The 144179-nt window shown below is 39.0% G+C and overlaps 2 protein-coding genes and 1 non-coding gene across 6 annotated transcripts; 1 reads left to right on the plus strand and 2 right to left on the minus strand.

Annotated features, from left to right (window-relative positions):
* Positions 1-47866: 47866 nt before the first annotated feature.
* SPARCL1 (SPARC like 1) lies at positions 47867-66333 on the plus strand. Of its 2 annotated transcripts, none has more exons than XM_037046145.1 (10): positions 47867-47929; positions 52857-53033; positions 53401-54354; positions 55658-55730; positions 56777-56895; positions 57366-57486; positions 58979-59115; positions 59528-59676; positions 60271-60419; positions 65910-66333. In XM_037046145.1, exons 1-10 carry the CDS (start codon positions 47867-47869, stop codon positions 65936-65938), a joined length of 1971 nt encoding a protein of 656 aa, XP_036902040.1. In that variant the 3' UTR covers positions 65939-66333. The 2 variants fall into 2 exon arrangements, with proteins under 2 accessions (XP_036902040.1, XP_036902041.1); XM_037046146.1 differs by having other exon boundaries at positions 53401-54321.
* An 8647-nt stretch (positions 66334-74980) lies between these two features.
* Positions 74981-119193, minus strand: NUDT9 (nudix hydrolase 9). 3 transcript variants are annotated; one of them, XM_037046150.1, is made up of 8 exons: positions 119104-119193; positions 108960-109199; positions 106601-106696; positions 103864-103950; positions 96902-97013; positions 95232-95378; positions 93409-93493; positions 74981-79448 (listed from the first exon to the last, which is right to left on the minus strand). In XM_037046150.1, the coding sequence occupies exons 2-8, from the start codon at positions 109154-109156 to the stop codon at positions 79270-79272; spliced, it is 903 nt and encodes a 300-aa protein (XP_036902045.1). In that variant the 5' UTR covers positions 109157-109199; positions 119104-119193; the 3' UTR covers positions 74981-79269. The 3 variants fall into 3 exon arrangements, with proteins under 3 accessions (XP_036902045.1, XP_036902043.1, XP_036902044.1); XM_037046148.1 differs by lacking the exon at positions 119104-119193 and adding an exon at positions 118831-118956; XM_037046149.1 differs by lacking the exons at positions 106601-106696; positions 119104-119193 and adding an exon at positions 118831-118956.
* A 13862-nt stretch (positions 119194-133055) lies between these two features.
* On the minus strand, positions 133056-133158 carry LOC118987101 (U6 spliceosomal RNA). The gene has a single exon (XR_005066510.1). It is a non-coding gene; the product is annotated as a U6 spliceosomal RNA (small nuclear RNA).
* Between the last annotated feature and the right edge of the window lie 11021 nt (positions 133159-144179).

A 144179-nucleotide genomic window follows, 5' to 3' on the forward strand; every position in this document is an offset into this window, starting at 1 on the left:
AAATACTTATTGGAGACCTACCATGCATTTAGCAGTCCAGTGTCTCTCAACTCTCCTGTTGTAGGGCAACATCAGCCATATGAACATGTTGTGTTAACAAATGAATATGCTTGTGTTCCAACAAAACCTTATTTGCAAAAATGAGGGGTCATAGTTTGTCAGCTTCTGAAACAGGGTAAAAAGAATCCGGAGTTCAAATGTGTCATCAGTTTTAAATAGGATGATCACAGTGAGTCTCACTGAGAAGATAATATTCAATTGAAAACTGAAAGTAGGTGCGCAAGTGAGACTTGTGGCCCCAGGGAGGAAGAGAATTCCACGGAGAGGGGCAGCCGGCCCTAAAGTCCCATGGCAGCGACGTGTCTGGTGTGCTTTGAGGCTTAGGAAGTAGTTCAGTCTAGCTAAGAGAGAATGTGGGTAACCATGTTTGTGACTACTTCAGCGGATATCTCCAATTCGTTTTCTCTCTCCTCCTTTCTTCCCATTTCTGATGAATGAAACGTGTTTTACTATATTGCGTAAGGGCTCAGAAGTAGACCTTTTCCTGAAAGGTAAGGTAAGCCAACATTGATACGTTTTAGTTTGTTCCCATTAAAGCTTTGGTTTAACATCTAACCACCAAGCTTTCCACTAGGAATCTTAAACTAATACATTCTAACCCTCAGCAAAGCTGGCAGAATGAAAGCTTATAATCAAAAAAGCAACTGAAAAATACTGCCTTTTTATTCACCTGACTGTTTTGTTCCTGAAGTTCGTTTAAGAGGCAGCTGATCACGATGTTTTTACAGAATCAGAAGACAGGCTAAATTGTCAACAAAGCCATCTTTGAAACAGAATTCTCTGATTCCAACATCCTGATGTGCTGCGGAGGAAGAACAACATGAGTCCCCCAGAGAAAAGCGGATGAGTTTTCTTAAGTCCACAGGCTCACTCAGAGTGGGCCAGCGCACCTGTGTCTGCCACCAGGGTGTGCTGACTCAGCGGGGGGTGGGGGATGGCGTGAGTGGGTAAAATTGTTTTTTATGTAATATCTGATAGAGTCAGCTTGTAGGGCAACTTGGAATAATAACTTTTAAATTATATTCCATCTTGTTCCAGAAAAGCATTGTTTTTACCAAAGGATAATACAAGAATAGAGGGGAAAACAAAAGATTGGGTAAGATTAGCAAGCCAAAACACATACGCAGGCTGCCAGCACCTCACTGTCCTCTCAGCCTTGCCCCATACCTTCTCCACTTTTCTCTGTACTTCCGCCCCCCTGGAATTCTCCTTTCAGCTGCCAGCATGCAGGGCAGTGCTGCCCCCTTCTGGTTGGGAATGCTAGTGCCCCACCTCTGTCACTCAGGTAACTCCTTCTCACCCTTGGGTTCAAAGGGCACTTTTTCAAATTAAGCCAAGTCCTCCTGCTTTGCACTCTCCTGGTGTGAAGCGTTCTTTCCTCCACAGCACTTTTTAGCTTGTAGATTACACATTCATCTGAGTGATTAATGGGTATCTGTCAGCCTCTTCCACTAAGACAGAGGCTTCAAGGAGAGGACCACAATCCTCTCCTTGTGTTTCCCATTGTACTCCCAGCAGTGCCTGACATATGATGGTAACTGCATAAATATTAGTTAAATAACAGAAGCCTCCTAGCAGTCAAAGGAAAGAGATAAGCATGGTAAGTTAAACTATTTACAAAGTCAGCAAGTAAAAGCAAACAACTTTTCCTGCATTTCCAGCAAAATTTCTCCAATGGGTTGTCACAAACATAACATCGTGTGAGTTTGTCAACAACATCCTTATACTGATACAAGGAACACATTTTCAAACTGGCGTTTCTGACATCGTCACTCAGTGCAGTCCTGTGTCAACACATCAAGTCAGCATTCAATAGCAACAAGGCTAGGTGATCCGAGCACAGTTTTCTCAGGGTTCTGGTGCAAAGGTAAAATAACATTAGCAAAACAGAGGGAAAGGGACTGCACATCCTTCAGGCCCTCCCCGCTACATGTTTCTTTCAGTCAGGACTATGGCCTGATTAGACAGCTGAAAGCTGGTTGTATTCTCTGTGAACACATAAAGCACAAACCCAGGTTCACTTTGGCAATTAGCTAGAAGAAGGGTGATTATTCAATTGACTTGTTCAGAGTAGAACGTGCATTCAGCTGGAGAAGAATGACTCATGAGTTCCATTCATTTTTGAAAGAAGAACATGGTTCACACTCCCCTCTTGTGGCTACTTTCAAGTAAGTAGACTGGCTTCCACACAGGAGCATAGTAAGGCGAACGAACAATCAGATTGCTTCTTTCAAGTCAGATGACCTGAGAATCACTTATTCACTTATTCTTCACTTCTCTAGAATGCCATACCAATTTTTTGAAAACTGGCATGAAGTTTTACCGCACCTTAAAACAAGGATCAATAGATGTTGCACTACATTTGCAATAATCAATGTTTTAAAATCTCAACATTTAAGCTAAAGCTGGTCGAAGGTTTGATGTTAAAAAAATGCAAGGTCTGATCATCCATTGTACATGACCCTTCCTTAGTTATATGGGCCTTCTCTCAATCTGTGCCATTCAACTAGCACACCGTAGATTTGGGAGTTTGGGAGAGTGTGGGAAGGAATGATCTGGTGAATTAAGCAATCAAGAGTCACCAAATGTTCATTTAACATATATTTATTGAACAATTACCATTGTAGGAAAGCAAGGTTATGTAAGAAATAATCTCAGTTTTAAAATATCATCTAATAAGGAGAGGTGGCCTGTATACATGTACTTGTATTACCTGATGAAAGTGATAAATACCCCCAAATTAAATTAATGTGCTATTTCTCTATGATAAAGAACATAGCCAGAGATGGGAAGTAGAGGGGGCAGATGATGAGCTGCTTCCTCCTAGTCAATACATTCTAGTTCAGTACAAATATAGAAACAGCACTTACTCTAAGAACTTTATCAAAAATCATGCGGTTCACCTCAGACCCATGAGGGAGTGTATGTGTATGTTATGTGCCACTCAGCTCCAACTCCTGGTGACCCTACAACTGAGTGATATCCACAGTGTTTTGTCCTCAGCAGCTCTGCTCAGCTCCTGTAGCATGCATTAGAATGGCAGTCATTTTTAAAAACATGCAGAAAATAACAAATGTTGACAAGGAATAGGATAAATTGGACCCTTGCACGCTATTGTTGGGAATGTAAAATGCTACAGCTACTGTGGAAAATAGTATAAAAATTCTTCAAAAAACTTAAAATGGAGTTACCATATGGTCCAACAATTTCCTTCCTGGGTATGTACCCAAAAGAGTCGAAAGCCAGTCTCAAAGAGATATGTGCACACCTACATTCACAGCAGCATTATTTGTAACAGCTAAAATGTAGAAGCAATGCGAATGTCCACTGACAGAGGGTGAATAAGAAAAAGGTGGTATATTTATACAATAGGATATTACTCAGCCTTAAAAAGAAGGAGATTCTGACATGGGTTACGACATAGATGACATTATGCTAAGTAAAATAAACCAAAGACAAACATGGCGTGATTCCACTCCTGTGAGGCACTTAGTCAAAATCACAGAGGCAGGAACAGAAACATTGCTGCCAGAACTCTGAGGGTGGGAGGGAGTAGGGGTTGCTGTCTAACGGGTACAGTTTCAGGTTCACCAGATGGAAGAGTTATGGAGCTGGACAGTGCTGATGGGTGCACCACATTATCACTAAACCAAATGCTTAAAGTAGATAAGGGGGTACATTTTACCTCATATGTATTTTACCACAATAAAATTATTTTTTAAAATATGCTGTTAAAACCAAGAATTAATACCTAAGCTGATTTCAGTTTTGGTCTTGCCCAGGACGGTCACCTAAACTGGATAATCTGAAATTTTCTGGTCAGCATCAGTGAGGTAATCTGCCTAGCAGACCCTATTGTCTCCCCAAATGAGATGACCTTTCCAGAAATACTCCATTTTTTTAGTATATGACTTCCTTGTTCCACTCTTCCCATGCCTTTAAAAACTTTCCTTTTCTGTAGCTCTTTGCAGATTCTTAGTTGGATCTTGGGTTGGCCAACAAGTTCATTTTGTTTTTTGCCTATGATGGCTGTGGTAGCACTTAGTTGTCTTGAACTTCATTCATAATTTTTATTAGATTGTATTGTAACAGCTGTCTTATCAGAGTGCATTTTAAAAAGCTTATTAAAATTGGTGAATTTTGTGTAGCTATTTTAATATTAAAGATGGAAGAAAGTATGCAACATTTTTGGCATACTATGCTTTATTATTTCAAGAAAGGTAAAAATGCAACTGAAATGAAAAAAAAAAGATTTGCGCAGTGTATGGAGAAGGTGCTGTGACTGATCGAACATGTCAAAAGTGGTTTCTGAAGTTTCATGCTGGAGATTTGTCACTAGACAATGTTCCACAAGTGGCTAGATGGGTTGAAGTTCACAGCAATCAAATCAGGACATTAATTGAGAACGATCAATGTTATACTATGTGGGATATAGCCGGCTTACTCAAAATACACAAATCAATAAAGTTATTGGTGAAGATGAAAAATGTGTCTTTCATTTTACTGAAAAAAATTAATTGGACTTTTTGGCCAACCCAATACTTGCTTAATGGGATGCTACCAATTCATAAATTGGGCAATAAGACCAATTAGATCTTTAGCATTCAAAAAATATGCTATTGAAATTCAGAGAAAGAATGACTTCCAATTAGAGGTAGCGAAGAAAGCTTCTTGGAAAGGATGCATCTACATTGGACCTCAAAGGTTGGTAGGATTCAAGCATGAAGGTTTCAAGCAGAGGAGACTACCTAAACAAAAACATCAAGGTAGAAAATTACAACGCAAGGAAAAGTGAGTGGAGGGAAGAGAAGACATGAAGTGGCAGGTTGCCTTAAATGTTTGGTTCATAGTTCAGAACTGACTTGGTAGGGGGTGAGAAGCTATTGAAAGCACGTACAAGAGACATTCACCATGCTATTTTTTTGCTAAATCTCAACCAACTGTTATAGCATACAACATGAGAAGTGCTAACAAGATGAAAAATATTAGAAATATGAAAATTTTGCATTTCCTCTGAAAAGTAACTATAATGTTTTCAAAAAGTTATTCCAACTTGTTTCTTCATGAACTTTTTAGGGTAATGAGTACTGATATAAATATTTTATAAAGTTCAATAGGAAAACATGAATGGCTCAGTTTCTCCACCCATAGTAATTGATTACAGCAGAGTAAAAATTGTGTAGTTTTATGCATTTGTGTTTCAGTCAGTTGGTGAAGCTCACTAGTCCAGGGGGCTAAATAAATTCTTGGGAGGGGCAAAAAATTCTATTATTTTTAATACATATAAAATATAGCTATAGACATAGTACATAAATACCACAGTATGTCTGTGGTATTGCAATTTTACTGAGCAGTGGGAGGGTGGGGACAAGGGAAAAAATATTCAAAAACCCCTTGGGAAAATGATCATGAAGAGAAATTTTTGAGAAATGCTAAACTAGAGAGGATAGATAGACATGGTACAAGTCATTCATTCTGTCTCTGTTTGAGTGGCCAGCCAGGTAATGCTAGTGTACACCCTAGCCAGTCTTCATCTGGTGCTCGTGCCATTTGCTAGAGCTTGAACCTCAGTGTAGTGCCACCAACACTCATGTGTACAACCAGACCACGTGGAATCTCCACAACACACCCAGTGTGCTCTTTCACATCTGAAATACTGACAAAAATACAAGTGCCGTTGCTCAAAACAAGAAGAAATCACAATCACTGGAACAAATTTCCAGAATAGGATCACTTCATTATACAAACAGTACTTCTTAGTCTAAAACATCTTGCTCTGGAAACTTAATTCTAGAGCCAAAGAAACTTCAGACAGATTTGGAGTGGGGTGGCTTTTGGCTAGCAACAGCAGAGTGACCTCACCCGTGAGACGGCCCGAGCATAATCTTTGGTCTTTGTGAACAAGACACATCCTGCAAGTCAAACGCACAGAAATATTAAGAAGTCCAGCTGCATCTGACTGGGACAAGAGATCCACACACCAGGTGATCTGATGGATTGTCTCTGTGTTAATCCCAAGGTGAGGTCAGAACAAGAGAACAGCTACACAGCTCACATTGCTAGTGTGTAGTCCACCTCAATTTTCCCAAACTCAATGAGTGTTCTGTTCTGTCTGAGAAAAGTCAGCGACATAGGACTCCAGGGACTAGTGTGAGCAGCTGCTGTTTTTCCAGAGCTTGACTTAAAGGATGTTTTTCATCCTTCTGCCTGAAAGTCATCATCCCTCACAGAGTATATTAGCAGTTTTTGTGGAAAGATGAGGCATTCTAATTTCCATTACAGAAAGCTCCATGACAATTTTCAGCAACATCCGGCTCCTGTATTAGTAGCCTTCATCATCATCTTTTGTTGTTGTTGTTGTTGTTGTTATTATTATTATTATTATTATGCCTTAGTGCAGCCATGCATTTGACAAAGCACTATACAAACATCATCCCTTTTCCTTGAAATTACCCTGTGAGGTAGGTATTATCATCCTCATTTGACAGATAAGGGCATGAAGACACAGAGAGATTGAGTAAATTACCCAAGGTCACACAGCTAGAAAGTCTCAGAGCTGTGACTTGAATTCAGGTCTGTCCGACTCATCAATTCTCTATTATACTTTTTCCATCTGGTTCCTGTCAGCCTGTTCCGTATTTGAGGGACCAGACGGGAGAGGGGAGAGAATCACAGGGGAAAAGGGGAAGGACTCACATGAACAAGTATAAAGGACACATGGACAATAACTAAGGTGGGGGGTGGAAATGGGAGGGAGGTGGGGAGCACTGGGGGGGGGGGCAGGGCTGGGAATATAAGACAGAAAACTGTACTTGAACAAGAATTAAATTAAAAAAAATACTTGTTCCAGAGAGAGGAAGGATTTTAACATATTCTATCCTCTAAGAGCTTAATTGGTATAATTTAGATTAAGAGGTAGTAGAATTTATCTTTGGTAGTATACTAAGGCATTAGTCATTAGCAAGATCCTATTAGGCTTTCTGAACATCCTTTGTTAATCTGGCACCTGATAAGAAGGCCGGCACAAATGATTGAAAGTACTAGAAAATGGCAAGCATCAAACTCCTAATTTCCTTCAATTTAAAATTAACTAGTTCCGAGTCAAAGTGCAGGATATATGTGCCTACATATAACACTTGGGGCTGGAACTCAGTCATATATGTCTAGCACATTACTAATGGATTTGAGAGTTCATGTTCATAATCTTGATACCATCAAACTGGGTTCTTTCGGAATCTTTCCTAAGTGACTAAACCTTCTCAAAGGACAGCAAAAATAAAAGATTTCTTGCTATTGGGAAGGACTTTAGGGATACGGAAAAGAAGACAGCTCTTGACTACTAAATGAAAATGTGCTGCCCTGGCTACTGTAGCTCAGTGGATTGAGCGCGGGCCTGCAAACCAGACGATTTCGGTTTGATTCCCAGTCAGGGCACATGGCCTGGGTTGCAGGCCAGTTCCCGGCAGGGGACACACCAGAGGCAACCATACATTGATATTTCTCTCCTTCTCTCTTTCACTTGCCCTCTAAAAGAAAGAAAGAAAATCTTTAAAAAAAGAAAATGAAAATGTGCTCACACACGGATACAAAATATCATCGTGAACTTGTCCACATAAAAACAACTGTACATTTTGATTAAACTAAGAATGATCTTAAAAAATTCCCGGAAAAAGAAAAATACATGTTAAAAAATCTGTTTGGTTCCTCAGGCCTCTGCAGCTTTACTTGTATAGCTTTCAACTTCATTCTTTAAATTGAGCCATCCACCTCAACGTTATGCTCAATCATTATTTTCCTGATGTCCTCAAAGATTTCTCATGTTCCTGGGATCCAAATTTTCACGTGATAATTCCCATTTCGTAATCTCTTGTCAGGGCTCCTCTGGGATTATCCACACCCGGGGAAGCTGCGGGAGGCCGGCCCCTCGTGTTGAGCTGCGCTGTGTCTGGTAGACCGAGCTCCCGCTAGTGGGCAGCTGTCACTGCCTCCAGTCTCACCAGGCACTCTGCCGCTGCTGAGCACTGTCGCTGCCAGTCAACGCCACTGCTGCCATCATCACCCCAAGGGGCTACACTGTGTGCTGTTGCCTGCGGTTAAGCCGCTGAGATGCCAAAGTAGCTTTGTGTGTTCCGGAGTCATCCACACACCAAAGAGTGCTGTGCTTTTCATTATACTGAGTCAACTGGGTCTGAAGGTAGGGCTGCTTATGCTCTGGGTTTTCAAGCGATTCAATTAAATGACTTGTTTCAGTTAAACCCAAAGTTCCTTTCTCCCGCAAATGCGCTTGAGTCCATTGAGAGCTTGGCTAGGGTTAAATCTAAGGGATATAAACTATTCCACCGCGCTACTGGTTATATGAGTGAGCTAATCTTGTCTCCCTAGCTTCCTGTCCCTTCAGAGCGTGCCTTTCCCAAGGCGTCCTTGGCTCCTCCTGGACGCACCCTACTCATCCCTCAGGCATGTCCAAATTTAATCAGTAGTGCATAAAACTAGGTTCAAACGGAATCCACAGACCAGAGATCAGAATTTATTCACAAATAGCAATTACCTTTTTTTCGGAAGGGGGGGGGATTTTTGCTGATATCAACACCAAAGAATAAAACGTCAGAGTTTGTTAGTGTGTCACAAAATTTCTTTGCTTAATTGGACTGCAACCCTTTCCCATGACCTAGTCACAAAGGTATGTTGTAGGAAACCACTAAAAGAAATATGATTTTGGCAAGGATGCTAGAAAGGTACCATTTGCTGCTTTACATAGTGTCTTACATGTTTTTCTGGAATTGTTTACATTATGAATTCTACCACTAATCATATTTTTCTCATTCCTTTGGTCAGCCAGAAGTTTAGAGTCAAATCTGCAACTTATCTTGTAGTGGGTTGAATTGTGTCCCTCAAAAAGGTACATTCAAGTCTCAAACCCCTGGGAGCTATGAATGGAACTTCATGTGGAAATAGGGTCTCTGCAGATGTAATTAAATTAAGATAAAGTCATGCTGGATTAAGATGAACCTTAGCTCCAATTACTTGTGTCCTTGTAAGGAAGTGGGACCCAGAAACTTAGAGATGACACACGGAGCGAAGAAGACCATGTGAAGACTGACGTAGAGATTAGAATGATACAGCTACAAGGCAAGTAATGCCGGAGAGTGTTGGAAGCCACCGGAAGCTAGAAAGAGGTAAGCTTCCTTACCTAAAGCTTTCTTGAGGAGCCTGTGACTGCCAATTTCAGACTTCTAGCCTCCAGAAGTTTGAGAAAATAAATTTCTATTGTTTTAAGCCACTCAATTTTGGGTGATATGTTATGGCAACTGTTGGAAACTAGTAGAAGTTTTGCCAGGAAACTGGCACTACTGTACCGAACTCCCCAAAACATAGAAGTGGCTTTGGAATCGGGTAATGGGTGGTAGTTGAAAGAATTTTGAGGCATATAATAGAAAAGTCAATAAATTGCCTTAAAGAGATTATTGGTAGAAATATGGACATTAAAGAGATCCTTGTAAGGGCTTAGAAAAAAGTAAGAACTGTAGAGAAATCTGTCATTTTAGAGAATACCCATATAATCCTGAACAGAAAGTTGGTAAAAATATAAATGTTACAGGTAGTTCTGGTGAAGTCTCAGAGGAAATGATAAATATGTTATTGGACACTAGGGAAAAGGCAACCCTTTTATAAAGTGGCAGGAACTTTGCTGAATTATCTTCTATTGTTGCGTGGAAAGTAGAACTTGTATGTGATAAACTTGAATTTTGAGCTGAGATTTCCAAAGAAAGTACGGAAGACAGAGCTTGGTTTCCCTTTGCTTCTTATACTAAAATATGATGGGAAAGAGATAAATGGAGGAAGAAACTACTAAGCAAAAAAGGAACCAGAACTTAATAATTCTGAAAATTCTCAGGCTACAAACAGCAAAAAAAATGGAGAGCACATTCTGGGAGGAACATCAAGGGTATTGTTACAGAGATTAAGCACGTGAATGTGACCCCTGGATACTATCAACCTTCTCAGTGATGTCAGGAATACAGGTGAATTTATCCAGGAAACAGCTGTGGAGGATCTTCTTGTCTGATGACTTAGACCCTCATAGAGTACACAGGAGACCCAAAAGTTTCTTGAGACGGTTATATCAGCAGAAATACTTCTACACTGGACTGAAAGGAGGAAAGACAGAATGAAATAAAGGCCAACAGACTTCCCAAAATTTATATGGTTACAAATGTGTGTTTTCCTTCCAGGAAAAGAAAGAATGATTTCTGTTAATGGCTGAATTGTGTTCCCCCAGAATTCATGTTAAAGACCTAACCTTCAGTATCTCAGAGTATGACCATATTTGAAGATAGGACTGTTGGGAACAGCTCTGCCTGGTTTCAGGAGTTGTAACTGCCCCCCATGGCTAAGGCTGAGTGAGGGGCCTCTGGACTGTGAGACACTAAGGAGACAAAGCTTGTCTCTGGCAGTAATGCTGCTTCTGCTTCATCCCCTGCCCCCAACACTTGGTTGGTTAGTCAATGACAGGTACAACCTCTTCAGAGGAGGGGCAACCTAAGCCAGACACAATCACTTGAGAGGCCCTCAAGGAGGGACTCGGGGGGCTGCAGCAAAGAGGGGGTGGTGGACCCTCACCCCTTGGCTATTCTGACATAGCCCGAGTCCCCATTTCCATCTGGGAGAAGCGCTCCCTGGCTCTAATCCACTTAAGCCTAAAACCTATGATGGGGGAGATGGTGCAGCCTCTTGCTGGCTAGAGCGGGATCCAGGGTGATTCTTAAGAAAGAATTCCTAAAGTCCTGTGAAGCCTGCTTTGCTAAGAGTGTTTTCATTCATATGATAAAGGTCCAAGCAGGAAATGAGTATGTGTCCCAAAGTTTTTGCAGCCCCACTTACCTGACAGACACTGACTCAGACTAAGCCCTCAGATTTTTTTTTTGAAATGTTATCTACTGTTTGATCCTTACCACCTGTATTCCTGTGTATTACAACCCAATAAAAGCTGTTGAAGAAGAGGTTCTCAGTCTTTCTCCTCTGAGAGATTGGCCACCTCTCCTCCCCAAGCAGATCATGTCTTTGTAGTTTCACTTTCATCTGTGGCAGATGGGGGGACTTTCGGGCAAAGTTGCCCCCACCATAGGGCCTTTAAAGTAATTAGGTAAAATGAAGTTATTGAATGTAACTGATGTTCTTAGAGGAGCTGAGGACACAGACCCACATTGAAGAAAGATCACGTGAAGACATGGAGAAGACAGTCATTTGCGAACCAAGGAGAGAGGCCTCAGAAAAAACGAACTCTACCAACATCTTGATGTTGGACTTCGAACCTCCAGAAATGTGAGAAAAATTTCTGTTGCTGAAGGTATCCAATCTGTGGTACTTTGTTATGGCAGCCCTAGCAAACAAACACACAGTGTAAGCCAGGAGGAGGATCCTACAGGTGTTATGACCTGAATTGGGTCCCCCCACAAAGTTCGTATGTTAAAGTCTTAACTCCTATTTTGACTGAATTTGGAGAGAGAACCTTTGAAAATGTAATTAAGGTCAAATTAGGGCATAGGATCAAGCACTAATCCAATAGGATTTGTGTTCTTATAGAAAGAGACACCAGAGGTACGTGAGCTCAGAGTAAAGGCCATGTGAAGACACAGTGTGAATAGACAGCCATCTGCAAGCTGAGGAGAGCTACTTGATCCTAGACTTCTAGCCTCTAGAATTATCAGTGGAAAATAAATTCATTATGTAAGTCACCCAGTGTGTGGTATTTAGTTATGGTTGCCCTAGCACACAAACACATGTTATAGGAGGAGGGCCCTCCAGGCCAGGTCCTAGCCAAGATAACTATCGATGCTATTTTCACACAGCTTTCTTTCATCCGTACTCACTTCCACTGTTCCAAGGGAACCATGCCCACTTCTGACAGTGGTTTATAAGGACAGTGGCTTGAGGATTGGTTTATAGGTTCTCTAAACCTTCATTTGAATCAGTTCTTAAATTCACAGAACCCAAGTGCAGGAGTTCATAGGTGGACGTTAAGAGATTGTCCACAGCTTTCATCAAACTTTCAAAGGGATGCGTAGCACTTAGAAGGTTAAAAAACACTTAAGCTTTGACACTGGCTTTTGTTAAACCCTTCGCCTGCAGTGCTCATGTTATGCAGTTCATATTCAGTAATGCAATAAGCTCTTTATTAGCCAAAGTTCTCCCGTCACATTTAGACACTGGATAAGCTTCTAAATCTGAGCTACAGCTCCATCTGTTAAGTGGGTATTGGTGTAGGTTTGTTGTCCTCAGCTCTATAAGCTGTATTTTATAAATGGCAGCTTCAGAAACAATAAGAGTTTGGATATTTGCCCACAAACATTCCCAAAATAAAGCCATACTTAAAAGACGTTGTGGATTCAAGGTCCTTTTATTTTTTTTAAATCCTCTACTTTCTATTTATAATACTGGAAAAGAAAATAAATATATAAAAAGAAAAAAGAAAAGAAAAGAAACCTGTGACATTTTACTACGTCAAAGATTAATACAACCTAGAGAAAACATCCACTATAAGAGTCAAAATTCTCAAGCTTTGCCACCTGCAAATGAACCCTCTGGGTACATATTTATACTTAAGAAATTAGTCCAGCTTACTTTAAACAAATTATTTTTATGTTAACATAGATTTTTTAAGAAATTTCATTTTGATCATTTTATAAAAACATAAAATATCAACTTCAAAATTAAAAAAATATTTTTGGTGGTCAAATCTTTTTTCTATCACCCTCCAGCTAAAACTTTCTCTATACTCTCATTGAATCAATGTAATCACCTGAAATAAATCTCATAAAATTATCTTAAGTAGATGGGGAACAGTGTTAGGATAAAAAGTTAACATTTGGGGTCCCAGAGGAAATTTCTCTTAGCTAACTGGGCAAGTCTTGAGAAACGCATGCTCTGCTTAGCCTGCAGTAGCCCCACCGCCCTGGGGCCCTCAGCAGCTGGTGGAGAAGCGGTACCTGGGCTTCCACACTGCTCAGACCCACATGTGCACAGAGGCAGAGGAGAAGCAAAGTCAAACACAGCCTACCCCTTTGATCTTTCCTCTGAGGAGATTGTCCACACCCTAGACCTTGGCTGAGGAAAAACATCCCATTGTCTCAAGCAAAAGGACATCACGTCATTTCATCCTGTGCCTGGAAAGGCAGTTTGAAACAAGTCATCCTGATTCTAAAGACCTGAGATGATTCCCAGCTGCGCCATGACTTGTTTTCTGCTCCTAGGCAAATTGCCCAGTTTCCTCTGCTCCCAAATTTCCCCAACTGCAAAAGAGAGGTAATTCCTGTTCCCTTTCTCTCGTGGTGTTCTGAAAAATACACAGAGGCAATGCATATAATATAGTCCTTGAAGACAATTATCTGAGGGCAGATTTGCCCAGAACCTAGAGATGGAATTATATTTATTTTTGTTTTTATTGGTTTGCTTTTGGCCTGACATTGGCATAAATGTAGAAAATCTAAGTTAACTTACATTACAACCATTCATCTCATGGTAATGGAACATTTACAATATGCAAAGCACTGTGCTAGGCACATGGAGAATACAGGGGTGAAGTTTCCACCCTCAATGAGCTCATAGCTCACTCAGAAAGAGATAATATAACATAAAGGTTGAATACCACAACATAGCCATCACATGGTAGTTGGATGGAAATCCCACTCTATAGCTGACCAGCTAGAGACCCTGGAAAAATTACTCAGCTTTACTAAGCTTCCGTTTCCTCATGCAAATCACAATAGCTAACATGTGTGTGTCTGCTGGATGGCAGGAGGTATTCTATGCACTGACATTTATGCAAAACTCAGAACAACCACCTGAAATAGGTGCTATTATTGTCCCTATGCTTGTATTCTACATGTTACAGATACTGTTGCTGAAGCTTTGGAAGGTTATATAACTTGCCCAAGGTCATACAGTTAGGAAGTGGTTAAAGCCAGGATGCAAACCCTAGCTGCATGGCCTCAAAGTAGGCAGACTTTACCACTACACTACACTTCCCTCAAATGGGACCCTAGTAGTACTCGCCTCATGTAGACTGGTAAGAACCAACTAAAATAATGCATAAAAAGTGTTAACATGGTGCATGAAGCATAAGAAATGTGCAGTAAAGGTAGAAGTAGCAGAAGAGATCAGACACATATGTAAATCACCAGAATTGCCAAGTCAAAAATAAATGCATGCCTCCAGCCTATTTCATGGACAAACTCCTTGCAGACCAATCATTACACAGGGGGTTACAGCGGGAGGTTGTGTTGGGGGAAGAACAGTCTGCAAACTGCAATATTTGAGAATCGGATACAGTGACCTGTAAATTGAGGGAGTGATGCTTCATACATACGTACATTTCTGAAAGTCATTTACAGAAAGGTTAAGTATCTGAAGGACCCTGCTTTTGTTAAAATTCAGAATGTCTTCATGAAAACAGTTTCCAATTAAGCAATGTGAAAATGTATCCACTACAATTCTTCTCCCCTTCCTTTACTCCCACCTCCCAATTTCCTTTAGGAAGAAAGGACTGCATGTATTTGTGTGTTTTTTTTTTCAAAGTCTTAAAATAAAAAATCCCCTAAAAAGGGATCTATCTGGCTTATAAACCTTTTCGAGTTGTTTAGGGGGAAAAGTGCATAAGGAGCCAAGCACTCATATTCTGGCCAAGTTATGAGCTTCCCGAGAACAAGAGCTTGAGGGGAAGACTGTTAACTCTTTCCCTGCTGGTCTGCACTGCTCACACAGCTCATCGCCCTCGGGGAGAGGCCAGCCTGCCAGAGAACTGCAGGAATCTGCAACAAAAACGATGACAGTCTGAAATACGCCCCAGTGCCAACTTCCAAACTGGTCTGTCACCTCAGACCCTGACTAGGTGACAGAGCAGCAGAATTTCAACTCCGATAGGCTTGAGTGTTTCTGGGCAAAAAAGCAAAGCTAATGAGGGAAGAGATTTAAAGAGTACTGGGCATTTATCGAGCTTTTATTCCCTGGCTGTGTGTAAAGGGGGGATTCAACTTGCATTTTCTGTCAAGGCTCTGGGTCCAGCCACGTACCAGAAGGTAAGTTTTAATAAGTTTACTGTATCATCTAATTGTATTTGCTTAACTGATGTGCATGGTCCGATGAAGATAGCTAAGATTTTTGCCTAATACAAACTATTCATTTATTTTTTAAAAATCCTTTCGTATGATTTTTAGAAAAGATACTTAACAGGGAATTTTAACTCTTGTGTTCATGTTCCCTTTTCTCCTGCACAATTAAATAGTGCTTGATAGCAAATGATGGCTTCAGGGTAGAGAAAGAACACAAATGTAGAACTATTGTCAGCTACAACTGCATTCAGATCTTGGTTAAGTCTAAATCCTGAACTATGTTTTGTAGAAATATTTTATTGATTATATTAAATAAATCATAATGAAATTAGTTTCAAAAAACTTTCAAGTCAAGGTCATTTGTGTGTTTTCCATGCCTAAATCACGTGAAGTTATTCAGTCACCACTGTTGTCTCAGTCTGTTCATAAGAGCAATGCAGAAATGGACCACTTTGCAAAAGTGTTCCTACTTTTTTACAAAAGGTAGAAAAATCCCAAATATTATATTCTTCTTTGATTATTATTTAGTTATTGTGACTATTATTTTTTTACTGGTTCCCTTTTATAGTTTTATGACTGTCTCTTGCCTCCTACCATTTTTAAGATGTTCGTATACATATATAAAATTTCTAATTCCCAATGATGTCTTATTTAGGAAGGGGCAAAGAGGGAGGGCACTGGAAGAGCTAAAGAGATTATGATAACTCATACTGTAAGGTACTATCATTTGTGGCTCTATCTTCTAAAATAAATGATGCGAGTCATGCCTACTCATCCCTCCAGGTATCAGAGGTCATGGTCCAGGAGAAACAATGCTTTCTACTGCAGCTCGATACTGTTGATACTATAACCAGGAGGTACTGCAAAAAGGGTACCTTTTTGAAACAGCCTTTAATCTGCCAGGAGGTTAAGTGTGTCACCTTGGCACTGTATTTGAGCTCTCATCTGGCCCAGGGCCTAAGTACACCGAATAGAAATGTTCACTTGGTCCCACTCAGCAGAAATCTTTTTTTAAAAATCGCCCGTTTCTCACAGATACCAGTTTTTTTCAGTTCACAGCTAATTCAGCTAAACCTTGAGGGTTATCACCATTGTTAATTATGACTATTTACAAAAATAGGACACCCATCTTAGGAAAGATTTAAGTACATATTTCTGTTCATTCAAAGAGATCTAGCAAAGCAAAGCCATCTGTGTCAGCTGCTTATCATCCAATCAACTAATGCTGCTCTCTACATTTTGGAAAAGAATATGAACATGTTGTTAACAAATCTTGCCCTTTTTCTTTCAGGAAATTCTGTGCAGCCATTTAGCAATTAGAGCACTGGGTTTCTCTTCCAGGTCCTTTGGGATCTAATACCAAATAGTTTCTCATACGCAGTTCCACATATCAACTAAATAAAGATAATAAAAGGTGACAACAAAATAAAATGAATAGTGATATATCTGGACAACTCCAAACATTATTTATTTTATTCTCCTCTTGACTGCTTGTTATTTTTATTCAGTTGATTTTTAAGAGTACGCAAGCACTGCTGTTTTAGTGAAGTTCAGTAGGACGTCCAGAACATGTTGTCGATCTTTTTCCACCAAGGACATAAACAACTATTGTTAAAAAACTTCAGGTGGCCTTTTCCTTCAAATATTGTTCTGCAACAACCTTTAGTGAAGGAGAAGGGAGTCCCATAAACCCAGGGGAATTTCCCCAGTAGGCTTGACTGCTCAAGAGATACCCAGCTAGCCCGGGGTCTGGTTCAGGTAGGGTCTACAGGACATCTTACCCCAAGAGCTGAGCCTGCAGTGGTGGTCCACCTGGGGCTAGTGTGGTTTTTGTTCTGGGCATCAAAAGGTACACAGAATTCTGGGAAACATAGCAACTGTAGGAAAATGGTACAATAAAGTGAATAGGATCGTGGACTCTGGAAGCAGAGACCTGATTTACATCTGCGCTTCACAGACTCTGGAAAATGACTCTTTGAGCCTTAGTTTCCTCATTTGTTGGAGATGAGGATCATAAAATTGGCTGCTAGAGCAGAGAGGTATTGTGAAAATTAAGTGGAAAAAACAGCTATGCCTGGTATACGAAGCAATCAATTGATCGTCACTAATTTTAAAGCACCAGCCTAGCTATATGTCCTGATTGGAACTCTGTAGAAGGGAATGTACTCCAGGTTTTCCCTCAGGGTTCCTCCTTATACTTACACCTTTGCTGTGTAATAAGATGTCAACGCCAGGTCTTTGCCTCAGAGTCAGCACAGCAGAGCAGACAGAGCTTGGGTTTCAGAGTCTAACATGCTTGTATTTGAATCCTGACCCTACCTCTTACAGACTGTATGCACTAGGGCCATTACATCATACCTCCAGGACTCAGTTCACCCATTTATTAAGCAAATAATGACAAGATTGCCCACAAAAGGGGTTGTTGTAGAAATTAAACAAGTTTGTTTTTCTTTAATGCTAAGTATAGCACCTGGCAGAGTCCTAAACACACAGTGGAAAATGTTTGGTTATGCACTTGGAATAATTTTGGGGGGTAGTAAAATTGGGCATCAGGAAGGACATAGTCTTTAAATTAATAGTCTTTTTTTATCCAAAGAACTGAAAAATAAATCTGACATTACTGTATTCCTCCGGGAACCTCCACATAAAGCATTTATTACTGTGAGTATGCTTTGTCAATTAGTTGCCAAGTCAAATGAAACGAGAGAACTTTTTGTTTCAGATTGGCATTGAGGAAAGTGAGAAGAAATGCTGCTTTGCAGTCAGTTCTCTTCTATCAGACTACTTGGACAGGGGAGAAGGCTCCCAGCAGTTCTCTTTTCTTATATTTTCTAAAGGAAACAATAGGGGTTTTGACTTGCTCTAGGGGGCATTTTTCCTCTCTAACTGAAATTCAAATGAGAGGATTTGTTTTTTGTTTTTTTGTTTTTGCAGACCTCTCCCCTATGTTCCTGTCATTGAAATGTCAGCTGCTTTTTCTGGCTACATGTTGCAGGAGCAGCCTGTCGTCATAGCAATGAAAGGGTATAGGGAGACTCGAGTTTCATGACCCAGTCTGTGAAATAACTCTTAATCTGCTTTAAAATCCTTCTTTAGAAATGAAATCTTTAGTGCTGGCTTGTTTCCTTCCTATTATGCAACCAACTTACGTATACCAATTGCAGTAACTAAATGTTTTCTTTAAAGATTCAATGAGTAGATGTTAAGAAAATGAACAAGGAAACTACTCAAATGGTGACCAGTTTATTGTGCAGTGCAGGGGAAAAACAACTGGGAAGGCAAGGGAAAAAAAGTAGAAATGACCTCACTTCATAGCTCATACTTCACACCCCAAATAAATCTGTTTTGCAAGTCCTTGTTGTCTCCTCCCAACCTCATGATGTGGAATAGATGGTACAGTGGTTATTGAGGGGGATTCTGGGGCAGGTGACCTGGGCTCCAATCTTAGCACTCAGACTTTCTAGTTTCTTTTTTTTAATCCACTGTTTTCCTCCATCTTCTAATATGTAAAATAAGATGATAATAGTTATAAAATAGTCTTGGGAATGGAATGAGATGCTGAATCTGAGGATCTTATTACATCTGTGACCAGTGGTAATGGTTGGTTGTTGAGCTCGACAAGCGTCAGTTCCCCCTTGCTGTTAGATAGAGAGAACAGCAAATGCATGAGATTGTTGTACGTTAACTGAAATAATGGCTATAAGTGCTCAATAAGTAGCATTTCTTTTAATATTTTTCATCATAAGGTCTAACTCTAATAAGAGTGGCTTTTTTTTCAACTTGGAATCTCCCAGTAATGAATGAAGTATCATTGCATAAACATGAACCACTGATTTCCTAAACAGGAAAAAGAAAAGAAGTAAGGCTTTTTATATTTATAATGAGTGACGAAAATTTTTCTCATCTTGATTAAGAATAGTGCAAAAGGTATTAATACATTTTATCTTTCATTAAAATGTTTTTTATTATTATTAAAATTTCTGTTGTTGTTTTTCCAGTGTTTTCCAGGTCATGCAATTATTTAAATAAGTAGTATTTTAATCTTATGTATCAAACAATGAATGTATTCAATATTCTATCTTATACAAAATGCCACACACTAAATGGAGCAGGAATAGAGAGGGGTTGTGCTCTTGTGGAGCTTACCATGTAGTCAGGGAGAAAATCATTAATCACATTATCACATTCATAAAAAGTGCATACGCTCTAACATAAGGTGACCTCGTTACAAAGCCATCTTCATTTTTATAATGAAAAATTCTCAGCCAAAGTCTTTAGTCAACCTAAATGCACACGTGGATAATATGTACTCTTAAGATATTTACTCTGCTGTTACACATGCATATTTCAAAATCTCATTTTCTTTTAAATATTTTTTACTGATAAAAATGACTTCTTCCACCCCCATGTTTCATGAAACAATTTTATTAAAACTTTCTGTATGCATCTTTAAATTCAGTGTCTGTGTTCACTGCATCTGCTCTGTAATTATCTAATGCAGAGGGCGTCATCAGTCCTCTGAATGCTGTTTACAGCACACTGCTGAGAAATCTGCTGATGCTGTGCACTGGATCCCAAGCAGGAATTCTCATTCTGTGGTGACGAGCTCTACATGTTAATTACTTACTCTATTGCTTTTACCAATGCTCTTTAAAGGGCTTATTTGAAATCACTTTAGTCTATGAATTGTGGCTTTCTAAAATTGTTCAACTCCCCCATTTGCAATGAAGTCACACCTCAAGAATAATTACTAAATCTGCTTTTAATATCTTTATCTTCTTTTTCACTGTCAAGGTGAACTTAAAAACAAAAACAAGCATTGTGTGAGGTCATCTGATGCTCTTTTCTTGAAATGGCACTTTGTTGTTCACAGTTAAATAGTTGAGAAAATTGTCTTTTATGTGTGAGACCTCAGAATTACTGGAATGTAAGTCAAATCCTCTTTTTTATAGCATAATGTTAGGGAGTAAAAATTTCAAATAATATTCAATGTGTATTGTATATGCTTATACAATATGTGTTAAGAAATATGTGTTAAGAAGGCAAAAAAGGCAAAGCCACTGTTCTAAGAAAGTATGTGATAAGCCTAGCTTTCTGTTCAAGGTCAGCAATGGCTTTCCTTGACCCAAAGGTTAAATAGAAGTTAACTCTGTGGGGTGGGCGTGGGTTAGGTGGTGGTAGTCAGGGCAAATGGATATTTGGCAAGAGACTTCTGAGAGTATAAACACCTTGCACAAAGACCCTGAAGCAGGAGGGACTGTGGCCTATTCCACAAACAGGGAGAAGGCCAGCTCCTCCGAGCAAGGGGCACAGCGGTGGGACAGGTAAATCCCAAGCAACTCCCCATAAGGTCCTCTGGCCTGAGTACTAAAGGTGTTTATCCTCTGCTTGATTCCTGTTTAATGTGTATCTTTCATGTCTCTGTTGAATTCTGGTTAGAGTCAAAGTTCTGATTGGTATGAACCATGTCTGTTCCTACCTCAGATGCACATGATGGTGAGTTCAGTTAGGAAGAATGACAGGCAGCTAGAGGTCAGAGCTCCAGAAAAGTCTGTACCTTTTGAGTCTGAGTATATTATATACACTCCCAGGACTGAACAGCTTGATGTCAGATGACAGTGACTCAGCAGAGAACTCAAAATAGAAGAGCATCTTTTTAAATCCTTCAGATAGCTTTAACCCCAAACTATAAAGCTCTCCCAAGAGACTCATTAATGCTTTAAAAACCCTAAAGTATCACTGTTAACTCTGGATCAGGTAACAACATGTATATGTTAGCCAAAATATGACTAAAGGATTTGCTCTCAGATACAGAATGCTTTGGTTATCATGTAAAGATAGGCTGAAGGAGAATGTTCTGAGTCTGACGAGTACCTGTAGTAATCATTTTGTTTCCTGCATTTTTCTGAAAGGAAATTTTTTCATAGTTAAAATAATTACTGAAAATAGAAGTCTGCAGGCTTCCTCTGATACAAACAAATTCAACAGAAGATACCTGTACTTATTTGGAAGTGGAGATACATAATCCAGGAATTGATAGGCCAATAAGAAGGAAAATAAAGTAATAAGGAAACAGTCAATACAAACTTCTCCTTCTTCTAAGGTATATGGTATGTCTTTCTCAGGCCAAAAGCCTGAGACCAGGTGAAATGAACAGATCAAGTAGCAACCAAAAATGCTAACGCAGGTTTTATTGGTCCCGAAAGAAAGGAGGAGGACTTGCAAGTTTGGCTGAGGCTGCCAACCAAGGAGCCAACGCCTGGGGAGGAACTCAGGAAAAATGAGGAAAATTCAATTAGAAAGACTTGAAGCAATAACTACCAGCACTAAAATTTCTAAGAAGTTCTTGCCATGACCAATACAAGAGATGGAAAAGAATAAACTCCAAGCCTGGTCCTCCCTTCAAAGATATGGATGACCATGTTTACACTCAAGTCCAGTGGTAGTCAGACAGCTTGTGAAATGCTTAAGAGAAAAGGAAAGAGAAGGGAGTTAAAAAGAGAGAAGAGGGTCCTGGTCAGATGGCTAAGCTGGTTGGAGTGTCAATCCATACACCAAAAGGCTGCGGGTGCGATCCCTTGTCAGGCACTTTTGGGAGGCAACTAATTGATGCTTCTCACATAGATATATTTCTCTCTCTCTCTCTTTCTTCCTCTGTCCCTTTTTTTTCTCTCTCTAAAAGTATTAAAAACACGTCTTTGGGAAAGGATTGTTGTTTTTAAATTTACTAGAGACAAACCTTTTTTTAAAAAAACTGAGAGAGAAGAGGTATGTATAGTGGAACAAGAAGTACTCAGTAGAGACAGATGGTTAGGTTAAGTAAATTTAAGTGGCACAGCAACATGCAGACTTCAAAAATAATATTTACCACTGTAAATGTAAATTTAAATTAGTGGTGTAAATTAATTCTATTAACGTTAAAAATCTATAGGAACTGAAAAGAAATCAAATACAAATATCTACTCTGGCCTAATTTTATTCTAATTTAAACTTCTAGAAAATATTATTGAAACTGAAAAGGCACCAAGTACAAATAAGAATTCAAAATGAACCAGAGCACCCAAAGTCTACTCTAGTTGTTTGTGCAAATTCATTCCTGAATCTAGATGAAGAATGATGTTCTAGGGTGTGTCAAGCTCTAACTGCCCTCCCTTTCTCTAGGAAATAGATATTTGGGACCAAGAGTCAAAGGGTTTCATTCAGAGAAATGTCCTATGGTTCCCACCAAAGGCAATGTCCAAACAATATTTGCTATTACATGCACTGCTTTCCACCCCACACTTGCAGGGCCAGGCATTCAGTCTTGGGTGCCGGAGCTGATGTTGCTCTACCAGCTATCAGGTGTGGCTGACACACACATAGCCCTTTCTGCCAGTGCCTTTCAGACCAATCTCTGCAGGTTTGCCTGGGCTATCCAGCTAGTGGAAAACATTTTCAGGTCCCTTTCCTTGTTTTTCCAGGGACAGAATTTGTAGACCTGCTGAGAAGTCTAATTACAACCTCCTTTCTTGGTGAAATCTAATTACAACCTCTCTCTTGGTGAAAGCCAATTCTTTTGATACAAAAGGAAGCAAAACAAAGAGGTTTTAAGCAGGGGATGCGGCTGTGTTCTGCCTTCTCTCTTAGGCAACTATACAGAAAGGTTACAGTGACCTTGGCTTGCTTTGCTTGGAAACGATGGTCATAATCTATTATTACCCCTATTCCCATAACAAAAAAATATTTTCATATCTAATGCCAGGATTTTCTGGAGATTTTTCAAGGATTCATTTGTTGGGTAAAACAAATTTTCAGTCACTCTCTTCACATCCATTTTTGACTCAGCAAGATGACTTCTCTTACTGAACTTGGAATGTAGTGTTAGACACATAAAAAAAGGCGTGAGTTATTGCAGCCTCCTATAATCTGTTTCTGACATCCCCAGTGTTCTTTGCCACCCTTCCAGCCAATCTGTTTGCTGGAGGATAATGAGAAAATGCAGTGCTGCTGGGAGAAGTGTCACCTAAAATTTCTACCACTTAATTGAGATGAAGGGAGACAGTTATCAAAATAGTCATTTATGGAAATACATAGTTTACAAATACCTAGCATAAGTCTATAATTGCTGAAACAATAAAATTACTAACTAGATTCTAATAAATCCTCATCACTACTACACAACCACTGTATCCACTGAATAAGAGTGAAACCTAGATTTGCAGCTTATCCCCCAAAATGGGCAACGTTTTTAGAAGGAATGTTCAGTCAACTAATAAGTTTTTTAATTACAAGAGTGGTGAGAAGGGGTTAATGCTTTATTTCCTTTTTGAATAGATGAAGATTAGTCTAGGTTTAATGAAAGTGTTATGCCTTTCTATATTGTTAATAAGAGTAAATGAACAAGAATAAGAATCACCATTCCGAGTGACCTTCAAATAGCTCTGAAAGCAAAGCGTTTTTACTATACTCAATTCAACTTGAGTTACCTAATCATCCATATAATATGGTAAGGTCCCAGTATGAAGGTGGCCTGAGATTTATAAAAGTCGGAACAACTGAATCTTGATTATGGGTCAATGAAAATGTGTAGCTGGTTTCAAGTCACTGTGTGGTCAGATCTTCACACTCTTTCGGCACAACAGAATTATTTGTAATGCTCAAGCCATGGGTTCAGAGGATTCCTCAAACTTTTATTGGGACCAAATAACTTAGAGCTAACTCTAAAGCAACACAGCATTCTGCAGGAATTCAGAAGAAACAAAACAGAAACATTAAACCCCAGCTGTCTTCTTTCCTTCTTTTTATCTTCCCTGACCCCCAAATTTAGCACATAAGTAGGCTTTCAGGACCTCATAGTGGGGTGCAGGTTAAGCTCTCTCTAGGAAAACTTTTCAGTAATTTCTGTTTTAAAAAGCCAGCAGCTTTAAAAAAAGATTTTTAAAATTTACTTTTAGAGAGAGGGGAAGAGAGGGAGAAAGAGAGGGAGAGAAACATTGATGTGTAAGAGAAGCACGATCTGGTGCCTCTCTCATGCCTCCAACTGGGGACTTGGCCCGCAAACCAGGCATGTGCTCTGACCTGGAATCAAATCACCCACCTTTCAGTTTGTGGAACGATGCCCAACCCACTGAACTACACCAGTTGGGGCATAATTTCTTAAAGTATAGGTAGAGGAATACTAGACTTGTTTTAATCTGGGAAACTTTGGGGTTAAACCTGGGTACTCCCAGTGATCTTGAATTCAGGAGCTTCCTAAATAATCTCGGGGGTGGGAGGAGTGCAGTACAAGCATCAGCTCACTAATAAAAACAAACAAAAAACCCAGCTCATTAATTTCGTCTTATAACCTGACAACAATTTAAAGTGATTGATTTCAAAAGCAAATGTTTTCTTATAATTAAAAAAATAATATTCTTGGTAGGAATATCGGGAGTTACTGTAGCCTGAGGTCTGAATATGATGAACTTTTCTTTCCCAGAAGGTGACACACAGAAATCTAGCCCATGCTTGTTGTACATTTGGTTCTTTGTTGTTTTGTTTTTCTCAAATTCTATGGGTGATGGCCACAGTAAGGTCCGAGGTTGTGGTCATGGCTGGAGGTGGCTGACTCACCTCAAGCTTCCCAGCATTCTGATAACAGAGTTAATATCTCTAATAGCCTGGTTATTAAGTGTGGTGTGTACATTGTGGTACCAGGAAAACAAACTTAGTCATTGTGCAAAAAGAACTTATAACAGATTCCCTTGTATAGAACTGTTTACCCAAAATACAACTTTGTTTTAATTGGCTAATTAGACTAATTTTGATAAGGCTAATTTCTACATGTTCTAGTACTAACCATCTAAAAACAGTGTTTTTAGAACAAGTTTAAAATGTTCAGTCAGATTGAGCTAATGAATTGGGTTTTCTCTGGAGTGGGAGGGGGGAAAGAACAGGAAGACTAATTTACTCCTCAAGCTTCCAGATTAATGCTGATATCATAACAGGCTAGAGATTGCCTGAGAAGAGAAATGGGGAAGAGCACCATAAAGTGAGACATGCCATGTTCCAACACAAAATACTCTCAGAACTAGTTGCCCATATTTCTTTCTAAATCTCTTTGATTCCATAGCACCTGCAAGTCTCAGTGAAATCATCTTTATTGAGCACTAATCACATTTTAATACATTGTAGCTTTTGATTTCCTCCAAACACGAGGCCTGTTATGCTTCATTAAAAAAAAAAAATGTGTACCACCCTGGCTGGTGTAGCTCAGTGGATTGAGTGCGGGCCTGCAAACCACATGATCCCGGTTCGATTCCCAGTCAGGGCACATGCCTGGGTTGCAGGCCAGTTCCCAGTGGGGACGCACGAGATGCAACCATACATTGATACTTCTCTCATTCTCTCCTTCCCTTTCCCTCTAAAGATAAATAAATAAAATCTTTTAAAAATGTGTACCCACTAAGACAATGCAGGTAAGGAAAAACTTTTTCCTCTACTTTCTTATGTTTAGTAACTGGGCTCTGCAAACTAAACTGACAAGATTGGTTAACAGAAGAAAATGACTTATTCGTATGCACATAGGGACCAACAAAAGTACTGACTTTCTAAACTGTTGAAGATAAATTCTCATATACCCAACTTAGTAGGAGAAAAAGAATGGGGAGAAGCAGTTTCTGTGGCAAAAACAAAAGATTCTTTAAGAAAGACAAATGGATGCTTAGAACAAACCAAGATAAAAGAGTCTGTGGTGTTTGTCTATAGAGGTATAAGTGGTCTTTTTGTCTTCTTCTAAATCATAAGTATCCCCTGGAGAAGGGTTCCTAATGGGTTTACTCTTGTGGTCTCTCTCCTGGGAGTAGAAGCCACTCCAAGAGGAAATTTATGACAGTTCTCATGACTCAGAAGTTTCTGTTTTTAGTCAGATAAGGGAAGCTACAAAAAGGCTTCCTTCTGCATCTGTTGAATCTCAAATGTCTTCATTTTAAAATAATCTTGATACCAACTCTAAGGTTCCAAGCAGGTCCTCACAGCACCTATGGGAAGACTTCAAACAGGGCAGCACGGGGGAGCAAGAGGCAGCTTTGTTGGCAGGAGATCTGAAAATACTCAAACCCATGAATCCTAAACTTTGAATCAGAGGTTGGATTGGTCCTGGTCCCAGTAAGGAAATGATAGATGCAGGGGGGAAAAAGAATTAGAGGATTGGAGGAGAGTATAATTAAGGGACATTTACAAGGTGTAGGTAGGGAATAAAGAAGCCACAAAGGGGTTGTAGGAACAGGTTAGTAAGAGTTAAGCTTGCAGGAGTCAGGGAAGAGAGCATTTTCTGAACCCAGAGGGATGTAGTCACAGAGAGGGAGCTGAGGAAGTACATATCCCAATTTTACTCTCCTCCATCCCTCAAATCTCTCCTGCCAATGTTTTCCATTGGCCGAACCCAACAGAAACCATCAAGCATGAGAACCTGATCATGCAATTCACATGGGCCCAGGGCAGCTCAGAGTGGATCAGGCTGGAGAGTGGACATGAAGTGACTCTGGAGGAGCAAAGGAAAAGTATCTACATATTCAGAGAAGAAAATCTTTCACTCATGTGGGAGAGACAGGGTTCACAGCTACAGACCAGCAGTGTCCTCTCCTTGCTTGAAAGAACCTTCTAGTGCTTCCCCCATGAAAGCATAAATAAGCTTAGGTTTTCCACCCTATTTTCAAAGAACACTTCCATCACCAGCCATGAAATCCATGAGGGTCTATTGTATCTACCACTTTCAGAGAAGGCAGGTAAGGAGTAACATTGCACCACTGGGGAAAGCAATTATTTCTCCTCTTCAACGTGCTGGCCCTGGCACATTGTGCAGAGAAGTGCAGACCACGTGCTGAATCCTGGAGGGACTTCTGCTTGGACAGAGTGCTTTCATTAGTGGTTCACACAAGAACCAGTGGTCAAAGCCTGCATTGTTTCCCCATGGGTCCCCACGGGTCCCCACACCATGAGAATGAGGCTACTTGGAACTGTTCTTAGGTATGATCTGCTGTTTTCTTAATCCTGGAAGACAACTACCCCAGTGAATAATTCTTCGTACATTCACAGAGCTGAAAGCATTTGAAATTCCTCTCCCAGCTTTAGCAGAGTTTAACAACTGACTTGCTCTACTAACAAAATAAGAGAAACAATTCCCACTGAATCCAAAAAGTTTTTTATATTATGTTGGCAGGCTTTAACAAACAAAGAAAATTCAAATGAGAGTAGTCAGAGGAGAAAACTAAGAACCTGGCATTCAGGGCAAAGAAATTCCAGGGAGGTGGAGAGTAAAATAAATTAGAGGGTAGAGAGGAGAGCTAATGGGAGAAAAAGAACAGGATTAATGTATCCGATCATTTCAGCGGGGAGGTAGGCTTCCGAAGGTGAATCATCATGCTAGAACAGTATGCAGCAAATCATTCAGCTATTTTATTAGGTCCTGCAACATAACAAATGCCACAGGCAATCCGGTGAGCCTCACTCAAGAGTGGAATCAGAATGTATAAACTTTACACAATGTGTGGCATCCTTTTAAAAAAAATAAAAAGATCAAAATCAGGAACAGAGCTTGTACAAGTGAGAACTGAATATTTTTATCTTTGTGCAATATCCACCTCTGGCTGTAATCAAATGTCTGTGCCCCAAAGAATATGCAAAAAAGGGAGAGAGGGGAATAAATAAATGTGAATATTAGAAAACCCCACATTCACAGTTAAAGAGGAAATGAGAGGAAAGATATCATAATATGATTAGAGCAAAGGAAAATAAATACTGCCAAAATAATTCCTTCCACTACCCCAAGGAGCAGGGTGTGGTGGAGATTTTCTAAAGGGCTGGCAAATGCCTGAGGGAGAGAGCAGGCACTGACTCCAGGGTCCCATTCCATAAGGAGTTGTGAAATGAGACCCAGTGAGGCCAGTGAGTGGTGAGTGAACAATAAGATGAGGAAGTCTGAAAGGAATGATGAAGAAGTGTAGAAATATGGCTATTGAACAATCTTGCCAGAGATAAGTCATGAGGATCCTCTAAATACAGTTAAAGTAACCCTTCTATTACACATTATAGAAGATGGAGAATGTACTAATTTCCCCTGAGCTAGAAAAAGAGAGATTTATGAGAATGTCCTTGGAAAGCCACCCTTTTTGAAATTCTCACATCCCGTGTCTGCCATGCTCCTCAGTCGTGACTGGGCGCAGTGACACAGAGGGATGTTCAGGCGACTCTCACCGGATGGGTATGATGCGGAGGTCAGGTAACAGACGGAAATGCATGGGTGTATGTAGATGAAGTGCTTGTCATTGTTCCTGGTTTATAATAAAATATCAAAACTATCAGTCATTACATTAGCTCCTGTATTAAACAATGAGAGATAAAATCTATTTTTTCAATAAAATAAGACTTTTATGAACATAAGTGGTTCTACTACTAATGGATATACTTGAGTGCTATTTCACTCAAGATATCTAATGTTTATTCAAATTCTTTATTGCTTATTATAAGCTTAGTGACTTAAAACAACAACTATTTCATAATATCTCAAGATTTTGTGAATCAGGAGTTTGTGACAGCCACTCAAAGGTACTGAGAAGCCAGCAGGAATGCCCAACCTAAGGCCCGAGGGTCACATGCAGATCAGGATGGCTGTGAATGCAACCCAACACAGTATCATAAACTTACTTAAAACATTATGAGATTTTTTTGTGAATAAATATTGCAATGCATTTAATGTGTGGCTCTAGACAACTCTTCTTCTTCCAGTGTGGCTCAGAGATGCCAAAAGTTTGGACATCCCTGCTAGAAGGCCTTAGGTGGCTCTACTCACATGTCCTGTGTCTGGTGAGGACAGATGGAAAGCTAGGCTCTGCAGGGACTATTGAACAGTGTCTTCTGTGGTGTGACAGTCTCTAAAAAATGGCTTGGGGCTCCCAAAATGAGTATTCCAAGTGATCCAAGTCAAAACTCCAAGGCTTCTTGTGACCTAACCTCCAAAATCCCAGAGCATCACTTTTGTCTCAGCGATTTGATCAAATCACTAAGGCTGGTCCAGATTCAAGGGAGGGAAACTCTACTCCACCTCAGTGGAAGAGCAGCAAAGAAATTATAGGCATCTTTACTATACTAGAGTGTTTATACATATCAAAGGAAAAATGTTAGAAACTGTCTGAAGACAGCTGCCCACATGACTTTAATAGAGTTGATGGTTGTGGATATTTGGTTCTTAATGGGAGAACTGTTTCTGTGACAAATGTTTCATCTGGAATTTGTTTTGATGGTATACAGTTCTGGCCAATAAAAGAACTCAGGACATTTGAAATTCCAAATCCTGGGTTTCTCCAGAAAGGCCATATCTAAAAAAGTTAGTTTAACTGTCATTTTTCAAAATTCCAGATGAGATTCTCCTGAAAGTTTGGTAGTGAGACACTCTGTTCCTAATGGAAGAAAAAGGCCCCCTCAAAGTCCCCACCACCTCTCTCTTTAACCACTCCAGACCCATGGAAAGAACTGGCATTACAGAGGAAAGAAAGAAATAACTTAAGAACTCTAAGTGAAGGGATGAATTAAATCTCTGTGAAGACATAATTATTGAGACTGCTAGGCCAATTTTCTGCCTTATGAGTGTCTAAAAAATTACCTTTCATTTCATTTTTATAGTTAGTAAAATTACCAAATGCCTGTATATAATCACATTTGGATATCAAAACAATAGAAAATAAATAGAAATGGGAATTAAATAAAAATTATATTTAAAAAATAAAAAAAATAAAAAAAAGAAATGGTACTGTTATCTTTCCCATTTTGTAGAAGAAACCTGTCACTTGACCCAAGTTTCTTGGGTGACAAAAGGTAGCTCAGGTCTAGGAACTTGGATCTTCCAATTCAATACCAAGTGTTCTTTCAGCTATGCTTCTGCCTTTGAATAAGATCACACATTTGGACAAAATATCTAATTTCACATCAACAGTGCATATTTAAGTCTTTAAGAATAATAACTGTGTTTAAAAATGTGCCTAATTTTTGCATTTTTCTCCTGAAGTTTTACTTGCTCTTCTGCAAAAATAACAAACTGCATTAGTAGGAAGTGCACACCAGATTTGAACATCTCAAAATATATGACTTTTTACTTACCCAAGAATAAATCGTATTCATCGTACTTAGCAAGAACGTCATGGGTTTCATTTCCAGTGTACTTTACAAGCAACAGTGATTAAGCTTCCCTGTAATGTTCAGCATGATAGTTGTTTTCAAAATATCTCTCCTTTCCCAGCACATTTGTTCAGTTCCTAAAATAAGAAGCTAAAGGCCATGAAATTAGTTTGATCAATGTGTGGCAAATGCAATTAGCTCAGGAGACAAAAGTGCCTGGTGACTTGTCTGAAGGACAATGTGGAACTCAGAGCCTTGTACATGCTAGTTACTGGATTGTTCCACAAGGTCTTATCTTTCAAAATTCAACATAGGCATCTGCTTTGTAATTGAAAACTTGAGGTGGTTTCCCATTTGGATCATTCTAAATGACAACCATATTCTGTCTTTAAGTTTTGTTTTCAATTTCTGGATTGAAATAAAAATAAACAGGGGAACCCTAAAAAATTGTTGCATCCTGGAACACAATAAAACACTCAGGGACTATGCAGGAAATGTTGGGGTTGACTTTCAAAAAAACCTGCACAACTGGCCACCTAAGGTCATAGGACAAACCCTCTACTTATTCTATGTGTTTGTATGTCTCCCCACAGCTATGCCAACATTGTCAGCATTCTAGTAGCTCCTTTGGGGTAAAGTCTAGGCGAAAATACCTCTTTCCTGAGACTAGAAGGCCATTAATTCAGGAAGATTCATACTTATCTCCTAAGTGTGAATTAGGTGCATATAAAAATTATAATTAAAATGATTGAAATATAGGACAAGTGAGTTTGTTTTTAATGAGTGAAGTAAGTTGGAAAAATGTTCTGTAACCAGGACTCCTGGGCAGCTCCAAATCCCCTGGGGGAAGAAGACATGAAAAGAGAGGTGGGGGGAGTAAGAAACACCAAAGTCACATTTCTCTTATCACTTAATACATAGTGATATTGATGAGAAGACCATGCAGAGCAATGGAAAAATCACTTATATGTTTATGCTACTTCAGAGTTTGGGGAGAGCTTCCCCACCATGAAGCTCTTTGACACTGTTAGGAATTGTCACTCCCATTTTATAGATGAGGTTTCTAGAGATTAAGTAATTTGCTCAAAATAGCACTTTGCGTTTAGCAAACCAGGGCCCAAAGCAAAAAACCTCTGATTTTTAGGCTGCAGCCTGTTCTGCTGAGCCATGTAAGAACCCTGGACTTCGAGTCCACAGTATGGTATTCTAGTCCTTGCTTGCTTCTTACTTTGCACATTGAGCCGAGTAATTTAGGTTCTCCAAACTTTTGTTTCTTATAATTAAATGTTATCTACTCTCCCTTCTTTCTTGGATTAAATGAGACAGTATATGAGAAAACAATTTATAAACTTGAATTGCTATATAAATGTAAGGAACGTGTAACCAGGACTGACAGAATGAACTGATATTCCTGGGACCTTATCTGAACACACCCTTATAGTTAAGCTTTTCTCTCTTTTTGTAAGGATAAAGGACAAAGAATCCCTCCTTCTCTTTAGAATTACAACTTCATCCTGTGCTTTAATGTTACATCAGCACATATTTATCAAGGGCTTACTAAGATTCTATCACCTCACTTAATCTTCATTATTGATAAAGAACTGAGGATCAAAAAAACTAAATAATTTACTCAGGATTATGAAAATTAAATATTGGAGCCCAGGAAGTCTTGTTTCAGAGCCTATGTCATTCATTAACTGCTGTGAAATATTAGCTACACAATGACTCACGTATCTTCTCTGTTTCCCCCTATTTCAGGTATCTATTACTGCAGAGCAATCCACCTCCAAATGAAAGGACTTAAAACCAATCCCCTTATTTGCACATGATTCTGAAATCTGTAGTGGACTCAAGTGGGTGGTGGTTCTTTTGATTTTTGTCTGGAGTTACTCATGTGGCTCCAGGAAGCTGGGAGCATAGCTAAGGCTGAACCTTCTCAGATGGTCTCTCATCCTCCAGGGTTCTCTCCTCATGGTTGCTCATCATTTAATGATCTGAGCTAGTCTCTAGTCCAAGTTTTATTTTGTTTTTTTAATAGCAGGGTGGATGGCTTCCACCAGAGGACAAATCATACTGTGCAAGTACTTGCCAAGTCTCTGCTGGTATCATGCATCTAATGCCCCATTGACCAAAACAAGTCACAGCCCAGAAGTTGTAGGTCACTGGGGTGATCATTGCTTACCACCATTCCTTTCTCCCTCTCTGTCTTCTCATTTGGGTTATTTATGCTTTCCCCTAGGCACACACATTTGCTTGGATGACCACATTTTAATACAAATCAAATTTTTCTGTGATTGCACTTTCCCTTACCCTCCATTCTTTCATAGATAACCATCTTAAAAGAGTGATCTACACTCACTGTCTTTACTTCATCACTGTCTACTCCCCAGTCGCTACAGACTGGCCTCCACCAACAAGGCGGCACCAGAATGACTCACCCTCAACTCTCCAATAACCTCTGTATTTACAAAGGCAATGGATAATTGCCTGGCCTTTTTTACTTTTACCTGTCAGTGACAATTAACACTGTATTTTTTTATGTGACTCTCCTTTCTAACATCCTTTGTGTCTTTAGCTCTTCCCATCCTCAAATGGACCCAATCATCACTCACTAGGCTCTGGCTCCTGCCCTCTGCTCCACTCATTATACAGCTTCTCGTGTTAATAGCACCCAAACTCTATCTTTAACCCCAAACTCTATGCTTACCTGCAGATACATTTATTCAAGCATATACCTACTCAAATTCAGCAAGTCCAAAACTAATTCATCACCTTTCTTCTAAAACCAGATCCTCCTCTTATAATTCTCTATCTTAGTAATTAACACCACCATTGACACGTCTGCTCAAATTAGAAATGTGATACCCTAACACTGTTCCTTCTCTTCTTCCCAGAATATCCAACTGGTCATCAAATCTTATCTGTTCTGCCTTAAAATGGCATAATGGCAAATTTTTCTATTAAGTTTTTTGGGGTGACATAGGTTAACACAACCATACGGGTTTAAATGTAAAACTCAATATGCTGGTAAATATTTAACAACCAGCTTTGGGGAGGGACGAGGAGGGATTGGGTAACATTTGATGACTTCCATGGTGTAATCCTCCCACCATGGCTAATTTCAAACTGTTAACAAGACATCACTGAAGAGAATCGAGAACAGATGCACATTAGCACATGTTACATAGTGTTTCCACCTACAGACACAACAGACATAAATAACCCTAAGAGAGCAAGTAACAGTAAAATGTGGCAAAACAAGTATGAAGTGATGAGTTTTGAGTATTTATTTCCTTTGATCTGATATAGTTAATTTAAATAAGTATGTATATAATTTAATTTTTTAAAATGGCTTAATTTATAGTCAGCTCACAAAATTCCTGGAAATTTAACAATTGGCTCTTATGAGCCAGAACAAACTCAATCCATCCTACTCTTCTCCATTTTTAAAACTATAGCCAAAATGTAACCCTTTGATGACCTCATACCTTAATATTGCAATTTCTTCCTATTAAGTCTTTCTCTGGTCTGTGCTTCATACATGACTGTTCCAAAGACCATTTCTAACATGCTACAAGTTTTCATTTAAATATGGTCTTCACTCGAGGGAACTTTAATTGTTTTTTATTCTATATTTTCATTATCATTAACCCCCTTAAACCCCATCCCTCCTGCAATCACTACACTGTTGTCCACATCCATGAGTCCTTTTCCATTTTTGCTCAATCCCTCCACCCATTAACCTTCCGCCCCAATAGCTGTCATCCTGCTCTTATGAATCTGTCTCTATTTTGCCTGTTAGTTCAGTTTGTTCATCAGATTCCATATATAAGTGAAATCATATGATATTTGTCTTTCTCTGACTGGCTTATTTCACTTAGCAACATGTTCTCAAGATCCATCCATGATGTCATAAAGCGCAAAATTTTCTTCTTTTTATGGCCAAGTAGTACTCCATCGTGTAACTGTCCCATAGTTGTTTTATCCACTCATCTACTGATGGACATTTGGGCTGCTTCCATATATTGGCGATTGTAAATAATCCTGCAATGAACATAGGGGTGCTTATGTTCTTTTGAATTAATGTTTTGAGTTTCTTCAGATATATGCTCCAAAGTGGGGGTGCTGAGTCAAAAGGCAGATCCATTTTTAATTTTTGAGGTATCTCTATACTGTTTTCCATAGAAGTTCTACCGATCTGCATTCCCACCAATGGTGCAAAAGGATTCTTTTTTCTCCACATCCTTGCCAACATTTGCTGTTTGTTGATTTATTAATAACAGCCATTCTGATAGGTGTGAAGTTTTAAATCTCACTGTGGTTTTTATTTGCATTTCTCTGATGATTAGTGACGTTGAGCATCTTTTCATATGTCTAATGACCATCTGTGTGTCCTCTTTGGAGAAGAGTCTATTCAGGTCCTTTGCCCATTTTTTAATTGGATTGTTTGGGAGGGGTTGTTTTGTTTGTTTGTTTTGGTGTTCAGTTTTGTAAGTTCTTTATAAATTTTAGATATATAAATCCAAACCCTTCTCAGGTGTATCAATAAATATGTTCTCTCATTCCATAGGTTGTCTTTTTATTTTGTTGATGTTTTCTTTTGCTAAGCAAAAACTTTTCAATTTGATAAAATTCCATTTATTTATTTTTCTTTTGTTTCCCTTGCCTGGGGAGATATATCAGATAAAATATTGCTGCAAGAAATGTCCAAGATTTTACTGTGTATGTTTTCTACTAGGATTTTTGTGGTTTCCAGTCTAATATATAAGTCTCTAATCTATTTTGAATTTATTCTTGTGTGTGGCATAAAAGGTAATCTAGTTTCATTTTTTAGCATGTATCTGTTCAATTCTCCCAAAACCATTTATTGAAAAAACTATCTGTAGATCATTGTATGTTCTTGCTTCTTCTGTTGAATATTAATTGTCTATAAAGATATAGGTTACTTATGGGCTCTCTATTCTGTTCCATTAACCTATGTGTCTGTTTTTATGCCAGTACCATAGTACTTTGATTACTATGGCTTTACAGTATAGTTTGATATTAGGTAGTGTGATTCCTCTAACCTTGGTCTTTCTCAGAATCTCTGTTGCTATGGGGAGCCATTTATGATTCCACATAAATTTTTGAAGTTTTTGTTCCAGTTTTGTGAAATACAACACTGGGCTCTTGATAAGAGTTGCATTGGACCTATAGATTGCTTTGGGTAGCATGGACACCTTAATGATATTAATTAGTTCTATCCATGAACACAGTATATACTTCCACTTATTTGTATGTTCTTCAATTTCTTTCTACAGTGCCTTATAATTTTCTGAGTACAGGTCTTTTCCATCCTTGGTTAGATTTATTCCTAGGTATTTTATAATTTTTATGAAGCAATTGTGAATGGGATTATTCTCTTAATTTCCCTTTCTGTTGGTTTATTTTTGGCATATAAAAATGCAACTGATTTATGGATATTTATTTTGTATTCTGCTACTTTGCTGAATTCATTTACCAGTTCTAGTTGTTTTTTGGTGTGATCTTTGCAGTTCTCTATGTACAATATCAGGTCATCTGCAAATAAAAACAGTTTTACTTCTTCTTTTCTAATTTGGGTGCCTTTTATTTCTTCTTCTTATCTTATTGCTATGGCTAGAACTTCCAGTACTATATTGAATAAGAGAGGTGGAAGTGGACATCCCTGTTTTACTCCCAGTTTAAGGAGAATGCTTGTAATTTTTGCCTGTTGAGTATGATGCTAACAGTGGTTTGTCACATATGGCCTTTATTGTGTTTAAATTGTTCCCTCTATTCTCACTTTTTTCAGAGTTTTTATCATAAATGGGCACTGGATTTTGTTAAATGCTTTTTCTGCACCTATTGAAATGATCATGTAGTTTTTAATCCTTCATTTTGTTTATGTGGCGAATTATATTTATTGATTTGTGAATGTTGTACCAACCTTGCACTCCCAGAATAATCCCACTTGATCATGGTGTATGTACTTTTGGTGTATTGCTGTATTTAGTGTGCTGATATTTTGTTAAGGATTTTAGATTTTAGCATGTATGTTCATCAGGGATATTGGCCTGTAATTTTCTTTTTTTGTAGTAGTAGTAGTAGTATCTTCATCTGGTTTTGGAATTAGGATAATGCTAGCCCCGTAAAATGAACTTGGCAGATTTCTCTCTCCTAGAATTTTTTTGTGGTAGTTTGGAAGGGAGAGTTGTTAGTTTTTCTCAGAATGTTTGGTAAAATTCACCTGTGAAACCATTTAGTCCAGGGCTTTTGTTTGTTGAAAGTTTCTTTATTACTGCTTCAGTAATAAAGTTGGTATAGTAAATTTTACTGGGTATAATCTGTCTATTGAGATTCTCTGGTTCTTTCTGATTTAGTTTTGGAAGATTATATGTTTTTAGAAATGTATCTATTTTGCCCACATTGTCCAATTTGTTTGCATATTGTTGCCTATAATATTTTCTTACAATGCTTTGCATTTCTTTGGTGTCAGTTATTATTTCTCATCTTTCATTTCTGATTTTATTTATTTGCATTCTCTCTTTTTTATGAGTCTGGGTGAAGTTTTGTCAGTCTTGTTTTTCTATTCAAAGAACCAACTCTTGGATTCATTGATGTTTTGTATCATTTCTTTCAGACTCTATTTTGTTTATTTCTGCTCTGATCTATATTATGTCCTCCTTTCTAGCCACTTTAGGCTTTGTTTGTTCATTTCCTTTTTTATTCTTGTTTTTTTATTTTATTTTATTTATTTTTAAATTTTCTTTTATTGATTATGCTATTCTAGTTGTCCTAATCTTTCCCTTTTTGCTTCCGTCCACCCAGCACCCCCTATTTCTTCAGGCAATCCTGCTGTTACAGAAAAAACTTGGGGGCGTGTTGAATGATATACTATTACTGAATGACCCTCCTTTCTGTTCCCGGGGTCTCCCATCCCATACTAGGTTCGCCTTGTCCACGATCAGGGAAAGATGTCTCTCAATGCCAGATATTGGTGAAAAGGAAAGGGATTATTTATTTAAAGAGTTATACAAACTTAATGTCTTCATTGAGATCACAAAGTTCTTTAGAATGCCCACAAATGTACAGTCCTTCCTTCTCCCTCTGCACAGTCCAGGGTGCAGTATCTCAGAAAAAGAGATATAAATCCATGGTTCTTCTTTGCCCAAGCTGCATGGTCCCAAAAGACACCATATAACTGCAGCACCTGGATTTAAATCCCAGCACCAATCTTTCTCTGTAGCACCATTTCTGACAATTGGCCACAGCTGCCAGCATTTGCATATTTTTCCAGCTTTACTGAGCTATCATAGTAAGTCTAGGCAGATATGGCCTGTGGTGCGGAGCCAATCATCTCCAAGCTCTTATGCAGGCTCTGTAACCAGGGGGAGTTGCCTCCCAATTACATCTTGAGTTGAAGTCACTTCTATTCCCTGGGCTCAAAATATGGCCACAGCTATTTAACATATCTATGAAACCAGTTAAATGTTCTAGATGTGTTAACTGACCATTCTAGAGGTTATCTGCAGAATTGTTGCTATTCAAAACAACTCTCAATGGCCCTGCTCCATACGTCCCATCCCCCAGCTCAGACTTGTGGGGGTAAGAACATCCTATTTTTTTCTAATATTTCCTGGATGCTGAGTTCTGGACCCCATTACTAATCCCTATTTGCCGCCCTTAGCTGCACCCTGTTACACCTCCACCTTTGTTCATGTCCATGGGTCATGTATATAAGTTCCTTGGTTGCTCCCTTTCCTATACTGTGTTTTATATCCCCATGACTATTTTGCAACTACCCCTTTGTACTTCTTAATCCCCTCTGCTCTCTTCCACATCCCACCTCCCATCTCTTTTTCCTTAACTTTTGGCATTTTAATTATGATGTGTCTTGGAGTGGGCCTCTTTGTGTCCATCTTGTTTGGGACTCTCTGTGCTTCCTGGACTTGCATGTCATTTCCTTCACCAAATTAGGGAAATTTTCTGTCATTATATTTTAAAATAGATTTCCAATTTTTTGCTCTTTCTATCCTCCTTCAGGCACCTCTATGATGGTAATGTTGGGTTGCTTAAAGTTGCCCCACAGGCTGTTTACACTATCTCTGTTTTGGGGGATTCTCTTTTCTTCTTGCTGTTCTAGTTGTTTGTTTCTTTCTTCCTATGTTTCAAATCATTGATTTGATTCTCAGCTTCATCCACTCTGTTGCTATTTCCCTGTAAATTGTTGTTTATTTCAATTAGTGTATTCTTTGTTTCTGACTGAATCTTTTTATGCTGTTAGGATCCTCACTAAGCTCCTTGAGCATCCTTATAAACAGTGTTTTCACTTCTGCATCTGATAGATTGCTTATCTCCATTCCATTTACCTCTTTTTCTGGAGTTTTGGTCAGTTCTTTCATTTGGGCCCTGTTTCTTTGTATCCTCATTTTGGCAGCCTCCCTGTGTTTGTTTCTATGTATTAGGTAGAGCTGCTCGGACTCTGTGTCTTGGTAATGTGGTCTAATGTAGTTTGGGTTCTGCAGCATCCAGTAGCACAGCTTCCCTTATCACCCAATCTGTTACTAGAGGTGCTCTCTTTGTATGGGCCAAGTACACTCTCCTCTTGTAGCTGAACCTTGGTTGCTATTGGCAGATTAATGGGAAGGATTTACCTAGGCCAGTCACCTTCAAGTGTGGGCTGTGACCACTTACCTCCAGCCTCCACCCTCTGTAGAAAATTAGTTGTATTGGGATAGGGTGGTGGTGCTCTGATGTTGTCTCTTGCTGTCCACATTGTTCATCTACGACTTTCTTTAAGTGTAAAGTTAGATTGTTTATTTAAGCTTTTTCTTGTTTTTTTTTGAGATAGCCATTTACATTTACATTTATGGTGATTATTTATAGATACATATATTGCCATTTTATTTCTAAACTATTTGCCCCTGTCTTTTCCTTCCTCTCCTTTTTTTTTTTTTTGAAACAAGCCCTTTAACCTTTGTTGCAGTACTGGTTTGGTATTAAACTCCTTTAGATTTTTCTTGTCTGGGGAGTATTTATTTCTCCTTCAATTTTATGATAACTTTGCTGGGTAAAGTATCCCTGGTTGTAGGTCCTTGCTTTTCATCATCTTGAATATATCATGTCAATCTCTTCTGGCCTGAAATGTTTCTGTTGAGAAATCAGATGACAGTCTTATTAGAAATCCCCTGTAGGTAATTACCAGCTTTTCTCTTTCAACCTTTAGAATTTTTTCTTGTCTTTAAAGTTTGCTATTTTAACTATGATATGTCTTGGTGTAGGCCTCTTTGGGTCCATCTTGGTTGGGATTTTCTGCACTTTCTGGACTTGTGTGTCTCTTTCTTTTACCAGAATGAGGAAGTTTTAGGTCATTATTTCTTCAAATAGATTCTCAATCACTTGCTCACTCTCTTCTCCTTCTGGTATTCCCATGATGCAGATGTTATCATGCTTCATGTTATTCCAAAGATGTCTTAAGCTCTACTCATTCCCTCTAACTATTTTTTCCTTTTTGTTTCTCTGCTTGGATGTTTTTCCTACCTAGTCTTAGAAATCACTGACTTGATCCTTTGCTTCATCTAACCAACTGTCCAGTGTATTATGTATTTCAGATATTGCACCTGATTGGTCCTTTTTTATGGTTTCTATTTTTTTCCCTTCTGTTGAGTATCCTTGCAATCATTACTCTAAACTCTCTGTGATAAACTGCTTGCCTCCCTTTCATTCGGTTCTTCTCTTGGGAGATTCTCTTGTTCTTTCATTTGTGCTCTGTCTCTTTGTCTTCTCATTTTGGCTGCCTTTTTGTGTTTGTTTCTATGTATTAGGTAGTTCTGCAAAGATTCTGGTACAACCCTATATTAGACACTGACCGTGACTGACCCTGGGCAACCTGTTTGGAGCTATCAGCAATTCACAGCTTGTGGCTCCCTCTACTCAACCTATTTGTGGCAGAAAGAACCAGGTGGCATCCCACTGCTGGCTTTTACCAGCACCAGGCCCAGGGAATGATCGGCTAAGGTCTCAGACCTTCCAGAAATCCACTTTAATTGTTAAACCCAACCACTGAGTTAACATCCAGTGGTACTCAGCAGCATCCTGGCTTAAGCTCCACAGTGTGGGGCAGAATAATTCTTGTGGGTGGGGCTATGGCTTCTCCTCAGGTTGATGCCTCCTGTAGGGGAGTGCTCTTCTGATAAAGATGTCTTCTGCAGTATGGGAGAAGACTCAGCACAGGGATTCTAGTGGTTGTTTCTTCAGTTCTCTTTCCAGAGTCACCATCCCCAGACTCTCCTCATGTGTCTCTATTCCACTCTGCCCTCTCTGCTGCAGCCCAGGGTATGTGGCTGCAAATGGAATTGTATATGTTGGCCCTTTAAGAGGCTTTCTGCGCCTCCTACCATCTCTACCTGGCTGACAGAAAACCTGCTGCTTTTCACAGCTGTGTTATCTTGGTTCCTTTCCTGGCTCTGATCCTATAGGCTGAGGAGCCCACTTGGAGTTTAGACCCCCTGCTTCTCAGAGGGAACTCCCATGTGCTGAAATATTTCTCAGGAACTTCAGCTGCCACCTGTAGGAGCCAAGCCAGCCCTCTACCCATGCACTACCTACCAGTCATGTTTTGGTGAAGTGGTTTCTTCTGTCTGACCTTGGTTATTAGAAGCCTAGCAGGCTTCTCTCTTGCTAGTGTTCAGTTGGTTATTCAGGATAATATCTTTACAATTTAGTTGTCATTCCAGTTTGGTTCTGGAGGAGGTTACTGTACCTTCCACTTATTTCTCTGCCATCTTGGATCACCCTGAAATTTTAATTTGTATGCTTTTGACTTGTTTAGACAGAAAAAGCATTATTGAAAGTATTTTTGATTCATATAACCCAACCAATCTCCTTTAATCAGTCTTTCTTCTCCCAATTGAAAAATATATTTATTTGCAATGTTTGCAAACCCTTAACCCTTAAAATGTTTGGAACTCCTTATTTAAAAACTCAAAGTAAATTCTGAGATCCTTTCAATACTGGTTTGGGGGTGTTTGTTTTTAACTTTCCCAACATCTTTGTGTAAGAGATAAATGGAGATCTTTATTTGCAAGAGAGCTGGAAAAATATCAGAACAGGATTCAGGAAAATACCAGAACAGGAGTCCAATCCCCCTTTTAACAGCTCTTTGACCTTGAGTATGTCCTGTCATAGCCTTCCTAGGCCTGTTTATCTGCCTTGTCAATGGGGTTGTTACAATGATCAAATAAGGTAATATCCCACTTATAAATTTGTTTGGTAAACCCAAGGGACTTTGATAACATAAACTTTATTATTACTTTGTAAACACTTTTGGTGTCTCTTATACACTATTACTAGTTTTAAATAGTGTTTACTTAAAGGTATAAATGATGTAACACACATTTTACTCTCAGTACTCTGAATTTTTACTTGTTATAAATACTCATTTTCAGAACAGTCCCTTAGAAAAATTAAATTTAAATCTTAAAGCAGAGTATGTGTTATTTTAATTAAAACTGGGATAGATTAGTTATTTAAGGTTATAAATGATCTGAGTTTTTTCCCCTAAATTCAATCCTAAATCACCTCTCTGTGCAGCTGTACTTTCCATTTTTCCAAAGCACTGTTCTGTTCCCTAGTTTAGGTGGCCCACCTTGTGAGGTGCCAATAGTGATGTAGGTGAGGATGAGTTCTTACTTCTTTCTGACTTGATAAGAATGTCTGTGCTAACACCCACAGCCTCTTTTTCTTCAGTAAAAACTATTTGCTAATGAAGTTAGAGCCAAGTATGCATAGTAAAGCCTATGTGTCCTAAAAAATAAAATAATAATAAATAAGGCAAATATAAATCAGATAAAGAAATGAAAACTTCTGTTGATTAAATGGGACTGACAAAACATGTGCACATATTTTCACTCTGTGCTAAAATTCCAGTATAATAATAAGAAAAGAAAAATTATAATGTAACCTCACAGTGATAAAGAAAAAGAGAAGACAGAAAAATAAAAGATATCAGCAAGTTTTTAGAGGATAGATAGTAGTTGGAAGAACAGGGAACACTTGAATCTAAGGGTTTTTAGAGAGAGCAACCATTAAAAAAGAAGCCAATTCACATTTCAGAACCTGGAAATGTTTCACAAAATGGAGGCACTAGGTAATTTGGAAGTCGAGGTGAGAGTAGAAGTTAAAATCAGGAGGATTGAATAAAAGCTTATCAGATAAATAAACATGAGATACAACCTTATGCCTGCACAGCCAGAGTACTTCATGCCCATTTTACCTGAAGCAGGAAAGAGAAAATTATTCTCTGGCTCTGGACAGATAGGCACAGTGACGGGTGGCATGTGGTGCCACCCAGCCACCTGGAGGACTGAGAGTCAGTTTATGCAGAGATCTCCCATTTCTTCTCTCGTTCATTTCACAGAATACTTGTACCAAGCACATATGCACCTCCTCAAGGTAGGAGATATGATCTTCTCTAGACAAACAGTATCTCCCCAACAGTAATATCTGATGATGACATTTAGTGTGTCCTATCAAAACTATTAGTTTCCTGCTGCAGTCCTTCTATGAAAACTCTTCAAGGTGACAAGTATGCCCATGAGACCTCTAATTGGCTTTTAGTGATTCACTACTATTACTGAACAATCAAAGACATTAGACATTTGAGAAAAACTTTCAACATGAAAAACAGAGACCAAAATGAACAAACCAGAAAAGGAGGGATAATACAGAAACAGAAGATGCTGGGTACTAACAAAATTTTCCAGATGTTTGATTAATATCAACCAAAAGATACAAATATATATTACACTAATGAAAAAGAAGAGAATAATATTAAAATGGGGATCATAAAGAAATAAGAAGTTAAAAGCAAATGAGCAAAATGTTTTAAAGCTCCTTAGAGGAGATGAAAGAGAAAATTGAGGAAGTTTCCCATAATAATAGAAACAAGATGGAAAAGGGAAGAAAAGATAGTAAATAAATTTTTAAAATCTCTTCAAGAATTCTGACATTTAACTAATATGAATTTCAGAAGGAAAAGACAAATTTTTAAAATTATAAAGGCAAAAATTATAAAAAAACTAACAGGTAAAAATCTCTCAGAATCGAAATATATAAATTTCCAAATTCAAAGGGCTTCATTTAGTGCCTAAAATAAATTCACATGGATACAAACTAAGGCAGAGATTGTAATATTCAGAACACTGGGGATAGATAATAAAACAAAATCTTTCAGAAAAAAGGATAAAACTATTCTTGCTATAAATAATTTGGGAAACTGACATTGGAGCTCTTACTAGCAACTCTAGAAACTAGAAGAAAATGGAAGATGATTTAAAATTCAGAGAAAAATAATAATTTCAAACTAAAATTCTCTATCCAGCCAAACTATGCATCAAGTGAAGAAAATGCAAGTGTTTTTCATATATAAAAGTCTCAAAAATTTTGTCTCCCATATGATTGTTTCTCAGGAAGTTTCTGGAGGATGTGCTCTATGAAAATGAGGGAAAACACCAAAAAATATGTGTATAATACCGAGAAAGCAAGAACTCAAACACAAGAGATGAGAAAAGGGCATTTCCAGGGTGCTGGTGACTAGGGATCCCAGGAGAAAAGCAGCCAAATGGAGCAAGAGAACTGACATTTTGGGAGGGACATCTCCAAGGGACAACAGGACTTGGGGGGTTTCTTCGTGAGTTTATTGTTGTGGTTGTATTATTGTTGCTATTGTTATCTTATTAAAAGTAATTTTTAAAATTTTTTGGGAAAATTTAGGAGGTGTAAATGATGGGTACATGAAAAAGTACATTAGAAAGGGAGGCAATTTCTAGGTCCAGACAAAATCAAAATGTTGTGCAAGAAATTTAAGTATGATTCATCACAGAAAATTGCTAGGCGTGATGAATACTTATATTGTCATAAGCTTTAAATAATATTTAAATAAAACTTGTAATACAATTATTTTAGGAAGAAAGGGGAGGGGAAGGAGGAAGAGTTGGTGTGTACATGTGTGGGCATGCATGTGGTATGTGTGTGTGTGTGAAGTGATAGTTGTTACAGTATAAAATCAGTAGAATAATGCATAATGTAATATACTTTTTAAATATCCAATTAGGCATATGAGTTAGAACTGTTTAGGTAACTAGCAGAAGAAACTACTCACTTTCTTTATAAATGTCAAAGTGAAATTTAAAGCTCTGTGGATGCATCAATGCATAACAATATGATTGCAGAAAATAATTTAAAAGAGTTATCTACTATTTGTGAGAGCTTCAGAAATAGAATCTCTATTAAGGACTGAAACTATATCCCTAATCTCAGTCAGAGTCCAGACTGTCAGGCTTAGGACACTATGCAAAAAAATACAGACGGCCCACTCCTTTCAAGAGAGTACAATTTATTTAGCCTCTCAGCCTCACTTGTTTCATTTCTAAACTGCAAAAGTCCGACAACAAGAAACCGTTCAACCAGGATGGTAAGAGGGGCGGAGCCAGCAGCGGAGCTTGGTCGGGCAGGACAGGTCCCCCGACCTAGGCGCGCAGGCAGCCCGGAACCAGTCGGGGTGTGGGGCAGACTGACCGCGGTCGCACATTCGCGCACAGTGAGATGGACCACACAGGCCCCAGGGGGTGAACCCAGTGGTGGAGGGCTGACAGCAGTGGCACACTCGCATGCAGTAGAACGAAACGCGTGGGCCTGGTGACGGTGGTGGCTGCAGCGCCGGGGCCGAGGCGACAGGCGGCAGACGGGAAGCCATTGTCCCTCTTTGACCCTGCCCCCACATACAATGTCACAACCCAGCGACTTAGTTGCCCTGTTCTAGTGAACCCTTTAGGGCTCTGATCCTGCTACGGAACAGGCACAAACAGCCCAAAAGATGGTGCAAGAAGAACTCAAAGTCCCAGAGCCGATAACTCTAAGCGACTGAGAAACTGCCAGCCTCTCAGAAGCACAATTCAAGACACTATTTATCAGGATGCTCACAGAACTGGTAGATTATAGTCACAAATTAGAGGAACATAGTCACAAATTAGAGGAACATATGAAGGCTAAACTAATTGAAATGAAGGGAGATGCACAGGAAACCAATAGTGATGGGAAGAAAACTGGAACTCAAATCAATGGACCATACCAGAAGGAAGAAAGAATTGACCAACCAGAAAAGAATGAAGAAATGAGAATTCAAAAAAATGAGGAGAGGCTTAGGAACCTCCAGGACATCTTTAAACATTCCAACATCCGGATTATAGGGGTACCAGAAGGGGGAAAGAAACAGCCACGAGTGGAACACTTATTTGAACAAATAATAAAGGAGAACTTCCCCAGTCTGGCAAAGGAAATAGACTTCCAGGAAATCCAGGAAGCTCAGAGAGTGCCAAAGAAGTTGGACCCAAGAAGGAACACACCAAGGCACATCATAATTACATTAGCCAAGACCAAAATGAAGGAGAGAATCCTAGAAGCAGCAAGGGATAAGGGGACAGTCACCTACAAAGGAGTACCCATCAGACTGTCAGCGGATTTCTCAAAAGAGACCTTACAGGCAAGAAGGAGCTGGAAAGAAGTATTCCAAGTCATGAAATCCAAAGACCTACAGCCAAGATTGCTTTATCTAGCAAAACTTTCATTTAGAATGGAAGGACAGATAAAGTGCTTCTCAGATAAGGTCAAGTTCAAGGAGTTCATCATCACCAAGCCCTTATTATATGAAATGCTAAAGGGACTTATCTAAGAAAAAGAAGATGAAAAATATTAACAGTGAAAGGACGGCAAACACACAGTTATTAACAACCACACCTAAAACAAAAGCAAACCAAGAGGACAGCTAGATCAGGAGTGGAACCATTGAAATGAAGAACACATGGAGGGTTAGAAACAGGGGGGTGGGAGGGGGAGAAGGGGGGAGAAGGCACAGAAAATAGCATAGATGGTAGGTAGAAAATAGATAGGGGGGAGGGCGAGAATAGTGGGGGAAATAAAGAATCTAAAGAACTTGAGACACGTGGTTGGTTATAAACTAAGGGGGGGGGAGAATGGTGGGGGAGGGAGTGTGCAGGTGGAGGGGAATGAAGGGGGGAATAGAACAACTGTAATGGTATAATCAATAAAATATATTAAAAAATAAAATAAAATAAAAATAAAATACACAATGCTACCAAACCCATTGGCATGCCACCATCAACTCAGATTGCCAATGTAAAACCTCTAAATCAGGTGAACGTTTATGGTCCCTATAGGGCAGTGCAGTGTCTCACTCCTAAAAATCTTCTCTGAGTGTATGGGTTTCTTCACTACCAGAGAGGTGTTTTTTAAAACACTCTATTATTAAGCACCTACTTATTTACCTTATTGTATAAACATTTGTTTCGCACATATATTCCAGGCAGTATTCATAGCATTCCAAAATATTGTCATCAATTGTTATAACTTTGTAATGAGGGAGGAACTATTTTGACCTTATGAATGGGAAAGATGTTAATTAATTACATAATGTCACATGGTCAGTACAATCAGAGCTTTGTTTTGCTCTGAGTCTATGTTCTTAATCCACACAGGTCCTTTCTCTTCTGTGCCAGGCACTGTTCAGGCATGGAGGAGGTAGCAAAACACACGAGAGTGTGCCTAGAAAAAGTTCTGCAAGGATATGTCAAATGTTAATGTTTTTCTGTGTTGGTAGAATTATAGTTGATGTTTATTATTTTGCATACATTGGTGCATTTTCCAAATTTTATATAGTAAAGATATTTAAATTTTTAACTAGAATACTATATATTTTAATAGCACAGTACATTTTACAATGCTTATAATAATAAAAGCATAAACAGTTAAACTTATAGCTTAAAGGAAGAGCTGGAACAAGACTTTGGTCTACCTTATTTTAGGTCAGGTTTTTTTTTTCCTTAGCTGTGTTTCTGGTGTATAGTGTACTCAGCGTAATATGACAGAGAGATGACTCTAACAGAATCCAGGCTTGGTCAGGACCTACTTCTGACACTGGGGAGCTCACCTTCAAACAAGTCACTTAAACAATCTGGGCTTTGGTTTTCTCTTTTCTAAAATTAGAGAATTGGATGATTTGGTATTTGGTACTTCCCACTTATAGCTTCTCATGATTCTATGTATTATAATAACTAAAAGGTAAGTTATTTTGAGGTTGACACCAGAATACCAGTTTATTAGCTTGCAAAATAAAATTAAGTGACATGTGGACAAAAAAAATTATAAAACATTTTATTAGTTCATTTGTGATTTAATCATCACTTTGAACATGCAAATCTTAAGACCCAAGGTTTGCATAGAGCTTTCATTTAAAGATACACAGTCATTAACAGAAACAGTTCCCACCAAGCACAGATGGGCCAAAATACCAAGTATCCTTCTCATAGGGCACAACTCAGTAAAAACTGTCATTAATCTGTCCCCTCAGACATGTTAATCCACAAAGACAGCAAGCACCTTTAAATACAAAGGACAGTATGAAGCTCGGTATTTGCTAATGTTATATTTTAACCTTTCATTAGGAAACTTAACCCATCACTGATCATCATCTTCTTGGTTCACAGGTTTGAAACATGAAGACAGTGATTTTTTTCCTGTATGTTTTGGGAACTGTATGTTTTGCAGCTGCAATCCCGGTAAACATTCTTTTTTAAAAATATATTTTATTGATTATGCCATTACAGTTGTCCCATTTCCCTCCCTTCATTCCCCTCCACCCTGCACACCCCCTCCCCCATTCCCCCTTTAGTTAATGTCCATGTGTCACAAGTTCTTTATCTTCTATATTTCCCATACTATTCTTGCCCTCCCCCCTGTCTATTTTCTACCTACTGTCTATGCTACTTATTCTCTGTACCTTCTCCCCCCCTTCTCCTCCTCCCACTCCCCTGTTTCTAACCCTCCATGTGATCTCCATTTCTATGGTTCTGCTCCTGATCTAGCTGTCCTCTTGGTTTGCTTTTGTTTTAGGTGTGGTTGTTAATAACTGTGAGTTTGCTGTCCTTTCACTGTTCATGTTTTTTATCTTCTTTTTCTTAGATAAGTCCCTTTAACATTTCATACAATAAGGGCTTGGTGATGATGAACTTGAACTTGACCTTATCTGAGAAATACTATCTGCCCTTCCATTCTAAATGAAAGCTTTGCTGGATAGAGCAATCTTGGATGTAGGTCCTTGCCTTTCATGACTTGGAATACTTCTTTCCAGCCCCTTCTTGCCTGTAAGGTCTCTTTTGAGAAATCTGCTGACAGTCTGATGGACACTCCTTTGTAGGTGACTGTCCCCTTATCTCTTGCTGCTTCTAAAATTCTCTCCTTCATTTTAATCCTGGCTAGTGTAATTATGATGTGCCTTGGTGTGTTCCTCCTTGGGTCCACCTTCTTTGGGACTCTCTGAGCTTCCTGGACTTCCTGGAAGTCTATTTCCTTTGCCAGACTGGGGAAGTTCTCCTTTATTATTTGTTCAAATAAGTTTTCCACTTGTTGCTGTTCCTCTTCCCCTTCTGGTACCCCTATCATTTGGATGTTGGAATGTTTAAAGATGTCCTGGAGGTTCCTAAGCCTCTCCTCATTTTTTTGAATTCTCATTTCTTCATTCTTTTCTGGTTGGTCAATTCTTTCTTCCTTCTGGTATGGTCCATTGATTTGAGTTCCAGTTTTCTTCCCATCACTATTGGTTCCCTGTGCATTTTGCTTCACTTCACTTAATGTAGCCTTCATTTTTTCATCTAATTTGCAACTAAAACCAACCAGTTCTGTGAGCATCCTGATCACCAGTATTTTGAATTGTGTATCCGATAGGTTGGCTATCTCTTGATTTCTTAGAAGTATTGGCCCTGGGACTTTGAGCTGTTCTTCTGCTTGAGCCATAATGTTTTGGTCTGTTTACACCTGTTACGTAAGAGGGGTGAAAGCTTAGGTGTTCACTAGGGCAGGTCAATCCAGTCGCTGGGTTGTGCCTGGGGTTGTGACTGTCAGAAAGGGAGCAATGGTGTTTGTTGGGCTCTCTCTCGGGTTTTGGTCACCTCTGCCACTTTCCACAAGCAACTGGGCTCTTCTAGTGCTGGTTCCCAGATGGGTAGACTTGTGTGCCTTCTAGAACCCTGTGGGTCTCTCACAAATCCTCCTGTGAGGCTGGGAGCCTCTGCCAGCACCTCAAGCCCCAAAAGTTATTTCAATTGGTGCTTTTAGGCTTTATTTCCCAGCTCTGTGGCTCTGAGTTGCACGGTCTGTCTCACTGTCCTTTTTTTCACCTGGTTTATCTGCCCGTGAAGGTATGACCTCGGTCAGACAGCCTCCTTGCACCCTCCGTGGATCTTCCTGTTGCCACCCCACACCTGGAATCTGCCAACCACCACCTGCATGCCTGGGTTTGACCGGCAGCCACTGCTTTTTCCTGCTGCGACCCCCTCCACTGGCCGCCAATCTATCCCTCTTACCAGTCTAGATGAATGGTTCATTGTTGTTGGACTTTGGTACAGTTCAACTTTTCTGTCTGTTTTGGTTGTGTTTTTGTTTCTAAATCTTTGTTGTCCCTAAATTTGGTTGTGCGAGGAGGTACAATATTTCCACCTATGCCTCCATCTTGGCCGGAAGTCCCCAGTAAAAATTCTTTCTTTTGTGATTATATCCCTCCCTCCTGAAATTTATCTTAGAAATCCTCCATTTAAAAGAAAATGTTCTTATACAGTGATTTTAATTTTTTTAATTTAAATCATATTTTTTTGCCCAAGCAAGGAATAAATGACTAAAAAAATTAAGATAAGTTACTTTTTAAAAACATTTCTTTTGGAAGTATCAGGTTCTATAAGACACATTAAATATATACCTGAAAGTGTTGATGATCAATTTATTAGCCAGGAAATATGCCCAAATATTTCATACCAAAGATACCAAAGATAACAGCAAGAAATAAATTCTCCTGGGGAAGCTCATCACATGAGTATGAGAAGTCTAAGGAACTCGTATGAGAAATCTTGGGGTGCCCATCCCCCCTCTCCAGTAGCCTTTTCTTCCAAGTCAAATACACACTACATGAGAAATTCTGAGTCTGTAACAAAAAGAGGAGCCAATGGGTTATGGAGAGGAAATGTACGGCAACCACAAAGCAGTTCTTAACTCATCCTTGGAGGTTTGTCCAAGCAAACATGATAAAAGCAGATGGGACTAGAACATTCTTTTTCTCACAGTCAGATATAAGCCCCACCCATTCACACAGCAATAAATCAGCCTTACAAATCAAAGCATTTGAGACCTGTCAGCAACCTCAAAGTAACGTGCAAGTTTATGTACATGTATATGGAACCATGGCCAGATAATCATTTAAATGTCCCCTAAAGATCCATACCATCCATCCTTAAACCAAAGGATTTGTTTTTTTAATCTTTTTCACCAATTGGAGGAATAAGGCTTCTTTAAATAAACAAAGCAATTTATCTTTCATCCCTCCTCTCTCCCTCTCTATGTCTAAGATCCTATCCCTGCTCTTTAGACAGCTGATGGGTAGCTTCTGCTTGACAAATGTGTCAGCGAAGATGAACGTGTGCCACCCAGACCAAGCAGTTCTCAGGAAGCAGAATTTATGACCCCTGCTAGGAATCACGTTGAAGTTAAAATTATACAATGTCCTCAGAAATTAAAAACATGGCATAAATTGTGTTCAGCACAGAAAGGAGCTCCCACAGAACCATATTTTCTCTTGAAAAATTGTTTTGCCTTTGTAGATGTTGCCGTGATGTAAACAGGCATCAAACACATCTTTAAACGAAGTGTTTGAATGACATGCCAGCATATAAACACATTCCAGGTGTTCCCTGTCTCAGTTTGTCATCACGTGGACACAGGACATGCTCAAAATGACTTCCCATAGATTTACCTATTAGAAATCTTGTTTAATTTCCCCCTCCTGCCTGAGGTTTCCAAAAGTCAGTGAATTGCTTCTGTGAGGCTAGAAGATTCTGTGCACATTTCCAGAGGGTATATTGCTATAAATATAGATGTGAGCATAATAATGAAACAATTTTACTTTCAGAATATTTCCAAAAGAAAATAAGCTGCCATATCCTTCTGCATTTCTTCCATTCTGAGGAGGGGACCCTGAGAAGGGAAGAAGCATAGAGGAGGAGCAATTCTCCACCAATAAACCTAAAATCTCCTCCCTCTATTGATTTACATGGTGCCCCTGCCAACAACTTGCCAACCTGGTTGCCATTTTTTCTTCTCTTAAAAATAACTTATTTGGAAATATTTAAAAAGAGTATCACTCTTCATAGTTGAAAAGATAATAAAAAGCAAGAGAATGAACCAAATCTATAGTAAATCCTGTACCTCAAGCCTTTCTTTATATTGCATAAATAGCACTACAAGGCCTGCTAATGGAATAAAGCCAAGTCACTCCAAATGGAATTGAGTTTTATAGTGACACCCGGCTCTGATATCCGAGTGTCCACAGCATCTCTTTAGTAAAGATTTATGGTGAATACCTGCCTACGATATCAGACACTTCATATTACCCCTGCATTACTGGCTGTAGTAATTTTTCACTTAGGTAACTAACTCTCTAAAATTTATCAAATATTTTAAGGCACATAATCTTATCTTGATATTTCTGCTCACTTCATCTTGACAGAAGTTTGGGTAGAAATTAACAAAACCACAGATAGATAGTAAATAGGAGAGTCAAAACTTGAAGGGAGGTGTCTTATCTCACCTTCTCCAGCATGCCTCCAATCTTGCTAGAAATAGGAGTCAAATATGTCATAGTTGCTCTTCCACACTAGACTTGGTGCCTTGTTTCACAGTTTTTTTATTAGTGGACATTAAATTGTTTTTATTAAAAGATTTCTTGTTGCAAATAGGCTGATAGCATTAAGAAAGGAACCAAATATTGAATAAAAGACTTAGAACCTTTCTGCTAATTATCAGTAAGTAATTAACTTAAGAAAATGTACAATGCTATATCCTATGAAAAAATACAATGCTATACGCTATGGTTAATTTAACTTCAACTTTCTTTTAAACAATATTTTTCAAAATTATAGAGTATAAATATTTTATGAAAGTGTTAAAAGCACAGAAAATAATTCCAAAACTCAAAAGTCATTTTTGCTCTATTTCTACCCAGTCTCTGTATGTATAACTTTTCTTAAACATGATTGAGATTCTGTTCCCACTTAAGATTATATTCTGAGCCCTGGCTGGTGTAGCTCAGTGGACTGAGCACGGGCCTGTGAACCACACGATCACAGTTCGATTCCCAGTCAGGGCACGTGCCTGGATTGCAGGCCAGTTCCCAGCAGGGGACTCATGAGAGGCAACCATACATTGATATTTCTCTCCTTCTCTCCTTCCCTTCCCCTCTAAAGTTAAATAAATAAAATCTTTTTAAAAAATATTATATTCTGACAATTTATTTATATTCTTAGAAATTCTAGAGAATATCTTTTAATTAATGTTAGAAATGAAGTATATTGCTACTAATAATGCTGACAATAAAAGGCTAACTAAAAATTTTAAACATTAACAAATATACACAATAATATGAACAAGTTTTTCATTTTCCAGACAAATGCAAGGTTCTTATCTGGTCATTCCCAACCAACTGCTGATTCCTTGAGTTCCGTACAACAAGATGAAGCATCAGTAACACCTGACAGCACTACAGTGCCCATTCTAAGGGCTGAAGATGCAGAAAAAGAAAAGGAAACTGCAGCATCTGCAGGAATCCATCCCAACATTAAGGTAAAAGTCACATGGTTATGCTAACATAACTTCCAAATTCTCCAAAGGTTTCCATTCCAAAGCATAGTCAAAGAGATTGCTTCATTCTCATCTCAGTTTACTTACTTTAAAGGTGATCATATCAACTGCCTCCAATCACTAGAAGAATCATGAGTTTTACTCCTTGGGCTGAGGTGCTATATCATTGTTTAATTTCACAAAATTCAAACTCAGATAAAACTTGTAGCTATAGAATGTGAAGAACATTATACAAGTTTATACATTATATGAAGAAAATAATAAATATTGAATGTTGATTTATGAATTGTAAATGTGATATATATGTTAAATTATCATTTGTTTAAAAATAAACTTTCTTCCTTTTAAGGTTGAAAAATCTTCATTACAAAAGTCAAAGGAGGAAAAGCTTGACCAGTTAGCAGATCAGGACCATAGTCACAGTCAAGAGCAGGTATTACATGATCAAGAGGAAAGTGAAAGTGACTTGCGTGAGAATTTGGAGTACATACCAACTGAAAGTGCATTGGACCTACAGGAAGATGTGAGTGAACCTCAGAAGGAAAAACTCCCAGAGAATGTTGATTTTCTTGCTCCTAATGTTAGTTCCATTGTAGATTTTGACCAACAAGAAACCATCACAGAGACAGAAAAAAAGCAAGAACAGCTTACAGTTGATTCACATCCTCAGTTGGACAGGAGTAGCGAACATGGTGAAGACCTAAGTGATCAAGAAAATCACCAGCAAGATCCAACCATCCCCAGTGGAGAAGAAGGTGAAAAGGGGCCAGGTGCAGTTGGCACCCACAATGATAACCAAGAAAAGGAGAGAGACTTTCCTCCAGAGCATTCTAACAACAAGCAGGAAGAAGACAGTACCCAATCTGATGATATTTCGGAAGAGTTTAATCAACCAACCCTAGTAAGCAAGATGCAGAAAGATGATTTTGAGCAGGTTCACCAAGAACAAGAACAGGATAACTCCAATGAAGAAATGGAAGAGGAAGCTATTTCAAAAATCAATAAGCACAATCAAGATACTGAATGGCAGAGCCAAGAGGGAAAAGTTGGCCTTGAAGTTATCAGTAACACAGAGGAGATGGAGAAAAAGACTGTTTCTGAGGGTTTGCTCATAGAGCCCGCTGCTGATGGTGATGATGGCCCCAGACACAGTGTCAGTGAAGACTACTTCATCCCAAGAGAGGCCTTCCAGGAAGTTGAAAGAGCTACTTCCAATTACTATCACATCAAACATGAGGAGCAAAGCAAAAGAGCACATGAGAATGAGAATGTAGGTACCAGTGAACCTAGAGAATCCCAAGGGGTAAGATTATTTCTGGTGATGTTTGCTGATAAAGCAGTTGGCTCTATCAAGAAACAGCCATGAACTTTCTCTGCACTCTCCCAGTCTCCTGTACTTATCTCTATCAGTACATTACTAAATATACTACAATTATTTCTTTTCCTCTGCATCTCCATTATTAGGCTGAAAGTGCTTGTTTTATTTGTGTTCCCCTAAAAAGCAGGCCCTGAATTTCAGTGTTTTTGTTTTGTTTTGTTTTGTTGAAGTTCAGGGAACAAAGAGTGGAGAAGTTATGCAGGGAAGGAAAAGAAGCTAATCAAAGGTACCTGAGGAGAGCCATTTGGACAGTGAGAGAGCTGAGGCATTTCCACAGGCTGAGAATTGCCGGGAGGGGTGTTAATTGCCTAGAACTTGCAGTCCATCCTTTGAGCAGGTTAAATAGAATTCCGTGGCTTTGAAGCCACAAAGACACAGATGCGGCAGTTGAAAGCACCTGGAGCTAACTAGAATGGTAAACTGACAGATACGAGGGATAGGAGACACTGACAATGGCTGCTCCAAAACCTTGTCAGTGTCCTATCCTATCAAGTTGAATTAGCAAGGCCCGCAAAATGCTCTAACAAGAAATCCAGCAATGTTTATTAATTTAGCTATAAAGAGTAAGAAGGATTTCAGCTACAACTTATTAAGAAAACACACAAAAATGATCATTGGGATACAGCAAAGAGAGTGGGGAGAAGCAGATTGCAATTTGGTTGTTTAGTCTTTTGGAGCTTTCATGCAAAACCCTGACAGGCACCCACCAGGAGGTCTTGACACAGCTTTTGGTGGGCAAGGTCAATAATAACCTCAATTACTGAGAACTCTGTTGTCATTCTAATGTGGGATTTTTTCTTACACTTTAGAAACTGGTAAGAAACATTTACCAGCAGCTTCACAGAGATTTCTAAACACAGAATTGCATGATGATATTATATTTCTGCTGTTTTCCCAAATCCAAAGGGGAGGCTCCAACTTTGCTCCTGTTGTTAGTACCAACTTTTATTAACTGATCTCCAGAGATACAGGACTGAATCCAGTTGATGAAGATAGAAATAGTTCCTGTATTCAGAGGGTTACTGTCTATTTCCACAGTTGTGACTGGGGTCTCTTTTTGAGATCTGAAAGGATTTGGATAGGAAAAGCTCTGTGAAGGTATGCACAGTAGAAACATAAATTATATAACATACATTATGTATAAATTATCTATAAAACATAAGTTATATATGAATTATTATATCTAGCTTTCCAATAGACTCACACTTCTCCTTTTGTTATTATAAAGGCCAAAAAAGCAGAGAGCTCAATGAATGAAGATGAAAGTTCAAATGAAGGCAACATGAGGGTAGACAATGTTGGTGAGTATGGGCTAAGAAAGCTGTTTATGACTATGTCAAGGAAGAGATGGAATAGGCCACGCTGGACTGTCACTATCCCTTCATTTGTGACTACTGCACAGAATTCTCCTCTCCGCAGTTCTCCTCAAGAAAATCTCTCATAAATTGTAGACACTCTTTTGCATACATTTGATATACAGAAGTCTACCCCACTTGTGACTATGTGTTCTGCAGTTTCAGTTATCTGCAGTCAACAGCAATCCAAAAATACTACATTTTCCCAACAATCCACATCTTCTGCTCCTGACACCCAACGGTCAAGATCATCATGATGATCCAGGATCACCCAATGATCTTCCTCTTAATGTATCATTAGGAGGTCAATAGTAGCTTAACACTACTTCTCAGTGCCTAATTTCTAAACTATACTTTATCCTAGGTATGCGTGTATAGGAAAAATAACATACTATGTGGTGGTTACTATCATCCATGGTTTCAGGCATCCACTAAGGGCCCTGAAAAGTATCCCCTGCAGATAAGGGGTGGGGCTACTGTATAACTATAGGTAAATGTGTTTACAAACTAGAAGTCTTGTTGCAATATTACTGCAAAAGATAGAATCATTCTTACCTAAATCCTTTTGCTTCTGAGAAGAAGTAATTTTACCTTCTTGATTCTTCAATCCATAATATACTAGTAAATTTAGGTCCCATATTTAATTAAGACATAGTTCCCAATCACAAATATTTCAAATTTTAACACAACAAAATTCGCATGGCTTATCTGAACAACTTGTACAAAATTGCACTATAGACTTCAGACTATGACCATTTCAGGCAGACCAATGGTTATTTGTTCTTTCTAAATCTCTGATCCAAAGTGCACAGAAAATCTGGGCTATTGTGTAAAATAGTCTGACGCCATAGGGCCCCACCTGAAAACTACATTAAAATGGTTTTTAATGTTTTCCCAAATTTTCTCTTATTAATGAAGGTGGAGCTAATTATCTGGATGAATTTGAGTTTACATGTTCAATTTAGCTTAACCTTCCCAACCTTTTCTCATAGATTCTTGTGTGAATTTCCAGTGTAAAAGAGGACACATGTGTCAGACTGACCAACAGGGAAAGCCCCACTGTGTTTGCCAAGATCCAGAGACTTGTCCTCCTCCAAAGCTCCTTGACCAAGTAAGTGTTCTACAAACTGGTCTCCAAGGGGCACCAACTAGTGATTTCGATGAAAGGAGCAATTGGAATTTTTTGTTAAAAAATGGTAAAGGCCCAGGATACCATCTAATATTTGAATTAATATCAAATAGGAACAAATGCCAGCAAAATCAAAGAATTTCACCTGTGCCCTAAAGCGATAATAATGACACAGATCTATAAGAAATGACTTTAAAATTCATTCTATCCTTGGAACATCTTCAGTTTTCATTCTACTGAGCTCATATAAAGCTAAATTGCCATCACCACTGGTAAAATTTAGTTGATATTTTCATGCTGAGTGGGATAGTTATGATTCTAATAGCCTCACCTACCTGACCACATGTGTGGCACAGCAGTTCTACCAAACATACTATGAGCTTTAAGGAGCAGAGTGTTTTCCCAATGAACATCTGGAAACATGACCTTTTCCTCACACTTGTCTTTATTAGGTTTGTGGGACTGACAATGAGACCTATGCTAGTTCCTGTCATCTGTTTGCTGCAAAGTGCAGACTGGAGGGGACCAAAAAGGGGCACCAGCTGCAGCTGGATTATTTTGGAGCCTGCAAATGTAAGATTCTGTCACTATAGCCAACCACCATTGCTGAGACGGTTTGGAGTGAATCTGCATATCTGAATAATATTCAGACACATGCAAATCAGAGAAAACTAATGTAGTTCTGAACTCAGGCTGTGCATTTAAGTCAATTGGGAAGACTTTTTAAAAATAAGAAGAATGCCCAGGCTTTAACTACAAGAGATTTCAATTTTATTGTACTGGGTTGGAACCTTGGCATTATTTTTCATTAGTTTTTGAAGTAAACTCGATAATTCTAATGTTCAGCCAGGACTCAGAACCACTGCATAATGTTATCCACTTAATAATTGAGATGGAATTTTTGCTAAATTATTTGTCCTTTTCTCTCACCAAGTTAAGCCTCTGCCAAGAAGTTTAATGACAACATCTTCCAGAAGTTTTTATTTAAGTGTCTTCCTTTCCCAGGATATTCTCAGTTGTCTTTGGATCTCCTTGCTAAGTGATTCTCCACATTAGCTGGGCTCTCTAGTATTTCCATTTCTCTTCTCCTTATGGATCCATGAGAGTATTAAACTTCTCAGCCCCTCAGCCCCTTGACTTTAGATGTTGCCATGTGGGTTCTTCGTCCAAGGAAATCTGAGTGAAAATCACCTGTGTGCATTCTGGACAGCAGCATGTCAGACCTGGTGCACGGTTCTCCATGCCCCCTTTTCCTTGTGCTGAGATAGTGTTGAGACGGTGGAGTCTCCATCACTCTGAGCCCCACAGAGACTGCAATGAGCAGAGAGCCCCCCTGCCAACTGGTGTTGGGCTTGTAGCAGGTTCAAGAACCAAATCTTCAATGTAACGTACCACATGATATCCCTATAGTTAACACTGCTGTCTGGTATGTTTGAAACTTGCTAAGAGAGGAGATCCTGAAAGCTCTCAACTCAAGGAAACAACAAAAATTCAGAACTATATGAGGTGATGGATATTAAACAAGTTTATTGTGGTAATCATTTCACAATATATGTGTGTCAAGTCATTATGCTGCACACCTTAGATTTGTAGTGTTGTACTTCAATGATATCTCAATAGAACTGAAAAAAAACAAACTTTGTTCCTTTAAGTCACTGGGATTTAAAATTATTACATTGTGACCACAGAATAAGCTAACTTCTACCTTTTCCTTTTTCCTCTAATAAATAGTTCTTGTGTCCTCCACCTCTACATTCCAGTCTCTGGCTCTAGGGAAGTGGTTCTCAGCCATGGCTGAACATCAAAATTACTCCTTTGAAACATCCTGCTGCCCAGGCTTCACCCCAGAGCAATTAAATCAAAATTTCCTTGAATGGAAGCTGGCATCTGACATGTTTTTTAAACACCCAGGGCAATTCTACTGTGCCACTGGGGTTAAGGGTCACAGTTGTGATGACCTGGCAGTGAAGATGCTGTCAGTCGCCATGCTTCCTGTTCTGAGGACTCCTATAGGACAAGAGTGGGCTCCAAAGGTTAACACTGATTTACTTTCTGGTTGAAACAGCTATTCCTCCTTGTACGGACTTTGAAGTGACTCAGTTTCCTTTAAGAATGAGAGACTGGCTCAAGAATATCCTCATACAACTTTATGAGTCTGACCCTAAACACACTGGATATTTAAATGAGAAGCAAAGGAATAAAGTAAGTTATCCACAATCAGCTCCCTAAGTGTGTGTCTACAAGGCCCAAGGAAAAAAGATATCAAAGGGTGTGATGGGGGAGGGGCTCTATGTTCCTCTGCATATAGCAAAAGCTCACTTTGTCTCCCTAAGCCTGGTTAGCACATAGAGATGAACAGAATAAGAGTGGTCACATTTCATGCCACAAGGTAAATTTGTTCTGACATTTTTTTAAATGTTAGCTGTTATTCAACGTAGAAAGAAGAAAAGCCATAATGTTCATTCGAAGGCATTTCTTCTAGTCTCATAGAATGGCCTGGGCTTGTTTTCATCTGACACATTATTATTACCCTTCAAGTAAGGTTTAGCAAGTGATCATTTGATTCCACTTCTGTGACTCTCTGATGTTCTATCTTGTCCCTTCCTCATTACAGGTCAAAAAAATTTACCTGGATGAAAAGAGGCTCTTGCCTGGGAACCATTCCATCGACCTTCTTTTAAGGGACTTTAAGAAAAACTACCACATGTATGTGTATCCTGTACACTGGCAGTTTAGTGAACTTGACCAAAATCCTATGGACAGGTAAAAACTCTTTAACTAGGTCATCTCCCTAATATAATGTCTAGTTATCTGTACAAAGAACATTCTAAACAGATTTAGAAAATTTCCCAATTTCAGTCTAGAACACTGAAATGCCAAACAAATGTGGTTAGGTATCTAAACATACAACTGCTTTGAAAATAACAGATTATGGCCACACCCCAGCTTCCAAGTTCACTTGTTAGGGTCCCACCTCCCATAGAGACTCTCGTAACTCTCATGTTCATCATAAAGTCCAAAGATAATTTGATTGGCCCACTTTGGGTCAAGTGGGTCAAGTGCCTACATCTGGAGCAATCAGGTATGACCAGATTGAACAAACATGATTGCTGGGGTGCACCCCTATAAATTTAGGGTGGATGGAGGACTGTGAAGAAGAAAAACCTGTGAAATGACACCCCAAAATCTGTCTATCTTACTCATAAATAGTTTCTTTCATTTGCAACTTTTCTTGAATATAGTACTTATTCACCATACTCAGCAACCTTGTGAAAGAAAAATGCCCTTAGTGATGCTAAGTATTAACTTTCATACACAAGCCACTCAGTTAATAGGCTGCCATTTGTATCATTGCAGAGTCTTGACACGTTCCGAACTCGCTCCTTTGCGAGCCTCTCTGGTGCCCATGGAACACTGCATAACTCGCTTCTTCAATGAGTGTGACCCCAATAAAGATAAGCACATCACCCTGAAGGAGTGGGGCCACTGCTTTGGACTTAAAGAAGGTAAATTCATCATCATTGTCCAGACAAACCCTGAGCCCTGTAGTCCTTCCTCATAGAGCTAGGTCATTCTGTGCGTTCAAACTGAAACCTAGACACAGCAAGGTGGCAATGTTCCAGACAGAATGCCTTCAGAGTAGGTGCTCTCATGGCAAGGTTAGGTTTTACTCCCTTATAATATTCTGATTTCAGAGAGTAGCAAATGTGAATATTTAGGGAATAACTACATTGACATCTCAGCAGTTGGTAAGCCTGAGAAAATGATGCAAATCCAGAGAGTTGTGCCAAATCTCAGAGACTGTCCTTTTCTAAAAAAAGTATATTTTATTAATTTTGTTATTATAGTTGTCCCAGTCTTTTGCTCCCCTATATCCTCCCCCACCCTGTAGTCCCCCAATCACCAGCATTCCCACCCCCCACTTAATTCATGTCCATGGGTCACACATATACATTCTTTGCTTCTCTATTTACTATACTATTCTTAACCTCCCCCTGTCTATTTTGTACCTACCATTTATTCTTTTTATTCCTCTGTACCCTTTCCCCCCACTCTGGCCCCTCCCTCTCCCTGCTGATAACCCTCCATGTGATCTCTATTTCTGTGATTCTGTTCCTGTTCTAGTTTCTTGCTTAGTTTGTTTTGTTACTGTTTTTTAGGTTCAGTTGTTGATAGTTGTTGTTCTCATTTTACTGTTCATAGTTTTTGATCTTCTATTTCTTAGATAAGTCCCTTTAACATTTCATATAAGGGCTTGGTGATGATGAACTCCTTTAACCTTTTTCTGGGTTGATCTTGTCTGGGAAGCACTTTATCTTCTCTCCCATTCTAAATAACTTTGCTGGGTAAAATAATCTTGGATGTAGGTCCTTGATTTTCATGACTTTAAATACTTCTTTCCAGCCCCTTCTTGCCTATAGGGTTTCTTTTGAGAAATCAGCTGATAGCCTTATGGGAACTCCTTTGTAGGTAACTCTCTCCTTTTTTCTTGCTGCTTTTTATTTTCTCTCCTTTTCTTTAATCTTGGGTAACTTAATTATGATGTGTTTTTGTGTGTTTTTTCTTGGAACCAATTTCCTTGGGAATCTCTGAGCTTCTTGGACTTCCTGGAAGCCTATTTCCTTTGCAAGATTGGAGTTTTTCTTCATTATTTGTTCAAATAAGTTTTCAATTTCTTGTTCTTCCTCTTATCCATCTGGCACCCCTATAATTCAGATGTTGGAGCATTTGAAGTTGTCCCAGAAGTTCCTAAGCCTCTCCTCATTTTTATGAATTTCTGTTTCTTTATTCTGTTCCAGCTGGATGTTTCTTTCTTTCTTTTGTTCCAAATAATTGACTTGAGTCCTGGTTGCCTTCCTCTCACTGTTGGTTCCCTGTATATTTTCTTTCATTTCACTTTGTGTAGCCTTCATTTCTTCCTTCATTTTGTGATCGAGTTCAATCAATTCTCTGAGTATCCTGATTACCAGTGTCTTGAACTCTACATCTGATAGGTTGGCTATCTCCTTGTCACTTAGTTCTTTTTCTGGAGTTTTCATCTGCTCTTTCACTTGGGCCATACTTCTTTGTCTTGGTGCACCTGTTACATTTCAGGGGTGGAGCCTTAGGTATTTGCCTAAGGGCAGGGCAACCCTGGGTACAGTATTGTGGGGCTGCGGGGGAGAGGTCAGAAATGGAACAGTGCTGCTTGCTCGGAGCTTGTCCCACTTTCTGTCACTTCCCTCACTTCCATAAGCAGGCTGTGCTCTTTCAGGAGCTGATTTGCAGGTGGGTGGGTTTGTGTATGTTTTAGGACCCTATGAGCCTCTCCAATGGACTCTCGTGTGAGACAGAGAGTTTCCCCCACTGCCACAGTGCCCACAGATGTTTTACAGCCAGGGGGGTTGGGTTTTCAGTTTCCCACTCTAAAACCTAGGTTTCAAGGTCTGCCTCACTCCCCTGTTGTTCCTCTCAGCTTCTCTGCACTCGAATATGGGACCTCCCAGGTGGTCTGCTGCCTTGCCTTGCAGTGTGTCCTCTTTGCCCAGGCTGCTCATCCACCCCTCCTACCAGTCTGGATGAATGTTTCTTTATTCTGTGGTGTGGGACTTCCATGCAGTTTGATTTTCTGGCAGTTTGGTTGTTCTTTGTTTTCATATTGGTCATTATCCTTCTTTGGTTGTGTGAGGAAGTGAAGTATTTCTGCCTACACCTCCATCTTGTCCAGAACTCAGAAGACTGTCCTGCTGAGGGAAGGATTTTATATCCTTTCTTAACCTGGGTACTGAGCTGAACTTTTACAAGTCATATGTAAAGAGTAAAACAGCTAGCCTCACTCTGCCACTGGGGAATTCATTACCAACACACTGAGAATTGGGTCTTACATCACTCGTTGTGTCCCAATATTATTCCCTTAAGCCAAAAGTGACCAATTACTTCTTCTTCGGTGACAAAAATAAAAGAAGGTTCTTTCTTTACCCCCACAGTGGAAGTATTTAAATTTAGACATTTGTTTTACTGGGTTATGTCTTAATCTACTTCTTCTTTTTCTTTTTCTTCTCTTAAGAGTTATTTTTATGAGCAAGCATGTTTACAATAACTTGTAAGATTCATATGTAAGATTTGAAAGATGTTAAAAATATGTATGCTTGCAGAATATAGATGAACAGTGAACATCGAATCTCTGAAACAGAGGTTTTATCCACATATTCACAACATACATGTAGGATGACATGTAATTAGACAGTAAAGGAAAGTAAGTCCCTCAAAGGTCAGAATTTTCCAAAAAGAAGTACTTTGTGTGACCTTCACTTTAAAAATATTCTTTATGCATATGCATAATGCCTTAAAATTAGAGAGACAGAGCTGAGAGTATGGTTTAGTTATTTGGTTCTAAATAGACAAGCAGAAAAGGTTAGTCCTTTGTGTTCTCAATATTATTCTGTGAAATAAGCACCGTAATGAACAAAGAATATATATTTTTGTAAGCAACTAGTTCTGGGTATTAGTTGTCTATTGCTGAATAACAAATGACCCTAAAGCTTAGAAACTTAAAATCCCTCTCACAGTCTCCAAGGGTCAGGACTGCACCCAAAGTTTACCCAGACGGTTCTGGCTGAGGGTCTGCTCTAAACTCCCTCACAGGACAGTTGTCAAGAGGCTTCAGCTCCCCAGCCCGTGGTCCTCCTCGCAGGACTGCTCACAGCAGGACACCTTCTTTCCTCCGGAGTGAAAGATCAGGGAGAGAGAATCCAAGCCTGAGGCCCGGCTGTCGTTTATAACCTCATCTCAGAAGCGGCGTGTTACTTCTGCCATATCATGGCCACACAGACCAAACCTGCTACACTGTGGGAGGAGATACAGGAGGCGGGGTCACTGGGGGCCATCTTGGAGGCTGGCTGTCACATACAGCTTATACCTGGTCAGCACTGATAAAAAATAGCAAGTTACTAAGACTCAGATGTACAAGGAACATGTATAAAGGACCCATGGTGGGGACTGACTGGGGAGGGGCGGGGCGGGGGAGAGCAAAGGGGGGAAAATTGGGACAGTTATAATTGAACAACAATAAAAAGAGTAAATAGAGACAAAAAAGACTCAGATTCATACAAATAATGCCAATTTCTGGCATTATAGAATATTCTAACACCTATTCTGTAATCATAGTACTTACAAATTCAAATACATCCATAAAAATGGTCCCATGCTTTCCAATTCTGATGTTAAAAGATACCCAAGTACAGCTGCATTTGAAAGAAGGAATAACTATTCCACTCTATTTGAAAGAAGGAATAACTTAGCTGGAGCAAGAAGTACTTATGCACGCCCTTCTATATGGAACTTGATTAAGAAGGAGGGGTCAAAAGGTAAATTGGAACCATTTATTTAAAGAAAGAAGTCATGCTTTGCCGTTCTTTGGAAACTTCTAGCAGCTCTTCGGCTCGTAGACTCACTCAGGCTCTGTGCTGGTCGGTTGTCTGGGAGGGGCAGGAAAAGCTTAAGGTCCAGCGACTCGAAAAGCTCCTAATGGTCTTGTTTGTTCACTGTGGTTTGGCTGTGATTACATTATTTTGAAGAAGGGAAAAATTATCACATAGTAAGGCAATAAAGCAGATATGAAACATTTGGTCAGAATTAGTAAACAAGTTACTGCTTTGGGAGGCAGCTCAAGAAAGCGAAAAAATATATATCTCTATTTGTAAGTAGAGATATATTCCCTTGGGGCTGGGAATTCAACAGAAGACAAGATAATTTCAGCCAGGGTTTTCCTGAATTTTAATTGCCTTTGATGTGAACTAAATGTGCTCAAATATTCCAGCTCTGTCATTAACCAGCTATGTGAATTAGGGCATGCCACTCATACCCAGCAGGTCTCATTTTCCTGTATAAAAGCAGTTCAATTAAGAGATGGAGGAGTCTTATTCACTACCCAGAACATAACATAGGTGTACTTATTGACATATATCACACTAATCTTTAGAAAAGCCTTCCAAATGAGACTAATAGGGTAAACGACGAGTCAGATCATGCAAGCCCTACCAAGCCAGTTAAACACATTTCCCTAGGAGTACTGAGAGATCACCCAAGTGTTTTAACAAGGGAGTGGTTCCATTGAATTTGTATTTAAAAAAGATTCTTTTGGTTATGTTGTGGAGAAGCCAAAGGACAGTGGAGATGATGTTGTGATAAATTCAGGCAAGAGTTGATGAGAACTTGAATTAGGGCATTAGAGAAAAGAATAATAAACATATTCAAGATATGGCTTAAAAATATAAATGTATTCAAGAAATAGGCAAGAATATAAGCCTATTTAAAATATATGCTAAATAAGTAAATTTATAAGTAATGAGACTGTTATCCCAATTTTACAAATGAAGCCTATGCTCAAAAGAAATATACCAAAGCTCATACTCTCCCCCACTCTTGGAACAAGGGGAAGATTTATACTGGGCAGGAAAGTTACCTGGTGCAGTAGTTTAGTATGCCTCCAGTTAATCTGCTTTAAGTATTTGCTCAGCAATTACTGAGTGAGAGTGTACTGATAAGGAGTAGTCTTACATCCCCCAGAAGAGACTGTTTTCCTCTACACGTGCGGCAACATGTTCTTTTTTAATTATTTGATTGGAGATTTGATGTAACGGCACTCTACACCTCCTCATTTCCATTCAGTTTTAGCAGCCCTATAGATTAGTATACTTGCTCTCTTGGCCAGGCCTCCCCTCAACATCCCCAACCAGTGGCTCTCAGCCCTGTATCAGAACTACCTGCAGAGCTTTCTAAAAACATACCTACCATTGGCCTACCCCTGGGGCTTCTGATTCAGGAAGCCAAGGGTGAAGCCTGAAATTATATATTTTTTAAAAGCTTCATAGGTGATGTTAATGTCCTACCAAGGCTGAGAACCACCGTGCTGCCTTATTAATTACTGCTCCCATCCTTCAGCTCTGTAATTTGCTTATATTATTCCCCTGTCTAGTTTCTAAAAATGTGCTTTGTTTTGTTCTCATTTTTTACAGAAGACATAGATGAAAATCTCCTGTTTTGAGTTAAGATCTGAAAGAACTCAAACTTTCCAGCATCCTCCTCTGTTCTGGCCACTTCTGAAATACGCGCAGCCATGACACTTGTAGATTTAATTTAGCAAATGGTTGCATGTCTGAGAAGACAATGAGAGTAATTGCTTGATAACTGTATGTGCACCAGACATTTAACATTAACTATGGAAATAAAACTTTAAAATTAAGTCAATAAATGCCAAATACTGTATGCTGTTTGTAAACAGGAGCTTAACACATCACTCTGCATCCATTTGTGAGACGCATTCATTTTGTCCATGATATAATATGCATGTCAAGAAAATGAAATAATGCTCATTTGTTGTGAATGTATATTATTTTTAATGTCTTGATGCCCTAATAAAAACTCATAGAATCCCAAATGCTTATTCAAGTTTATTTCTAGTCATTTATTTAAAGACCAACCCAGGGCTCACACTTCATATCTAACTACAATTATGCTTCCTAGACCTTAAAAAAAAAGTGTGAGTGTGACTGGGAAAAATGCTTCCTGTGGGAAACAAATATTCAGTTGTTAGATGGTAGTCACTCATGAATGTCCTTTGTCATAATGTAAGTTTAAACAGAAAAAAAGGGGGGCCTTCACCAAATTCAATGAAAATGTGAGTGATTACACACTACTTGATGCAACTAATTTTAGCTTTTACACAGGCATCTATGTATGTTTAGAGAGACAGTAGCCCTGAAAAATTTCTACACATTTTGTGTCCTCAAAATATAGTGAAGATAACATGGACAGTGCAGATTCCGACATAACCTTGATGTCCAACACAGTCAGAGATAAATACTAGCACTGCAAATTGGAAGCAAGAAAACTTATCGTAAATGTGTTCTCCTTTGACCTCTTCTCTGGTAACTACTAACACAGTAAAAGCTGGAGCGCAACAGCAGAAAAGGCGCATGATAGGGTTTTCCAAGGTTTGTCACCCACTTTATTCTACTTAAAATATTTGAAATAAAATAAAATGGGTTTTTAAATATATTGTCCTACAGAAAATAAAAGACATCAATATAATTGTCTTTGATTATTTCTTCAAATGATCAAAATGTGTTGTTAAGAGCCTCGTCTATGATAACCACTGAGGGAACGTGCCCCTAAGTTTTTATGTCAGAATAATCTTCCCTGATTAACGTTGAAATTGTTTTTATCTCTCTTCTTGGCTCAATGGGTCACTTCTTAACTAGACCACATCATACCATATAATGTCTACATAAAGTTCAATTTGATAAATCAAAATTTAATTATTACTTATAATTTTTTCCAGCCAGGGAAATAACTTTAGAGTTTTCTTATGTGTAACTTCAAAGAAATGTCATAAGAGGTCTTAACTAGTTACAAACCAAGTTTCTAACTATGAATTTTCTGGGAACAGTGAAATTGTATTTGGAGGTATTAATTTGACCTAAATGATCATTTTAAACTTTTTTTTACATGTTTTGAAATAGTGAAAAGTGATTTTAATGCTAAAGACACTACCTAAATATTTACTAAAACTGTTTTCATTGAAAATAATTTTCACTTTGAAATGAAAAATATTATTTAATAATAGGGAATTATAGAAGCTTAAAATTTTCTCTGTTAAGGCTCCTGTGCGTATTGCTGCCCTAAATGATATATTGTAGAAGCACTTTAATATTCTTGGTGGGCACAGTTTTTAATTGTGGGTTGTGATAAAGACATTAGTCTAATCCCAACCAAGGAGATGAAGTTATTTTCTCAGTAATCAGTCTATAACCCTATCTCTGTGTAATTGAGATACTTTATAAGTTGGAGTTTCTAGTCTGGAAACAGTTATTCAGCTTAGCTTTGAATTTTGTGACTCATATTGCCCATAACCGTAAAGGCATTAATTAGTAACACAGCTTAAATACCAGATGGGTGTCAGATTCTAGGAGACCACACTGTTCCTTGAATTCTTGCTCCGAGGGCCATTTGAAGCAAAGGTAATTTTAAAAGGGCATATTTAGGCTGATTCTATTGCACTAGGTAAAAGAATGTAAGATGTTCTTGTGCTGGATAACTTCATGATTTCTAATAGTTCCAATTAGTAAACATAAAAAGAAATACAAGGGTTTGAATCTAAGGGAAAAAAAGACAAAGGGGAATACAAAAAAGGAGGGAAAGGGGGATAAGTTGCCTAAATTCAGGCACAATAGAATAGCACAAAGGCAATTCTGCTTTGTTTCAAATACAAATAATATAGTTGATGGACAACTTATATATGAAGAGATATAACTTGCTTCAGATGGTAGGGATAAGAACATGATGAAGCTCATTTTTTTCTTCCCAAATTCAGTTCTAGAGTTCAGTGATTTGCTTGGAAACTCACAAGGTAAGTTCATTTGAACTAAAACTGATTGAAGACCATATAAAGGCTTGCTTTCAGAATCAGCTGGCCAGTAAAGATGACATGTATTTGCTTTATGGAATCTACTCATATTGTACTTATTGTCTACCTACTCATATGGTTTTCTTCTTGAGAAATGATAATTGCCAGTAGGAGCATCCAAACATTGCGGCCGTTTGGTGAGTCTCATGGCGGCAGAAGCTCAATGGGGATTTATTTGTATATTACATAAGAAATCTCATTTGAGCCAGTAGTGGTACATTTCCAATACTAAGGATAATAGGACAGTGGCGTTTGAAGATCTGTGGGTAGAGGTCACAAATTCAAGTAACTTCACGGACCAAACAGGTACAGATGGAACTATGAGGTTATGAGGAAGAGCAGGAATTGTATGCAACGTTATGAGCCGGAGAATGCTACTCTCACCTAAAGGCATTTGAAGTGTTTTAAAGCACTGTCTAGGCTTACAAAACCTGACTCTAGAGGCAGAATTTAGCCTGGCCACTCTTTCAAAACCTCTAACTAAACAGCCTATTTATCATGGGAATAGGACTTAGATAGAAAAACCTTGAAGTGATCTAACCCTTCCATTCCAGACTCTTTCTTCAGAATGAAATTTCTCGTCCTGGCTGCCCTTTTGAGCACTGTGCCCGCTCTGCCCATCCTCGTGAGTACTCCCCACCAGCTGTGCACTCCACTTCCAGTCTAGAGGTGGTGTGTGGGGGCTAGAAAGCACTTTGTAAATGCTTTCATTCCACAAAAGAGGAAAGTGGAGTCCAGGGAAGTTGTAGTCTTGGGAATGCACTGCTTTTACAAATCCCAGCTTCATGCACCATTTGCTAAGTGTGAGACCTTGAGAAAAGAACTAACCCATGGCTTCCCTGTCTGTAAAATGAGCTATAAGAACTACCTCAGTAGTGGCTTGTTACCTATTCTCGTTAGAATAAAATCTCTTTGTAATGAGTAATGTATCGCCACATGCTGCTTCACGGTATTGTTGTTATTGTTTTATAAGCTTGAACAATCTGACGGCAGTTCCAGTGGTCAGGTAAGCTTCTAGTTGTATTTTCAAATGACATGTTTGTAATTTTAATAGTTTGCAGTTGCCTGTAATCGCCGACATCATGTTTCTTTTGGCAGAGATTTTATTTTTACGCACCACAAGGACCACCATTTTTCCCTCAGTTTCCATTTCTCCCACAACTGCCCCCGGTAAGTATGGGTTTGGGAAATCTCCAAATGTGAAAAAAGTTGTTTATTAGTTGGGTAATGATCATGAACATTCCCAAATTTTAATAATAAGCATGTTGAAGATTTAAAAAAGAGATCTGGCAATCTCTGTTATTTAAAAAACTATGTTAGCCTATGTGAAAAAAGAAATCACTATTTGGAATGGAACTATTCCTTCCACCAGGGGGCAGAATAGCACTAAGTATCATGCTAAGAATGACCTGTGGAGGAACTGACAGATTTGCAATTACCAACAGGTAGAAAAGATTCCTGGGCTTTAGGTTAGACTAATTAAGCAAGCTCTGTTAGATGGCAGAGCATTAGGCATTAGCTGCACACATCCCCTCCCCAGAGAGCTTCTGGTGATGTGCGACAAGTGGGCCACACACTTCCCCGCAAGTCCTCAGTGATTTTTTCAGCGTCTTTCTCCACTTGCCGTCACACAGGTGTTTATACTGAATTACTTTAACTATGATGAAGCCACTGTACATGAAGAGAATACTATCCTCTTGCCGTAATATTCATTGTTTCTTTTTCTTAATCCCTTTGTTGCTTTCTTCTGGCTAGTTTTTTTCCAGCTCTCTCTCCATTAAGTTTTTCTCACAGGTCAACAGTATCATTAGTTTTCCCTTCTTATTTGACCCTCTCCCATCTTCCTAATACCTGGATTCTTAGAATACTTTATCTAATAAAGGCCAGAACTGTGTTAAATATGTAATAGAATTGCCTTTATTCTGTATGTCAAGCTTTTGTTGCTACAGACAGCATTCATTCAGTTAATATTTACTGTGTCTATAGTGAGGACTGGAATACAAAAAGTATGAGGTAAGTCTGATGAGGAAGAGAGATTCACAGAAGAAAAAACTGTGATTTGATAAGTGCTTCTGGGTGCAAATACAAAGGCAGCTTAGACTGTGGATCAAAAACTTCACTCACAGAGATGGTATCTGGCCAGGCCCTGAAGGATGGGCAGTGGGTGGGGCACTCCGGGCCCAGGGAACCACAAATGCTTGGGACACACCTAAGAAGGACACAGCAACTTGGGAGATGAATGACCAGTACAATGAAGCTGAAACACAGGTTGGAAACATGCTAAATTTAGACAGCATTTAAGCAATGACGCTTTGGAAAGTTAGCACATTTTAAAATAGTGTCTTGCTTAACTTCTTGTTTATCACCTATAATTTAAATAGTAATATAAATGATTTTGCATAATTTTGTATTTTTGTCTAAATGCAACAAACTCTTTCCCTTTGCTTGTGTTTAATTTCAAGTGGCTTATTTCTTAACTTTAAGTAGGCTTTTGTAAATTTATCAATGAAGTTATGGTCCTCAGGGAAGCATTCTTCTTAATATTTTTACCTCCTGAGTATAAGCCACTAAGTTTTTAAGTACTTGTATTTTAATTAATTGCTAATTATTTTGGCTCAAATTAAATCTAGGTGCATCATTTCCCTTCTGAAGACTAACATTCAGTAAGATTTGTTTTTAAATTAATGCAAAATCCTGGAGTCTTGGTTCGTACTTAGGAGTTGGATTCCTAGTCAGGGCACTTGCTGACGTTGAGGCAACCAATCTATATTTCTCTCTCAGATTGATGTTTCTCTCCCTCCCGTACCCTCTCTCTAAAAATCAAAAAGCATGTTGAAGATTTAAAAAAAAGAGAATCTGCCAATCTCTGTTATTTAAAAAACTATGTTAATCTATGTGAAAAAAGAAATCACTATTTGGAATGGAACTATTCCTTCCACCAGGGGGCAGAATAGCACTAAGTATCATGCAAAGAATGACCTGTGGAGGAACTGACAGATTTGCAGTAATTACCAACATGTAGAAAAGAGTCCTGGGCTTTAGGTTAGACTAATTAAGCAAACTAAGCATACCTCTTGAAAGACAAAAATTATTTAAAATCCATTAGAATCTAACCTCCACATCTAGAGTGTGGGCTCCCTGAGAGCACACGATTGATTGCTCAACACATACTGGATGGATGGCTAGATGGATGAATGAAAAAAAAACCGGCAAAACAGCATGTTCACATTTTATTTCATTCACAATTTCACTTTTCTTTTTTTGTAGATTCCAATTCCCCTTCCTTTTCCTTTTCCATATGATCCAAATCAGGTAATTATACTTAAAGTTCCCTTTTTAAAAATATCTAAATGAATACAAAATTTGAAAATTTTTTTAATCAGAGAAAATCTGATACCAAGAATTAATGGTTATCATTCTCTTTTGGGGATCATTAGTTACGGACATTTTGTCTGATTTGAGTTGTTTGATGTAGAAATCTCACATACCCTTGAGAATTGAACTACCTGAACCTGAAATTTCCTTGATTATGTAGAGAAAATCTAAGGGACCAGTAGAAAAGGCAAGGCTATTTTAAGTCAGAAAACCTGGGGATGCAAGCTCTGCCATTTACTACTTTGGATTAATCTCAAACTCCTTTGAGCCTTACTTTCTTTTTGAATATAAAGTAGTGAAAATTATTTATGTATAGTCCATTGTACCTCTTAAATTTTATGCTTACATTTGCTTTTAATGGACTGGGGGGAAATGCATTCATGTTAAGATGGAATCTGTTCTAGAAGTCTCTGAACTAGATTGGAGGTTATGGTCATGGTATAAAAGGGTTATTTAAATTTTACTCTTGATGGAATTTTATTGAATGAGGAATAATTACACATGACAAGACTCAGTCACAAACCAAAAAATAAGTTGTGTATATGACAGCAATTTTTCCTCAAATTACAGGAAGTGACATTGAAGTTTTCTTTCATAAAGTGACCCCAAAATACAGCCTTTTTCCAATCCAGTAAGCATAAGTGTGCTGATCTTTCCAGAGGTCCCAGCTCTCTGGAGCCCATGACAGAAAACAGGGGAGTTGGCTGTGGGGGCTTACCTAAAAGATTAGTGAATATGAATCTTAATGACATAATTTTAGAAATCTAAGAATTCTAAAAAGCATGCTTTTATTAATCAAGGTAATATAAAATATATAACATAAAATAGATAAAATGCTGCATTATACCTCCTTGATTATTTATTTTCTTTATTTTAGGTTCTGACACCTAATGTTCTTATACAGGTAAATAAATATATTCTAGACTGTCAATCTATAAAGTTTATAAAAACATTACATTCCATACCCTACCTAAGATTAGCCAGTTCACTATGAAAGTTACTATCTTTATCATTCCAATTCATTTGGAAACAAAATAAAGTACAGTTATTAAATTTAAAGACATAAAAGAGTCTCAATACCTGCAAACAGTTCTACATTTATTTATTCATTTCATCCAAACTATAAATCAAGAAAGCAACCTCTTCTATCATTGATGAGTGTGAAAGTGAAGAATCAAAAGACTTAAGAGTTACAGAATACATTGCTTTAGGAAAGATGAAACAGCCTTGACTCTTTCTTCACTAACAAAGCATAAGCATAAACGTAATGCATTAAAGATTATCACAGGCAATTATCTAAATCCTAACAGGCAATTTTTTAACTGAATCGCACACACATCATTCAACATTTTGAGGAGGCCTTTTATTAATACAGTAAGTTATTCAGAATCTCAGTTTACAAAAACACAAGAGAAATACTTCAATGGAATTACAAAAGGTAACATTAAAAATGTCTATTTCCCAGTCTAAAAAATACTTTTCACACTTAAACATTTTCTGAAATCAAGATACATCTCGCAACAGATTAATATACATTTCATCTAGATCTCCTTTTTCTTTCAATTACTATCATTAACTAAATGGTACACTTTATACAATTATGGTATCTTAGCATCAGGGACATGCAGTATTTCATAAAAATGTCAGAAAGTTAGACCTAAATCATTTGTGTGCCTAAGACAAAATTTTCAAGATTCCTCAGCTGACTATTTAAAGCCAACCATCCTGAAGAGTACTGAAGCATCCCAGAAAGGTAAAGGTCAAACAAGTGGCTTCTGAGCCTAAGAACCTGAGTCTTTTGAGTTCAAACAGCTAAATCCTCATCCTACGATCTGTTCTATTTAATCAGCATTATCGTCCAAATCCAAAAGGAAAATGAAAACCTCTCCATATTTCCAACTAAAAATGTTTTAGGCAACTACTACCTTCAGTGATGATTGGTAACTACAAAGTTAGCAAGTTCATCCTTACGTCAAAATGAGGCTAAAGAGCACTAGCCTGGGACTGAAAAATGCAAATTCTAATCTCGTCGTTATAATTCAATTATCTGTGTGACCTTGGGTAAATATATGTATTTAGCACCAAGTTCTCTTCCAGGGAAAATCCTGACTCCTCAGACACATGACTCATTCAAATTACCCAGATCCGAACACTTAATACCTATATATATATATATTTTATTTTTTCTGAACTTTTTAAAAGCACTGCTGGCCACAGCCCCTCTCGGAAAGAATCCTGACAGAATAATTTATAGAACTGCTGTAACTTCATGATTGCAAGTTTTTTTTTTCTCCCAGTGATCCTGGTTAAGTCAGGGAGCTGGAAAAGGCATCCTAAGAGAACAAGTGTCATTTCAGATCAAGAAAAAGTCAGGACAGTGTTTAACCTGACAGCTCTACAAATAGAGAGATCTGCTTCCTTGGTAGAAAGATCAATTTCTTGAGTAAACTGCCAGTCTTTCAAAGGAGAAGGACCATATGGAAGGTACAAAGCAATGCTTTTCCAGTGAAACTGGCCAGAAAATACTTACTTTTGTCTGCTGTTTTTTTCTTTATTACCATTTATTAACACCAACAGAATCAAGGGAATTGTGGAAGTCACTTAAATAGCCTTCTGTTAACTGAGATGTTAAACTGCCTCTGGTATTACAGGTGGCTTTTTTACCAATTTCCCCACTTTTTAATTATAGTTGACAGAATTAAAGGAATTTAAATCTATATATTGCATATTCATTTAAAAATCTTACATAACACACCCTGGCTGGTGTGGCTCAGTGGACTGAGCACCAGGCCTGTGAACCAAAGAGTCGCTGGTTCGATTCCCAGTAAGGGTACATGCCTGGGTTGTGGGCCAGGTCCCTAGTTGGGGGTCTGTGAGAAGCAACTGATTCATGTTTCTCTCCCTCTCTTTCTCCCTCCCTTCCTCTCTGTCTAAAAATAAACAAATAAAATCTTTAAAATAAATAAAAATAAAAATCTTATATCATGCAAATAAAAAACTAAGCAGTAAAATGTAATTAATCTGTCTTTAGAAAAAAAGATTTTTATATAGAAAACATTTTAACTTATATAACTAAGTTAAAAGTAACTTAAAAAATAAATCCATTGACAGCACTGATTGCTGACTTTTCTTCTCCTACAGTTAGTCAGTTCTATTTTGAACCAACTCCTGGTAAGTCCATATTAATTTTTAAGCTATTATAAACTATAAATGTATTAATAAACTTAAGTTAATGTTATTTTTTTATTTTTAGGGCTTCCTTGGGGTAAGATTTCATTCTATGATTATACTGATAAAAGTGATATTTAATCTCAGAAACGGTAAGAAGAATAATTCTTGGGAACCATAAAAATATGTGGCAGAATTGAACCCAACGTAGAGCTCATGAATTACAAGCTTGATTTTCTCCAAGATCTTTGGATCAGAATTTCTGCAGGTCTAAAGAGGCATTTTCATAAATGCCCATGGCATTTAACAAAATTTCAGTTTACAGAAATATATGCAGTATTAGGTTAAGAATTTCAAACAGTAAATATCACCTCAAACTTATGTTGTCTTATGGACAATTCACAGAGCAGTAAGCAAAGCTGGCCATGAAACTACCAAAGCTAGAAATGGCCTGATCTCCAGGCAACATTTCTCCTCAGCACAAAACATCAGCTCACTTGATGGAAAGCTACAAACCTTGAGACTTCCATTTTGATTTCCACCCAAGTTTGCTTTCATTTAAAATGTATGAAAGGTATATTTCCTTTTAAAAAATATCTGAATTAATGTCAATTAAAATGATATATAGCATGTGCGTATTCTAATCTATTTAGAAGACAACAAATCAAATCCTCTTAATTGCAATATTGAAAAAGGAACTGGATTTCACCCATGATTTCCTTCTTACAAGTTTCATTACCCTCAAGTGATTACTTAGTGCTTCCGACCACTTCAAATGTTCTCATCAGACCATCAAGGGTCAAGTGGAAGGAATTCAAGCTCTATGTTGCAGAAAACACAGTTGAGGATTGATTCATTTTATCAGCATTTAGGTATAACAGAACCACATTATCTCTACCTCCTAACACATTATTACACCACTGCTAACCCATCAGCAATAAAATAACCCTGATATTGGAGGCATGGGTGGAGGAAGAGAAGAAATTATAGAAAAATACCTTCACATAACAACTAATAATCTGTATCATTTATTTCATCAGAAATAATTTTCTCAGCACTGTATCAGAAGTTATATAAGGTTAGTAAAATCTGATTTCAAACATTAGTATACATTTTAAATATTTTTATCTTGTTTAATAGTTTCAGATTGTGTACATGTTGATAAATTAATAATATGATGGACACAGGTGTGAACAAAACCAAATTAATACAAATGATTTCTTCAAAGGATATATTTTAAAACCAGTCTTTTTAAAACTTCACAAATATTTTAGAAAATTCCAATCACATTAAGTCCTTATAGTGTAAGACAGAGTAACATTTAGCCTCTAAAAGTGGTTAGAATCTTTAAGCGCCCTTTTAGCTACTGAATATTTAGATTTTTAAATAGTTATGTTCTTATGCAAGTTTAGCATATGCTTCTATTTGAGTCTGAAACTCTTTCAAACCTCAAGAGTACCTAGTAGCAAAACACTGATTATTTATCCTTAGCTTAACATATTATCAAATCAATTGTCTTTGGGCCAAATTATGCAAACCATTTCAACAATACTACCCAAATCAAATATGGCCTTTAATTTCAAGGCACAAACCACAAACGTATTACTATGGGTAACATTATTAAGTAACATATCTTCCAAGCTACAGACTTAAGTAACAAATCCTGACAGCTTCATAACCTTAGTAGGGAATACGGCAGACAGAGTACGTTTTGGAACCAGGAAGACCAGGACTCACACCCTAGCTCTGTCCCTGCCTGAGGACACCGTGGGGCACTGTTTCTAAATGCCATTTTTACCCTTGAGGTGGGAGTACCACTACCTCACTTCGCAGGGTTGTGAGGACTACATGATATAATGCAGACTCAACAAATGCTATCTATTATTACTATTTATTTTACTAAATATCTTTAAAAAACAAAGTCTTTATATCTAATACATAAGAAAGGCAAATACATAAGCAATATTGCCTAGTGAAATGTCTTAAACTTAAATTTTAATGTTTTTTCTCTATTCTAGATGGTGCTGGATACTTATGGTCATCAGATTATCTACAAATTTGTAGCAGCAGCTTTATCATTTTGCACACTATTTAAATGTTCCAGTGAAAACTCCAAAGTGCCACGAAGAATTTGTTATTCATAGACCCTGTGCTTTAGTAATTCTTTAAATAAAACTTAAATATAACCTAGTATCTTTACTATTATCAGTTTAAATCTATAAAAACTATTATAAAAAGTAAATGTCATTCCTAAGGACATTGCTCAGACTTTCTCAAGAGCTTTTGTAAAGCAATTCAATTTTAAAATATTCTATTCAGTGCCAGAAAGAAGCAATCTCTTCCTGCAAAACAGTAAAAGTAGAATCAGTCTTTCATGCAGGCACAAGGTCATCCCACCCGCCACGTAATGCACATGTCACCCTTTCCAGGCACAAGTCCCTTATTACAAACCCAAGACCAGGAATTTATGGATTTTAGAAAGTTAATGCCACATATAAACCTTGTAATTCTTCCATAGGGGTTCAAGGGAAACATCCTACCATTTCTCAGCAAAACTGACAGTCACACTAAGGGCAAAAAAGGCTCCCTGTTAGTTCAGTTCAGTTCAGTTTTACCACCAAAGGAGTAGTTTTGACACTAAGTCAGAAAAAAAGAAAAAAGAAAGAAAAACCTTTTGATTTACCTTAACCCTGGTTCTGTCCTGTGTCTACACAGCAAGCTTAATGCTATCTTCAAATGTCCAAAGAAAAAACAACAACCATATCTATATTCTCTAAACCTCCTTTACTTCAAATGCCCCATCTGTAGTCCAACTGGAATGAAGATGAAATTCAGACCCCACTAAGAACTAGCAGGAGTTGATATCAGGGTGCTTTCCCAATGGGTGTCTTAGCCAGGATATGAGACACATGTCCACTGAGACAAGGCAGTTGTATTTTCCTTGCTTCTCCTTGCTACCAAGAGCATTCCTTTTCTCTGGGAATTATAATATTAACAGTGAGTCCCTCAAAAGCCCATTTCAATCCTTAATATGCCCTAACAAAAGCACTAACCCCCCAAGACCTCCCTTTGTCTCTGATTCTAACTCCTTTTTAAACATCTATTTTAATTCATTTATAATATATACAGTTACAATCAATAGAGTAAAATAAATATATAAACATAAATAACTCATTTTCTGGACATATTATTACTTTAAAACTTTTGAAAATAAGAACATAAGCTCTTATTCATTGATCTTTATTGACTAAGAGGGCTGAAATTTCTTCATAACTGAAGCCTCTAAAGACAAGAATACATAAAGCTCCCATTTTTGAAATCAGTTTCAACAAGGTCACATAAAGCAGCATGTGAAGCAAATAATGAAACAGTAACTCAGATTACACAATGGTGGTGCTCCTCCTAGTGGAGCTTCATATGGCAGAACCATCCTTCAGACCACAGACACGCAAGGGAACAGCAACAAAAAAGAACTGACAGACAAGAGCCAGATGGACAGGAGTCACGGCTCATCAGAAACTTTTGTTCAAAAGAACATCAAGTCCCACCCTACCTGAGGCAGTACAGGGTAACTGCATTTAAGGTACAGTGAGAATATGCATAGAGACACAAGGCAGACCTTATTCAGTGCCAGGGCCCCTGGGACCGGGGCCTCCTAATGTTCTATCTCCACAGCCCCTTGTTCGTGTGTGAGGGAAGGCCTAGAGTGCCAATGGCATAAGGACTGGTTTTCCATTGTAGTTGTTATTATTATTATTTTGTCCCTAAGGCTGTGCTCCTTTTTTATATTTGAACAATGGCTCAAAAAAGTGAGTTAGAGTCTCTGAAAAAAATTTCAAACTTTCAATAGAAGCGAATAGGTTAATTTGGTTTTGAAAAATAAGTCAGTGTACTTAACATGTCCCTTTGCTATCATGGCATCACAAGTTTCATGCTAAGAACTAGCACTGAACAAAGAACACAGAACTACCCGGATCGACACCACCTACGTGTAACACAGCATCTCCTGACTATACACATTTCAATGATTTTTAATAAATCAAACTTAAACCCCCCCCCACCAAAAAAACCCCAAACAGCATCAAAGTTGTTTAGATTTGGTTTAGAGGCATACTTAAAATAGAATACGTATAAAATATGTTCATATTTCTTTTGACTAAAAAGCCAAAAATACTGTGTTGGATTTCACCATATCTACCTAATTTTATTCTGATGTAAAACCTCCTAAATGAAAATCATTTGAAAAGTGAATAAAATTATTTCCAAGTCATCAACCCTGCCCTCTTGCCAGTGTCAGTTCTGTTGATAGTGCCTTCTTCTCAGTGTGTGCTCCTCAGCTGAACTTCGGCTTACGTGGAGGCTGTGAGCTATAACCCATGGCAGTCAGCTTCAGAGTCCTCACTCCAGTGTGCATCTCGCTTCTCCGCAACTAGTTTGATGAACTGAGAGTGACTCGCATAGAGCTTGAGTTTATCACTGATGTCCACCCACTTCACTTTTCCAGCATCATCTCCAGCTTCCAGGGTTAGATTATCCATGATCTCGCCTGGTTAACAAAGAAAAAACATACCCAAGAAAAAGTAATTCATTTATTCATTTCTTTTCCACATAACTCCCTGTCTTCAAGTATTCTTACTAAAAATAAGTAATCAATCATTGTCTTAGGTGGCCAAGTGAATTAAAAACTAGAATAGTCCAGATTTTCCAAATCTCCAAATTTTAACTAAGTTTCAAAATTTTAAGTAGAGGAGGCAGTAAGCAAGTGTTTCTCTTTGGGAAGAAAGGATATTATTGTAAAAAAGAACTTCATATGTAAATAAGCATAAAACCTTATATAAAAATAAATCTCAGAGAAATTATAGATTTAAATATTAAAAAAAGAATTATCAATGACTTGTTTTTGAGTTGGATAAGTGAACTTTTCTAAGTATGAAACCAAATGAAAAATCATAAAGTATTTATAATTATATTAATGAATACACGTACTGTATTTATTTATATAATTATAATTATGGAAAAAGAAATGCTTTCAATCTGTTAGGAATGTAAATGGCAAATTTCTGTAGGATAATCTGGCAATGTTTAACGAGTGCTTTTAAAAAGCAAACGCTCTCTAGTGAGCATTCATTCAACAAATAGGAGTGTCTCTTATGTACCAGATAGACATTGAGGATATAATAAACAATCCAGCATTTCTACTTCAAAGAACTTTTATAAAGAAATAAAAAGACAAGTCTATTCAAATATTTAAGACAACATTATTTATAACAAAAAAGGAGAAAATGGACATAAACAAATTTTCCATCGACAGGGCACAAATTAAATGATGGGACAGCTACACAATGGACCCCCATAGAATCATTAAAAATGAAGCCAATCTGTATAAATTAGTAGGGAAAGATTTCTATTTTTTTGAAAGAAGGCCTCAAATACAGGGAAAGTTACATTTTTATGGGTTTTTTTGTAAATATTTTATTATTTTCTTAAATATTTTATTGTTTATGCTATTATAGACGTCCCAATTTCCCCCCTCTGATCCCCACTATAAAGCCCACCCCCCACTCCCACAGGCATTCCCCACACTGTTGTCCATGTCCACGGTCCTTCGTATGTGTTCTCTGACTAACCCCTCCATCTTTCAACCAGTCCCCATCTTCCCCCCTCCCATCTTATAGCTGTCAGTCTGTCCCATGTTTCTGTATCTCTGATTGTAATTTGCTTGTTACTTTATTTTGTTTACTAGATTCCACTTATAAGTGAGATCATATGGTATTTATTTTCCACTAACTGGCTTATTTCACTTAGCATAATAGTTTCCAATTCCATCCATGTAATTACATTTTGTAATGCTACATAGCACTCCATTATGTAAATGTACCACAGCTTTTTCATCCACTCTCCTACTGATGGTCACTTAGCTTGTTTCCAAATATTGGCTACTGTCAATATACTGCTATGAACGTAGGAGTGCATATATTCTTTGAAATTGGTGTTTTGGGATTCTTAGGATATATTCCCAGAAGTGGAATTACGGAGTCAAAAGGTAGTTGCATTGTTAATTTTTTGAGGAAATTCTATACTGTTTTCCACAGTGGCTGCACACGTATGCATTCCCATCAACAGTAAACTAGGCTTCCCTTTTATCCACAACCTTGTCAGCACTTATTATTTATTGATTTATTAATTATAACCATTTAGACAGGTGTGAGGCAATTATCTCATTGTGGCTTTAATTTGCATCTCTCTGATGGCCAGTAATGTTCAGCATTTTTTCATGTCTATGAGCCATCTGTATGCCATCCTTAAAGAAGTGTCTGTGCAGATACTTTGCTCATGTTTCAATTGGATTATTTGTCTTCCTGGTGTTGAGTCATACAAGTTCTTTATATATTTTGGGGATTACACTCTTGTCAACATATCATTGGCAAATATGTTCTCCCATATAGTTGGTTGCCTTTTCATTTTGATGGGTTTTTTTAGCTGTGCAGAAGCTTTTTGATTTGATGTAGTTCCACTCATTTATTTTTTCCTTTATTTCCGTGCCTTAGGAGATGTACCAGCAAAAATATTACTATGAGAGCTATCTGAAATTTTACTGCTTATGCTTTCCTCAGGATTTTTATAGTATCACAACTTATATTTGTCTTTCATCCATTTTGAGTTTTTTCTGGTGTATTGTGTGTTGGTCAAGTTCATTTTTTCTCATGTCCCAGTCCAGTTTTCACAACAGTATTTAAGAGACTATCTTTACTCCATTGTATGCTCTTGTCTCCTGTCAAACATTAATTGATCACAAAGGCATGGGTTTATTTCTGAGATCTCTGTTCTGTTCCATTGATCTGTGTGTCGGTTTTTATGCCAATACCAGTCTGTTTTGATTACAATGGCCTTATAGTATAGTTTGATATCAAGTACTATAATCGCTCCAATTTTGTTCTTCTTTCTCAAGATTGCTGAGGCTATTCAGGGTCTTTTTGGTTCTATGTAAATTTTTGGAATATTTGTTCTAGATCTGTGAAATATGCCATTGGTATTTTAACAGGAATTGCACTGAATCTATAGATTGAGTATGGATATTTTAATGATGTTAATTCTTCCAATCCATGAACACGTATTATATATATTCATTTATTTGTACCTTCCTCAATTTCTTCAGTGTCCTATAGTTTTCTGAGTACAGGTCTTTTACAACCTTGGTTAAATTTATCCCTAGGTACCTTATCTTATTGTTGCAACACTAAAACAGTTTCCTTAGTTTCTGATCATTCATTATTGGTGTATAAAATGCCATCAATTTTGGAGTGTTTTGTATCCTGCTACTGCTACCTGGCCAGATTCATTTATTATGTCTAATAGTCTTTTGATGTAGACTACTGAGTTTTCTATGTACAATATCATGTTAATGGCAAATAATGTCAGTTTTACTTCCTCCCCTCCAATTCGGATGCCTTTATTTCGTCTTCTTGTCTGACTGCTGTGGCTAGGGTTTCCAAGACTATGTTGCATAAGTGAGGTGCAAGTGATCACCCCTCTCTTGTTCCTAATCGCCATGGAAACATTTTAGTTCTTGCCCATTGAGTAAGATGTTGGCTGCAGGTTTTTGTATATTTCCTTTATTGTGTTGAGGTATGATCTCACTAACTCCTGTAGAGAATTTTTATCATATAAGTGGGTGCTAGATTTTATCAAATGCTTTTTCTGCATCTATTGATATGATCATACAATTTTCATCTTTCACTTTGTTTATGTATCAAATTTAATGATTTGTGAACATTGTATCAACCTCACAATGCCTGGGAAAAAATCCAGTTGGTCATTTGATCTTTTTAATGTATTGCTGGATCCAGTTTGCTAATATTTCATTGCAGATTTTAGCATATATGTTAATCAGTGATACTGACCTGTACTTTTCCTTCTTTGTTGCATTTTTCTCTGGTTTTGGAATTAGGCTAATACTAGCCTTGTACAATAGAAAGTGTTTGAAAGTCTTCCTCCTCTTGAATTTTTTCAAATAGTTTGAGGAGGATAGGTGTTAATTCTTCTTTGAACAATTGGTAAAACTCACCTGAGAAGCCATCTGGTACAGGACTTTTGTTTGCTGGGAGTTTATTATTGCTTAAATTTCATTAGTTGTTATCAGTCTACTCAGATTTTCTGATTCTTCCTGACTCAGTTTTGGAAGACTGTATGTTTTAAGGAATTTTTCCTCTTTATCTAGGTTGTCCAATTTTTTGTTCACAGTATTTTCTTACATTCCTTTGTATTTCTGTGTTATCAGTTGTTACACCTCCACTATCATTTGATTTTATTTGAGTCTTCTTTTTCTTGATGAGTCTGGTTAACTATTCATCAATTTGGTTTATCTTTTCAAACCAGCTCCTGGATATTTTTAATTGTATTTTTTACTGTCTAGGTCATTTATTTCCATTCTGACCTTGATTATTTCCTCCCTCTACTTAGTCTGGGCTTTTGTTGTTGTTTTTCTAGTTCTGTTAGGTGTAGGGTTAGACTGTTATTTTTCCATCTTCTTGAGGTAGGTCAGTATCGCTATGCACTTCCCTCTTAGGACAGCTTTCACTGTGACTCACAGGTTTTAAGTTGTTACATGTTCATTATCATTTGTTGCCAGGTACTTCTTGATTTCTTCCCTGATCTCACTAATAACCCATTCATTATTTAGTGCCATGCTATTTAGCCTCCATGTATTTGAATATTTTTGTATTTTTATTGAGGTTGATTTCTAGTTTTATGCCATTGTGATCAAAAGTACTTGGTATGGTTTCAATTTTCTTGAATTTAAGACTTATTTGTGCCCTAACACTTGGTTTGTTTTTGATAATGATCCATGTGCACTTGAAAAGAATGTTTTTTCTGCTGCTTTGGTAAGAAATGTTCTGTAAATACCAATTAAATCTATCTGATCTAGGGTGTCATTTAAGGTCACTGCTTCCTTGTTAATATTTTTGTCTGGAAGATCTATCTATTGGTGTCAGTGGGGTGTTAAAATCCTCTACTTTGAATGTATTGCTGTCCATCTTCCTCTTAAAGTCTACCCAGAGAGAGTGTATGTGTATATTTGTGTGTGTGAATATATAAAAATATATTATATATATATACATATATATATACATACACATACACATACATACATACACACACATATATGGTATTTAGGTGCTCCTACACTGTTCACCAGAATTATATCTTGTTTAACCTACAGGGCCAAAATAAGAGACAAAGAAGGTTACTACATCTATAGTTGGGACATCTGTAGTGACCTTCTTTGTCTCTTACTATGGCCTTTATTTTGAAGTTTATTTTGTAGGATATCAGTTTTGCCACCCCGCCTTTTTTGTTTCCATTTGCATGGAGTATTTTTTCCTATTCCTTCACTTTAGCCTGTTTGAGTATTGTGCTCTGAGATGGGTCTCTTGTAGACAGCATATATATGGGCCATGTTTTCTTATCCATTCAGGTACCCTGTGACTTTTGATTGAAACATTTTATGCATTTACATTTAAGGTTATTATTGATAAATTCTTATTAATTGCCATTTTTCCCTTTATACCTAAGCCCCTTTGTATTTCTTCTTTTTCTTAAAGCAGTCCCTTTTACATATTTTGCAATGCTGGTTTGGTGGTAATAAACTACATAGCCTTCTGGGGGGAGGAGGTACGTCTGGGAAGCTCTTTATTTCACTGTGAATTCTATTTTTTTATCCTCACCTGAGGACATTATTTTCATTGCTTTTAGTGAGACAGGAAGGGACAGAGAAAAACATCAACACATGAGGAGAAGCATCAATTGGTAGCCTGCCATATGCACCTGAAACAGGGATCATACACATCCAAACCAGAGACCATATATATCCAGATTGGAGGTGCATGTGCCCACAACCATACTGCCAATAAACCTGCAACTTAGGTGTGTGGCCTGACTGGATATGGAACCTACAACCTTTTGGTTATATGATGATCTCCAACCAACTTAACCAAACCACCCAAGGCTCACCTTCAATTTAAATGATAGTCTTGCTGGATAGAATAGTGTTGGTTGCAGGTCCTGGCTTTTCATCACTTTGAATACTTCATGCCATTCTCTCTTGGCCTGTAGTGTTTCTATTGATAAATTATCTGACAGTCTTATGGGAACTCCTTTGTAGGTAACTAACTTGCTACCTCTCTTGCTACCTCTAAGGTTCTCTCTTTGTCTTTAACCTTTGCCATTTTAAAATTATGATGTGTCTTGGTGTGGGTTTCTTTGAGTTTGTCCTAGTGAGTTTCTTCACTAGGATTCTCTATGCTTCCTAAATTTGTGCGTCTTTTCCTTCCCAGGTTAGCAAAGTTTTCTGTCTTTATTTCTTCAAACACGTTTTCTCTCCCTTGCTCATTTTATTTTCCTTCCAGTATCCCTGTGATGCAGGTACTTTTACATTCCATGTTCTCCCCAAGTTCCTCTAAACTACCCTTGTTCTTTTTAAATGTTTTCTTTTTGTTGCTCTGATTGCATGTGCTTTTCCTACCTTGTCTTCTGATTCACTGATTCACTCCTCAGATTTTTCTAGTCTGATTTTAATTCCTTCTAGTGTATTATTCACTTCAGATCATGCATTCTTCATTTCCAACTGATTCTTATTCATGGTTTCTATGTCCTTTTTCATGCTGATGTAATTATCATTAACTTCCTTGTAGTTCTCACCATGTTCCTTGAGCATTCTTATAACCACTACTGTGAACTCTCGGTCTAATAAATTGCTTGCCTCAATTTCATTTAGCTCTTTTTTGGGGATTCCTCCTTTTCTTTCATTTGGTGGTTGTTTGTCTCCTTTTTGAGCTGCCTCTTTTTGTTTGTTTCTTTGTATTTGATAGATCTGTTCTGACTCCTTGTCTTTGTGGTTTTTGTTGCTTTATGTGGTAGAGTCCTATGAGACCCAGTGATACAGATTCCTTGATCTCCTCAGCTGAGTGCTTTAGGAATGTTTCTTGTGTAGGTTATGTGGGCTCTATTGAGTTTTAGTCTTGACTGTTATTGGCCAATTCATTGGTGGGATCTCCCCTCCAGCTGGTGATTGAGAGCCTCAACCCCAACCATGTCTTGTATGCTGTTGGGGTTGTGTTCTGTCAGGTGCTGACAGAACAAAATAAACACAAGCAAAGTAACCCCAACAACAACAGCAAAATCAACAATAAAAGAACAAAGAACAATAAAAAGGGAAAGAGAAATAGAATATTAAAAAAGAACAAAAAATACAAGAAGACCAAAGTAAAGAAAAATGATAATGAGATGTGGTAAAAAAGAGAAACAATAAGAGTGAAGAACAGAAAGAAGAAAACAGTAAAAAAAAAACAAAAAAACAAAGAAAGAATAAAAATAAGAAAAGGAAGATGATGGAAAAATGGAGGAAGAAAAGGAAAGAGTAAATAAGAGATTTAAAAGAAAAAAAGAATAGCGAAAAAAGATAATAATAATAATAAAGCTACAAAAAAAGAACAAAGTTGAATTAGTCTCAGCAGAGTTTAGTGCCTGCCTGCTAGCCACTCCCTCTCAATACAGCTCTCATGTTGTCCAAAGCCGATGTCTGATGCTTTCCATGGCTAGCCCTCAGCAGCCTGTTTAAAGCTACAAGTGACTCCCAGTTTGTGGTTCTCTCCTCAGGGCTTAGCTGCACATTGAATGGGCCACGCTGTGCTGCAAGGCTGACTTTTATCAGCAAAGTGCCCAGGCTTGGGTCAGCAAACATCCCAAGGCACCAGAGAATCTGCCTCCACCTTCCTCTTACTGCCCATGGGCTGTCAGTCTTAGTCACTGACTCCTGGATCTTCTATGGGTGGTAAAGAGGGATGTGCCATTCAGACTTCAAAAAAGATGGTGGGTGCATTCCCCCACACTCAAGCCACACATCTGTCTCTGTCCCAGATTATTTCCCTAAACAGCAGAGCTGAGGCCCTAGTAGGAAAGTGAGTGGGGCCTCCAGAGTCCAGAGTTTGAGTCTGCTGGAAACCAGGAGGGTATTTCTTTGGCTCTCCCATAAGGAGGAAGTACCAGCCTGATTTCCAGGAACATGTATGGAATGGCCATACCCTAAAGCTAATCTCTAACACCCCCTGAGTCTGCCTGTGTTGCTGTCTCCTCAGCAGGGGTTAAGATGTAGGGTGGGGGAAAAAATGATGCAAGGTGGAGTGAACAGAAACCCAAAGGGTAAGGCAAGCAAGACTCCAGAGGACAGGGCGAGCGGGATTCTACAACATGGGTGAGTGGTGTCCGACAGGGTGGAGTAATGTTTTTTCCCCTGGGAGGAGCTTGGTCTTCTCAAAAAAATGGCTGCTGTGATACTGGGAGAGGGATCCCAGCAGACACTACCCACATCTCTCTCCAAACTGTTCTACTACAGAAACCGGTGATACCAATTCACACGACTCTCCCATTACCAGAGCCTAAGGTGAGTAGCTACGAATAAAAACCATGTCCTTGGGACTTCCGCCAAGATGGAGGCATAGGTGGACACACTGTGCCTTCTCCCACAACCAAGTTTGAATACAACAAAGGTTTGGAGAACAAAGACACACCCAAAGAACAGAAAATTGAATTATACAGAAGTCCGAGAACAACAAACCGTTCAACTGTGACAGTAAGAGGGGTGGAGCCAGCAGCGGAGCAGGGTCTGGCAGGAAAGATCCCCCAACCTAGAGGCGCAGGTAGCCCGGACCCAGTCAGGGTGTGGGACAGACTGACTGTGGTCGCACATTCGTGCACAGTGAGATGGACCACGCAGGCCCCAGAGGGCGAACCCAGTGGTGGAGGGCTGATGGCGGTGGCACACTCGCGTGCAGTGGGACGAAACGCCGTGGGCCCAGTGATGGTGGCAGCTACGGCACCAGTGGGGGCCGTGGCAGTGGGCGGCAGACGGGACGCCATTGCTACTCTTTGACCCCGCCCCCACATACAATGTCACAACCCAGCGACTTAGTTGCCCTGCTCTAGTGAACACCTTAGGGCTCTGATCCTGCTATGGAACAGGCACGAACAGCCCAAAAGATGGCGCAAGAAGAACTCAAAGTCCCAGAGCTGATAACTCTAAGCGACCGAGAAATTGCCAGCCTCTCGGAAGCACAATTTAAGATACTGTTTATCAGGATGCTAATAAACTGGTTGATTATAGTCACAAATTAGAGGAACATATGAAGGCTAAACTAATTGAAATGAAGGGAACTGCACAGGAAACCAATAGTGATGGAAAGGAAACTGGGACTCAAATCAGTGGAATGGACCAGAAGGGAGAAAGAAACATCCAACCAGAAAGGAATGAAGAAATGAGAATTCAAAAAAATGAGGAGAGGCTTAGGAACCTCCAGGACATCTTTAAACGTTCCAACATCTGGATTATAGGGGTACCAGAAGGGGGAAAGAAACAGCCACGAGTGGAACACTTATTTGAGCAAATAATAAAGGAGAACTTCCCCAGTCTGGCAAAGGAAATAGACTTCCAGGAAATCCAGGAAGCTCAGAGAGTCTCAAAGAAGTTGGACCCAAGAAGGAACACACCAAGGCACATCATCATTACATTAGCCAAGATTAAATGAAGGTGAAAATTCTAGAATCAGCAAGAGATAAGGGGACAGTCACCTACAAAGGAGTACCCATCAGACTGTCAATGGATTTCTCAAAAGAGACCTTTCAGGCAAGAAGGAGCTGGAAAGAAGTATTCCAAGTCATGAAATCCAAAGACCAAGATTGTTATATCTAGCAAAGCTTTCATTTAGAATGGAAGGACAGATAAAGTGCTTCTCAGATAAGGTCAAGTTCAAGGAGTTCATCATCACCAAGCCCTTATTATATGAAATGCTAAAGGGACTTATATAAGAAAAAGAAGATGAAAAATATGAACAGTGAAAGGACAGCAAACTCACAGTTATTAACAACCACACCTAAAACAAAAGCAAACCAAGAGGACAGCTAGATCAGGAGTGGAACCATAGAAATGAAGATCACATGGAGGGTTAGCAACAGGGGAGTGGGAGGAGGAGAAGGGGGGAGAAGGTACAGAAAATAGCATAGACGGTAGGTAGAAAATAGACAGGGGGAGGGCAAGAATAGTGGGGGAAATATAGAATCTAAAGAACTTGAGACACGTGGTTATAAACTAAGGGGGGGGGAGAATGGTGGGGGAGGGAGTATGCGGGTGGAGGGGAATGAAGGGGGGAATATAACAACTGTAATGGTATAATCAATAATAAATAAATAAATAAATAAATACCATGTTCTTTGTCCCCTTAAAACAATACATATATGTATATACTTGTGTGTGTGTGTACATATGTAGACATGTATATAAGAGGCTCCAGTGGGCTCCATCTCTCCCTGGCAGATAGAAATCCCATGGCCTTTCACTGCTGGATGCTACATAGGCAGCTGACCCAAGCTCTGGCAGTCTGCGCTTACAAGGCCAGTCTGGCGGCCAGCCTTCACTCCTCTCAAGGGGCATCCATGTATTTTTAAGTGGAAATCCAATAGGACCCAAGATGGTAGTTCATAAGTGGAAGCTACACTAACCTTCTCCTGGGACCAATCTGGAATCACAACTATATTGTAAAGAAATAATCCTGAAAAGCCAACTGAACAGTAGCTGGAGAGAAGCCTTATAACTAAGGACAAACAGAATAAACCACTTCACCACAACATGACTGGTAGGGAGTGCAGAAGAGGTGTGAGAGGGCTGGCTAGGCTCCCCTGGGCAGCAGCTGAAGTTCCCAAGGGATATTTCAGCATACGGACTGTTTCCCCTGAGAAGTGTGTAGTCTTAACCCCAAGTTGGGCTTCCCAGCCTACAGCACCAGAGCCAGGAAAGGAACCCAGATAACACCCAACTGTGAAAAGCAGCAGGCCACCTGTCTACCAGGGAGAGATGTCTGGACATGCAGAGAGCCTCTTAAAGGGCCAATACACAAAATTCTGTTTGCAGCCACTTAACCCTGGGCCCCAGCAGAGGGAGGGCAGAGTGGACCAGAGATGCATGAGGGGAATCTGGGGATGGTGGTTCTGAGAAGAGAACTGAAGGAACAGCCACCAGGACCCCTGTGCAGTGTCATTCCCCATACTATGCAGGCCACCTTTCTCAGGCAGAGCACTTCCCTCCAAGTGGTATCAGCCTGAGGGGAAGTAGTAGCCTCACTGGCAGGAACTGCTCTGCCACATCCTGAGGAGCTTAAGCTGGGCTGCTGAGTACAGCTTGAAGCTATATCTCTGACTACGTTAAACAACTAAGGCATAGCTCTTGGAGCTCTGAGATTTAGTTGAACCTCCCCCAGGCCCACTGCTAGTAAAAGCTGACCTTGGTTGCAACCTGCTTCTTTCTGCACACAAACAGGCCCAGCAGAGGGAGCCACATGCCACAAATCACTGACAGCTCCAAACAGGTTTCCCAGGGCCAGTCACAAGCAGCGTTTGACAAAGATCTACACCAGAGTTTTATAGATCTACCTAATACATAAAAACAAATACAAAGAAGCAAACAAAATTGGAAGACAAAGAAACAGACCTTAAAAGAGTAAGAACAAGAGGCTTAAAGAACAAGAAAATCCTCCAGAAGAACTAGATGAAATGGAGACAAGCAATTTATCAGATATAGTTTAGAGTAATGACTGTAAGGATACTTAAAAGCATGAAGAAAGACATAGAAACCATAAGAAAGGGCCAGTCAGAAATAAAAAATGCAATATATGAAATAAGTAATACACTAGAAGGAATAGACAGTAGGTTAGATGAAACAGAGGATCGATCAAACCAGTGATTTGGAAGTGAAGGTGAAAAAAACACCCAAAACAGCAAAAAGAAAAAAGAATTTTAAAAAACAAAGAGAGCTTAAGAAAAATTTTGGACAATATGAAGGGTAATAACACCTGCATCATGAGAATACCAAGAGAAGAGAATGAGAAAGTGAACACATTTAAAGAAATAATGACCAAAATTCAAGTAACAGAATAGAATATATAGTACGACCTCATTTTTATGTTAGAAACAGCAAGAAGAAGTCTGGAAGAAAAAGCAAAATCAATATTGTTTATCTTTAGGAAATGAAATAACTAGTTTTTTTTTAAGTTTTTTCTCTTTACATCATCCATTTTTAAATAATTTACTAAAACTCATATTACCTTTATCTTTATAATAATTACCTTTATAATAATAAAATAATAAACATGCTTCTTAAAAAATCATATATTTTGGCTCAAGTTTCTAAATTCCAAAACTAAAATCACAGCTCTTTGTATAGCCTCACTGCAACTACAATATCCAACCATCAATGGAGACCAGAATTGAAAAGTAAACCTGAAGGTAAGAGTTAGATTGAAATACACAAAGAATCACAACCTACCAGGAATGGAAGCCCACCATTTGGAGCCAGCAAAGTAGTAGGAACATTTAAAAGGTAATTGATTGATTTCTGGAAACTGATCTTCAGACTAACTTGAGAAAGAAAATCTCCTGGAGATCTAGTCATGAAATGGAGTAGGGGTCACATTTTCTTAAGTTTTAACTCCCAAAATACCACCAGGTCCTTGGGGTAAATACTGGTGAAAAATCCCCACTTACTTCCAGCAGAGAGAAGAGCAAAGTAATCATTTTGAATACCCACAAAGCATTCAACCCTCAAGAAAAACTATTTACCATGGCCTAACCAATCTGAGGGAAGAGGAAAACCCAATACTAGATTTTTTGTCTTTCTTAAGGACCTGAAGGTAGAAAGGGAAAGAGGACAAGTAGCTGTGAAGGCCATAGCCCAGGGGCATTCTTCTCCCCCACACCTTGCACAACATCAATAGAGTTTCTGTATAATAACAGGGGAATACAACCGAAAGAAAAACATGACTCAGACCTTATTTAACAAGTCTTTAGGGAAATCCAAACACAACAGAGGAGACAAAAAGAACACTGGAGGAAATTTTAGTTTCTGACACCTATAACTACAGCAAATAATAAGCACAGCCTGACTCAAACAAAACTTCACAGGGCCTATTTGCTTCAGTTCCAAACTTATTTACTGAATATATCCTGTCAAACTTTCAAAACTACTACAAAGGCATACTAAAAGGCAAGAAAGCACAGTCTGAAGAGACAAAGCCAGTATCCAAATCAAACTCAGAGCAGAGATTTGGGAATTTTCAGACCAGAAATATTTGAAGTTTAAAGACAGAATAGAAGGGTGAAGACTGTAATTTGAACAACTGAAATTATATAATCAACCTCTAAGGGATCATTGTTTTTAACTCCAAAAATAAATAGTTAACAAATTTATCAGTACTTAAGTCTGATATATCAGTACTATAGGCCTGCTTCTAAGTTACATTTGCATACTTCTCCCTCTGAAATATTTCTTCTAAGTTCTCAGTACCAGAATGAACTCTTCTAATACTCTGGTTAGGGGTAGTTGTATAGCAATAATAGAAATGGTGCTGGGAGTAATCACAAGTTCGAGAAGCAAAAGTAAAGAATGTAAAAGTGAAAGATCTTCTAGTTACAGCCAATTTTATAAGGAAAAAAATTGTGTGTTCAAAAGAACAAGTGATTTGCAGAGTTACAGAGCTCAGAAAAGAGCCATGAGGAGGACATTCAGTTCTCTGAATGGTAGGTATCCTCATTTTATTATGCTGAAGATGATACTTAAAATGCCGTCCAGCCCTGCCGGGTGTAGCTCAGTGGATTGAGCGCGGGCCTGTGAAGCAAAGAGTCACGGGTTCGATTCCCAGTTGGGCCACATGCCTGGGTTGCAGGCCAGGTCCCCAGTGGGGGACCCATGAGAGGCAACCCATGAGAGCAATTGATGTTTCTCTCCCACTCTTTCTCCTTCCTGTCCCCTCTCTCCAAAAATAAATAAATAAAATATTTTTTTAAAATGCCATCCAATTTAGTAATAAAAAATTCCTAAAGATATCATTCAATGTATAAAAATCATAATAATTTTTAAGATAGATTTTCCCTCTCTTTTTATAATAACAGATTTTATTTTGCCAATCCCTCCAAATTTTTAAATCCATAGATGAGAAAAAGCATTCGCTTAAAAATTTTTCAATATCTGGATTATTTGTTATTGTTTTGTATTTTAATAGAGCATACTTGTTCTAAAATTATTTCAAACAGTAAGACAGGTATAAATCTCATTTCTTTTATTCTAGCCATACTCCTACCCAAATCTTCAAGAGCTTCTGTTTTTATTTTATACAAATGAATTCATACTATACAAGTTGACAACCTAAAGACATAATTTTAGTACATAAATTCAATCTTAATTTTATATGCTATCAATGGATTAAAAAAAGTAGTTACTGTAACTTACACTTGCTCTTTTCTATATATCCTTTTAATATCAACAATTTTGGTTTCATAAGAATATAGTCCTATAACCAGTAGTTGACTGGCTTAAGATGCTAAAATAGTCCAGATTTAATTTGTCCCAGTAGGCTGCTTGACTTAAATTGATCCTCTAACACAGTCAGTTAAATAAACATAATTACCTGTTTCATCATGGTAGTTCACGGCTTCTGTCTCCATCCATGCATTATCAGTGTTTCGAGGATCATCAACATATCCTTTATATATCTTTTTTTTAAAGGAGGCAGACAAAAAAAACGTATAGAGTAAAACAGGAATGGGCAAAAGCAAGTTACCTTCATTAGAATCAGCAATGTAAATATCTTGTTTCAAAGAAATGTGCATGTAACTAACTGTACACTTAAAATGGTTAAGATGGTAAATTGTATGTTATGTGGTTTTTGCCATCATAAAAAAAAGAAATATAAATACTATAAAATCTTCAACATATCATTCCTTATGCTTATTTTAAATTTCCCAGGGAACAATATTCTCAAGAACCTTTGAGGCAACATTAAAATTCACAAAACCCTCAACACCTCAGACTCTAACTTCAGAATTTAATAATAATAGTACTTGCGAGTCATATTCATTACATAGTGAGAAGAGGTTACATTTAATGATTATGTCCTCTGCTGAAAAGTTTACAAAAGTCCTGCTTAGTGGGGATCAAGATGAAGAGTATTCCAACACTTCACTATAAGTTTTACACAATGAAAAGGAGACTGAGGACTACAAGTAGACTGTTCTAGACACATTTTCCTTATTGGTTTTAGAAACTTTTAGGTTACATGTCATTTAACAGACTGTGCATGCATTCCTGAGCTTGAATATTTCTCTATTTGAAAAAATACATTAACCAGTAGAGTGGAAATAATAATACTTGGGCCATGTGGTTTTTTGAAGTCTTTATAATTTAAGTATTCTCCTGTTTTAATAATTTCTATGACTATCATTTCAGACATGAAAAGATTCTTGTAGTTAAAAGAGATCTATAAACAAAGTTAGGTAAAACTAATATTTAAGCTACTAATTCATGAAAAGATTTGGATCAAGTCATCTAACAAAAATATGAACCAAAAAACTACACAACACAAATAAATAATTAAGAACTCCTAACTTCAAAAAGAAAACAAAGCAATGAAACCAGTGTGATGACTAAGTGGTGGGTGGATGTAGAAGAGAACATAAGGGGGATAAATGGTAATGGAAAAATAGACAAAAAAAAATTTTAATGAGCCCTGGCTGGTGTAGCTCAGTGGATTGAGTGCGGGCCTGCGAACCAGACAATTGCGGTTCGATTCCCAGTCAGGGCACATGCCTGGTTTGCAGGCCAGTTCCCAGCAGGGGACTCATGAAAGGCAACCATACATTGATATTTCTCTCCTTCTCTCCTTCCCTTCCACTCTAAAGATAAATAAAATCTTTTAAAAATTTAGTGAAATATATAAACATGAAAAAAGAGAAAGCAATCCAAACAAAAGCCAATAAAAAAGAAAAGAAAATCTGTCTTTTTCCTTACTATTTGTGTATCAATACATATACCTTATAAGGTGATTTTTAAATCTTAGCAAATGGTTACAAACCAGAGAAACTCTGAATAACTTAATTACAAATGTAAATGTTCTTCCAAAAGAGATGAATTCGTGCAAAAAAACTTTTTAAAGGTTTTCTTTTGGATGGGTAAACTCAGCATCACATAGCTCACACCTTGTCAAAAAAAAAAGTAAGAGGAAAAAACTGTATAATAAATTACATAAGTGACCTAAAGTTAGGGTATAAAACTGGAAGTAGAAATATATGTACAGTGAAGATTTACAATTTAAGTTGTTTTCATGAATATGCATCACAAAGATAAAAGATATCACTTTATTCAGAGACTAATGTACCAGATTTCCAGGTGAACTTTAAGTAATTCTTACTAATATACAGAACTAAATCCTTCCTAGGAACCATCATTTCTTACCACTAGATGTTCCTGGCTGAAGAGTTTGTGTAACTGTTCCTCTAATTTTCTCTTTTCAGCACTGGATTTCTGTAAGGAGTTGAGAGCTTCCTCACCAAATTCTCTTTTCAGTGTAGCACTGATCTTCTCCCCCGGATCCACCATCCCCTGAGAGTCACATTTTTGTTTTAAAAAAAAAGTAACAAGCTTTAAGTCATTCAACTAATATTTATCAAGTGATGCAGTAGACAGTTATTGTTCTACCTTTTCATAATCATGATCCCCGTTCTTCAGTCACATATTCTCTAAATCATTTATTTCTATGAGAAGCAGCCTCTCAGGTATCTCACAGGTATCTGACCACAGTAATTGGCCCAGTTAGCCTACGATAAACTGAGCCAATAAGACTCCTTTCCAGCTAAGGAAGGAACTCCTAGAGGCAAGAAAGAATACAAAACTTGACACCTTCCCCATTGTTCATTCTATTCCAGTCACACTGACCTCCTTGATTTTCCTAAAATGGCCAGACATACTCCCAGCTTAGAGCCTTTAAACCTGCTACTACTTCTGTCCAAGATGCTGTTCCCCTGATAGCTACATAATCCACTCGTTCACCTCTTCCGCATCTTTACTCAAATGTTACCTTCTCAGGGAGACCTTCTCTAACCACCCCTGTCCAAAATGGCAAACTCTCGAACACTTCTTAGTCTTCTTCCTTAATACTTGTCACCTTTTAACATATAATTTTTTACTTATATTACCTGTATCCCCCACTGTAATGTGAGCACCAAAAAACATGGATGTCTGTTCATGCTGCTCTGTTGTATCTTCTATGTCTAAATTATTAGTTGATAAAATATATGGATTAGATGAATGACTCTCAAAATATCAAGTGATAAGAGTTCCCTGAATGATCAGAATTTCAAATGGCAATAAAAGTATAAAATCCTATGACAAAGTTATTATTGCATTTTACATTCAGCATGAGAAGTTTGACTGCTTGCCTCATAATAATTAGCCTAAGCTTTATCACAGTCAGCTGAGATATTCATTTCATTCCACTGTTACCTACCAAAGAAAAAGCCATTCTTGCAGATAGCAGTATATAAAAATTCATTCTCTCATCAAACTACCTCCATTTCACAATATGGCATTAAATATGATAATACTGTAGAATCTTAAAAACTATAAGAAATAGTAATAAAAGTTCTATTTTATCATGTCTGAAGTTATCAGAATTCAACAAAAAAATGCTAAAAATATTACCTTGGGCTTAGGGTAGGGGCTGATTTCTGAGATGGGACCCAACATAATGAGTACCTACATTATACCAGAGGCTTTGTATGCTATCTCTAGTAATTCTAAGAAACAGATATGATTATCTTTATTGTAAAGATTAGGTTCAGAACTCCCTATCACTCAATTCAAATGGAAAGGCCTAAATCTAACTCCAAAATCCATGTTCTTTCCCAAGGGTTTTAGATTGAGTCACAGATTCTAACTCTGCATTATCCTACAGTTATCGAAAGTGGCATGTCATTGCAGTGATGAAAGACAAAAGAATGACAAATTGAAGTGGTGAGGAAAGGAGGATAAATGGAGTAGAAAAGACCCACACCCAATAATCTTGTGGTAAATAAAGCAACTAAAAAGAACCTAAAACATTAATTTGATTTAATTTTAATGCTCACCCCTGGGATTGCCCATTCTCCACAGTCTTTCCTTTTGATTGCAACAAACTGTAAGATGTTTTTCCCAGAAATGGGGTGGGTGATTTTATTTCCTGTTTTATCCCTTTTCCACCTGTAAATAGTAATGTAAGATCATAACCAACTTAGAACAAAAACCAAGGTTCTATCTCAAGCCTGAGTCAGTTATAAAGGTGTATCTTTCTTTATCACAGGGTACAGGGTACATATACATTTACCTAAAATAAGCTTCTTTTACGAAAAAAATGTTTTGTCTTACAAATATGTCTACTTTCCATAAAACATATTGTAGTCTCCATAATGAAAACTCAAAATATAAACAGTTTTTACAGTTTTAAAATAAAACCAAGTAAGTTTAAAAGCAGGACAGAATTTAAAAGAAAGGTCAGAAAAGATTTGTTTTGTTTTGTTTTTAAGTCCACTGATCCTTTTTAAGAATTAAGGCTGTATAATATATCTGGTAGTATTTGCTTTTAGCAGTTCACTTTTTGTTATCAAAAAGCAGATTATATGATACAGGTACAGCAGTTCTCAAAAGTAGTGCTTCTCCATTTTCATGCCCCTTTTCGATTAAAAATATCTCACTAGATATTTTTATCTATCCTTAGTTTAATTTTAAATTTTGAATTAAACTGCATATGGTTTTTTTAAAAAGTATCAAGAATTTCAGAATGTATTTTCCCCAACCACACATTCTTTTCCAGAGATGTTGAAAAATCTTCCCTTCCCCTTCCCTACTCGCACCACATTTACCTCCCTCCATCAAATTTCAAGTATTGTTCTAATAACTCTTAGACAAAGGTAAAGATTTTCAACCTTCAATACTAATCTAAAAAAGAAAGGCTATGATCTAATCACTGATCTGCAGGAGACTCAAAATAAATTAGTTTAGATATGAGTTTCAAAATTTCTTTATATAGCAGCTGACTACCATATCTAACCTATAATTCTATCCCTGTGAGAGCTTACTATGACCTAGCAATGGAGCTAGACATGTAAGTGAATAATTACAAGCTGCAGTGCCAGATTTTTAGTACAGTAGTTAGAAATGAAAAAATAGCCCTGGCTGGTGTACCTTAGTGGATTGAGCCTGTGAACCAGAGGATCATGGTTCGATTCCCAGTCAGGGCACATGCCTGGGTTGCAGGCCAGTTCCCAGCAGGGGACGCACAAGAGGCAGGCAACCATACATTGATATTTCTCTCCCTCTATCCTTCCCTTCCCCTCTAAAGATAAATAAATAAAATCTTTAAAAGAAAAAGAAATGAAAGAATAATTGGAACAAAAAACAATATCTGGACTTAGGTCAAACTGGAGTCGTAGATAAAAATGGCTCACCTCCTCACACAACCACATCAAAATTAACTAAACTAGAACAACCATCATTCAGAACCAAATTGAGTTGAATGGAAGTCCAACGACTACAAAATTAAACAAACCACATCCATCCAGACTGGTAGGAAGGACAGAGATACAGTGACATGGTCTGGTCCCACACCCAAGTGTGGTGAATAAAAATTAGGGGAGGATATCTTGGGAGCAAGGTGTCCCAGTCCCACACCAGGACCCCCGGCCCAAAGTTCCAAGGTTCCAGTGCCAGGAAGACAAGTCCCCATAACTTCTGCCTGTAAAAACCAGCAAGGATTAAGTCAGTAGAAGAAATTTCTGAAGTCCCAAGCAGTTTCACTCAAAGACTCCACACACGGACTTACTCAGACTCACTACCTCTAAGCTCCAGCACCAGGATAGCAGCTTGAAAGGTACCGGTGGCAAACGGAGTGGAACTTAAGTGCCTAGAATCAAATCAAGAGCTGGGGTACAGCTTTCTCCCAGACAGAAAGGCAGGCGGAGTCCACTGAACCCTCTGGCAAACAGACAGCAGGTGGGTGCCCTATCAGAGATGCCATCAAACCGGTTAACAATGGCTTTAACATGTGAAAAACTGGTCTTGACTCAGTCTTCACAATTTCCTAAATTCTCTCAAATAAGCAACAGCTGGCCTCAGTGAGCCCTTAGCCCCATACCTCTTGCTAAGTGACCCCAGGCCCGGCACTAGCAAAAACCAGCCTAGGTTCATAGCTTGGTTTCACTGGGAACCTCTAAGCCCAGGACAAGTAGCAGCCATCCGAAGATTGCTTTGTGGCTCATGTAAGGTGGCCACAGGCAGAAACAGGTGGGGGCTGACCTTGGCCTGCACCACCTGTGAAACACCAAAGCCTGAGCATCCAAAAGACAGCTGCATACCACATCAGAGTACCACCACCTTGCCCCTGCACAGCTGATCCTCCACAAAGGGCTGAGGTTGGTGGTCAGTGGTCACAGCCAATCCTTACAGCTGACTGGCCTGAGTAAATCCCTCCCATTGACCTGCCCACAGCAGTCAACCTCAACTACAAGAGACAGGGGTACTTCACCCACATGGAGGGTGCACCTTAAGTACCCAGCTTAGGTGATAGGCAAGGCTGTGCCACTGGATACCTACTACATTAGGCCACACTACTAAGAAAGAGAGTCATAGAAGCTCCACCTAACACATAGAAAACAAACCGAGAAAGGCTGCCGAATGAGGACACAAAGAAACATGGTTTAAATGAAAGAACAGAACAAAACTCCAGAAAAAAGAACTAAACAAAATGGAGATAAGCAATCTATCAGATGCAGAGTTCAAAACCCTGGTGATAAGGATGCTTAAGGAACTTAGTGAAGAACTTCAGTAGCATAAAAAAGATCCATGAGAAACAAAGGACACACTAATTGAAATAAAGAACAATTTACAGGAAAACAACAGTAGAGTGGGTGAAGCCCAAGAATCAATTCAATGTTTTGGAACATAAGGAAGCAAAAAACAAACAATCAGAACAACAAGAAAAAAGAATCCAAGAAAATAAGGACAGTGTAAGGAGACTCTGGGACAACTTCAAGTGTTCCAACGTTCACATCGTAGGGGTGCCAGGAGAAGAGAAAGAGCAAGAAACTGGAAATCTATTTGAAAAATATGAAAGAGAATTTCCCTAATTTGGTAAAGAAAATAGACATGCAAGGCCAGGAAGCACAAAGAGTCCCAAATAAGATGAATGCAAAGAGGCCCACTCCAAGATACATCATAATTAAAATGTCAAAGGTTACTGTCAGATTGTTCTTAATTTCATTGTCTCTGGTTATATCTTGCTTCCTTTTTTGTTTTGCTGATTAGGTTCCACTTAAAGGTGAGATCATATGGTATTTTTCTTTCACTGCCTGGCTTCTTTCTTTTTTTTTTTAAGTGTAAATAATTTTTATTATTTTTTAAATTTAATTATTGTTCAAGTACAATTTTCTGTCTTTTACTCCCATCCCAGCCGACCCCTCAGTGCTCCCCACCTTCCTCCCATTTCCACCCTCCTTCATTGTTTGGCTTATTTCACTTAGCAGAATGATCTTCAGTTCCATCCATGCTGTCGCAAAGGGCAGGAGCTCCTTCTTTCTCTCTGCTGCATGCTGTCCCATTGTGTAAATGTACCAAAGTTTTTTGATCCATTCATTTACTGATGGGCACTTAGGTTGCTTATAGCACTTGGCTATTGTAAATTGTGCTGTTATGAACATTGGGGTGCACAGGTTCTTATGGATTGGTGTTTCAAGGTTCTTAGGATATAATCCCAGCAGTAGAATTGCCAGATCAAAAGGCAGGTTCATTTTTAGTTTTCTGAGGAAATTCCACACTGTTTTCCACAGTGGCTGCACCAGTCTGCATTCCCACTGACAGTACACTAGGGTTCCCTTTTCTCCACATCATCTCCAACACTTGTTGTTTGTCAATTTGTTTATGATGGCCATTCTGACCAGTGTAAAGTGGTATCTCATTGTGATTGTAATTTCCCTCTCTGATGGTTAGTGATGCTGAGCAACTTTTCATATGCCTCTGGGCCCGATGCATGTCCTTCTTAGAGAAATGTCTGTTCAGGTCCTTTGCCAATTTTTAAATTGGATTGTTTGTCTTCCTGGTATGGAGTCATGTGAGTTCTTCATATATTTTGAAGATCAAACCCTTCTTTGAGTTATCATTGGCAAATATATTTTCCCATATAGTTGATTCTCTTTTCATTTTAATGCTGTTTTCTTTAGCCATGCAGAAACTTTTTAATCTGACAGTAACCAAAGGGGAGTTGGGAAGAGATAATGGAGGGAAGGGGGGAAGGGTTTTCAGGAACAACTATAAAGGACATGTGGATAAAACCAAGGGGGGTGGAATCAAGAGAGGGAGGTGGGTTTGGCTGGGGTGGGGGAATAGTGGTAGGGGGTAAATGCAGACAACTATAATTGAACAACAATAAAATAATTTTTCAAAAAAGAAGCTAGAATAAAAAACAATGAATAAAATCCAAATAGATATGAGAAAATAAAGGACCATGAATCAATGAAAAAAGCTGTATAATACCTAAGAGGTTGTTTTTTGAAAAGATTGCCTATTCAAGAAAACACAAATTACCAACAGTAACACTGAAAAGGGAACATCACATTAGAACCTACAGACATGAAAAATTTAATGAGCAAATATTAGAAATTAGTTAAGCCTATAATGAGATATTTCAATGAAATGATATGAGCAAGTTTTTTAAAAACTTACCAAAACTGACATGAGATGGGAAATCTTAATAGTCCTATATGTCTACCAAAGTAATTGAGTCTACAATTTAAAACTTTCCTACAAAAAAGGGGAAGAATCATCAAGGAACATGTATAAAGGACCCATGGACAAAGACAATGGTATGGGGGGAGAACTGAATGCGGGAGGTGGGGGTGGGTGGGGTTGGGAACAATAGTGGGGAAGAAATGGGGACAACTGTAATTGAACAATAAAAAAATACTTTCCCACAGAGAAAAAAATAAAATAAATAAAATGTCAAAGGTTAAAGATAAAGAGAGAATCTTAAAAGGATCAAGAGAAGTTAGTTACCTACAGGGGAGTTCCCATTAAGACTGTCAGCTGATTTCCCAAAAGAAACTTTTCAGGCTAGAAGGAGTGGCAAGAAATATTCAAAGTCATGAAATGTGGGATGCCCTACCCAGCAAAGCTATCATTTAGAATCAAAGCACAGATAAGTGCTTCCCAGACAAGAAAAAGCTAAAGGAGTACATCATCACCAAACCATTATTATATGAAATGTTAAAGGGACCTATTCAAGAGAAAGAAGATCAAAAGTATGAACAATAAAATGGCAAAAAATACATATCTATCAAAAGTTGAATCTAATAAAGAAACTAAGCAACAAGAAGAATAAAGACAGAACCATGGATATGGAGAGCATTTTGATGGTTGCCAGATGGGAGGGGGATAGTTGCCAGGTGTGGGAGGATGGGTGAAAAGTTAAGGGAACTAAGAAATACAAATTGGTAGTTACAGAATAGCCATGGGATATAAAGTGCAGTATAGGAAATGGAGTAGCCATAGAACTTATACGCATGACCCATGGACATAAACAAAGGTGTGGGGATTACCTGAGGAAATAAGGGGTGCTGGGTGGAGGAAGGCAAAGGGGGAAAAATTGGGACAACTATAATAGTATAATCAACAAAATTATAATTAAAAAGACAACATCTGTTTTTAAAGATTCCAGATGGAAAAAATCGTGAGGGTCAAAGTTGTAATATAAAATGATGTGTTCAACACAGAGAGTTCCTAGTTTGTTGCCCTTTTAGGAAAAAATTACATGTACAGTGTCTTTCACTGAATGAAAACAGAAAATAAAATATGGTTAAAGATCGAATGTGTATATGAAGTCTGGCAATATGAGCATCAGTGGGGGAAAGATGAGGGAAAAGGCTGGAGAAGTTAGGAAAAGAAATTATCAAATTCATCAGCTTAGAGAGCCAGAAAATATCTTTAAGCTGGGTAAAGCCATAAGCAATTTGCATTTTAGAAAGCTCACTCCCTTTGACAAAAGTATGTAGGTTATTTTGGAGGGAAGCAAGACTGGAGGCAAGAAGACCAGCTGGAATACTGCTGCCGTGATCCAGATACAAGATGATGAGGGACAGAGCTAAAGGCAGACACAGTGAGAATGGAAAGAGGGCAGATTTTACTTTCTTTTTTTTTACTTTTTTAAAGATTAATTTTATTTATTTTCAAACAGAGGGGAAGGGAGGGAGAGAGGAAAAGAAAAATCAGTATGTGGTTTCCTCTTATACATCCCCTACTGGAGACCAGGCCTGTAACCCAGGCATGTGCCCTGACTGGGAATCGAACCAGCAACCCTTTGGTTCACAGGCCAGCGCTCAATCCACTAAGCCACACCAGTCGGAGCAACTTTCATTTTTTAAAGACAATTTATATAGCATTTATTTTGTACCTGATACTGTAATAAGTGCTTTAAAGTACTTACCCATTTGAACCTCAAAATAACCCTGTTTAGTAGCTGTATTACTGTTTTTACTTTACGGATATGGAAAATGAGGCACAGAGAAGTGAAACGTGCCCAAGGTTGCAGTGTGAGTAAGCTGTGTAACAAAGATTTGAACCCAGGCAATCTGGTTCCAGAATCTGCACTCTTCATCACTACACTATTTTACTTAAATCAAAGAAACAGAGTATTTACAGGGATATTTACAGAGAGAAAGGATAAGAAGAAGGTGAATGATGGCTCTGTCCACTCACAAACATTTACTGGCAACTATTATATACAACAAAAACTGTAGCTTCACACATACCCCATCACTATAATTTCACATAAAGTCCTTTCAACATATAGATTTTGTGTGTATACATAGTATATATAGATGTCTCTATGTGTATTTATAAATACATGTGTGTATATAACACATAAACATGCATATATATATGCATAATACATATATACACAGGTACATATACTTATATCTGTATGTATATATGTAAACACACGGTTATTGCCTGTACTTTTCCAATCACTTAGCTCTGTGCTACTAAAATGGTTTTTAGTTCTTACCTAGTTATGATGGGATCTGCAGCATGATTTGGGCCCCATCGCCCCAAAAGCCCTCGGCCAACTAATCCTGTCCGTCCTGCAGGATTTCTGGGAAAACAGAAAACAAAATCAACTGAATGGGTTCATCTTTTCTAATGCAACTTGATATGGCCGAATAAAAGGTAGTAATATCAATAAAAGAAATGAGTATCTCATTTCTAAATGAGATACTAAACCCAGTAGCACTATCACATATCTAGCACTGAAAGCACGTATTTTCTTCCATTGTTATTTAACTTCTCTTTTGTGCATGTCTTAAGCTCTGGGCTTGATCCAGGAGCAGGATCTCATTTCCAAAGCTGTTCTGCAATATAAGAATTTGTTTGTTTTTGCATGTACTTCTAAATACAGACTAAAGCCTTACTGGACTCCTAAATCTTGAAGGATAAGAGGCTCTGCACCTAATCATCCATCCATCTCTATTACAGCAATGATTTATTCCAGAATCTCACACTTCTCTTCACTTTCTCATCACTCTCTCTTTCTGCTCCTCTCTCCTAGAACCCTTCCCATCATATTTTTTGTTGCATTTTGCAGTCCATTTTTCATCAGTGGGTTCTGAATTTTTATTATCAGTAATACATATTTTGTAGCATATAATGAGGTAGTAGTAAAATTTCAAGTATTTCAAATATTCACTTGTTAAAGAAAACAATTTTATATAAAAACGCCAACTTGCTATTTAATCTAATGCCATAACCCAATATTAAAAAGTCTGGCAGATAAACATAAGACTCATGCCTGAATGTTTTTCTTTCCACCAATATTTTGTTAAATGTTCAACTTTCATCATTATGTGTCAGTAAAATGCTCTGATCTGCAACTTTACCTATTTAACACTGTATCTTTTATCCTCCCAGTAGGTAAAAGTAAATAACTTGCCAAAATTTTTTTTCAGACATTACTTTTTATTCTGGTCTTCCACGTGACTGTTATTAAAGTTAAATGAATTTTTATATTGTTTTGTATAGACTTAAGAAATATTTCAGCACTGTGGAATTGTATACCTGAAACCTATTATAATTTTATTAACCAATGTCCCCCTAGTAAATTCAATTTTAATGAAAAGAGAGAAATATTTCAGCAAAACTTCAGATAAAGACAGAAAGACAAGACACCTGGCCAGTTGACAATAATTCTACTTTTGAAATTCACAGGAGGGGCAGGGTGGCCAGTAACTGTTTTATTCCATGTAACAATTTATCCCTGAACATAAATAATCAAAGCCAATATATTAAGAAACAGAACATCACCCCTGGCTGGTGGCTCAGTTGGTTGGAGCATCATCCCACACACCAAAAGGCTGTGGGTTCAATTCCCAGTCAGGGCACATGCCTAGGCTGCAGACTGAATCCCCAGTCAGAGCACATACAGAAGGCAACTGATCAATGTTTCTCTTTTGCATCTAACTATCTATCTCTCTCTCTCTGTCTGTCTCTCACTTTCTCTCTCTCTGCTCAACCCCCAACCCACCCCATCCTTTCTCTCTAAAAATCAATCCACATATCCTCGGGTGAGGGGTAGAAAATAATAATAATAGTAAATTGTAAAAACAGAATGTTTGTTTTTGAGATATCTACACCTGTAACTTGTAAACTAGAGGTTTTGAAAAAGACATATACACAGACTATCCTGTAGCCTCAGAAGCAGAGACAGTTGTTTGCAGAGGAGAAATGAAGGCAACATATAAAGAAAAGCAAAAATGAGGGAGAGCGAGTCCTGATGATTTTCCAGTATCACCCATTCCTAAAGTTAGCTAAATTTCTACTCTGGGCTCCTTGAGATGACCCCATAGCCCTAGAGTACAGATAAACCTCACTTTTTGCTTTAGGCAAGCTACAGTTGGTTTCTATTAATACAAGAGTCTGGACTAAAGCAATATGCTATCTTGCCTTTGCTGCCTATCCTTTTACATTTGTACATATCTTTTAATATATTTCACCAATAAAAGAACCTAAGAAATAAGTAAAATACAAGAACAGTCTGACTTAAAAAGATCCACTAACATAGAAAGGTGAATAAGTTATCAACAAAGAAAGAATTTAGCAACTAAATGACCAGATTGCAGTGAGATGAGTACTATCAATTTCCTTGTCCCAGGGGAACTAAGAAAATTAACTGCAACATCTTTACAAGATAAGAACCATGGTTACCAATCTGCGGACCTTCCTTTGTTTTATTTGGGGCATGCGAATTTTTACATTTCTTCCAAACTTTTATAATGTCGTCTTAAGGAAAATGGAAATTTTTGGAGTTATGTAGTTAATATCATTTTTAAAAGTATGGAAAATTCTTGGTATTGTATCACTGAGTTATTTTTAGTTTTGCTTTTATGTTTGGATAATTCTTATTTAAGGAATTATCACATTTAATAAGTAAATACTTAACATACAATTTTCATTCCTTTCTCTGTTAACTTAATCAATTGAGTGTTTCTATTGCAAGGTGGGGCTACCGAAAGATGCTCCACATCCTGCCTCTGCCACTTACGAAATACATGCGATTGCTTACATCCTCTCTCTTATCTGCAAATGGACCTAGAAATATCTACCCACAGTTATTGTGACGAATTAATTACACCACAAAGATGAATACTTTTGTACAAGGTCTGGCACATACAAGCACTCAATAAGTGTTAATTATAGTTTCTACCTTTTGAAGACCCATTTTCGTAGGATGTTCCATTCCCGGTACCTACCTAGGTCTTCCATTTTCAATCTCGTACAGGCCATTCTGGCTCTTTCTCTCAACATGCCCATCTTTTTCATTAAACTTGGGAGAAAAGGTACTTTCACTGAAATGAGAATACCAATAAAAAATAAGAAATAATGGTCAATACGACCAACTAATAATGTCACTCATTATGTTGTGCCCCTGAAACTAAACATTTTAAGGCTTAGTTTTAATTTACACATCCATTTCACTCCTTCAAAATAGTTTCTCAGAAAAAAAAATCTGTTAACCAAAACACCGTAAGGATAGGCACATAACCCCTCTGGAAAGAAATAAAAGCAGAAGAACTGGACTTCCTCCCACATACTACAAAAAGTTTGTATTATTATTAGCAAGAAGGAACTGTCTGCAGGCAAGTTATGTGAATTATCAGTTCTTATTTTGGGGTTCCAAAAATAAGATTCCTTATGATATCTTGATGCTTCTACTATCTCAAAGTAATTTTAATTTCTTCAAATGTACACTGATTATAACTTTTATCAAAGTAAACCCACAAAACAGTGAATTCAACCCACAAACTTCATAATAAACATAAGTAAATTAAAACAGATATAATTTGCTGTAAATGTTCTAGATCTTAAAATCTGGGTATTAGTTACAGAGCTATATAAACATAAAATTTTACTCAACTGTACCCGCACACTTAAAAAATGTGCACTTTTCTGCATTTATGTCAGACCAATAAAAAAATTTTTTTAAGCAGATATAAATAAACTACTTTCCTCACTGTCAGTTAAACTACTTTAACTGCACTGTCAGCGAATAAACAGTTATATAGCACTGGATAGTTCATGAATAATTCTGACATAAGTTTCACTTTTTTCTTGCCTTAACTCCAGAAATTGAGCACAGAAATATCTGTGCTCTGTTTTGGGAATAATTTCCAATTTGAACAATCTACACATTCTCTCAAGACTTCTAACCAATCTTCCATCTAACACACAAATAGAGAATTAAATGATTAAAGTCATGAAATTATGAAAGCAGAATTATAATGCTCTTGGGAATCCAGAAATTCACCATTAAAATAAAAAAGCACAAATGTAATTATAATTAAAGCATTAATGTTATAATAAAGCTTGATTTGGATGGTGATACATATTTAAATTTTAAAAATTGAATGAAAAGAAAACATATTCAATCGTCCTCTATTTACTCTATATAACACCTCTGCCAATGTTATTAATTTTAATTGTGCATAATGTGCATTTATAATTTTATAAATATGTACATCCTCTAAAATGGGGGAAATGGAACATTTAAAGTTAATAATTTCTCCACAGTTTAACTTCATGATTAATTAATAATCCAAGTACTACCACTAAGTTACAAACACATCTTTGGATAAAATAAGGACACTGTGGGGCAAAATCAAGTGACAGGAATAAGTCTGTGGTAAAGTTTAGTAACCTAATGAACTAATACTGGATCTATCCAACTAGCGAAACGTTTTACTTAACTGACTAAATAATGCCTTAAAAGGACTATGATTTACAATAAATTTACCCAGTTAAATGAAACTTACACAATGGTTCTAAAACTGGGCAGTTTAAAAGCAAAAGTATTTAAGAACATAAATTCTGGAGTGAAAATGAGTTCAAGTCCAGGCTATACTATCTACTAACTCTGTGACCATATGCAAAGGACAAACTTACGGAGCTTCCACTTTTTGTGTTTTGTTTTTCTATAAAGTAGAAATAACAACCCTGTTTGCCTTTCAGAATACTTATAATAAAATAAAATAATGTTTATAAAACATTTAGTACAGTGCCTAGCTCATAGGTAGTACACTGTATTTATTAAAAGGAATATAAATATAAAATGCAAATCAATGCAGCACTTTAATGACTTTAGTCAAAGCATTTTTTGCTTCCTATTTTTGTCTTCCTCTTTCTTTTATCAATCCCTTTCCTATTTTTTCACACTGGTCTAATTTTTTCATCATCCTGGTCTTAATAATTTGAAAAATATTTCTGAAAAATATTTTTAGTACTTTGAATACAAGTCCAGCTATGTTGGAAAACAACCACAAAAGATGTTCTATTGATAACCCAGACAGATACCATTTGTCATTTCAAAAAACAAAAAACTCCCTAGCAAAATAAATATACCCATTTGGAATAATCATCCTAAACCCCAAAAAGAATAAACGAAAATGGACTGTCTAGCTTTGGCAAGAGTTCAAGCAAATATGGAAACTAAGTTATAATAAAATCAAGCACTAGATAAAAATATTTCAGTTGTCAAAATAATCACTTACAAATAATTTAGCACTACTTTCTGTAAAAGTCTTACACCCAACTAATGCCAGCTAATTTGCTCACCTGATCTGAGGATCTGCCCACCTAGGTCCAGCCAAGACAGAGAGTGCAGTGTATTCCACAGGATTATAGTCTTGCCACTCAACCAGCCAGCCTACTTTCTCATTAGGAACCTGGCTGCGTTGAACTTTTGAACCTGGGTAAGGAGATGTCCTAGCCTTGTTGTGGGAATTCTCTTTGGCACCATTAGAAGCAGACATGATTTTGGAGTTAAGATGAAATCCACAGGATGAAAGTGAATTTCTGGAAGGGCAATAAAAAAGAATATTTAAATAAGTACCAAAACAGAAAACAGTAAAAAACCTAATTCAAAAACCAAAAACAGACTTTTCTATTTCAAAGACTTAAAACTCAAATTTGATGCATATTAACATATATGCGCAACATCTGTGAAGGATTATTTTCAAAAATGAAAATTGGGAAAATATTGCTAAACCTTATTGATTGGAACCTACAATGAATTTATTTTATTGGAGAAAAAAAGAACATAAGTTCAACTTTGATTAGCACAAAAGTTGGGGAAGGAAAGTTTGTTATAAAAATTCACCCACAAAAACAAATGTAGCAGACTGTTTAAGTCTGCATGAAGGAATACATTTCTACAGTCTAACATTACATGTGTAAAATGTACGACAAAAATAGCACAGAGGAAAAATAACTGGAAAATAGAAATATACTGTTATAAGGGTCTTATATTGCTCATGAAGTCATGAAAAGTCAGACTGTGATAAATATACAAACTTTAGAGTAAAATTAAGAGGCATAAATCCGAAATAATTAGATAACAGACCAAAAAAAACAACCCTGAACCTTAACCTTTATCCCACAGCATTAACAAAATTTTTCATGTCTCCTCCCTATTATTCTGAAAATAAAGATTAAAATTCCCGATGACCCTAAATTAGGACATCTAAAGTGGAAAAGGGAATTTTGAGAACATGGTAAACTGATGACAGCTGTCCGCCCCTGCTCTCTCAATACCAACCTGCCCTTCTGGAGACAAACAGTCAATGGGACAACACCAACTTGATGGGATAATGAAATAAGTTGACATCATGTGCCTCCTGATAGCACACAATGAGAAGTACACAATTACTTCCGACATATTCCTTACAAGAGTATCTGACCAGAGTCTAGGCATAGGAAACTACAGAACATACCCAGGTAAAGGACATCTTACGGAATACAAATCTTCACTCTAAACTGGTAAGGTCATGAAAGATGAACTTAGATGAGCTCTTACATATAGATGGAGACTAAAGAGATATGAAAATATCACTAAGTGCAATCAGTGATCCTGGATCAGTTCCAGAACCACAAAGGAAAATAAAATTTCAGGACAAGTGGTGAAATTTGAATAGGGTTGTATAAATAATTTTAAAAAGTAATACAAAAACCTTATTTATTTCCTTCCAACAAAGAAAAGCTCGGGTCCACATAGTTTCACTGGTAAATTCTACTAAACGTTTAAAGGAGAATCAACATTCCTCAAATTCTTCTGAATACTGAAGAGGAGGAAATATTCCAAGTTCTTTCTATGTAGCATTATTAACTTGATATCAAAACTAGACAGAGACACAACCAGAATATTACAGACCAATATCCCCAGATGCCTATCAATTGCAAAAATCCTCAACAAAGTAGTAGCAAAGAGAATTCAACATTATATTTAAAGTATTATAAACCATGACTAAATGGGGTTTATTCCTGGAGTGCAAAGGTAGTTTAACATACAAAAACAAATCAATTTAATACACCACTTAAACAGAATGAAGAAACAAATGATCATCTCAATAGATGCAGAAAGTCTTGATCAAATTTCAACACCTTTTCATGATAAGCACATTCAACAAACTAAGAATAAAAGGAAACTATCTCAATATAATAAAGGCTGATACAAAAAAAGCCCACAGCTTTTTGGTTTGATGATGAAAGACTGAATGCTTTTCCTCTAAGATCAGGAACAAGGGACCCTAAATAACCAAAACAATCTTGAAAAAGAAAAACAAAGTTGGAGGTCTCTTAATTCTTGATTTAAAGAATCAGTGCAGTACCAGAATAAAGACATATGGACCAATGGAACAGAACAGAAAGCCCAGGCACAAACCCTAACATACATGGTCATATGCTTTTAGACAGTGATATCAATATCACTCAATGGGGAAAGACAGTCTTTTCAACAAAGGGTGCTAAGAAAGTTAGATATCCACAAGCACATGGTTGAAGACAGACCCTTACTTGACAGCATATACAAACATTAACTCAAAACGGATCCAAAATCCAAACATGAGACCTGAAAATATAACTCTTAGAAGAAAACATACAAGGAAAATTTCACGACATTTTTCCAAAGAAGACCTACAGATGGTCAACATATACATGAAAGTTACTCAATATCACTAATCAGGGAAATGCAAATCAAAATGAAGAGAGGTATCCCCTCACACCTGTAAGAATGGCTATTATCAAAACACAAGAAATAACAAGTGATGGCAAGGATATGGAGAAAAGGGAACCCTTGTACATTGTTAGTAGAAATGTAAATTGGTGCAGAAGCTATGGAAAACACTATGGAGGTTTCTGAAAAAATTGCAAATAGAACTAGCATATGATCCGGCAATTTCATGTCTAGGTATTTACACTGATTTGAAAAGGTATACCCAACCCCATGTTCACTGCAGCATTATTTACAATAGCCAAGATACAGAAACAACCTAAGTATCTATCAATGGATAAATGCATAAAGAAAATATTCCATATACAATGGAATATGATTCGGCCATCAAAAGTGAAATCTTGCCATTTGCCATAACATGGATAGATTCTAAGGGCATTATGCTAAAATAAGGCAGACAGAGAAAGATAAATACTGTATGATATCACTTATATGTGAAATCTAAAAAACAAACAAACAAAAAACCCCAAGCTCATATAGAGAACAGATTGGTAGTTGCCAGAGGTGAGATTGAAGGGGGCCACAGGGGGCTACAAAATAAGTAAAAGGAGTCATAAAGTGTTAACTTCCAGTTATAAAATAAGTCATGGGGATATAATGTACAGTTTGGCCATCATAGTGAGTAATACTGTATTGCATATTTGAAAGTTGTTAATAGAGTAACTCTAAAAAGTTCCTATCATAAGAAAAAAATTCTGTAACTCTTTGGTGACAGATGTTAACCAGACCTGTGATGATCATTTTGCAATATATACAAATACTGAATCATGTTGTACACCTAAAAGTGGCATAAATGTTGATTATACCTCAATAAAAATGCAATACAAATTTACCGTAATTCTGTACGTTAGGAGTCAGATACCGGTCCCACTGGGTTAAAATCAACATGCCATACTGACAGGGCTGCATTCTTTCCAAGGTTCTAAAGAATTCATTTCTGTGCCTTTCCCAGCTTCTGGAGGCCACCCCCATTCTGTGGCTCATGTTCCCTTGCTTTCATCCTCAAAGCCAGCAACAACCACATCTTTCTCTGACCCTTGTTCAGTAGTTACAGCCCTCTCTGACCATAGCTGGGAACATTTCTCCATTTTTAAAGACTTGTGATTAAATTGGGCCGACCTAAACAATCCAGGATACTCTCTTCACAAAGTCCTTAATTCTAACCACATCTATAAAGTGTCTTTTGCCATGGATGGCAATTATATGTACAGTTTTCAGGGATCAAAATGTGGGCATGTAAAAAGTAGGCCATTATTCAGCCTACTACAAATGTCTATACTATTTATTATACGAGCATGAGGAAAACAAAAGGATCTATATCATCAGGTGCTAAACACGGATTAGAGAATACAGTGCAAATAAGGGAAGAAGAAAAAGAGAAGAGGTGAGGAAAAGGGGAGGGAGAAGGAAAAGGAGAAGGGAAAGGGAAAAGAAAGCAGGGAGAAAGGGAAGGAGATGGAAAAAGGAAGTTGAGGGAAAAGAAAATGGGAAGAGAAAAGCCAAAAGTGAGGGGGGAAAGGTGGGTGGCAGAGAAAGGAAAGGAGAAAAGGGAAAAGTGTCAGAAGAAGGGATATGAAACAGAAGAAAGAGAAGCAAGCCAAAAAAGAAAAGAAAAAAGCTTACTCACACACACCCCTAATAAAAGGAGGTATGATCACATTTATGTATTTCGTCAATTTATGTAATTGTATTTGCATGAAGAAATTTCCTTTAAAAAATATCAAAATTCTTAACCTGACCTATAAGAACTCCCCACCACAGTCTTCCTCACTCCTTTGTAATTTTGCCATGCTGACCTGTCTGTGCATTAAAGCTCCTATGTTCTTTTCCAACATGGGAAGCCACGTGCTATTCTTTTTGCCTACATCCTATTTACTTCCTTCTCCACCTAGCTAACCTACACCCATCCTTCATATCAGTTCAAAGTTCACTTCCTCAGGATAGTCTTTCTCCCTAATTCCCTAAGAGAAATAAGTACCCCATACTACATGCTATTAGAGCTCCATTATACTTTTCATGGAATTACCACAATTGTGACTTTACATTTATTAGGATACCATCTGATTTTAAGCAAACAGAACAGGGACCATATCTATTGCAGTTCAACGTAACATAACATGCTGTGTGTGGCATAATGCCTGGTAAATCATAGATACAGGAGGTCCTTCCCTGAAAGTAAGAGAAAAGGGCTATGTAAGTAGAGACCAAAATTCCATTTTAATTAGTGGAAAGGAGTTTGTGGCTTGATCTTTAAAAAATGACATTTAAAATTACAAAAATAAATTTTACATTAGTTAAATAAGCTAGGTTATAACCAAGTACACACACACATACTATCTTAGAAAAAAGAATTACTCAAATATTATTTTGTTTTCAACAAACTTGTATAACTGCATAATACAACAACCTTCACTTTTCTTTTTATCTTCACAGATCATAGGGGATGATTTTGGCAAAAATATCAGAAGCCTTCATCAAAACCTTTCCAAGAGCTCCCTTAGTCCTCTGACACTCAAACCATTCATTCCTGAAACACTACCTTTTCTTGGCCTTGTCAACCTTTTTTTTAACAAGAGCAATAGTTTTTTATTTTCCATGTACCTGTCTCTGTGAATTGAAGAAAGTAGCCAAGGTTCACCTGCACTTTTTTAAAAAATACACTTTACTTTTTAGAGCAGATATAAGACTATTTTTTTAGAACAGATATAAGTTCACAGCCAAATTGACTGCAAAGTACAGAGTTCCTTTATATCCCTAACCCCTACCCCAACACACACAGCACCTCCTCCACTATCAACATGCCCTACCAGAGGGGTACATTTGTTTCAATAGATGTACCTAGGGATGTTAACATTTGGCTAACTTTCTTCAATTCACAGAGACAGGTACATGGAAAATAAAAAACTATTGCTCTTGTTAAAAAAAAAGGTTGACAAGGCCAAGAAAAGGTAGTGTTTCAGGAATGAATGGTTTGAGTGTCAGAGGACTAAGGGAGCTCTTGGAAAGGTTTTGATGAAGGCTTCTGATATTTTTGCCAAAATCATCCCCTATGATCTGTGAAGATAAAAAGAAAAGTGAAGGTTGTTGTATTATGCAGTTATACAAGTTTGTTGAAAACAAAATAATATTTGAGTAATTCTTTTTTCTAAGATAGTATGTGTGTGTGTACTTGGTTATAACCTAGCTTATTTAACTAATGTAAAATTTATTTTTGTAATTTTAAATGTCATTTTTTAAAGATCAAGCCACAAACTCCTTTCCACTAATTAAAATGGAATTTTGGTCTCTACTTACATAGCCCTTTTCTAGGGGTACATTTGTTTCAATGATGTTAACACATCATGATCGCACAAAGTCCATCATTAACATTAAGATTTACTCTTGGTGTTATACATCAGATATGGGTCAGCCATTAGAGTATCATACAGAGTAGTTTCACTGCCCTACAAAATCCTCTGAGCTCCACCAGTTCATTCCTACCTGCCCCCCAACTCTTGGAAGCCAGGAATATTTTTATTGTCTTCATTTTGGCATTTCCAGAATGTCATATGGTTGATATCGTAAGTATGTAGCCTTTCAGATTGGTTCCTTTCATTTAGTAATATGCACCTAAGCTTCCTCTATGTATCTTTTTAGAGCTGAACAATATTTCATTGTCTGGGTATACCAGTTTATTTATCCATACATCTCCTGAAGAACATCTTGATTGCTTCCAAGTTCCAGCAATTATAAGTAAAGTAGGTATAAACATCAGGGTACAAATTTCTGTGTGGACATTAAGTTTTCAATTCTCTGGGTAAATACCAAAGAGGGAAATTGCTGGATCATTACGGTAAGTCTTGTGAGAAACTGCCAAACTGTCTTTTCTAATTCTTAACTGGCTTAATTTCTTCCTATTGTTTGTCAATACCTTTATGTGGAATTTAAGCTGTTCCCTCTCATCCTACTTAAAGACTTTGAAACAACTATTTCATTTGGCACTCAGTTTACTGAGCGCACTCAATTAACTTTTTACTGACATGCTGATAATATCTAAGGTATTATCAAACACCCAATAATCAGGAAAAGCCTGACAGATAAAAAAGTTAATAACCACAGTGGGGCTCTTCAAAGTATAAGGTGGGAAGGATAGTGTATGACGTGACTAATTTTATTAAAAGCAGTAGAGTCACTGTTTTCATATTATGATTTTTGCTTGCCTAAGTTGCCCTAGCTTTGGAAATACAAATAATGAAAACCAAAATAAATTTTAAACCCATACTCAATGAAAATGAACATAAATGCAATGTATGTGTGCAAACAGATTTCAGGTATGCATGTTCAGAGAAGCAAGATTTTAAACATGGAAACTCAGTCTCTAACTGAATTCTATTATAAAATTAGAGTTATTTTTCATGGTTTAGGAATTTGATAAGAAAAAAAGTCAAGGGTATTATTAATATGCCCAAGAGGAAAACTGATCTTGTTCCACTCTACCCTAACCAAGTACCAAAAATGTTTTTTCAAGAATGAGCCTCTGTTCTGTGTAGTTTAGCAATAAGCATGTGCAATTCCACAAATCTGATACCCAATCTTACAAGATAAACTTACATACTTGATTGTTTACTTTGCCAAAAAAATTAATTTTGCAAAAAACGAGCAAAATTCAAAAACTATGTATCTTACCACATTAAGAAGTACTTATATATACTGCCCTGGCTGGTGTAGCTCAGTGGATTGAGCATGGGCCTGCAAACCAAAGGATCGCGGTTCTACTCCCAGTCAGGGCACATGCCTGGGTTGCAGGCCAGTTCCCAGTGGGGGATGCAATGAGAGGCAACCATACATTGATATTTCTCTTCCTTTCTCCTTCCCTTCCCATCTAAAGATAAATAAATAAAATCTTTTTTTTTAATTTTAAAAAGAAGTACTTATATCTTCTGTTTTTATCTGCTGCTTAAATGTGATACACTGAAAGGGATCAGAACAAGAATAGATATAATATACACATATACAGCCTAGGTTCTCGTATTGTATTACTGAATAGGTACAAAAAAATGTATTTGACCATGCCAATGGGAATTTAGTAGCTGATAAAGTTCATTTTACAAAGCAAAAACCAGTTCCTATAACAGTCAAACTTAAGGAAATGCAATACTGATGTGGTACTTTGAGATAAAGCAAATCTGCAATGATACTGATAACTAAATGTGTATGGTACATGCTATGTGCAAGACACTGTTTTTATGCTACATTAGCTCATTTGATCCTCACGACTCTAACATTAGGTACTACTGTCCTTATTTTGGAAATAAGATCACTGAGGCCCAGATTCATTAAATTTATCAAAGTCACAAAACTGAGCAGAATCAGGATCCGATCCCAAGCAAGCTGAATCCAAATTCCGGTCTCTTAAGATTACACTGTACTATCTCACTTTCATTTTTGGCTCACACATGTATTCATGTGCTCACAGGAATAAAATAAACACCATTCTCCACATACTGTTGATAGATCCTGATGGCAAATTTGGAAACATTCGCTGTATCTTTACGTACTATCACTTTTTTTCCTAGGAAATAGGCATTTGCAACTTTCCAGCCAAATTACAAAAACCAACTTTCTGGATTTACTCAAATTATTCAAGGACAGCAAAATTCTTGATAATAAATTTATTTTACCTCTTCCAGGATACCTTGCAATATAATACACCAGTTACTCAATACATACTTATTGGCTTAACTTCGGCTTTTTCTTCTAAGCCAGTAAGCAGTCACTGGTTTTAGATATAACCTGCTTCACCTCAAGTCCCCAGCATTATAAAAATGAAAAATAACTGCCAAGCAATTTTAGATTGTTCTACTGGCATCTACCAAAAACAGCATTAGTGACTTCCAGAGAGCACAGATGTTTATTCCTGCCCTCCCCAAATGCCACTGAAGAGATAAATAGACAGATGTATAAAAGGTAACAACATCCACAGCAAATGAAAGAATAAAACACCACCAGTGAATTAAACCAATTTCTGAAAGGTAGAAAGTAGGTGGAAAATGCTGACCTACAAACCAAAGTAGAGTAAGTTATATTTGAGAATAAGCACAAAAGGGTTAGGAAGAGATGCCATTCCTACAAGACCCTGAGAGGTTCCAAGCTTGAAATAAGTGGGCCCAAATGTCCTAAGTAGACAGCAGGACCATGGGAATTTGTCAACCTCCCCCTCTACCCTTCAAACAAAAAGTTAGGAACAGTTTTGTCTGTCCTCAGGATAAAGCCAAAAGTTAAAGAAAATGAAGACCTACATCTTCTATTGTGAATACTGCTATTAGAGAACAGAGTAGAAACTTAGGCTTAATATCTCTACAATTCACACTGAGGAAATAAAGTTAAGGCAGCTATGCTCAGCAAAGAAGTTGCTCCACTAGTGTAAAGTCCGCGGAAAAGGGGTCCCAGCCTGTCCACCTGCTCACACACACTCAACTGAAAACTTTCAGTCTAGGCGCTCTGGTATATGGTGCCAATATTCAATCAGTCCTCCCATTTAGAGAAAAAATGCTTATTATCTACATCAATCAAAATATAAAAGGATAATCGGTGTCTACCAGATGTCTGAGAAAAAAAACTATGGAAAAAGACCAAAAAATAACAAAACCACTGACCCAAAAGAGATAGATAATTCAGGAAATAGAAGGTAATTTTTTATTACATGATCATGTTTATAGATTCAAAAGACCTCCTGTGTCCATAAAACAAGGAAAGGCTGCTATTAAAGAGAACAATTAGAGAAAGAAAAGGTTCTTGTCAAAATTTACAATTCCATAGAAAAGATGACTAACAGAATGCACAGGCCTTAAGTTTGAGAGACTACTTCAGTCACCACCGTGTTTCCCGAAGAGTGGACTCAGAGAATAAAAATCCGAAAAGGGGAAAATAAAAGTAGGAGGCGGTGTGAAATAAAACCACCGTAATCCCTAAACGTATCCAGGATTGACAAATCAAGAAAAAGAGGTTGATAATACGTACATTATCTACACTGAGGTTCATAGGAAGAATGACAACTTACACTTTTCATTTTACATCATTTACACTGTGCACATCTTAAAACTATGTACATATGTTAATTTTAATAATGCTTTAAGTATTTACCAGGAGAAAATCGCATGGGACAACACCACACCCAATTAAGTGCTATTTAAACTCTCTGGAGACAATAATGTTGGTGACTTATGGAGAATGGCAAATGTCTATATGAGAGACCAAAAAAGGTCACTATCACTGGTTTTCTTCAAAAGGAAGATAAAACATTCTGAGCCTTTTGAAAGCGTGTAGGTTTATGAATATAAACATCAGAGACGCAAAGTCTACAGAATCCGCCGGACCGGAAGCTGGTTCCCACCCGCAACAGGGGGAATAAGCAGGAGTCAGCTCTAGGAGGGGAAATACCTGCACTCCGGGAGGCTGCGAAAGCCCGAGGACTTGACAGTCACATAGGCCAAGGCCACAGAGAGAGATACGGTGGCTAAAGTCTTTCCCAGGATGCGCCCGGCCATCAGCGCCCCGCGGCCGGCTTCAGGCAGCAAAGTCGCTCTTAGCTTGAGCCGCCGCCTCCGCCCGCCCCACAGCCCCGGGCCCCCGGGATCTAGCAAGCACTAGGACGCGGCCGCCCTCCCATTCCCAAGAGGGCGTAGCCAGGTCTAATCTCATAAACACACGGACCGGGACCGCTCCCAAAATAACAGTCCAGAGACTTCCCCAGTGCGGTGAATAAAGCCGGATCAGCCGCGGGCCTCGAAGTTCCCAGCCCCAGTCTCCGTGGGAACAGCAACACCGGTCGGAGACGTCCCCGGTACGTGACGGTGCTTTACGGCTATGCCGCAAAGCAAAAACCGTAGAGGCTTCGTAACGCGTGCGTTCTTCGACCTCTCAGTCTGCGCAGGCGTTTTCGGGGCGAATTGGAGGGCAATAGCGAGAGAGCGAATAGGCGAGGGACTAAAGAAAGGGTGGCGTGGAGGAGGGAATTGTTACCCTGTTTAATTAAGCAAGAAGGGTTACAAACAGCTGATGTGTTCAACCCAACAGGTCTTGGTCATAGTGAAGGGTTACAGGAAAAGGAGGTAGGCAACAGACGCAATCGACGGAACTGAGTTTTTCTCTTCCTTTTTTATCAAGTTGTTTGCTGAAGCTGCAACATTTCGCAAGGCTTTGCCTGGTCTACCAGCTGTGAATTAGACACACAGCCTGGAGCAGGAACAAAGGGGCAACACCCAGAGAATTTAAGGCAAAAATTTGCCAAACTTAGCCCTGGCTGGTGTAGCTCAGTGGATTGTGCACTGGCCTGCAAACCACACAATTGTAGTTAGATTCCCAGTCAGGGCACATGCCTGGGTTGCAGGCCAGTTCCCAGCGGGAGATGCATGAGAGGCAACCATACATTGATATTTCTCTCCTTCTCTCCTTCCCTTCCTCTCTAAAGATAAGTAAATAAAATCTTTTTAAAAATTGGCCAAACTGGAATTTGGAAATCCAAACTGCCCGAAACATGCTATTTATATTACCATGGCGAGTGTTTAAGTTCCTAATGTGATGTAACGGTGGTGTGGTATAGACACAGACATTATGGAATTTTCACCATTTTAAAAGCCAGGTTAATCAAATGTTAAGGAGTACAGTTCTGAAGAATGCAGAAAACCCTGGTGATATAAAGACTCCATGTGAACTGCAGCACCAGGAGATATGACCAACGCTTGTAGCTGCTTAAGGCCTTGTCCCTAGGGTGATCCCCAAGGCCCCACCTCTCCCACCCCTGCTTATAGTGCTAGCATGGAAAAGCTGGACACTGCCCAGAGAATTTGTTGTCTATTGCAAGCAAAATCTGGTGATAGGCAGATAGGCCTCAGAAAGCTTCCAACTATAAATCCTGTCTTTGCCCTTGGTGACGTACAAGTACCAACCAGAACTGTTTTCTCAAAGACTTTATTTTAGAGCCCTTTTCTTTGAAATGCAGACATTCAGGGGTATATCCTGTGTGCTATCTCCCAGTCCCCATGGAAGCATAAAGGCCTAACTTCAGTGGGTGCCGTTCTTCAACTTGCACGACTGCCTCCTGCCATAAACAGAAATTTGTTCCTTGGCATCTTTAAATGTTCCAATATCCGAATTGTAGGGGTACCAGAAGGGGAAAAGAAACAGCCATGAGTGGAAAACTTATTTGAACAAATAATAAAGGAGAACTTTCCCAGTCTGGCAAGGGAAACAGACTTCCAGGAAATCCAGGAAGCTCAGAGTCTGAAAGAAGTTGGACCCAAGAAGGAACACACCAAGGCACATCATAATTACGTTAACCAAGATTAAAATGAAGGAGAGAATCCTAGAAGCAGCAAGAGATAAGGGGACAGTCACCTACAAAGGAGTTCCCATCAGAATGTCAGCAGATTTCTCAAAAGAGACCTTACAGGCAAGAAGGGGCTGGAAAGAAGTATTCCAAGTCATGAAATCCAAAGACCTACAGCCAAGATTGCTTTATCCAGCAAAGCTTTCATTTAGAATGGAAGAACAGATAAAGTGCTTCTCAGATAAGATCAAATTCAAGGAGTTCATCATCATTAAGCCCTTATTATATGAAATGCTAAAGGGACTTATTTAAGAAAAAGAAGATAAAAAATATGAACAGTGAAAGGACAGCCAACTCACAGTTATTAACAACCACACTTAAAACAAAAGCAAACTAAGGACAGGTAGATCAGGAGTGGAACCATAGAAATGAAGATCACATGGAGGGTTAGCAACAGGGGAGTGGGAGGAGGAGAAGGGGGGAGAGGTACAGAAAATAAGTAGCATAAATGGGAGGTAGAAAATAGGGGGGAGGGCAAGAATAGCAGGGGAAATACAGAATCTAAAGAACTTGAGACACATGGACATAAACAAAAGGTGGGGGAGAATGGTGGGGGAGGGGTGTGCAGGGTGGAGGGGAATGAAGGGGGGAATAGAACAACTGTAATGGCATAATCAATAGAATATATATATTAAAAAAATTTGTTCCTTGGCCAGGTAGCTCAGTTGGTTAGAGCATTGTCCAGATACTCCAAGGTTGCAGATTCTGTCCCCATTGCGGCATATACAAGGATTGGTGTCTTTGTTTCTCGCTTCCAAGATTGATTTTTTTAAAAGATAGAAATTTCTTTCCCCTTCATGTAAATGAAAAGGGGCCATGTACTAAACCTGACCAGCTCAAGGGGAGGCCTGTGTGGCAGCCTGATAAACTGAGGCCAAAGTAAACACATAGGATGGTCTGAAATTAAAGCTTTCTAACTAAACTTTTGTGGCAAGGTAGTCATGTCCTAGGCTGGAATTTTCCCTGACAAAGGTTTGTCTTCACCATAAGTGAGCCTGAAAACATACCTTTGGAATATCAGAGCAACTGCCTTTATTCTGACCTCTCAAAACATAATCACCACACCAAAGACCGCAAATTTCCTCATTGTTATTGTTCTCATGATAATTGTTGATTGTTAACTATCCTATACCCATAGCTGTAAAAGAATTGTGTGTCCATCATTTTACCTTTTATCCAATCTCAAAGATTTCCCTACTTTGCTTTCTGCAGCCTCCCTACCCTACCACCAATGGATTTCATGTAACTCATACTTCCTTCTTTGATGCTACTTAATAAAATAAATGATAAAACTGCCATTTTCTAGAGCATTTTCTCAATCTGTTGAGATTTTGCTTTCTGGCAATTATCATCAGTTTGTCAGTTTGTCACAAACAAACTCATAAAAATTCTTACAGGTTTGGACTTTTCTTACATTGACATGTAATGAGCTCTGATTAAAAACCCAGATGGCCTAGTCACATGGATCACCCACTCACCCTCCTAACACCCCTCAGTGCCTTTTCTTTACCACATTCCTCTGTTTTAACATAGTCTCCAGCCTTCTGTTTTAGGAAAGTTGGATCCAGTTCATGCAGTAGTGTTACTGAATAAAATGTGTCTACAGCTTTACCTAACACCCAGCTTTAACAATTCTTTCAGGTGGTGAAGTACATTATTAAAATGTGCTTGCTTTAAAAAAAAAATCTGGATTTGGCTTCCCCTGGCCAGATAAATTTTGTTCTCAAAGGCAAGTTCTGTTAAAAAATTTGGCTTGTTCTAAAGTCTGCTCATAAATTAGTCATTAGAGAGGAGAGGAATAAGGCATTGAGTCACAAAATGTCTGATCAAAGAATGGGAGAAACAAGGAGTTTCCATGGGAAGTTCTTTGAGCCCACGTGTTCAAACTCTGCATTCTTTAAGGGAGGTTGGAGGGCACTTAGTTCCTCAGGACCCAGAACTATGCAAAGAAAACCAATTCCATGGCTTTGGGATTGCACCAGTGCAGACCATGGGGTCTCCCGGATTCTTCCCCTGAGGAACTGTACTCCCAAGTCTGCTAGAACTCAGTGTGCTGCGGCCCACTTGTGGGCAGAACTGAAATGCCATCTCGGATATTTACTGTTTCATATAGCTGTCTATTTACATCCCAAATTAAGTGGATGTCATTGGAACTTAAGTGAAAGCTATCGTTTTTTTATTTAGAAACCACATGTAATTTTAAGGGCATCTTAAAATACTTGGTGAGATGAGCAAAAGATGCTGAGAAATAAATATTTTTAAATAGGAAAGAAGTGTATGGGATTACTGGAATTAATAGATATGGTAAAAATAAGAGTAAGAATTCCAACATTTCCCTCTTTTCCCACTTATTTCCTTATACAACAAATATTCACTGATTACTTACTATTTACCAAGCACCACCCTAAGTGTCAGGAACATAGTTGTGAACAAGATGGACAAGGTCCTGATCTCATGAACCTTACTTTCTAGGGGAGGGACATCAACTATAAATAAGTATACTAGGAATTACAGATTAGGAGAAGTGCTATGAAGGAAATAGACAATTTTTTAAGACTTTATTTATTTATCTTAGAGGGGAAGGGAAGGAGAGAGAGAGAGAGAGAGAGAGAGAAATATCAATGTATGGTTGCCTCTCGTGCGTCCACTGCCAGGAACCGGGAACTGTCCTGCAACCCAGGCATGTGCCCTGACTGGGAATCGACCCACGATTGTGTGGTTCACAGGCCTGTGCTCAACCCACTGAACTACACCAGCCAGGGCTAGAAATAGACAACTTTTGGTGAAAAAGAATAACTGAAGGAGGAGTGGCTACTTTGGATTATAGGGAAGAGTGTCAGAGAAGACTTTTCTGGGGAGGTCGCATTTGAGAGATACCTAAAGACATGAAGCTGCCAGCCATTGGAAAGCGGGGGGAGGGGGGAGCATTCCAGGCTGAGAGGACTGTGAGTGCAAAATCTCTGAGGCAAGAAAGAGCTTGACCACAGTCTGGGAACAGAAAGGCCCATGTGCTTAAAACATAGTATTGCAGAAAACGGGGGGAATCCTGACCTGCGGCGATGAAGCACGATGGACACAACTTGCTGCTTCCCAATGCCAATTTACCCATCCTCCGTTTTCCTATGTCATATGTATAAATGTGTCCAGTCAAAAACTTACCTCCCTGTGCTCCCTAAAGCTAAAGGGGCCATTTGACCCTCCCTGGTCATCCCAAGATGAAAGTAAAAGCATACTTCCGTGGGTCTCTAGGAAGGCTATTATTTTTCTGTTGAAAAGAGACTGGTTTATTTGGCAGGAACTATTAATCCTTTGCCATTTCTCCTCCCTCCTTTATTTCTGCTTGAAATGATGGCACAATGTCTAGCAAAGGACCAGCCATATTGATACCACAAAGACAAAAGCCACACATACAGGTGGCAGAATAGAAGGCAGAAGCCTGAGTCTTTTATGGCGTGCTCAAGTACCGGTACCAGTCCTGATGGCCTGCTTCTAGACTAAGAGAATAAGCCCCGGTCTGGCTAAGGTACTGTAGTTGGATTTATTTTACACAAAAATCTCTTCACAAGAGCCAAATCATTAAAGCTTTTCTAGGCCATGTTAAGGAATTAAGAGTGTATCATGAGTGCAATGAAAAGCCATTAACAGCCCTCCAAACTTCACTCCTCACAATGTACAGAGGTAGATAATCTAACAGAACTGGATTAACAACAGTGGGGCAGGGGTTAGAATGGAAAGTCTGGTTAACTATCGTAGATTCTGAACACTCCCCTCCATTACTGTCATCTCTGTTCTTTCCCACAATCCTCTGGATCAAAAATAACCAGCTTCCTTCTTTCTGTTCCTTTATGGCAAAGATTTTGTGTACATCTTTTTTGTTCTTTCAATTATGGGAGACTACATACCCACCAGCTGTGTTTCTTAATAAGCAAATACTTTTTGAAGGACATTTGCTTCATGTTGAAGGACAAAACTCTGTTTCACTTGACAAGATTAATTCTGGCTTTTGAGATTAATCCTGTATACTAGAGTCTCAGAATTCCCATTTGACAGTCACTTCTTTGTTCTAATTCATATCTGTTTTTTTCCTTGAAACACTGAAACCATTATGTCAATGGGTGGGGTGTCCCAGGGAATTAAGATACACAGAATGTAAAAAAATAAAAATAAAAAATATTTGAAAAGTATTATTCTCAATATTTTTATCTTGACCATGTAATTTGGCCAAATTATTTAAGTTCCCTACTCGACATCATAAGAGCTATGAGAATTAAAGAAGATAACTTTTGTTAATGTCTTACAAAATTGTAACAACTATTCTTTTCAAGTATTTAAAATGTGGGAGCTTCTATTTGCTATGCATATTACACATATCACCACATTTAATCCTGAGAGTAACCCCAAGAGGGCTTATATATTGTCCCTACTTTAGAGATGAGGATGCAGACTCCCGTGAATAACTTGCCCAAGATTACACAGCCTACCCAGTAATTTGTAAAGTCGGGTGTATATGTTTCCCAGAGCTGCTGAAACAACTTGCTGCAAACTTGGTTTAAAACAACAGAAATTTATTCTCTCACAGTTCCAGAGACCAGAATTATAATTCAGTTTCTCTTGCCAAATCAAGTTGTTGTCAGGACCACGCTCCTACTTGGGGACCATGGGGACTATCCTTTTTTTTGCCTCTTCCTGCTTCGGGAGGTTGTGGCTTGTGGCCTCAGCTCTTGGCAGTACTCCAAAAGGTCACACTGCCTTCCCCTTTTCTGTTTGAGTCAATTCCACTGACTCTCTTTTATAAGGACACTTGTGATTTCATTTAATGATCACCAGTATAGATAATCTCACCATCTCAGGAGCCTTAGTGTTACTGAACAAGGGTCCGGGCGGCGGGGGGGGGGGAGCAATATTGGCCCACCCAGGGATGCCAAAAACTGGTTCAGAAAACAGAGGCCCCTCCCAAGGACGGTATACTAGTATCTATAGGGCTCTTCTGTCCGCTGCCAGTTGGAAAGACATCTCTCAATGCCAGACATTTGTGAAAAGGAAAACAAAATGTTTATTTAATGCTACTCAGGCCTAGTGCCTTCATTAAAATATCAAAGTCTTTAAGGGTATACACCTACACACACCCACATACAGCACTCCCTTCTCCCACTGTCCCAACTCCGGGTACCATAAATCAGGAAAAGAGCACACGTCCGTTTTTCAGGTCGTTGGCAAGTGAGCTGTGTCGCCTGTCCAGGCAGGATCTCCAATTAATCCAAAGTCATGTGGCACCTTTCACTGGCAAGAGTTCTTTGTGCCGAGTTCCAGTCAAAGTCTTTCCCATTTTTCAGGCCACTTGGCCAAAGGGAGCACCCCAAAGCCGCGTGGGCCTCTTCTACCAAAGCTGCAGGGGTCCGCACTCCACCCAAAGCACGTCTTTCTTCTTCACTTGGCCGCAGGGATCTCCATTCTGGCAAAGCTGTGTGGTCTTCCCTCTCACCTGGCCAAGAGGGGGTCCTCACTCTGCTAAAGCCACATGCCTCTCCCACAGGCACTCTCTCTGAGCATCAGCCCCCAGTTCTAGCCTGGGTAGCAGCCACTCACTTCTCCCTGGTCCAAAACTTGGCCACAGCTATTTAACATATCTATGAAACCAATTAAAGGTTATAGATATGTTAAATGACCATTCTAGAGGTTAGCTGCGAAACTGTTGCTATGCAAAACAACTCTCAATGGCCCTGCTCCATTTGTCCCTTCCCCCAACTGACACTGGGGGCAGGGGAGGACATCTTAATATTTCCTCCAAGATTCTTATACACTTTGAGTTCTGGACACCATTCCAAATCTTTTCTGCCCATGCCCCCCCCCCCCCCCGGCTGTACCCTGTATCATTAGTACCACCTACAAAGGCCCCTTTCCCTCATTAGGTAACATTTACAGGTTGCAGGTTTTAGGGCCTGATGTTCTGTCGGGTCATTACTCAGCCTCCTACAGCAGGACTCAACTTTAGGTCTGTCTGACTATAATCTCAAATTCTTAACCATGCATTCATTCAGGAAATATTTATTAAACACCTGATGTGTATAAGCACTGTGGTTACTACTGTAGTACAATGATGAGCAAAACCAATCAAGAGCACCGCCTTCATGAATCTACAGGCTACTTGGGGAGACAGACATTAGAAATAACCACACAAATAAATGTCAAGTTGCAACTGAAATCAATGTTATGGAGGGAGGTTCCTGGTGCTCTGAGAATTATGATAGGGAGATTTGTTCAAGTTTGGGAAAGCTCCACTTAAGAAATAATGCTAAAGATGACATCTGAAGGAAAAAAAGGGAGTCAATTAGGCAAAAAGTGGAGAAAAAGATAAAAACCTTTATGCAATCCATTTTGCAGGATGTTGCATTCACCAACCTCGAGAACAAATGTCAGAGACTTTAGGGGTTCCAAAGATGTTACTTTATTGGCCAAGTTTAACCTGCGCAGGGGCGAACTCTCCAAAGTGTCCAGAGACACGGTGACCGCAAGGGCTGCAAATGAGAGTCGCGCCAAACGCTTACAGGCTTAGGGTTTTATGGAGGCGTGCAAGCAAGCTGGATACAGAAGCAGATGTGGCGGTTAGCGGTTGGCTCAGGGGTACAACGGGGTTACTTATTATTGGTGAGTTAACTCGTGCACTGGCTCGTGCTCCTTTACTTGATTGGTCAGTTGAGCTCATGCACAGGGGTAAAATTTCCCTCCCTAGTAACTGTCCAGATGGCTATCTGCCTGACTAACCTTGTTGCTCTTACACCACATCCTGGAACACACCCCACTCTTCGGGTGTGTCCTGGAGCCTCTTTGTGTTAGTTAGTAAAACACCTTTTGCTTCCTTACAGCTATGTTCTGGCTAGTTCCCCTTTGCCCTCAACATAGCTGAATAATAAATATATCTGTAATGTATTGATTAGCTTGCAAAAGCAGGAACAAAGAATCAAACTCGGTCTATTGTACAAAGACCCAGGCACGTCCTCAATGCAATCGGCGTTACAGGATGGAGCTGATGACATGATCGGGATGTTCACAAAGCACTCCCCCCGCCCCCGCAAAAAACAAACAAACAAACAAAAAAACCTACAACAGAACATTTATGAAAAAGAAGGCCTTCTTGACTCTCCAGTTTTTAATTACAAAGAAAGTTGTTCAAGGACAATATTTGCAGATGTTACTAGGTGTTACATGAAAAAGATTTTAAATGATGTTCTTTTGTAATTGAAAATAAGTACTTTCCAAAGTTTTCACTGATGTTCTGTTAGAGTTGTTACATGAAAGAAACAAAGTTAGCTTGTTTGGCAACTAGTTAAAAAACAAAAGACATTTTGTTTCCACATTTTAAGTCAGTAATTTTTCCCTTTTTGTGAATTCCATAAGGTTGCCTACATAACCTCTCATCAATATCTATTGCTAGAGAAAGAACTTAGAAACGTGGGTTTACATCAAATCAAAGCTACTGTGTGCAGTACCAATGATGCAAGGAGTGCAAGCGCTCTCTGGAGGAACCCACGTCACTCTCCCTGTCTTCCCACCTTCCGTTGATTCTGTCTATTGGAGTGTCTGCGCATTTCATTTGTTACTAGTTCGGGTAGGGCATCTATTGAATACACTAACTTGTTTATTTATTTGTTCGTTTTTAAGGGTTAACTTGATTTTATAAAAAGGAACAGGTAGGTCATTTTCACCTAAAGTTAACCGGGACTGAGGGGAAAAGATCAACACAAAATACTGTGAGAATGTAAAATGGCACAACTCTTTAGAGAGGGCGCTTAGGCGATCGTGGTGTGCACATAAGAAAGCTGCACTCCTAAATAAAGCAGTGTTCCGAAAGGACGTTCCTTTTGGTACAGAAGAGTGAGTTGAATGGAGTTGACTCATCCATGTTTTTGGAAAGCTTGCCAACAGGATTTGGCAGACTGCTGGCTCCCCGATTCAACCCCTTGACCTACACCCCTGGGCAAACACAAATTAAACGGCAAATTGTAAATTAAAAGAAATGTATTCTTTTCTGTGAAAAAATCCCTCCTCCCATTTTAGAATCCATGTGCCCTTCTCAAATGTTAATTGTTGCATTCACCAACCGCGAGAACAAATGTCAGAGACTTTCGGGGTTCCAAAGATGTTACTTTATTGGCCAAGTTTAACCTGCGCAGGGGCGAACTCTCCAAAGTGTCCAGAGACACGGTGCCCACAAGGGCTGCAAATGAGAGTCGCGCCAAACGCTTACAGGCTTAGGGTTTTATGGAGGCGCGCAAGCAAGCTGGATACAGAAGCAGATGTGGCGGTTAGCGGTTGGCTCAGGGGCACAATGGGGTTACTTATTATTGGTGAGTTAACTCGTGCACTGGCTCGTGCTCCTTTACTTGGTCAGTTGAGCTCCTGCACAGGGGCTGCACTGGCTCGTGCTCCTTTACCTGATTGGTCAGTTGAGCTAGTGCACAGGGGCAAAATTTCCCTCCCTAGTGACTGTCCAGATGGCTATCTGCCTGACTAACCTTTGCTCTTAAACCACATCCTGGAACAGGCCCTGCTCTTCGGGCATGTCCCGGAGCCTCTTTGCGTTAGTTAGTAAAATACCTTTTGCTTCCTTGCAGCTATGTTCTGGCTAGTTCCCCTTGCCCTCAACATTAATATAGAATAACCCCAGTTTTCTTCCCTCTGAAGGAAACGTCGGACAGGATTCCCCATTCATGCCACCAGGCTTTTCCCATCTTGGTTAAGGGTAGGTCGAAGCAGAGACCAGGGTTCATTCATGAGACCCAAGATGCTGGCCATTTGTCCCCCTCCCTTCTCAGTCCAGGAGACTGGGCATGGGCACATCACATGCACAAACACCCTCGATTTACATGTGTCGGTCTATTTGGGAAAATAGACAAAGTACTGGTAGTCACTTTAAGGAATCCATGTTCAAGTAGTGTGTGAGTATATAGTTTTTATGTTTTATTGTACCTATAACACATTTCAATTTTACCATTAAATCCTTAGCATAAGTGTGTGCTGGTCTTAGGTCTGCAGATTTTTAAAAGGTAATAAATGGATGAATGACTTTAAAAATGTGACATAGTAAACACTAATTGTAGAATTTAGGTGGTGGTAAAATTCTAGATAAAAATTGTACTTTATAGCCTCCACCACTAAGAAAGAGGAACAATGCCTCTTTGGGGGTTGGTTCCCCAGAGAGGGAACTGTTATATTCATGACAGTTCTGGGAGTGTAAGATGGTGCAGCCGGGGGGCCCCAAAAGAAGGATTTGTAATGGGGTCCAGAACTCAGGGTGTCCAGGAAATACTAAAAATATGGGATGAACTGGGGGATGGGACACACGGAGCAGGGCCATTGAGAGTTGTTTTGCATAGCAACAGTTTTGCAGATAACCTCTAGAACAGTCATTTAGCATATCTGTAACCTTTAACTGGTTTCATAGATAATTGTGGCCATGCTTTGAGCCAGCGGGATGGGAGTGACTTCTGCCCAGGATGTAACTGGGAGGCAACGCCCCCTGCCTACAGAGCCTGGTAAGAGCTTGGAGATGATTGGCTCCACACCAAGGGGCCACGCCTGCCTGGACTCACTATGACAGCCCAGAAAAGCTGGAAAAATACAGGAATGCTGGCAGGTGTAGCTGATTGTGGGAAGAGCCAGGAATGGGGCTGCAGAGGAAGATTGGTGCTGGGATTTAAACCCAGGCCAGCAGCCATGACAAGAAAAACCGTGCAGCTTGGGAAGCTGGAAAGCAAGATGTAGCAGTGACGCAGAGCTCTCTCTTAGCAGTTTGGAAGAATGCAGGAGAGATGTTGCAGGAAGGAAAGGAGTGAAAGGACTCTTGCTGGTGGGCCATGAGAAGGTGCCATGTGGGTTTGGATTAAGAACTGGAGGTCCTAGTGACACAGCTGATGGTACTGGAAACTGGGGGAGGCCTACCAGCTGAGCATGGATTACTGAGAAGAACCAGGGCTTGCCTGAGCCATGGACTTCTATTTCTTTTCCTGAGATATAGTACCCTGGACCAGGCAAAGAAGGGGGGCAGGAGGAAGGACTGTGTGTGTTTGTGGGTGTTTTAAGGGACTTTGGGATTTTAATGAAGATATTAAGTCATTACTCTTAAGTCTGTATGACTTTTGAATAAATAATTCCTTTCCTTTTCACCAATCTCTGATATGGAGAGCAATAGTTCCCTGGTGGAGGGCAAGGTGAACCTAGTACAGGGGGACCCCCAGAGAAGGGGAGGTCCCTTTGGTAACATTGTGCAACCCCTTCTTTGGTAGCCAGTCAAGGACAATCATGGGAGATCCCATGCACAATAGCTTTAAAGTAATACAACTACTTGTACATGTGTAATTAAAGCCTGACAAAACTAGCCAGAAACCATTTTCCCTGTAAGAACAGAATCCCTCAAGCCCATGAGGTTAATCTCTGCTTGGAGTTGGCCTGCTCCCATGTCCTCTGCTATAAACTGTGTGTTCGGTTCAATTCTTTGTCCCAGTCACCAAGAACCTGGTTACCTGTGCCCACCTGTAACAGGAGTACTCCTTCAACACAGTACTTGATTTACTCAGAATTCTGCCAGTTTTGAGTGTTATTGGAGTTGCTAGAGTAACGGAGTGCTCTGTATCAGGTCTAGTACACGCTGCAAGCTGGCCTGCTTCCTGGTCCTTATTGCCCTGCAGATCTTTAGGGAAGAGTTATCTGTGGTAGATAAGGAAGTTGTGTGGAGTTTGCAGAGCAAAACCCCTAGGGCTGTGGAGCAGGACTGCTTTGTGCCCAGCAAGGCAGAGAACTCCTTGCTATTTGAATAACAGCTCCAGGCGTGTTACTTGGTCCTTGTAAATACCACTTGGCTGACCATTGAAAACCAAGTGACTAGGTGACTCAGGAGACTGTATGAACAATATCATATCATTAAGACAGCATTGAATAGTCTCAAGGAACAAATTTCAGATGATCTTCCCAATTCTATTGGATTAATAAATCTTTGGTCTGTTGTCTCTTCTTACACATTTGTCCCAAAGAAAAATTGTTTATGTGCACTGTTCATAAGCCTCAAAGAAATTGGGTTCTGGGTTTAGTTTCTGTGGAAGACAGAGTTCTGCTGATGACTGAGGGATTAAATGTGAACGGCGAGACATACGGAGGCCCCATCATGTGGAACTTTGTGGAAGAAAACAGGGCATTTGGATTTTATTCGAAGTGCAATGAGAAGCTTGAGTGAATTAATCAGGAGACTGACAATTGAATGTTCACGTTTAAAATATGATCCTTCTGGCTCCTATGAAGAGTTGAGGAATGGAGCAGCAGGAGAGAGGGCTGTGATTGAGGTGGAGTTTGTTGTGGTGTGTGCAGGCCAGCAAGAATACTTCAGCACAGTGCTATATCTGAAGGCGTCCAGAATATGCCACTGTAACATCAAAATTATGTTAAGCAGAAGGCACTTGAAAATATAAGGCTTTTTAAATGAACTTATAAGCAAAGCCTCTCCCAAAAACCAATTGTCATAAATCCTCTCACCAGGAGTTTTGGGAGGTTCACAACTAGGGAAGATTGTCACAAAACCATCATATCCCCCATGTAGTTCCCCGAGGTCCTGTTTATTTTCCCTAAAAGTCATTTGTTTACCTATGAGTGCCCTTCTCTCCCATCCCTTTTCCTATTAAAATGGTGCACAAGCCCCTATTTCTAATCTCCTTGAATTCCATTTTTGTGTATTTTCCTGTCTTTTCTCTTGCTAATCTACATGGGTTTTCTTTTTTCCTCTTTCTTTCTTTCTTTCTTTCTTTCTTTCTTTTTATTTTGTTCAGTTTAACTCACAGAACCTCAATTAGTTAATACAGAAGAAAAATGTCTATTATTCGATGGCCAGAAAAATGATATAATAAGAATATCACAGAGCTGACCCCTAGGCCTCTGGAGAAGTATTTGGTTTCCAGGCGGAGAACTACTTTCAATTTAAAAATCAGCTCCAACAGGAGGAAGAGGAAGTAATTGCAAAAGTGAAGTTCTTCAAATAACTGGAAGGGCAGGAGCAGCAGGAAGGGATGGGACCCAGTGCCCAGCAGAGGTGTTCCCCTGATGATACAAGAGCAGGGAGCTTCACACACAGGAACAGGAAAGGAGTCGGGAAGTCTGGGTTCATGTGCAGAGTCTGACTTGGTAGTCAGACAGTGAGGACAGTCCTTGGGATTGCTTCTGTTTTGCCAGTTGAGACAGGTTCATCAGCTGAGAGTAGGGTAGGAAAGGGAGCATAGACAGTTTGAAGAGCCAGGCCAACACGACTCGCTTCATGAATTTGTGTGTCATCCTTGCACAGGGGCAATGCTAATCTTCTCCGTATTGTTCCAATTTTAGTACATGTGCTGCCAAAGCAGGCAAGAGAGAGGACAACATGGACCCTTTCAGACAGTGGGAAGAGAAGCATCATAGGAAATTTCTGATGAGGGATTCCAAAGTTGGAAAATTTCGGAGTAAGTAATAGCTAATAAGCTTAGTGATCAATGCAGGTGAAAGCTGCTGTTCCAGGAACTGAACGTTTGACCCACCCTGACTCCAGGAACAGAAGTAGTTCCACCCCTGTTCCTCAGGAGAACCGCAAGCAGTCAAGGTGGTATCTGAGCCGTTGTACTCAGAGTGAGACAACCACCACCCCGGGGTGAGAATGCTGCAGGGTCGTTGGTTTTTAATTGTATTAACTCTTCCCTGAATTCCAAACCTCTTACCTATATATTTTTTCTCCTTATAAAAGGGGCCATTTTAAAATGGAATTTAAGACAGTCTGTTAGGGTGCAAACCTGCTGTCCTCTAGGTCGCTGGCCATGTGAATAAATTGCCCATAAATGTTCAATCCCTGTCTCTGTTTATTGGGTCTTGTAGGGGACAGGCAGCATGAACACTGGCTTTTCCAATTTCATTTCCTCCCAAGGAGTACTTCACTACCAGATGAAATTTGTGTTCACAAATTCTCCCTGCATGGTTGAGGTTGTTTGTTTGTTTTTTAAATTTAATCTGTTATATTTTTCCCATTACCATTTAGTCCCCTTGTACCCCCTCCCCGCAGCAATTGCCACACAGTTGTCCATGTCCACGAGTCCTTTTTCCTTTTGGCTCAATCCCTTATTTGTTTTGTTAAAACAGACATTCTCCAAAGAGAACATACAGATGATTGATAAACATATCATGAATCATCAGAGAGCTGCAAATTAAAACCACAATAAGATACTACTTCACAACAGTGAGAATGACCATCATAAACAAATCAACAAACAACAAGTGTTGGATAGGATGTGGAGAAAAGGGAACCCTAGTGCACTATTGGTGGGATTGCAGACTGGTGCAGCCACTGTGGAAAACAGTATGGAATTCCTCAAAAAACTGAAAATAGAATTTCCATTTGACCCAGTGATCCCACTTTTGAGAATATATACTGAGAAACCCAAAACACCAATCAGAAAGAATATATGCACCCTTATGTTCACAGCAGCATTATCTGCAATAGCCAAGATCTAGAAACAGCCCAAGTGACTATCAGTAAATGAGTGGATAAAAAATTCAGGTACATTTACAAAATGGAATACTACACAGCTATAGAAAAGAAGAAACTCTTACATTATGGGAGATTCCAGGAAAGAGAGAGACATAGGCAGAAATACTTCTCCACACAACCAAAAGAAGGATAACAACCAAGTTAAAAACAAAGAACAACCAAACTGCCAGAAAACCAAACTGCATGGACATCCCACACCACGAAATAAAGAAACATTCATCCAGACTGGGAGGAGGGGCAGAGACAAGCAGCCTGGATGGAGAGGACACACGGCAAGGCAAGGCAATGGACCACCTGGGAGATTCCACATTCGTGTGCAGATAAAGTGGGAGGAACAAGGAGGGAGAGAGACAGGCTACAAAACCCAGAGTTTCAGCATGGAAAACTAAAGACTCAAACCCCCTGGCTGGCCCTGGCTGGTGTGGCTCAGTGGATCGAGCACTGGCCTGTAAACTGGAAGGTTGACGGTTCAATTCCCAGTAAGGGCACATGCCTAGGTTGCATGCCAGGTCCCCAGCTGGGAGCCTTGTGAGAGGAAACCACACAGTGATGTTTCTCTCCCTCTCTTTCTCCCTCCCTTCCCCTCTCTCTAAAAGTGAATAAATAAAATCTTCTAAAAAACGGGCTCTAAAATATCTGGGGGGGTTGTGGCAGCAGAGGCCACTCCCTGTCTCACACAAGAGTCCATCGGAGAGGCCCACAGGGTCCTAAAATGTACACAAACCCACCTGCCTGTGAATCAGCACCTGAAAGGGCACTTGTGGGAAGTGAGGGAAGTGACAAAAAGTCACTGTGGTAAAAGCCAAGCAAACATTGTTCTTTTTTCTGACCTTTCACCACAATGCTGCAAGAGGGTTGCCCTGCCATGGCAAATACCTCAGTCTCCATCCCAGTAACATGACAGGTTTGCCAAGACAAAGAAATATGGCCCAAATGAAAGAACACATTTAAAATTCAAAAAAAGAACTGAGTGACAAGGAAATAGCCAACCTATCAGACAAGAGTTCAAACACCAAGGCACATCATAATTACATTACTCAAGATTAAAGATAAGGAGACAATCTTAAAAGCAGCGAGAGAAAAGGAGACAGTTACCTACAAAGAAGTTCCCATCAGACTGTCAGCTGATTTCTCAAAAGAGACCTTACAGGCAAGAAGGGGCTGCAAAGAAGTATTCAAAGTCATGAAAGGCAAGGACCCACATCCAAGATTACTCCATCCAGCAAAGCTTTCATTTAGAATGGAAGGGCAGATAAAGTGCTTCCTAGACAAGGTCAAGCTAAAGTAGTTCATCATCACCAAGCCCTTATTATATGAAATGTTCAAGGGACTTATCTAAGAAATAGAATATCAAAACTATGAACAGTAAAATGGCAACAACTCACAACTATCAACAACTGAACCTAAAAAACAAAAACTAAAATTTAGCAAACATCTAGAACAGGAACAGAATCACAGAAATGGAGATCATATGGAGGGTTATCAGTGGGGAGACAGTGGGGGAGAGTGGGGGAAAAGGTACAGGGAATAAGAAGCATGATAGGTACGTGCAAAATAAACAGGGAGAGATTAAGAGTAGTGTAGGAAAATGGAGAAGCCAAAGAACGTATGTGTACAACTTATGGACAGGAACTAAGGAGCGGGGGATGCTGGTGGGGGGGGGGAGGTGTGCAGGGAGGAGGAGGATAAAGGGGAGTAAAAAATTGGGACAACTTAATAGCATAATCAATAACATATACTTTAAAGAAAAAAAGAAGGAACTCTTATCTTGTGCAGCAAATGAATGGACCTGGAAACTATTATGCTAAGTGAAATAAGCCAGTCAGTGAAACAAATACCATATGACCTCACTTATATATGAGATGCAATGAACAAAATAAACTGATGAACAAAATAGAAACAGAGGCATCAATACATGAAAAGACTGACAGCTGTTGGGTGGGAGAACTGGATGAAAGAAGGTAAAGGGATTAGCAAAAAAACGTATACACATAACCCATAGATGCAGACAACAGTATGGTCATGGCCACAGGGAAAACATGGCAAGGGCAAGGGAGAGGTGAAAAAAGGGGGGAAATGGGAACATCTGTAATAGTGTAAACAATGAAAATAACGTTGAAAAATTCAACTGAGTACATCCTAAAGATCTTATTGGCTTTATTTAATGATTCATGAATTGGGAAGCATCCCATTTAGCAGATAAAAAAACAACTCTGAGGATTTCTTTCTTCAGTGTTGTATAGTTTTCTGTGTACAGGTCTTTTACCTCCTTGGTTAGGTTTATTCCCAGATATTTTATTTTCATTTTTGCTATATCGAATGGGATTTTTTTTCCTGATTTCTGCTTCTTCTGTTTCATTGTTGGTATACAAAAATGCCTTTGATTTCTGGATATTGACTTTGTATCCCGCTGTTTTGCCAAATTCATTTATTAGTTTGAGCAGTTTTTTGGTAGAGGCTATAGGCTTCTCCATGTACACTATCATGTCATCTGCAAACAATGACAGTTTTGTTTCCTCCTTTCTGATTTGGATGCCTTTTATTTCCTTTTCTTGCCTGATCTCTGTGGCTAGAACTTCTAATACTATATTGAATAGAAGTGGTGATAGTGGGCAACCTTGTCTTGTTCCTGATCTCAGTGGGAATGCCCATCGGTCAATGACTGGATCAAAAAACTATGGTACATTTACACAATGGAATTCTGTGCTGCAGAAAGGAAGAAGGAGCTCCTACCCTTTGCAACATCATGGATGGAACTGGAAAGCATTAGGCTGAGCTAAATAAGCCAGGCGGTGAAAGACAAATACCATATGATATCACCTTTAACAGGATTCTAAACAACAAAACAAACAAGCAAGCAAAATGTAACCAAAGACACTGTAATACAGAAGGTGCTGACAGGGTCCAGAGGGGAGAAGGGAGAGAACTACAGGGGAAAAGGGGAAGGACTCGCATGAACAAGTATAAAGGACACATGGACAATAACTAAGGTGGGGGGCAGAGATGGGAGGGAGGTGGAGAGCACTGGCGGGGGGCGGCCAGGGCTGGGAATACAAGAAAGAAAACTGTACTTGAACAAGAGTTAAATAAAAATTAAGAAAATAAAATAAAATAATTAAAGAGATAAAAAAAACTCTGAGGAGCTGTATGAAATGAAATACAGGCAGGAGAGAGTGGAACAAAGGGTTACTCTACTGGCAAAAAGCTGACTGCTTTTGGCAAAGTCACTTTCTTTTAGGGCATAGCAGGACTCTATCAGGAAGATTACCTTACTAGTACTGACCAGGTAATTCCAGATTGAATAGGTTAAGGCTCCATTCCTGGGAGAGGGTGTGTAGGGAAAATGGAGTCAGTCAGGCTCCCTCACCCAGATGTCTGGGGTAAACATAACTTGGCAGTGTTCGTATAACCTTGAGTAAGGGCCTGCATGCATAGAATGAAGCTCTGTTGTATAACCAAAAGTCAGTATTGATACAGGGTGCAGCCAAGAGGGGGGCTCCAAGGAGAAATTTGGAATAGGGTCCAGAACTCAAGGTATCTAGGAAATATTGGAGAGACATATGGGATGTCCTCCCCCCTCCCCCCACAGGTGTGAGTTGGGGGAAGGGGCACATGGAGCAGGAACATGCAGGGTTGTTTTGTACAGGCACAGCCTTGCAGCTAATCCATGGCATGGTCATTTAACATATCTATAGCCTTTGGCGAGTCACTTGGATATGTTAAATAGCTGTGGCCACGCTTGGAGCCAGGGAGATGGAAGGCACTCCCCCCAAGATGTAACCCGGGGGCAGGTCCCCCGAGTTACAGCACCTGCATGAGAGCTTGGAGAAGATTGGCTGAAGGACATGAGGCCATACCTGCCCAGACTCACGATGGCAGCCCAGTAAATGTGAAATAATACAGAAATGCTGGCAGGTATAACTGATTGTAGGAGGAGTTGGAAATGGGGCTGCAGAGGAGGATTGGCTCTGGGATTTAAACCCAGACATGGCAGCCACTGGAAGAAGAGAAAGAGAAAGCCACACGTTTCTGGCAGACTGGGGACCCCTGCAGCCATGTAAGAAGAAAAAGAGAGTACCACACGGCTTTGCCAGAGTGGGGACTCCCTCTTGGCTTTGCCAGGAAGAGAGATCCACGTGGTTTAGACAGAGTGCAAACGCCTTCACAACTTTGGTAGAAGAGGCCCATGCGGCTTTGGGGTGCTCCCTTTGGCCACGTGGCCTGGGAAGCAGGAGAGACTTTGCCTGGAAAATGGGTATAAAGAACTCTTGCTAGGAGACCATGAGAAGGTGCCACATGGCTTTGGATTAATTAGAGATCCTGCCTGGACGACAACACAGCAGACTGTAGCAGAAGCCTTGATCCTGGACTTTTGCTTCGTTTCCTGAGTTACAGTCCCCTGAATTAGGGCAGGGGGAGAAGGAAGCACTGTGTGCATCTATGGGTATCCTAAAGGACTTTGATATTTTAATGAAGACATTAGGTTACTACTTTAAGTCTGTATAGCATTAAATAAACATTTTCTTTCCTTTTCACAAGGCTCTGGCATTGAGAGATGTCTTTCTGATTGGTGGCGGACAGTTGAGCCCAGTAGGGGGTCCAGACGGTATTAGTGTACCATCCTTGGGGGGACCCACCTGTTTGTTCTGTAACAGTATTGGCACCTTGCTGGCTTTGTTTGCACTAGTATATAACCAAGTAGGGACTTCCCACCCGTGGGACTCCTGGCTTGTGGAGCACATGGGTCGCCCAGCCCCAGAATAAAGGCACGTCAGACATCCCAATGGCTCCACAAATTTTCTTCAGTCTGCCTGAATCCCATGTGAACCTGCCCAGGCTTGAACGGCTGCAAGACAATTGACATAGTTTGGCAGGATTCGTGCAGTGTGGTGTGGAGTCAGAGCTATCGGGACCCCCTGGTACAGGTCCTGGCAAGGTGGCCAGCCACTTGTATGTGGTACCCGTTGGCAAGTCTCCTGGCAACCCAGCCCCAGAAAGGCCCAATCTTAGCGGCACACCCAACATGGTAGAGAAGGTCCTGTGAGTGATAGGGGAGGCTGTGGAGAACACAATTGCCCAAGCAGTTGTAGGGGCCATGGGCCAGGTGTTTCTTTCAGCTTTTCGAGCTGTGACAGAGGCTGTGCTTCATGAAGCTGCGCAGTGAGGAGAGCCCTGAGATGGAGTGGCAGCCTCAGAGGCTCGGGACAGTGGCCTGGAGGAAGACCTTCCCAATCTTAGTAGATGATTTAGAGGAAGAGGAGGGGAATTGCAGCTTCATTTGACCCTTGCCCTCCCCCACCCTACACAAACCTGGAACACAGTTGCGGAGAGCAACTGGGCTATAGGACTTCCACCCAGGTTGTGTGCTCTGGTTGTCCCGAAAGCTCCTCTCCCAGCATGCTGATAGAGGGAGGTGGCAGCGGCTGGAACCACAGAGGCAGGGGTGGCACCCTGGCAGGCCAAGGGGATACAGCAGCTGGGAGGATGCAGGAGACATGCTGGACAGTTTGTGAGCTAATCAACATTTCCTGTGGCCCGGGAAGAAGAAGGTGGTAAGGAGGAAACCAGAGGGTGTGCCGTGGGAAGCCTGTCCTGTGCATCTGGAAGACCATATGGCTGTGCCAGCCTCCCAAGAAGATATCCTTTGGCAATTTGAATAGGGGGAGGGTCAAGGGACCCGTCTACAGGTGACAGATGGGGACCAAAGGCCACTTGTGGAATTGGCTATTCACTGCTCTTCTACAAATGTCCAGTGGGCCTGGCTTCTGTTAACAGGCTGCAGGAGCCTGAATGCACTGGCAGAAGAGGCAGCGCAGTTGCAGAAGTTAGAGCCTGTGGCCAGTGTGGGTCTCCAGGCACCAGTGCTACACAAATGTAGATACTCCTGGCATCTGGCACAGGCCTGGATCGAGTCCTTACAGGGCCATGCTGAGCATTCCCCTGTCCAATTGCCCTCCCCCACACATAAAGCAGTACTGGTTGCCCCAGGGGACATGAGATCACCGGCAACTATAGGAGAGTTGGAAAATGTGAGGCTAATTAAGGCCACTCACAGTCCCTTTAAATCCCCTGTATGGCCAGTGGGCAGAACTGTGAATTGTGTGGCTCCCGGCTGCAAATGAAGCACTTCCCCTATTTGAACAGAGAGTTGGATGGTGTACTGAGGGCTAACATTATGAATCTCCATATGGCATGCAAATAAATGAATAGTTATGTATAGGCCATTATGGAGACAGGCCTTATGACAAGACCTATGGGAACTAGGCCACCAGAAGCAAATTACTGTATATCATGTGACTAGGCATGCACCCCTTGCTTCTCTTAAGAATGATGAGGCTGATACTTCTAGCCAAGGTGCACTGGCTGGAAACGGTGCCTGCCGGTCCATCAGGAACAGAAGTCACCCAGTGGCTATGCTGTCACCTCTTACATGGGGGACAGAAGACCATGTGGTCTACTATAAAAGCTTTGGGGTTACCTGTCACCTTAGCAGAGGTATAGGAAGCTTGTGACATCTGTGTTGCCTTCTCATGAGAGCATCCTGGAGGCCTGTGGGAACCACTGGGCAGGTGGTGTGGGGGCAGGTACCACTGACCTGGTGGCAGGTTGATGTGATCAGGGTCCTGCCTAGTTCAGAGGGTATAGTTACGCAATCACATGTGTGGACATGGCTACTGGACTTTTAGCAGCGTACCCTGCACGCCAGAGACTAAGGATGCTTTGCTGAAACCAGGCATAGGAAAACAAGGAAATATTCTATTACCTACCCTCGAGGGCCTGGATTGAGGGCAAACCCCCACTTAGATATGGCCTTGGGAAATAAAAGCCCCCCACATGTGTTCTTGCCCCTTGGGGACAATGGGTGAAGACACATTTGCAAATAGTGCCCTGGGTGATTGGACCCCCAATCTTGCAGGTAACATACTCAGGGTCAGCAGACCACAAAATACTTCTCTGTGGCATTTTTGTGATATCCTTATGGACCATTATGAGTTCTCCACTGTTGTTGCAAGTAGATGCTGAACTGTCCTTCCCAATTGAGGCATGAAAGGTATAGTATTTGCATCCAGCAAGGCCCCCTCTGCCAGCCACTGTCTTATCAGCTGATCAGAAACTTGCTTGTACATTGCTTAAGGATCATGATTTGCCATTGTTAGTTCCAATAACTGCTTGTTTTTTCACCCCTATGGTGCAAAGTTACACCTTAGTGGACTGGATACATACATACCTATGCCTCATTGGCTAACCAATTAGAGGTCTGGGTCTGCACTGAAATCCCCCTGAGCATGGCTGCCAGCCTCCCATGGTGCATCTCTCCTGCTTCTGTGTCAGACTTGACTTGGTTACAGCACCAGTGGAATAGTGCACAATCCTTATGGAATGCAAGATGGAGCAACATCTATGCTGGGGCAGAGCAATGATATGACCAGCCCCAGCTGGTAGTCAACTACTCTGTATGGGATGATTCAGGGTGGCTCACAGCTGAAACCATGGAGCTGGCTGGACCAGCCCCTCTTTGGATTGAGAATCCTGAAGGACAAGCCCAGGTGGCCTGGACTCTGATAGTTCTGTGTCAGACTCATACTCTTAAGCATTACTGGGAGGTGCAGAATAACTCACAGGCTGCAGTTCCCCCAGGTGCCCTCTGGGTGTGTGGCTCAGAGCTACTTGCCCAGAAATTGGACTGCCCTTTGTACCTGGGGGTGGCCTTATTGCATGTGTTTTGGTCACTTGTTGCTGTAGCTTATACTGCTGTTGTATATGGGTGCAGGGCTCTGTGCTCCTCACCAAGGGACCCTCATGGAAGACACCCTCATGTAGATTGTACAATGAGTAACCCAGAAGTAGTAGATCATAGGGAAAATGCAGTCAGTCAGGCTCCCTCACCTGGATGTCAGGGGTAAACATAGCTTGGCAGTATTCATATAACCTTGAGTAAGGCCCCACATGCATAGGATGAAGCTCTGTTATATAACAAAGGTCAGTATTGGCATCTGGCTGGCTTTGTGTATATAAATGGGTTGGGACCTCCCATGTGTGACTCACAGCTTGTGGTGCATGTGGATCACCCCACCCCAGAATAAAGGCACGTCAAACATCCCGACAGCTCCACAAATTTTCTTCAATCTGCCTGAATCCCATGTGAACCTGCCCAGCCTTGAACAGCTGTAAGACAGAGAGTGAAACTGTAATTAAGTTAGGTAGTGAGTCTGGATGTGGGGACATGGGGCATAGCATAAGCAACTGCATGTGGGGCCTGTTTTTAACAGATCCCTCCCCCCCAAAAAAAAACACTCCACTTCTTGGTGCAAGGTGAGAGTAGAAAACAGCAGTTTTTAATGAGGGCTGGATCTTCATCAGGTAAGACTAGTGGAAGGAGAAAGGATAATTGATTACAATGAAGGGACTTAGGTCAAAGCTGAATACGGAGAGGAGGGAGGAACCGAGTGGAGTAATCAGGAAGTAGATGATTATCAGCTGACCTCGGAATGACAGCTGATGCAGTTACTAGGGATATCAAGATCACGAATACAACCCTGGGAATGGGTGGTAAGGAGAACTGAGAAAAAACCAATATGTCATTTTTCTGGCCTTATTCCAGTCTCTTCTCTGCATATTGGTTCCCAACATGTAACTTTTTTACCATTGCACAATAGCGGCCAATTTGGCAGTTCTCGGAGGACATAGTCAAGGTTTATGAAAGATCAGTGAACTCTCAAAGGTTTGCATTGGCAGGTAGCTAGTTAAGGCACATTAAATAAATTCTTAAAATTCACACAGCAGCAATCATAAGACAAAGAGTTCTGGCAAAAAATAAAGGTAGCAAAAACAGGATAGTGCTGAGTGCTATTGCTTACAACAAAGTAAGCTGCTCAACAGTGGGAAAGAGGAACAAAATTAAAGAAATGCATCCTAGCCCTGGCTGGTATAGCTCAGTGGATTGAGCATGGACCTACAAAGCAAAGGGTCACAGGTTCGATTCCCAGTCAGGGCACATACCTGGCTTGCAGGTTAGGTCCTCAGTAGGGGGTGTGTAAGAGGCAACCACACACTGATGTTTCTCACCCTCTTTCTCCTTCTCTTCCCCTCTCTCTAAAAATAAAAAAAATTAAAATCTTAAAAATTCACTCTAATTCTTGGGGTTACAAGTCAAGGACAAATAGCTCCGCATCCTCTTTTATTTACTTCCTCATCTCTCTATTGGGGGTATTTTACTGTTAAATGAATCAGTTATAATTCCACAGTAGCCTAAAGAGGAAAACAGGTTAGAACAAAACAAAGGAGGATATTATAGGAAAGATTCTGAACCTGTTTCTCTCAGTACATAGTTTACTCTGAGTAACCAAGTTACAGAAAATGGTAAGCAAATTAGATTAAAACAGTATTAAATTCTGGGGCAGAGTATAAATGCCAACCTTTTAAAAACCCTGTATTAAAAATTATACAGTTCACACAATATATATGAGAAGTTCTTAAATAAGAAGTCCAGGTTCAAATTCAGGTCTCATTTATGAGGCAGGAAAAAACTTTATAGATCCAGACCAACTGCTGATCTCCAACTGGATAATCTCATATTCTAGTCTTTAACAAAGGAAGCCCTATGAGACTTGGCCTTAACTTACCTTCTCTTCTAATCCCCCACACCTCTCACCCCGGGAATCTTACATGGTTCCCAGAACATGCCATGTCATACTCTTCTTGTCCTTGCACACCCAGCACCGTCTGCTGAGAGTCCTCTCCCTTTTCTTCCTGTACAGTAATGTTGTGAACTCCTATTTCGTTTTTTCAGGCTAGGGGATGTGAAGCGCCCTGCACGAAGAGAAGCGACTGCTCCTTTCTTTGAGCCTC

Source organism: Sturnira hondurensis, unplaced genomic scaffold (genome assembly GCF_014824575.4).
Source record: "Sturnira hondurensis isolate 20B ecotype Veracruz unplaced genomic scaffold, ASM1482457v3 Scaffold0004998, whole genome shotgun sequence".
NCBI classification, from domain to species: domain Eukaryota; kingdom Metazoa; phylum Chordata; class Mammalia; order Chiroptera; family Phyllostomidae; genus Sturnira; species Sturnira hondurensis.

Excerpts from the sequence above, each read along its gene's own strand:
- SPARCL1 (XM_037046145.1), top strand. The coding sequence starts at position 47,867 with ATGAAGACAGTGATTTTTTTCCTGTATGTTTTGGGAACTGTATGTTTT. Across the intron at positions 55,731-56,776 it reads CATGAGGGTAGACAATGTTG|ATTCTTGTGTGAATTTCCAG; the intron begins GTGAGTATGGGC and ends CTTTTCTCATAG. Across the intron at positions 59,677-60,270 it reads GACCAAAATCCTATGGACAG|AGTCTTGACACGTTCCGAAC; the intron begins GTAAAAACTCTT and ends GTATCATTGCAG.
- NUDT9 (XM_037046148.1), bottom strand. The coding sequence starts at position 118,937 with ATGGCCGGGCGCATCCTGGGAAAGACTTTAGCCACCGTATCTCTCTCT. Across the intron at positions 103,951-106,600 it reads ATTGAAAATGGAAGACCTAG|AAATCCTGCAGGACGGACAG; the intron begins GTAGGTACCGGG and ends CTGTTTTCCCAG. Across the intron at positions 79,449-93,408 it reads GAACTACCATGATGAAACAG|GCGAGATCATGGATAATCTA; the intron begins GTAATTATGTTT and ends TTTGTTAACCAG.